The sequence below is a fragment of the Salvelinus fontinalis genome, chromosome 6, assembly GCF_029448725.1.
Source record: "Salvelinus fontinalis isolate EN_2023a chromosome 6, ASM2944872v1, whole genome shotgun sequence".
In the NCBI taxonomy this organism is placed as follows: Eukaryota; Metazoa; Chordata; class Actinopteri; order Salmoniformes; family Salmonidae; genus Salvelinus; species Salvelinus fontinalis.
This window is the reverse complement of record NC_074670.1, coordinates 24725074-24859872: the sequence shown is the minus strand read 5'-3', so window position 1 is coordinate 24859872 and position 134799 is coordinate 24725074. Positions and strand designations below refer to the sequence as shown.

General features: G+C 42.6%; 7 protein-coding genes and 1 pseudogene across 14 annotated transcripts; 5 read left to right on the top strand and 3 right to left on the bottom strand.

Moving 5' to 3' along the window:
* Positions 1-3365: 3365 nt before the first annotated feature.
* On the bottom strand, positions 3366-8045 carry LOC129857426 (serine/threonine-protein kinase Nek8-like). Its single transcript, XM_055925658.1, has 4 exons — positions 6311-8045; positions 6004-6142; positions 5688-5795; positions 3366-5518 (listed from the first exon to the last, which is right to left on the bottom strand). Exons 1-4 carry the CDS (start codon positions 6454-6456, stop codon positions 4472-4474), a joined length of 1440 nt encoding a protein of 479 aa, XP_055781633.1. The 5' UTR covers positions 6457-8045; the 3' UTR covers positions 3366-4471.
* A 9807-nt stretch (positions 8046-17852) lies between these two features.
* LOC129857425 (serine/threonine-protein kinase Nek8-like) lies at positions 17853-35479 on the bottom strand. The gene is made up of 5 exons (XM_055925657.1): positions 35387-35479; positions 28657-28840; positions 21639-21777; positions 21330-21437; positions 17853-21158 (listed from the first exon to the last, which is right to left on the bottom strand). The coding sequence occupies exons 2-5, from the start codon at positions 28800-28802 to the stop codon at positions 20010-20012; spliced, it is 1542 nt and encodes a 513-aa protein (XP_055781632.1). The 5' UTR covers positions 28803-28840; positions 35387-35479; the 3' UTR covers positions 17853-20009.
* Positions 35480-40420: 4941 nt separating this feature from the next.
* LOC129857424 (transcription factor Adf-1-like) lies at positions 40421-42784 on the top strand. Its single transcript, XM_055925656.1, has 3 exons — positions 40421-40659; positions 40976-41683; positions 42065-42784. Exons 1-3 carry the CDS (start codon positions 40530-40532, stop codon positions 42079-42081), a joined length of 855 nt encoding a protein of 284 aa, XP_055781631.1. The 5' UTR covers positions 40421-40529; the 3' UTR covers positions 42082-42784.
* Positions 42680-45233, bottom strand: LOC129857423 (uncharacterized). The gene is made up of 2 exons (XM_055925655.1): positions 44524-45233; positions 42680-44143 (listed from the first exon to the last, which is right to left on the bottom strand). The coding sequence occupies exons 1-2, from the start codon at positions 44817-44819 to the stop codon at positions 43243-43245; spliced, it is 1197 nt and encodes a 398-aa protein (XP_055781630.1). The 5' UTR covers positions 44820-45233; the 3' UTR covers positions 42680-43242.
* Positions 45234-52200: 6967 nt separating this feature from the next.
* LOC129857422 (lipolysis-stimulated lipoprotein receptor-like) lies at positions 52201-61697 on the top strand. 2 transcript variants are annotated; one of them, XM_055925653.1, is made up of 11 exons: positions 52201-52446; positions 53804-54133; positions 54335-54454; positions 54995-55051; positions 56426-56572; positions 57231-57434; positions 57648-57707; positions 58019-58147; positions 58547-58877; positions 58996-59470; positions 60740-61697. In XM_055925653.1, the coding sequence occupies exons 1-11, from the start codon at positions 52407-52409 to the stop codon at positions 60773-60775; spliced, it is 1929 nt and encodes a 642-aa protein (XP_055781628.1). In that variant the 5' UTR covers positions 52201-52406; the 3' UTR covers positions 60776-61697. The 2 variants fall into 2 exon arrangements, with proteins under 2 accessions (XP_055781628.1, XP_055781629.1); XM_055925654.1 differs by lacking the exon at positions 54995-55051.
* A 2385-nt stretch (positions 61698-64082) lies between these two features.
* Positions 64083-96460, top strand: LOC129857417 (myelin-associated glycoprotein-like). 7 transcript variants are annotated; one of them, XM_055925643.1, is made up of 13 exons: positions 64085-64189; positions 78196-78322; positions 79529-79674; positions 79953-80028; positions 82141-82509; positions 82819-83115; positions 83573-83830; positions 90807-91067; positions 91205-91507; positions 91802-91901; positions 92572-92674; positions 93069-93122; positions 93830-96460. In XM_055925643.1, exons 4-13 carry the CDS (start codon positions 79983-79985, stop codon positions 93989-93991), a joined length of 1953 nt encoding a protein of 650 aa, XP_055781618.1. In that variant the 5' UTR covers positions 64085-64189; positions 78196-78322; positions 79529-79674; positions 79953-79982; the 3' UTR covers positions 93992-96460. The 7 variants fall into 7 exon arrangements, with proteins under 7 accessions (XP_055781620.1, XP_055781618.1, XP_055781621.1 ...); XM_055925646.1 differs by lacking the exon at positions 64085-64189 and adding an exon at positions 69425-69520; XM_055925642.1 differs by lacking the exon at positions 64085-64189 and adding an exon at positions 69527-69624.
* A 14307-nt stretch (positions 96461-110767) lies between these two features.
* LOC129857421 (sialic acid-binding Ig-like lectin 5) lies at positions 110768-115047 on the top strand. Its single transcript, XM_055925651.1, has 8 exons — positions 110768-110904; positions 111047-111442; positions 111829-112149; positions 112260-112520; positions 112621-112902; positions 113096-113222; positions 113419-113500; positions 113629-115047. Exons 1-8 carry the CDS (start codon positions 110844-110846, stop codon positions 113992-113994), a joined length of 1896 nt encoding a protein of 631 aa, XP_055781626.1. The 5' UTR covers positions 110768-110843; the 3' UTR covers positions 113995-115047.
* A 6769-nt stretch (positions 115048-121816) lies between these two features.
* Positions 121817-122739, top strand: LOC129858577 (interferon-inducible GTPase 5-like; annotated as a pseudogene).
* The last annotated feature ends 12060 nt before the right edge of the window (positions 122740-134799 follow it).

The following is a 134799-nucleotide window of genomic DNA, read 5'->3' as shown; positions in this document are numbered from 1 at the left end:
TAAGTACATTAGAGTTAACTGCACCTCAGAACTTGCAGCCCAAATAAATGCTTCACAGAGTTCAAGTAACAGACACATCTCAACATCAACTGTTCAGAGGAGACTGTGTGAATCAGGCCATCATGGTCGAATTGCTGCAAAGAAACCACTACTATATGACACCAATAAGAAAAAGAGACTTGCTTTGGCCAAGAAACACGAGCAATGGACATTAGACCGGTGGAAATCTGTCCTTTGGTTTGATGATTTGAGATTTTTGTTTCCAACTGCCGTGTCTTTGTGAGACGCAGAGTAGGTGAACACACATGCAGAGATCATCTGGTTTCCACCGTGAAGCATGGAGGAGATGGTGTGGGGGAGCTTTGCTGGTGACACTGTCTGTGATTTATTTAGAATTCAAGGCACACTTTACCAGCATGGCTACCACAGCATTCTGCAGTGATACACCATCCCATCTGGTTTGAGCATAGTGGGACTATAATTTGTTTTTCAGCAGGACAATGACCCAACACAGCTTCAGGCTGTGTAAGGGCTACTTGACCAAGAAGGAGAGTGATAATGTGCTGCATCAGATTATCTGGCCTCAACAATCACCTGACCTCAACCCAATTGAGATGGTTTGGGATGAGTCGGATCGCAGAGTGAAGGAAAATCAGCCAACAAGTGCTCAGCATATGTGGGAACTCCTTCAAGACTGTTGGAAAAGCATTCCAGGTGAAGTTGGTTGGGAGAATGCCAAGAGTGGGCAAAGCTGTCATCATGTCAAAGGGTGGCTATTTGAAGAATCTCAAATAAATATAAAAATATATTTAGATTTTGTTTAACACTTTTTTTGGTTACTACATGATTGCATATGTGTTATTTCATTGTCCTGGAATGAGTAGGTGTGTCAAAACTTCTGACTGGTACTGTACTTACTCTGACACTTCAACACATATATACACACACACACACACATATGCACACTCACACATAACACGTACACACATTTGCAACACACACTTACACACTCTATCCTGCTGTACATATCTACCTCAATTTCCTCGTACCCCTGCACATCGACTCGGAACTGGTACGCCATGTATATATCCAAGCTATCATTGCTTATTTTGTATTTATTTCTCTTGTTAATGTCTTTTTTCTATTATTATTTTAATTGTTTTATTGTATTCTGAATTGTTGGGAAGGGCTCGTAAGTAAGACTTTCACTGTTAGTCTACACCTGTTGTTTACGAAGCGTATGACGATTAAAAATTGTACTTGGTTAGATTTGTATTAGATGAGTGGAATGTATAGAAAACCACACATAGACCACTATGAATTCACATTTGAGAATGCTGAAGCATGCTACAGTGTTTGTGTTGTGATTAATTAGACATATGCCTTAAACACCAGTGGAGGCTCCTCAGAGGAAGTGGAGGACCATCCTCAGTGAATTTCAGAAAATGTTTAATAGTGGAACATTAAAGTTGTTCTTTTTAGATAAAACTTTACTAAATATATTCATGTCACCAAATAATTGATTAAAACAGAATGAAGGCCTACAGTAGCCTCAACAGCACTCTCTGTGGTAGCACCATGGTATAGCCGGAGGACAGCTAGTTTCCGTTCTCCTCTGTACATTGACTTCAATACAAAACCTAGGAGGCTCATGGTTTTTACCCCCTTCCAAAGATTTACACAGTAATTATGACAACTTCTGGAGGACGTTCTCCAACATATCAGAGCTCTTGCAGCATAAACTGACATGTCCACCCAATCAAAGGATCAGAGAATAAATATAGTACTGAATCTATAAGCTACAGCTAGCTAGCACTGCAGTGCATACAATGTGGTGAGTAGTTGACACAGAGAGAGAATGACAATAGTTGAACAGTTTTTAACAAAATAATTTTGACAAAAATTATCCACTTTCACTTACCTAGCTAGTGAATACAGCTAGCTAGTTTATCCTACTCAAACACCTGTGTCAAACAGAGAGGAATGCTATGTTAGCTAGCTGGCTATGGCTATCCAACACTGGATCGATTTATTGTCACCGGGCCCACCGGTGTAACTACTAAACTGCTTGCTGTACTGCATGATTGTAGTGGGTTTCTAACACGTTAGTTCTAGTAGCTACGTTGACTATGATGTTAGCTAATATGGTGACACAACGATGTAGGCTGTGTATAGTGGTTAGTGATTATGGTATGAAGGTTTAACTTGGAAATATTATTTTGCCTGGTCACAATGAAGTCCACAAGCAAAGGGAAAAGTTGAGAGGAAGAGAGTGCGTAGATGCGAGATAGAATCATACAATGAGCAAAGTGATCATGCCGTTTGTACGTGGCTGATATGAAAGTGAACCGTGTTCGCTGGTGATCAGGGGTGTATTCATTCCACCGATTCTTAAACGGAAGCAAATGGAACAAAATGTGAATAAAAATACCTGAATTTGTCAATTAGAAACTCTTGTTTGAAACTGTATGGACTAATGATTACACCCTAGATCACCTAGATGCACGCAAGAGTGCAAGGTGGTATTGAATGTGTCACTTTCTGTCACCTTGATTAAACAAAATGTTCTCTCGACCTGTGTGCACCTATATTGTAAACTTTTATTCGTAGGCTAAGTTGTAGCAACCTCATGATGGCTATAGGGAATATTTGATTATCATGTAGTAGCCTAAACCTATTGATGTTACATTGAGCTGGGTAAATGGAATATGAATGACAGTCATTCAATATGCTGTAATAGAAATAAAAATAACGTCCTTCCTGATCTAAAACGGCACGACCGCCACTGATATGCAACATTTACCCTTTAACAGTTAGTTCTAGTAGCTACATTGAATTATCAAATCATGATATTGTATTATCATGTCTCTATGTGTGCTCTTTAGTTTGCTTCAGTTGATGTATAACTTGACTTTCACTTCATTGTGATGTGGATATACTGTCCAGGGTGCCTGCACCAGAAGATAGAACTCACCGCAATGCATTGTCAGGGACAATGTGATACTGTATTTCTGATTTAATTGATCCTCTCTCTATGAAGTCTGCACAGTCCAGAGTGGCCTTAATACAATGATTAATACAAAAAAAAGGATTACTCAAACACCTGTGTTAAAGTTCCTTCTGACAGGATGAACTGTGAGTGGGATACCCTGTCTGGAGCTGAACACAGCTCTGGTTGACAATGTCTTAAAAAGAGGCCATTTTGTACACTTTGTTGTTGTTATGGTAGTTAAGTTTCTCTCATTTGATAGTAAAGAAATTAACACACAAGTCAGAGTTATACTTAAACTAAATATTTAATCACTTGTTAATAAGGGAGCAGGTCAATACAACGCACACATGTAAAGGGAATTGATTGAGTGCTCTATGATAATGATGGCTGGTCGACGATTCACGCTCAGATGATTTGTTGAGAGCCCAGAGACTAAAGTACAAAGGTAATTTATAGCCAAGATACACACCTTTCAACCTACATGACGAACAACAGATATATAGAATGGGTCACAAGGTTAAGATTTGTATGAAAGATACCTATAATACATAGCAGACAGTATCTGCTGTGTCAACGGTTCATTGTATAGAGAGTCTGGCCCTCCGACTCCAAACTGGAACCATCTCTCCCTGGTACGGTATAGAACAGAAACATTAACTCATGCTCTTTAGGTTTATCACCCAAAAGACATGGTAAATCTCCTGTCAGTGTTATCTCCCAGAGGCCCATCCTCAGTAGAATACACACACAATAGTTAACAATACTCTATTCTGTTGCATAAAACAACCATTTGATGCAATAAAAGTATTATAATAATCTTGCAATTTTTCCACCATATTGTAAAGAGGATATAACACAGCATATATTTGTGAAAAATGACTTTAATTCTTAATTGTAAGCTAAATGTAAGATCTTGTCTTTAGTAAAAAAACATTTTTGTATCTTCTATGTTTACAGTCAAATGAATGATATCAAGCTAAAGATAAAACTGATTTGCAAGAGGGATGAGATTTAAGAAACATTCACAGATAGTTATTTGACTCCAGTTGCCTCTGCAAACTGGCACCTAACCAGATGTGCAACATTGTAGCAATACTGTAAAGTGATATAGTCCTTCAACATCATTCATGAATCCTTACTCGACCTTAGGTTTCCTTCTTAATAGTGCAATACAACTTTTATTGTTGTTGCTCTGGAGAAGCAGTCAAATCAACTCCCTACTATTTCACGAACTGTCAATAACCTACTTAAGACTTCTTGTTAAACTTCACATCTTCAAACTTGACTATCCTACCTCCTTCAGTCTCTACCTCCTTTTGCTCCCAAGTCTCCACTTTCCCATTCATTTGCGCATAGCGGCGGATTCACACCCCGCCCGTTGTGGGGAGTGGGCATGGGAGAACCCTCGACGCCTCTTTGTAGAGAAGCTGTTTCATGACATTTTAACTGGGTTGAGCTATTCCTGATGGATCCAGAGTATTACCATGGTCTACCTTTTGGAAGGGGAGTTGGTGAGTTCTTGACCTCAGGCTTTGGCAAGGCTGTTCGCTCCCATCTTGATGGGGAAAGTGATCGCTGTGTGGGTTGTGGTTGCAGTGTTGTCTTCACCTCAAACTTCAACTCAGTCTTTGGCAAGGCTGCACGCTCCCATCTCGATGGAGAAGGCGCTCGCACAGGAGCTCGCACTAGCGTCTTGACCTCAGGCTTTGGAGAAGCTGTACGCTCCCATCTCGATGGAGAAGGCGCTCGCACAGGAGCTCGCACTAGCGTCTTGACCTCAGGCTTTGGAGAAGCTGTATGCTCCCATCTCGATGGAGAAGGCGCTCGCACAGGAGCTCGCACTAGCGTCTTGACCTCAGGCTTTGGAGAAGCTGTAAGCTCCCATCTCGATGGAGAAGGCGCTCGCACAGGAGCTCGCACTAGCGTCTTGATCTCAGGCTTTGGAGAAGCTGTACGCTCCCATCTCGATGGAGAAGTTGCTCTCACAGGAGGCCCCACTAGCATCTTGGCCTCAGGCCTTGGTAAAGCATTGCGCTCAAATCTCGATGGAGATGGTGAACGCTGTACAGGAGCTTGAGGACGTGGCAAGGTGTCTTTTACCTGAGTGTGAGGAAAGGGTGTCAGAAGATGTCCTCTTTTTTTCCCTCCGGTGTTGCCTCCACCGCAATCTACCCCTGCCCTTTGTATCTCCGGCATGATTCCGGCCATGGTGGCCCGCACTGTGGGGTCTCTCTGCACCATCCTACAGACAGCGTTACAGTACTGCTGGCCTTGGAGACTGAGGGTCTCCTGGATCTTAGTTGGACAGACGCTGGGGGTGTACAGCCTGACTCTGGCATAAAGTTCGGTAATGATTTTACCCATAGCCCACACGTCCGAGCGCTGATCTCTCTGGCCCCTCCTCTGCAGGACCTCAGGTGGAGAGTAGGCCTCATTGCCCATATCCATGGCAGAATTTAGGCCATTGCAGAAGAATTTGGCCAGTCCCATATCAATGATCACAGCTCTGTGAGTGTCATGCTCTACCTGGAAGAGATCATTTGAGAGGGGTGGAGAAATATAGTTTTATATCAAGTCTATTTATTTACAGTGATAATGTGATAGTGATAAACAACAGATGGACAACTGCTTCGAAAGTCTTGCATCATTAATGACGAACATCAGAACAACAAAAACAACTTATTGCCTTTCTCACCATGATGTTCTCGGGCTTGAGGTCCTGATGGACGATATCTTTGCTGTGTAGGTGAAGCAGACCTTCACACATGCCTGTGATGATGGTGGCCTTTATCGATGGAGTCAACTGTGGGGGAATAAAGGCTTTGATTATCAACCGATGAGCTAACTTGCACATAGAAATGTTTTAATAAAGTTGGGAAGGCCCCTTGAAAATCCTGTAGGCTTAGATTCTTGTTAAATCAGATATTTCAGACAAACATTTTGCTATGTGAACTTTTGTCAACACTGTCACATGTGTGTTTGGTGGCAGCAGTGGGATCCCATAGGCAGACCTGTATTTTAGATTTTTGTGATTTGAAGATGGTTGTCTCCAGTTCCTCTCCAAAGATGAACTCCATGGGGATGATCCACTTAGAGTCCTTGACTGTTGGATTACCCAGAAGCTTCACTATGTTAGGATGAATCGCTTTACTGGAGTCCCAGGTCACAGAGGGAGTGTGAAAGAAAACGGAGAGAAAGGGTTATGCAAAACCAAGCACTTCTGTAATGACCTTTTCATCAGCACCCTCATCAACGCCATCTCTGATATCATCACCACTTAGCAACATACCGTTATAGCACAATGTCTGACATACTCACTTGTATACTTGACACTCTCTCTCCAGGTCTCTCCTATTGATTAAGTGTTGTGGCACCTTCTTGATTGCAGCCCAGGTGTCATTGTACTTCTCCCTGTATACCTTCCCAAAGCTGCCAGCAGCAAGAGTGCTGGTGGAATACGCCATCTAGGGGGTTTGGTGAGGAGTGGGCAGTGGGGTCAAGATCTAAAAACCTTGAGCCTTCTTGGATGGTCACTTCTAATATAACTCTATGGCAGCACCCAAGGGGCTTGAATTTTCGAGCTCTCCCCATAAATTTTGCGGTAACGTCGTGTCCCCATGAGTGACAGAACACTGAGCTAATCACGACGCAACTAGAGAACATTACCAACCCGTACTCGTCTTATTTTCCACTAGCTGCCCCACCGCCACAGAAAGCACTGAGCTAAGCTGAAACACCTGCATTTTGGTGCTTTCTTACTCAAGAAAGCAAAAAAGAGACCATGTTTGTATGCGGCTTTATTAACTCAGTGATTTTCTTTTTTACATTGTTTGCAAACTGATATGTGACATGTATTAATGCCAAAGTAACATGCAAAACAGGTAATTTTGCTAAACAGGTGGAGCTCAAAACAGATGGGACTCTGCGGTAAGTACACCCTACAAAGTCAATTATCTCAAAGTTACAAAGACAAAGAGAGAATTCCAAACAAAAGATGATAATGAAGTGGGTGAGAAGGGTGTGTCTGTTGACTACAAACTAAAGCAAACAGTGTTGCAACTGTAGAACAGGAATTACACATACAGTTTCACATAGTAAGGTGGACATTCTGTTGAAAATCTAACCTGGTATTCTAAACCATTCAAAACCAACCAACTCTAATTGAGGAGTTCCCAGATCCCTGATAGCACAGTACCCTATTTATGCCAGCACAGCCAAATGTTGTCAAACTACAAAGGCACAAAAAAGTCACATGCTGTGTTGTGAGTCAACCATTTGTCATTCATTGGCATAGTATCAATATAGATTAGACACAGAGACACAGAAAGATACAGAGCAATAGTCACAGCAAGAAAAAGCAAGAGTAGGAATTCGAAATGTAAAAGTCAGAGATGATGAATAGGAGCAAAGCTGTCTGAGGGACAGACATTAGCATATCAAGAGAGGTAGATACCTTTCAGTGACCATTTGTGGCCTGCCATCAGATATAATGTGTCCCCTAGTTCTCAATACTACAATTATTAATTCAGAGCTCATACTATTCCAACAAAGAAGAAATTGCTAAACTTTGAGCATGTAAATACAGAATTTGAAAAAGTATTTTTTCCCCCAAGCAATGTGCAGCTCTCTTGACATTGGCTTTACAGAATTGGCCACATTCGGAAAATTACGTTGACACCTCTAGAATAGAGCAATAACATTTGCAATCCTCTTTGGATACTGATACAACACACAAAATCACATTTTGTTCTATTTTACAAAAGAAAAGTTGATTAACGTCATGTGTGTTATAAGTGGGACGTTAATCAAATACAGTTAGTATAGTCTTAAAGGCAGTGTAGCACCTATTTCTCAATGCCAGAAAACAATGCCAAAAACATTCCCAAATTACAAACTCTAAGATCAATTGTTCAAATATTGTAGTGCTGTTCTAAAAGTTGTGTTTGTTATCCAAATCTGCTCTAACTTTGGAAACAATCCTACAAAGCTCTGCGGTCAGCGTCACACAGTCAATGAAAAACTTGTACAAAGTGAGATTCAAAATGAGGCAGGTGAATTGGGCGTCTACTCGTCTATCTGCGGGGCACATTTCATTATTGAAAAGCTACCGCATTTAGCTCACGTCTTCCATCTAAATATGTGAAAACGTTGTTTTCAAGGTGTTTGTGGGGGCCGTGCGTTGCGGTTATTTGGCCGTTCTATATGGCATGCCGAGTGCGGGCTAAACTGAAATACGATGCTTCGTCCATGAATCAGATTGCGGATTGGGTGGCATTTTGGAGAAGCCCCGGGGCCATGCTTTCTTTGGAGGGGTCGATTGTGGATGTTGGTCCATATAAAAGTGTATTTTTGGATCTTAGGATCAATGTAGTCACAGTTGCTTATTGTTGAAGAGGCAGCAGATAACGTTAGCTTGCTATAGCTAGGTATCCACTTTCTCTATTTCTGAATGAATTTGCGGCTATTTCTTTCTAACTGACAAAATAAGTGAGCTAGATTTCGTTTGTGTACTGCCATATGTCGATAACATAGATACGTTTGTCACTGGTATGGGCTAGTAAATATCTTAAACCTAGACAGTGATAGCCGCAAGCTAAAACTTGGGAGAGATGGAGGAGAGAATTCACTTTCTGTTTTATCTGCAGCTGGCTTGCTAATGTTGACTCAAATATGGTTTCCCGCAAGTTATTGATGAAATTAGATTTTTATTAGATCGTAATTGTATTATGTTGTGAATATTTTAGGAAAATCCTCACAGCCGTTTTCCATATGTGCCAATTGGTACGTACCAGGTTACCATGTACAGTAGGCTACAGGCAATATGTTCCTCCAATGTGTGAGTCATAGAAATTACAATCTTGCGTTTGGGGCTTTCCAGCAGTCTGTGGTTTCTATATGCTTGGTGTATAAATTGTACAATTGAAAGCTAACAAAGAATGTTTCTAGTTTAAACCCATGTAGCTATATTATTTAAATGAATATACAGCACCAGATGTCCATTATCTGCTACCTGGACTTTAAGATCAAATTCTATTAAAATATCCTTACCTCAACCTCTGTCAGTTAAGTTAAGGAACGGCTGCTGTCTTGGTGCGTCAGGTTTAAACATAAGAGAATACAGCTGTCTGTGTTTTTTACGTCTCCTCTGCCCCACCCGTAAAGTAGTCATGCCCTTTCTTTGGAAACTACAGAGAATGTGGTCTGTCATACATAGAGAAAGTGTGCCAGGCGCATGTTCGTATAGGATGCATGGGGAGTGAGTACATCTGTTTTGTACCGACAAAACTGTGGTTATATGTAGAAGCCAGACAACAAAGTTCAAATTAAGCCTCTATAATCGATAAATCGAGTGGCGCAGCGGTCTAAGGCACTGCATCTCAGTGCTAGAGATGTCACTAAAGACACCCTGGTTCGAATCCAGGCTGTATAACAACCGGAATCGTCCAGGACCTATCTGCTAGGCTGAGAAACCCCCCCCACAAGCGATACATTCTGTTTCAACAGTCACTGGAGAAAAGGGAATCAAATCTCAACCCCGGCTTCCCGGCAATACTGTAGGTATGGAAGGGAGCGCAAAGGATGGAATTCACAAGCGCAGATGAAGCCCTAATCAAGCTACAAGAAACCTGCCCAGTTGGAGGGGAGCACCCTGCTCTGAGAAGAAGCTGTAGGAAATAACGATGAGCGCATCAGGCTACATACAGTGATGTCTTAGAACAGCTTATTGTAAGTTGAGACAATATCATTTTCTCCTCCCCCAAATACAATCTATACTCTACTTTCCCCTATTAACTGTTCTTTTCTATGAAGTAACGATAGAAGTAGCCAATGTCATGGACTACATGCACACTGAAAAGACAATTCAAAGGGGGAAATATAGCATGTGTCAATAACTGTTCTATGGATGTGTGTGTGTAAGTTTGTGAGTTTGTGTATATGAATGGAAGGATGAGGGAAGAGTGTGCGATGGTGAATATGAATATGTGTAGGAGAATGGGTGTGCGGATGCATTAGGTATAAATTGGGCAGGAATTTATGCAAATACATGGGAAGTTGAGAAAAGCTTGGCTTGAGTGGGAGGGGAGGATGGGTTTGGCTTGGTAGAGGGAGAAGGAAGCATTTAATTATACTACAATGTAATTGTAAACATTCAGACACTTCTCTGAGGCATGTGTGTGAGGCCCCCACTCATCGCACTTCAGTCTCTCGGTGGACCCACTCTCCCCAAGTAGACCCTCACCAGCTACTATATTTTAATTAAACTTACAAGCTAATGCAAACTGACCACAAAACTTAAGTGGCAGTTTTTCTCCAATGTACAGTGCATTCGGAAAGTATTCAGACCCCTTGACTTTTTAAATTACAGCCTTATTCTAAAATTGATAAAATAGTTTTCCCCCCCTCATCAATCTACACACAATACCCCATAATGACAAAGCAAAAACAGGTTTTTAGACTTTTTTGCAAATGTAGTAAAAATGTACAAATTAAATCACATTTAAATAAGTATTCAGACCCTTTACTCAGTACTTTGTTGAAGCACCTCTGGCAGCGATTACAGCCAGTCTTCTTGGGTATGACGCTACAAGCTTGGCACACCTGTATTTGGAAAGTTTTTCCAATTCTTCTTTGCAGATCCTCTCATGCTCAGGTTGGATGGGGAGCGTTGCTGCACAGGTATTTTCGATCTGGTTCAAGTCCCGGCTTTGGCTGGGCCACTCAAGTACATTCAGAGACTTGTCCCGAAGCCACTCCTGCGTTGTCTTGGCTGTGTGCTTAGGGTCATTGTTCCGTTGGAAGGTGAACCTTCGACCCAGTCTGAGGTCCTGAGCGCTTTAGAGCAGGTTTTCATCAAGGATCTCTCTGTATTTTGCTCCGTTCATCTTTGCCTCGATCCTGACTAGTCTCCCAATCCCTGCTGCTGAAAAACATCCCCACAGCAGGATGCTGCCACCACCATGCTTTGACGTAGAGATGGTATCCTCCAGACGTGACGCTTGGCATTCAGGCCAAAAAGTTCAATCTTGGTTTCATCAGCTTGGCATTCAGGCCAAAAAGTTCAATCTTGGTTTCATCAGATCAGATCATCTTGTTTCTCATGGTCGAGAGTCTTTAGGCGCCTTTTGGAAAACTCCAAGCGGGTTGTCATGTGCCTATTACTGAAAAGTGGCTTCAGTCTGGCCACTCTACCATAAAGAGCAGTGGTTCCCAAACTTTTTACAGTCCCGTACCCCTTAAAACATTCAACCTCCAGCTGCATACCCCCTCTAGCACTAGAGTCAGCACACTCTCAAATGTTTTTGCCATCATTGTAAGCCTGCCACACACACAATATACAATACATTTATTAAACATAAGAATGAGTGTCTGTTTTTGTCACAACCTGGCTCGTGGGAAGTGACATTGAGCTCTTATAGGACCAGGGCACAAATAATAATATAATAATAATCAATAATTTTTCTCTTTCTTTAACAATCTAACATATAAAACTTTATTTGTTCATTGAAAATTGTGATTAACTCACCACAGGTTAATGAGAAGGGTGTGCTTGAAAGGATGCACATAACTCTGCAATGTTGGGTTGTATTGGAGAGAGCCTCAGTCTTAAATCATTTTCCACACTCAGTCTGTGCCTGTGTTTAGTTTTCATGCTAGTGAGGGTGGAGCATCCACTCTCACATAGGTACGTGGTTGCAAAGGGCATCAGTGTCTTAACAGCGTGTTTTGCCAAGGAAGGATACTCTGAGCGTATCCCAATCCAGAAAATAAATTTTCAATTTTCACAGAACCGTTGTTGCAATTTCGATGAGGCTCTCTTGTTCAGATATTGGTAAGTGGATTGGAAGCAGGGCATGAAAGGGATAACGAATCCAGTTGTTTGAGTTAACTGTTTCGGGAAAGTACTTGCGTAATTGCACATCCAACTCACTCAGGTGCTTCGCTATATCACATTTGACGTTGCCCGTAAGCTTGAGTTAATTTGCACACATAGAATCATACAATGATGGAAAGACCTGTGTGTTGTCCTTGTTATTGCAGACCGAGAAGAGCTCCAACTTCTTAATCATAGCCTCAATTTTGTCCCGCACATTGAATATAGTTACAGAGAGTCCCTGTAATCCTAGATTCAGATAATTTAGGCGAGAAAAAACATCACCCAGATAGGTCAGTGTTTTGAGAAACTCGTCATCATGCAAGCGGTCAGACAAGTGAAAATTATGGTCAGCAAAGAAAACTTTAAGCTTGTCTCTCAATTAAAAAAAACATGTCAATACTTTGCCACTTGATTAACAGCAAACTTCTATATGTTGTAAAAGCGTTAAATGGTCGCTGCCCATATCATTGCAGAGAGCAGAAAATACACGAGAGTTCAGGGGCCTTGCTTTAACAAAGTTAACCATTTTCACTGTAGTGTCCAAAACGTCTTTCAAGCTGTCAGGCATTCCCTTGGCAGCAAGAGCCTCTCGGTGGATGCTGCAGTGTACCCAAGTGGCGTCGGGATCAACTGCTTGCACACGTGTTACCACTCCACTGTCCCTGTCACGGCTTTTGTGCCATCAGTACAGATACAAACACATCTTGACCACCAAAGTCCATTTGATGTCACAAAGCTGTCCAGTACTTTAAAAATATCCTCTCCTGTTGTCCTGGTTTCCAGTGGTTTGCAGAAAAGGATGCCTTCCTTAATTGACCCCTCATAAACGTAACAGACATATACCAGGAGCTGTGCCAGGCCCGCCACGTCTGTTGACTCATCCAGCTGTAACACATCGAATTCACTGGCTTGTATGCGAAGCAGTAATTGTTTCAAAACATCTCCTGCCATTTCACTGATGCGTCGTGAAACAGTGTTGTTTGATGAAGATATTGTCTGTATAGTGTTTTTGGCCTTTTCCCCCAGCATTATCCCAGCCATATCCGTGGCAGCAGGAACAATTAAGCCCTCCACAATAGTATGGGGCTTACCTGTCCTAGCCACTTGGTAGCTCACCATATAAGACTCTTCTAGCCCTTCTTATTAATGTTATCTGTTGCTTTTATACATGTCTTACTTCTCGAAAGTCGTCTTAATTCTCGCTCCAACATTTTTCAAATTGGCATGTTTTGTTTCTAAATGTCTGGGCAAGAGTGAAGGTTTCATCGAGTTGTGATAGTACTGTAGCTGAGGAAAGGCACTACTCCCAATATAAGTGAACCCCAAATCAATGTAGTTCTCATCATATTTGCGCCTCTTTGATGGTCCAATGTTCCTGTCTGTTGTTCGGTGCTTTCCCGGGTAAGGGGGCAGTAGCTCTTTGGCTGCATCAGAATCACAACTGTCAGTGTCCATGCTAGCTGGGCTAACAACAAATGTAGAATTACTGATGCTAGCCCTTCCTGTGCTCGTGGAAGCAGAACAACTTGTGTTGTCGACAGGTGCAGGTGTAGTACTGCTGGTAGTAGCAGTAGTACCAGTAGAGCTGACATGTGTCTCTATGGACGCTGGTCTTACTTTTTTAAACCATTTTAGCATTTTCGAGCAAACAGCAATGAGCAGCAGCTACGTTTGGCTACATACGGGCTGTTAATGGATGTCCCGCGAGAGAGTAATGGTTAATGTGATTGGTTGTTAATTATTTGACTAGGCTACCTGTATTTGACATTGTGCTGTTATTTCGCTGAACACTAGATGGTTAATTTTATTTTTTGCAGTGAAACGAGGCTGCTCATGCGAGAAAAAAACCTCACCCAAATGTATAGCCACGTTGGAAAATATTGATGTAATTAAAAAAATATATGTTAATCACATTTTTGTTTTGTCACGGCTGTCGTTGGAAGGAGACCAAGGTGCAGCGTTGTGAGCGTACATTTTCTTTTATTAAATGTAAATGTCGCCAACAAAACAAGAAACGAAGACACAACCGTGAAGCTTAACAGGGCTATAGTGCCACTAACAAAGATAACTACCCACAAATGCGAAAGGAAAAAAGGCTGCCTAAGTATGATTCCCAATCAGAGACAACGATAGACAGCTGCCTCTGATTGAGAACCACACCCGGCCAAACACAAAGAAATAGAAAACATAGAAATAAAGAAACTAGAATGCCCACCATAGTCACACCCTGGCCTAACCAAAATAGAGAATAAAAACCTCTCTATGGCCAGGGCGTGACATATTTGGCGTACCCCCGATGGCATTGTGCGTTCCCCTGGGGGTACCTGGTTTATAATAACTAGCATAATATCTATTCTGAACAAAAATATAAACGCAACGATTTCAAAGATTTTACTAAGTTTGATATGAGGAGTTAGTCAATTTTAATTAACCCAGTACCCCAGTTTGGGATACCTGCCGTAGAGGATATGGAACCGCTATCAGCTGTGCTGTTTAGAATGGTGCTTTCCCATGTGCGCTGTTTAGAATGGTGTTTTCCTGCAAATTACATTTTGAGTTATGCACCCAATGGGTCTGGTAAATTTCTCAAATGGCTGGTAAATGTTGTCCGGTGCCACATTTTCCTAACGGAAACCCTGGACCGTATGTACATAACCCAAACAGAAGCAATGGATTACAGGCAACATCCGCACTGAGCTAAAGGCTAGAGCTGCTGCTTTCAAAGACCATAACACTAATCCGGACCCTTATAAGAAATACTGCTACGACGTCCAACGAGCCATCAGGTAAAGTGTTAATACAGGACTAAGATCGCATTCTACTTTGCCAGCTCTGATGCTCGACGGATGTGGCAGGGCTTGCAAACTATCACAGATAGGAAGCCTACCAGAGGAGCAAAATGCCTTCTATGCTTGCTTCGAGGCAAGCAACACTGAACCATGCATGAGAGTACTAGCTGTAAGACCTTTAAACAGGTTAACATTTGGAAGGCTGTGGGGCCAGACGGAATACCAGGACACGTACTCAGAGCATGAGTTGACCAGCTGGCAAGTGTCTTTACTGACATTTTCAACCTATCGCTGACCCAGTCTTTAATACCAACTTGTTTCAAGCAGACCACCATAGTCTCCGTGCCCAAGAATGGCAAGGTAACCTGCCTAAATGACTATCGACCCGTACCGCTCACATCTATAGTTATGAAATGCTTTGAGGCTGGTCATAGCTCACATCAACACCATCATCCCAGACACCCTGGACCAACTCCAATTCTTATACCGCCCCAACAGATCCGCTGATGACGCAATCTCTATTGCACTCCACACTGCCCTCACCCACCTTGACAAAATTAATACCTATGTAAGAATGCTGTTCATTGACTTTAGATCAGCATTCAACACAATAGTCCCCTCCAGGCTCATCATCAAGCTATGGACCCTGGGACTGAACACCTCCCTCTGCTACTGAATGCTGGACTCCCTGACGGGCCGATCCCAGACAGTGAGGGTAGGCAACAACACATCCGCCACGCTGACCATCAACACGGGGGCCCCTCAGAGGTGTGTGCTTAGTCCCCTCCTGTACCCCCTGTTCACCCACGACTGCGTGGGCAAGCACGACTCCAACACCTTCTTCAAGTTTGCTGATAACAGAATAGTGGTAGGACTGATCACCGGTGACAATGAGGCAACCTATAAGGAGGAGCTCAGAGACCTGGCAGTGTGGTGCCGGGACAACAACCTCTCCCTCAATGTCAGCAAGACAAAGGAGCTGATCGTGGACTGCAGGAAATTATGGGGCTGTAGTGGAGCAGGTCGAGAGCTTTGAGTTCCTCGGTTTCCACATCACTAAGGAATAAACTTGGTCCACACACACACAGACACTTGCGAAGAGGGCACGGCAGTGTCATTTTTCTCCCTCAGGAGGTTGAAAAGTTTTGGCATGGGCCCTCAGATCATCAAAAAGTTCTACAACTGCACCATTGAGAGCATCACTGCTTGGTAAGGCAACTGCAAGGCACCCGACCACAATGCCCTACAGAGGGTGGTGAGTACGGCCAGGGTTGCCATGTCCATGGTTTCCTAGCAAATTGGGCTACTTTGAAAACGATGACGCGGTTGAAAATGTATTGGTTGCTGGTTGCAGTTTTTTAGGCTATTTCTAATGTGCACCGTGGCTGCCATGGCATTTCTCTTAAAAATATATATATTTCACCGTGACCTGCTGCTGACTGTCAGGCAGTGAGGCAGGCTGTTAATGAGTGATTGAGTGGTGGGGAGGGCCGGAGTGGTGTGTGTGTTGAGAGAGCACTACAGCAATTGGCTGAGTTAAGTAAGGGAGAGGAGAGACCGTCGTCCTCACATCCTTGGAACAGGAAGGTTACATTTTCGTCAAGGGCTTATATAGTTGAGGGAGAAAAGGGGTGTGTTTCAAAATTTACAACCTATGTCTCTTCACGTGGGCGGGCCACTGAGTCGGGCCTAATTCACTCATGAAAACCCAATTCTCACATTTTAGAAGCTAAAATCACATTTCATCCCATCACGAATAATTTCATATTCAAACATTTAAATTGATCAACAATTCCATGTGAATCCAATAACTCTGATGTGTAGACTTTCCACTGTAGAGTTTATGTCATTCTATTATTGATGAGAATGTGCCAGATGACAAACGAACTGACATAATATACATTAAGTACCACCGCATATGTTCAATTGGTGGGATTACCAGAATATAGTTAATTTCCCCCCACCTTGTTAACAAAGGGGTTTTCAATTTTCACATCAGTAGGGTAGATAGAGGGAAAAAGAGGGGAAGAGGTACTTATGACTGTCATAATCCTACCCCCAGGCCAACATTATGACAAATGGAACCGGTTTCTAGTGATAGCAAGACTAGTTGATAGAATAAATACATGAAAAACCTCTTTCAGCAACTGATAATGCAATAGCATATGGGTCGTTCCACCAATTACAGTGCCTTCAGAAAGTATTCATACCCCTTGACTTATTCCACATTTTTGTGTTACAGCCTGAATTTAAAATTGATTAAATTGAGATTTTTTTGTTACTGGTCTACACACAATGCCCCATAATGTCAAAGTGGAATTATGCTTTTTGAAATGTTTACAGATGAATTAAAAATGAAAAGCTGAAATGTCTTGAGTCAATAAGTATTCAACCCCTTTGTTCTGGCAATCCTAAATAACGCCAAATAATGCGAGAGAGAGACATTGGATGTCTGATAGCTGTGCATGTGGTTGGATGCTGACATGGGGATAGATGGGCTTCCACTGACTGCAGGTATGCTGAGGTTTGTGTGTTTTTGTGTGTGCGCTACTATCTGATCTAGGAATCTCTTGGATGACCTGCTTCACTATATAGGCTATGTCTTTACCTTCTCTACTCCATATGAAGCCTGATTATGCATGACACACAGACCCTGTATTAGATGAGTGGGATGTACAGAGAACCACTCACAGACCACTGACATGACTTCACATTTGAGTCTCCTGAAGCATGCTACAGTGTATGCTTGTGTAGTGATTCGTAAGACGTATGCTACATGCTATATGTACTGTACAGTATGTACCTTTTATCACTTCATGCCATGGTTTATTATCATATCATAATTTCGTATTATCATGTCTGTATGTGTGTTCTTTGGCTTCAGTCGATGTTGAACTTGACTTTCACTCCATTATGACGTGGATAAAATGTCCAGGGTGACTACGCCAGAAGATGGACCTCACTGACAATGTGACATTTATGATTTAATTTCTCTTCTCTCAATGAAGCCTGCACAGTCCAGAGTGACTTTATACAATGATTGATTGACAAAATGATTACTGAAACACCATTGAAGTTCCTTCTGACTGGATGGTGGATGAACTGTGTGGGACACCGTTTCTGAACACAGCTCTGGTTGATAGTCTTGCAAAAGGTTATTTTGAACACTGTTGTTGTAAAGAGGATAACACAGTCATTTTCATAAATAGATGCTTTTATTCTTAAGAGTAAGACAAATGTAACAACTTTTTTGTCTTAGATGATACAAAACAAATGCTTATTACCATAGAATCAGTCAAAAGTTTGGACAAGTTACTCATTCAAGGGTTTTTCTTTATTTTTACTATTTTCTAGATTGTAGAATAATAGTGAAGACATCAAAACTATGAAATAACACATATGGAATTATGTAGGAACCAAAAAAGTGTTAAACAAATCCAAATCTATTTTATATTTGAGATTCTTCAAAGTAGCTGCACTTTGCCTTGATGACAGCTTATCACACTTGGCATTCTCTCAACCAGCTTCATGAGGTAGTCACTTGGAAAGCATTTCAGTTAACAGGTGTGCCTTGTTAAAAGTTAAGAAGGAAAGAAATTCCACAAATTAATGCGTTTGAGCAGTTGTGTTGTAACACGGTAGGTGTGGTATATTTGGTAAAATGACCAAGACCATATTATGGAAGGAACCGTTCAAATAAGCAAAGAGAAACGACAGTCCATCATTACTTTAAGACATAAAGGTCAGTCAATACGGAACATTTCAAGAACTTTGAAAGTTTCTTCAAGTGCAGTCAGTCGCAAAAACTATCAAGCGCAATGATGAAACTGGCTCGCAGGAAAGGAAGACCCAGAGTTCTCTCTGCTGCAGAGGATAAGTTCATTAGAGTTAACTGGACCTCAGATTGCAGCCCAAATAAATGCTTCACAGAGTTCAAGTAACAGACACATCTCAACATCAACTGTTCAGAAGAGACTGCGTAAATCAGGCCTTCATGGTCAAATTCCTGCAAAGAAACCACTACTAAAGGACACCAATAATAAGAAGAGACTTGCTTGGGCCAAGAAACACTTGCTTAGACCAAGGAGATCTGTCCTTGGTCTAATGAGTCCAAATTTGAGATGTTTGGTTCCAACCGTCGTGTCTTTGTGAGACGCAGAGTAGGTGAATGGATGATCTCTGCATGTGTAGTTCCCACGTGAAACATGGAGGAGGAGATGTGATGGTGTGGGGGTGCTTTGTTGGTGACACTGTCTGTGATTTATTTGGAATTCAAGGCACACTTTTAACCAGCATGGCTACCACAGCATTCTGCAGCAATACACCACCCCATCTGGTTAGCAATTAGAGGGACTATCATTTGTTTTTCAACAGGACACCTTCAGGCTGTGTAAGGGCTATTTGACCAAGAAGGAGGAGAGCAATGGAGTGCTACATCAGATGACCTGGCCTCCACAATCACCCGACCTCAACCCACTTGAGATGGTTTGGGATGAATTGGACCGCAGAGTGAAGGTAAAGCAACCAACAAGTGCTCAGCATATGTGGGAACTCCTTCAAGACTGTTGGAAAAGCATTCCAGGTGAAGCTGGTTGAGAGAATGCCAAGAGTGTGCAAAGCTGTGATCAAGGCAAAGGGTGGCTACTTTGAAGAATCTAAAATCTAAAATATTTTTTGATTTTTAAAACTTTTTGGGGGTATTACATGATTCTATATGTGTTACTTCAAAGTTTTTGTCTTCACTATTATTCTACAATGTAGAAAATAGTAAAAAGAAAAGAAAAACCCTTGAATGAGTTGGAGTGCCCAAACTATTGACTGGTACTGTATGTACACAGTCAAATGTATGATATAGAGCTAAAGAGTCAACTGATTTGCAACAAGGATGAGATTCCCAAAACAAAAAGTTTAAAAAAACATTCACAGATAGTTATTTGACTCCAGGTGCCTCTGTACACTGTCACCTAACCAGTTGTGCAACATTGTAGCCATACTGTAACATGATGTAGCATTAGAAGAAGTGATAGTACATTCAAGATCATCCCTAAATCCTTACTCAACCTTAACTCACTCAAATGTTTCCTTCTTACCAGTGCAAGACAACTTTTGTTGTTAATAGTCTTTTTTTTTTTTGTGGGGGGGGGGGGGGGGTCTCACGTAGTGGGATATTGTGTCACTTTGTTTTTAGGCACTTCCATTAGTTTGTCCCACCTCCCAAATATACTCTTCCCATTCTCCATAAAAATGTCAGACTTTTACAATGAAGGATGTCAGGGTAGTGACCAGAGTCAAATCAACTCCCAACTATTTCAGAAGCAGAGTCAAATCAACTCGCAACCTCTCAATAACCTACTTATGACTTGTTGTTAAACATCACCTCCTCAAACTTGACTATCCTCCCTCCTTCAGTCTCCACCTCCTTTTGCTCCCAAGTCTCCACTTCCCCATTCCTTTGCTCATAACGGCGGATTCGCACCTTGCCCGTTGTTGGGAGTGGGCATGGGAGACCCTTCGAGGCCTCGTCGTAGAGAAGCTGTTTCAGGACATCTTGACTGGGTTGAACCATGCCTGATGGAACCAGTGCATTACCCTTGTCTACCTTTGGAAGGGGAGATGGTGAGTTTGTGACTTCAGGATTTGGCAAGGCTGCACGCTCCCACCTTGACGGGGAAGGTGAACGCTGTACGGGTTGTGGTTGCAGTGTTGTCTTGACCTCAGTCTTGACCTCAGTCTTTGGCAAGGCTGCACGCTCCCACCTTGACGGGGAAGGTGAACGCTGTACGGGTTGTGGTTGCAGTGTTGTCTTGACCTCAGTCTTGACCTCAGTCTTTGGCAAGGGTGCACGCTCCCACCTTGACGGGGAAGGTGAACGCTGTACGGGTTGTGGTTGCAGTGTTGTCTTGACCTCAGTCTTGACCTCAGTCTTTGGCAAGGCTGCACGCTCCCATCTCGATGGAGAAGGCGCTCGCACAGGAGCTCGCACTAGCGTCTTGACCTCAGGCCTTGGTGAGGCTGCGCACTCAGCTCTTGATAGAGGGGTTGAATTCTGTACCGGAGCTTGAGGACGTGGCGATGTTACTTTTATCTCAGTGTGAGGAAAGGGTGTCGGAAGATGTTCTCTTTGTTGCTCCCCGGTGTTGCCACCTCCCACTGCCCTTCGTATCTCTGGCATGATCCCGGCCATGGTGGCTCGCACTGTGGGGTCGCTCTGCACCATCCTACAGACAGCGTTACAGTACTGCTGTCCTTGGAGACTGAGGATCTCCTGGATCTTAGCCGGACAGACACTGGGGGTGTGCAGCCTGACTCTGGCACAGAGTTCAGCAATGATTTTACCCATAGCCCACACGTCTGAACGCTGGTCTCGGTGGCCCCTCCTCTGCAGGACCTCAGGTGGAGAGTAGGCCTCATTGCCCATATCCACGGCAGAATTTAGGCCATTGCGGAAGAATTTGGCCAGTCCCATATCAATGATCACAGGTCGGTGAGTGTCATGCTCTACCTGGAAGAGATCATTTGAGAGGGATGGAAAAATATTGTTTTATATCTAATTGAAGCATTTAGCGTGATAATGTCCTTTATTCCCAACAACAGATGAACTACTGCTTCGGAAGTCTTGCATAATTAATGAAGAACATTAAAACAACAACAACTATTTTAATGCCTGTCTCACCATGATGTTCTCAGGCTTGAGGTCCTGATGGACGATATCTTTGCTGTGTAGGTGAAGCAGTCCTTCACACATGCCTGTGATGATGGCGGCCTTTATCGATGGAGTTAACTGTGGGAGATCAAAGGGTTTCATTATCAACTGATGAGTTAACTTGCACTTTTTTGTAATAATGTTTGGAACGCCCCCTGAAAATCCTGTAGGCTTAGATTTTTATTTATCAAATATATTTAGATTAGTTTTTCTATGTTAACTTTTGTCAACACTGTCACATGTGTGTTTGGTGGCAGCAGTGGGATCCCATAGGCAGACCTGTATTTTCGATTTTTGTGATTTGAAGATGGTTGTCTCCAGTTCCTCTCCAAAGATGAACTCCATGGGGATGATCCACTTAGAGTCCTTGAGTGTTGGATTACCCAGAAGCTTCACTATGTTAGGATGAATCGCTTTACTGGAGTCCCAGGTCACAAAGAAAGTGTGAAAGAAAATGGGGAGAAAGAGATGAGGGCATTGGAGTCTACAGACAGCACAACTAATCACTTCTGTAGTGACCTACAGAAGCATCATCTCTCCTATAGCAAAGCAAAATCCAAGAAGAGACCATATTTTCCCCTTTTGTTTCTCCTAGACACAAATTACATCTCTTTAACACCAAAATGAGACTAAGAGCATTTTTTTACATTTCAAAATGTCTACTTAAAACCTCTACAGGATTGGTTGGTCCCCGCGGGACGGTTGAGCTAAGGTAGGCTAATGCGATTAGCATGAGGTTGTAAGTAACAAGAACATTTCCCAGGACATAGACATGTCTGATATTGGCAGAAAGCTTAAATTCTTGTTAATCGAACTGCACAGTCCACTTTACAGCAGCTGTTACAGTGAAGAATACCATGCTATAGTTCGAGGAGAGTGCACAGTTATGAACTTATTAATTAACCATTTAGGCACATTTGGGCAGTCTTGGTACCAAATTTTGAACAGAAATGCAATGGTTCATTGGATCAGTCTAAAACATTGCGCATACATTGCTGCCATGTATTGGCCAAAATCTAAATTGCGCCTGGGCTGGAATAATACATTATGGCCTTTCTCTTGCATTTCAAAGATGGTACAAAAACGCATGCTTTTTTCTTTGTATTATATTTGACCAGATCTAATGTGTTATATTCTCCTATTTTAATTTCAGATTTCCATAAACTTCAAAGTGTTTCCTTTCAAATGGTATCAAGAATATGCATATCCTTGCTTCAGGTCTTGAGCTACAGGGTGTTAGATTTGGGTATGTCATTTTAGGCGAAAATTGAAAAGGGGCGGATCCTTAAGAGGTTTTAAGAGAAACAACCACATACACGATATATACACAAAAGTATATGGACACTCCTTCAAATTAGTGGATTTGGCCATTTCAACTACAACCGTTGCTGACAGGTGTATAAAATTGAGCACACAGCCATGCAATCACCATAGACACTCGTTGGTAGTAGAATGGCCTTACTGAAGAGCTCAGTGACTTTGAACGTGGCACCATCATAGGATGCCACCTTTCCAACAAGTCGGTTGGTCAGATTTCTGCCCTGCTAGAGCTGCCCCGGTCAACTGTAAGTGCTGTTATTGTGAAGTGGAAATAACAACGGCTCAGCCGGGAAGTGGTAGGCCTAACAAACTCACAGAACGGGACTGCTGAAGTGCATAGCGTGTAAAAATCGTCTGTCCTCGGTTGCAACACTCTCTACCGAGTTCCAAACTGCCTCTGGAAGCAACATCAGCACAATAACTTATTTGTCAGGAGTTTCATGAAATGGGTATCCATGGCCGGGGAGCTGCACAAAAGCCTAAGATCACTGTGCGCAATGCCAAGCGTCGGCTGGAGTGGTTGGACTCGCTGCCATTGGACTCTGGACCAGTGTAAACGCGTTCTCTGGAGTGATGAATCACGCTTCACCATCTGGCAGTTCGATGGACGAATCTGGTTTTGGCGGATGCCAAGAGAGCACTACCTGCCCCAATGCATAGTGCCATCTGTAAAATTTGGTGGAAGAGGAATAATGGTCTGGGGCTGTTTTTCATGGTTCAGGCTAGGCCCCTTAGTTCCAGTGAAGGGAAATATTAATGCTACAGCATAGAATGACAGTCTAGACGATTCTGTGCTTCTAACTTTGTGGCAACAGTTTGGGGAAGGCCCTTTCTTGTTTCAGCATGACAATGCCCCCATGCACAAAGCGAGGGCCATACAGAAATGGTTCAACATCTAGTGGAAAGACTTTCCAGAAGAGTGGAGGCTGTTATAGCAGCATAGGGGGGGGACCAACTCCATAATAATGCCCATGATTTTGGAATCAGATTTTCGACGAGCAGTCAAGCTGTCATCAAGGCAAAGGGTGGCTACTTTGAAAAATCTCAAATGTAAAATATATTTAGATTTGTTTAACACTTTTTTGCTTACTACATGATTCCATGTGTTATTTCATGGTTTTGATGTCTTCACTCTTATTCTACAATGTAGAAAATAGTAAAAATAAAGAAAAACCCTTGAATGAGTAGGTGTGTCCAAACTTTTGACTGGTGTTGTATATCTTGTTTTCTATTCATTATGATCACAATATTAAATGTGGCAACTTTTGTTTAATCTAAACCTTCTTTCTGTCGTTGTGTTTCTGTCAGACATTCTAGATACAGCGCTGGGCCGTTGACCGGCTGAGGCTACCCTCCCCAGGATATGTTGCCCTTTCTCCTCCTCAGCGGGGGCATACAAAGCTCCCCTTTATCTGGAGGACCCCCATGCAAGACCCCTATCACAGGAGTCACCTACCTACTGCACCCTTCCGTCCTAACAAGTCCTCGCTCTACCGCGCATAACCTAACGCTGGAGGGGCTGGACAGCACATGGCACAGCACCCTGCAATGCCTTCTCCACCCCTTGCACCCCAGGTCGACAGAGACAGAGAGTAGGACAGCGACTCAGGTGGGATCTTCTCTAGAAGGAGATCTTACCAGGAGGCCAACTCTTCCTCTAAGTATTCCCACCACTCGCACCACTCAGAGCGAGAGAGCGGGGCAAGGGTCTACAGATGAGTCAGCTTGGGCTACAGAGACCACGGCAGACCCCGTAACCACTACTCACACAACCACAGCAGCTACCAGAGGCATATATTTGTGCTATTTGTGAATAGCGTGAAGTAAAATTCAGAGTTATATTGATATGAGATGAGAATATCAGTGACAAACATTTTTGCAGCGGTATCGTGATACCTTCACATGCATTGTTTTGTGGGTAATATTTTGGCATCGGGACATCGCTAATAGTGATGTGGCCAAACATCTACACGGTTACATATCAGGATATTATCTTTGACACTATATTGAATCGTTATGACAATGCCGCAATATTATTTTTTGCGATAGTTGGCTGTACCTGCACCAAAAGGGATTCAATTTGTTTTCAGCATTTATTTCTATGACGGATCAAAACTTGTCTTCTCATGGCTCACTCGTCTCTCTGTAGCAGACATATGGTCAGTGAGCAATATGTTTGGAACATCGAATCACAATAAAATCACAGTATGGAATTTCAATACATATAGAATAGTGAGAATCGCAAAACATATCGAATCGTCACCAAAGTATCACGATAATATTGTATTGTCCCTGGCAATTCCCAGCCCTAAACCCTAATACATTATGTCATTTAATATGGGTTAAGCTGCATTTCAGTTGAACTCCAGGTCCATTTTGACACATGTAATATTTTTTGCAATCATTTTTAGTATTTATAACAGAGTTTCACTAGGTGTGGAAATGGTACAGTTTGTACCAGTTATGAGCTGGTATGTGCTGACTAACAGCTTTTTAGGCAGCTCCCCCAGGCATTTTGCAGGGAGTTTTACACTTTGGCTCTGTCTAAATGGGGTGGTGAAACGTTTGTGGTTTATCCAATAAATTACTGGGAGCCTGTATATAGTGTTTAACTCTCTTTATGTTTTAATAGCATGCAGTTTACTAGCCGTTAGTCAGCACCTGTAACAACTTTTTTGGGGGTGTGCGTGCGCCAGCTCCTGTTCTGTTTAGTAGGGTTAATGACAGCACTTTCAATTTCACACCAATTTTAGAGACGGCCATATTTGGACTATTTTGTTATTTTACAAGCAATACTATTTTGGATTAAAAGCAATCTAACCTCTTCCCAGTCACTTTTTAGTATGTTTTTAGTTCATTAAACATTAAAAGTAGTTAACATTTAAAGAATGTGTTGTTGTGAAACTTGAATGTGTTTAATGCATGCACATTTCTACAATGTATACAGTTGAAGTCGGAAGTTTACATACACTTACACGGAAGCCAAACCGGCTGTGCGCGTGCGCCATCGTGCGCTATCTATCGTGCATACATTTATTTTGTCCCCCTACACCAAACGCGATCACGACACGTAGGTTAAAATATCAAAACAAACTCTGAACCAATGAAATTAATTTGGGTACGGGGTCGAAAAGCATTAAACATGTATGGCAATTTAGCTAGTTAGCTTGCACTTGCTAGCTAATTTGTCCTATTTAGCTAGCTTGCTGTTGCTAGCTAATTTGTCCTGGGATATAAACATTGAGTTGTTATTTTACCTGAAATGCACAAGGTCCTCTACTCCGACAATTAATCCACACTTAAAACGGTCAACCGAATCGTTTCTAGTCATCTCTCCTCCCAGGCTTTTTCATCATTGAACTTATATGGTGATTGGCATCTACACTTTCATAGTATTACCACGACAACCGGCAAAACAGTTTGTCTTTCAATCACCCACGTGGGTATAACCAATGAGGAGATGGCACGTGATCTGCGCCAGAAATAGGAATGACTTCTATTTTAGCCCTTGGCAACGCAGACGCTCGTTGGTGCGCACGAGCAGTGTGGGTGCAATAATTGAATGACATATATTTTTACATTTATTTTGTAACGCTCGCGCACGTGATGTGTCTGGTCTGGTCAGCATGTGAGGTTGGAGTCCTTAAAACTCGTTTTTCAACCACTCCACAAATTTCTTGTTAACAAACTATAGTTTTGGCAAGTCGGTTAGGACATCTAATTTGTGCATGACACAAGTAATTTTTCCAACAATTGTTTACAGACAGATTATTTCACTTATAATTCACTGTATCACAATTACAGTGGGTCAGAAGTTTACATGCACTAAGTTGACTGTGCCTTTAAACAGCTTGGAAAATAACTGGCTTTAGAAGCTTCTAATAGGCTAATTGACATAATTTGAGTCAATTGGAGGTGTACCTGTGGATCTATTTCAAGGCCTACCTTCAAACGCAGTGCCTCTTTGCTTGACATCACGGGAAAATCAAAAGGATTCAGCCAAGACCTCATAAAAATCCTTGGGAGCAATTTCCAAACGCCTGAAGGTACCACGTTCATCTGTACAAACAATAGCACGCAAGTATAAACACCATGGAACCATGCAGCCGTCATACCGCTCAGGAAGGAGACGCGTTCTGTCGCCTAGAGATGAACGTACTTTGGTACGAAAAGTGCAAATCAATCCCAAAACAACAGCAAAGGACCTTGTGAAGATGCTGGAGGAAACAGGTACAAAAGTATCTATATCCACAGTAAAACGAGTCCTATATTGACATAACCTGAGAGGCCGCTCAGCAAGGAAGAAGCCACTGCTCCAAAACCTCCATAAAAAAGCCAGACTACGGTTTGCAACTGCACATGGGAACAAAGAATGTACTTTTTGGAGAACTGTCTTCTGGTCTGATGAAACAAAAATAGAACTGTTTAGCCATAATGACCACTGTTATGTTTGGAGGAAAAAGGGGGAGGCTTGCAAGCCGAAGAACACCATCCCAACCGTGAAGCACGGGGGTGGCAGCATCATGTTGTGGGGGTGCCTTGCTGCAGGAGGGCCTGGTGCACTTCACAAAGTAGATGCCATCATGAGGGAGGAAAATTGTGGATATATTGAAGCAACATCTCAAGATGTCAAAGCAATCCTTCTGCCCCCCCCCCCCCCTTAAAAGATTTAGATGCACTATTGTAAAGTGGCTGTTCCACTGGATGTCATAAGGTGAATGCACCAATTTGTAAGTCGCTCTGGATAAGAGCGTCTGCTAAATGACTTAAATGAAATGTAAATGTAATGTCAGTCAGGAAGTTGAAGCTTGGTCGCAAAGGGGTCTTCCAAATGGAAAATGACCCCAAGCATACTTCCAAAGTTGTGGCAAAATGGCTTAAGGACAACAAAGTCACGGTATTGGAGTGGCCATCACCACAATCCTATAGAAAATCTTTGGGCAGAACTGAAAAAGTGTGTGCGAGCAAGGAGGCCTACAAACCTTAACTCAGTTACACCAGCTCTGTCAGGAGGAATGCCCCAAAATTCACCCAACTTATTGAGGGAAGCTTGTGGAAGGCTACCCAAAACGTTGGACCAAAGTAAAACAATTTAAAGGCAATGCTACCAAATACTAATTGAGTGTATGTAAACTTCTGACCCACTGGGAATGTGATGAAAGAAATAAAAGCTAAAATAAATCATTCTCTCTACTATTATGACATTTCACATTCTTTAAATTAAAGTTGTGATCCTAACTGACCTAAGACAGGGATTGTTTACTAGGATTAAATGTCAGGAATTGTGAAAAAATTTGTGTAAATGTATTTGGCTAAGGTGTATGTAAACTTCCGACTTCAACTGTATATCCAGTGATGGAAAAAGTACCCAATTGTCATACTTGAGTAAAAGTAAAAGATACCTTAATAGAAAATTACTCAAGTAACAGGCACTCAGTAAAATTCTACTTGAGTAATAGTCTAAAAGTATTTGGTTTAAAATATCCTGGGTGTCAAGGAAAATGTATGGAGTAAAAAGTTTCTTAAAATATGTAGTGAATTAAAAGTAGTCAAAAATATAAATAGTAAAGTAAAGTACAGATACCCCAAAAAACTACTTAAGTAGTACTGTGAAGTGTTTTTACTTAAGTACTTTACATCACTGTGTATATATCTCCTTGATGCTCAAAAAGGCTTTTCTGGCGCAAAAAATGAGACATTAATGAGCTCATGTGGAGACAATGATAAGATCTCATCTATTGCTCATGCTTTTCAAATGGAAGTCTCAATTCAAGCTCATTCGTCTCATGAACGTTTCAAGAATGAATTCTCTTAGGAGAAACAGTTCAGCTATAAGGGATCACTAAATTATACAAAATTGAGATCTCCCATTTTTCTTCATAGATGAAAAAAAGACCACTGATCAAAATACTTTCCCTCTGGGCTGATATCACCATTTAGCAACATACCATGATAGCACAATGTCTGTCATACTCACTTGTATACTTGACACTCTCTCTCCAGGTCTCTCCTATTGATTAAGTGTTGTGGCACCTTCTTGATTGCAGCCCAGGTGTCATTGTACTTCTCCCTGTATACCTTCCCAAACGAGCCAGCAGCAAGAGTTTTGGTGGAATACGCCATCTAGGGGTTTGGTGGGGAGTGGGCAGTGAAGTTAAGATCTGAAAGAAATGAGAAAAATGTTGACCAAAAACGACTAAAGCATTCACCTCTGCATAACATTTGTTGTAGTACTATTGTTAGGGTAAGTACACCCTACAGAGTCAATTCTCTCAAAGTTACAAAGACAAAGAGAGAATTCCAAATAAGATGATAATGGAGTTGGTGAGAAGGGTTTGTCTGTTGACTAGAAACTAAAGCAAACAGTGTTGCAACCGCAGTACAGTGTCTGAATACCCATACTTGCGTCCAAAATAGTAGGCCGTTTGAGTATGTGAAATAGTCAAGTTTAATAGTAAGCAACATTTCGAAAATCGATTATACTTTAAATGCCTGGATGTCGTTTGGGCTTTGACAAATCAATTAGATATGGGCATGGTGGAAAAAGTACCCAGTGGTCATATTTGAGTAAAAGTAAAGATACCTTAATAGAAAATGACTCTAGTAAAAGAGAAAGTTCCACAGTAAAATACTACTTGAGCAAAAGTCTAAAAGTATTTGGTTTTAAATTAACTTGTTTCAAAAGTAAATATCATTGCTAAAATATACTGTATGAAGTATGAAAAGTAAAAGTATAAATCATTTAAAAGTATTGATATTAAGCAAACCAACCAGTACAATTTTTTTGTTTTTATTTTATGGATAGCCAGGAGCACACTCCAACACTCAGACATATTTGGCAAACAAAGCATATGTGTTTAGTGAGTCCACCAGATCAGGCGCAGAGGGATGACCAGGATGTTCTGTTCCTGTCCTGCCAAGCATTGAAAATGTAACGAGTACTTTTGGGTGTCAGGGATCATGCATGGAGTAAAAAGTACATTATTTTCTTTAGGAATCTAGTGTAAGTAAAAGTTGTCAAAAATAGAAATAGTAAAGTAAAGTAAAAATACCGCAAATAACTAGTTAAGTAGTACTTTAAAGTATTTTTTACTTTTTACTTACTTAGGCTACTTTACACCACTGGAAATGGGGATGCATTAGCGAAATCGACAAATAGCGGGGAAACAGTGCAATCGCGCATGAGGCATTGTCAGTATTACAATATATAATGTTTAATATGTGAATTTTTGAAAAGCGAGTATGGTTTATATACAATCCACACTTTTCCACGATGCATTGGAAGAGGTGGACTGCAAGTGATTGGCTTCTTGAAGAGAAGTAGGACCGAACAACAAAACTAGGAAACTTAATTGTGAAGATGCCGAATAGCAAAGACTCTGCGGTAGTGTTCAAATGTAGGCTAAGTCGTTTTTGTTCTCCTTAAACTAATCATTGTATTGCATCGTAGGTTACATCTTTGAAAACAGAAGCTTTATTATTATTATTTTTTAAATCCAAAAAGTGGATTTTTGTTTTCTCCCTGAAACGTTTTTAAATGTTCTCTTGGCCTTCCTCAGCTCATTCTGAATGTGTCTGCACCGGGGACTCAGGATGTTGTCATTATTGATGCCATCTTTAAATCAGGCCTTTAGATTTTGAACATATGGATTGTTTTAGTTGTGTAGGCTAGGCTACCTATTTATTAACTTTATGGATCAAGCCTTAGCAGTCATTCTGATCTTGTTCCCAATGATAAGTGCTTTAGTTTATTATGTTGCTGTCCAGTGAATCTGAATTTGCGATGCACCCGATTATCCATGTTTTTATATGCAATAGCCTTTTGATTTGAACATGTGAAGTGTTTTGCTGCGTGTACTAGGTTATTGGGTTTCACTAAAAATATTTTGAAATGTCTTCAGTCCTTTTTAAATAGGATAGATGCTATATGGGCTACGGGGTCAAATGTGATAATCTGCCTATAACTAGCTGAGTAGGCCTATAACTCCATTCCTATTCTATTTGGAGTTTACAGAAATTAATCAAATTGGAAATAAACTATTATATAAAATAGATATTGCATGCATGTCTGTTGAATTTGGAAAAATCTACCCGCACTTGGTCCCACCCCACCTACTCAGCCAATCAGGAGTCGCTACTGCGTTGTGGCGGTGGCATAGGGCATACTTTTTACTAAATGGTATGTACTAAATAGTATGCAACGATGAGTACATAGTATGCAGTTTAAGCACAGTTGAAGTTGGAAGTTTACATACACCTTAGCCAAATACATTTACACTCAGTTTCACAATTCCTGACATTTAATCCAAGTAAAAATGTCCTGTTTAAGGTCAGTTAGGATCACCACTTTATTTTAAGAATGTGAAATGTCAGAATAATAGTAGAGAGAATGATTTATTTCAGCTTTTATTTCTTTCATCACATTCCCAGTGGGTCAGAAGTTTACATACACTCAATTAGTATTTGGTAGCATTGCCTTTAAATTGTTTAACTTGGGTCAAACGTTTTGGGTAGCCTTCCACAAGCTTCCCACAATAAGTTGAGTGAATTTTGGCCCATTCCTCCTGACAGAGCTGGTGTAACTGAGTCAGGTTTGTAGGCCTCCTTGCTCGCACACGCTTTTTCAGTTCTGTCCACAAATGTTCTATAGGATTGAGGTCAGGGCTTTGTGATGGCCACTCCAATACCTTGACTTTGTTGTCCTTAAGCCATTTTGCCACAACTTTGGAAGTATGCTTTGTGTCATTGTCCATTTGAAAGACCCATTTGCGACCAAGCTTCAACTTCCTGACTGATGTCTTGAGATATATCCTTCAATATATCCACATCATTTTCCTCCCTCATGATGCCATCTATTTTGTGATGTGCACCAGTCCCTCCTGCAGCAAAGCACCCCCACAACATGATGCTGCCACCCCTGTGCTTCACCGTTGGGATGGTGTTCTTCGGCTTGCAAGCATCCCCCTTTTTCCTCCAAACGTAACCATGGTCATTATGGCCAAACAGTTCTATTTTTGTTTGATCAGACCAGAGGACATTTCTCCAAAAAGTACAATCTTTGTTCCCATGTGCAGTTGCAAACCGTAGTCTGGCTTTTAAATGGCGGTTTTGGAGTAGTGGCTTCTTCCTTGTTGAGCGGCCTTTCAGGTTGTGTCGATATAGGACTCGTTTTTACTGTGGGTATAGATACTTCTGTACCTGTTTCCTCCAGCATCTTCACAATGTCCTTTGCTGTTGCTCTGGGATATATTTGCAGTTTTCACACCAAAGTACGTTCATCTCTAGGAGACAGAACTAGTCTCCTTCCAGAGCGGTATGACGGCTGTGTGGTCCCATGGTGTTTATACTTGCGTACTACTGTTTGTACAGATGAATGTGGTACCTTCAGGCGTTTGGAAATTGCTCCCAAGGATGAACCAGACTTGTGGAGGTCTACAATTTTTTTCTGAGGTCTTGGCTGATTTCTTTTGATATTCACATGATGTCAAGCAAAGAGGCACTGAGTTTGAAGGTAGGCCTTGAAATACATCCACAGGTACACCAATTGACTCAAATGATGTCAATTAGCCTATCAGAAGCTTCTAAAGCCATGATGATGTTTTCTGTTATTTTCCAAGCTGTTTAAAGGCACAGTCAACTTAGTGTATGTAAACTTCTGACCCACTGGGATTGTGATACAGTGAATGATAAATTAAATAATCTGTCTGTAAACAATTGTTGGAAAAATTACTTGTGTCATGCACAAAGTAGATGTCCTAACCGACTTGCCAAAACTATAGTTTGTTAACAAGAAATTTGTGGAGTGTTTGAAAAATGAGTTTCAATGACTTCAACCTAAGTGTATGTAAACTTCCGACTTCAACTGTATGTAGTATGGTTATTTGGACAATTCCAGTTTCTCTTATAGTAAGGTGTAAATTCTGTTAATTCTAAACTGGTATTCTAATCCATTCAAAACCAACCAACTATAATTGAGGCACTCCCAGATATAGCAGTACCCTATTTATTCCAGCGGGGTAAAATTATGTAAAACAGGTTATTTCATACTCTACACAGGAACAAAATGTCACATCCTGTGTTGTGTGACATCCATTTGTCATTCATTGGCATAGTAACAGTATACACTGAGTGTACAAAACTGCTCTTTTCATGACATAGACTGACCAGGTGAAAGCTATGATCTCTTGAGGTCAACTGTTAAATCCACTTCAAATCAGTGTAGATAAAGGGGAGGAGACAGGTTAAAGAAGGATTTTTTTTTAGCATTGAGACAAATAAGACATGGATTGTGTATGTGTGCCATTCAGAGGGTGAATGGGCAAGATAAAATATGAAAGTGCCTTTGAAAGGGGTATGTTAGTAGGTGCCAGGTGCATCGGTTTGAGTGTGTCAAGAACTGCAACGCTGCTGGGTTTTTCACACTCAACAGTTTCCCGTGTGTATCAAGAATGGTCCACCACCCAAAGGACATCCACAACTGTGGAAAGTATTGGAGTCAACATGGGACAGCATCCCTGTGGAACGCATTTGACACATTGTAGAGTCCATGCCTGACGAATTGAGGCTGTTCTGAGAGCAAAAGGGGGTGAAACGCAGTAGGAAGGTGTTCCTAATGTTTTGTACACTCAGTGTAGATTATGAAGTTTAGGAGCAAAGCTGTCTGAGGGACAGACATCAAGATAGCTAAATACCTTTTAGGTACCATTTGTGGCCTGCCATGAAATATATTGTGGTCCCTACTTCTGTTCCCACTACAATTACTTGAAAAGATCTTATGTTGGGAGTGACAACACATTACAATAATGAATTCATAGCTCATGTTATTCAAGCAAAGAGGGAATTGCTAAACTATGAGCATGTAGAATACCTTTAGAAAGTATTCACACCCCTTGACTTTTTGTTGTGTTACAGCCTCAATTCTCACTCATCCACACACAATATCCCATAATGACAAAGTGAAAACATGTTATTTATTAATTTTGTAAATGTATTGAAAATGAAATACAGAAATACGTATCTCTAAGTATTCACACCCCTGAGTCAATTCTTTGTAGAATAACATTTGACAGTGATTATAGCTGTGAGTCTTTCTGGGTAAGTCCCTAAGAGCTTTCCACACCTGGATTGTGCAACATTTGGCCATTATTCTTTTCAAAATTCTTCAAGCTCTGCCAAATTGTTTGTTGATCATTTCTAGACAACCATTTTAAGGTCTTGCCATGGAATTGCAAGTAGATTTAAGTCAAATCTGTAACTCGGCCACTCAGAAACATTCACTGTCTTCTTGGTAAGCAACTCCAGTGTAGATCTGGCCTTGTGTTTTAGGTTATTGTCCTGCTGAAAGGTGAATGACTCTCCCAGTGTCTGGTGGAAAATAGATTGAACCAGATTTTCCTCTAGAATTTTGCCTGTGCTTAGCTCCATTCCGTTTCTTTTTTATCCTGAAAAACTCCACAGTCCTTAACACTTACAAGCATACACATAACATGATGCAGCCACCACTATGCTTGAAAATATGAAAAGTGGTACTCAGTAATGTGTTGTATTGGATTTTCCCCAAACAAAATGTTAATTGTTTTGCCACATATTTTGCGGTATTACTTTAGTGCCTTGTTGCAAACAGGATGCATGTTTTGGAATATGTTTTATTCTGTACAGGCTTCCTTCTTTTAACTCCATCAATTAGGTTAGTATTGTTAAGTAACTAAAATGTTGTTAATCCATCATCAGTCATTTTCTCCTATCATAGCCATTACACTCTGTACTTGTTTTAAAGTCACCATTGGCCTCATGGTGAAATCCCTGAGCGGTTTCCTTCCTCTCCGGCAACTGAGTTAGGAAGGATGCCTGCATCTTTGTAGTGACTGGGAATATTGATACACCATCCAAAGTGTAATTAATAACTTCACCATGCTCAAAGGGATATTCACTGTCTTTTTTACCCATATACCAATAGGTGCCCTTCTTTGCGACGCATTGGAAAACCTTCATGGTCTTTGTGGTTGAATCTGTGTTTGAAATTGACTGCTTCACTGAGGAAACTTCCAGATAATTGTATGTGTGGGGTACAGAGATGAGGTCATTCAAAAATAATGTTAAACATTATTATGCACACATAGTGAGTCAATGCAACTTATGTGACTTAAGCACATTTTTACTCCTGAACTTAATTGAATAGTTATTGACTCAAGACATTTCAGCTTTTCATTTTTTATCAATTGCAAAAATGTCAAAAAACAGAAATCCACTATGACATTATGGGGTATTGTGTGTAGGACAGTGACATTTTTTTTCTAAATTAATCTATTTTAAATTCAGGCTGTAACACAACAAAATGTTGTAAAAGTCAAGCGGTGTGAATACTTTCTAAAGGCTCTGTAAGTATGCAGAATATGAAAATGATTTCCCCCCCCAGCAATGTGCAGCTCTCCTGACATTGCCTTTACACGAATGGCCACATTGGGCAAATTACGCTGACACCTCTAGAAACCGGATATACATGTGTTTTTAATGCCTCATGATAGGCAGTACCATTTGCACTCCTCTCTAGTAGATACTTACATTTAATTGGACATTGATACAACACACAAAATCACAATTTCCTTTGTTCTACTTTACAAAAGCAAAGTTGATTAACTTACTGCTGGTTATAAATGGGAAGTTAATCAAATACAGTTTATATCACCTTAAAATAACATGATCCTTACCTATAACTCCGTCAGATTAGCTCAGGAATGGCTGCTGTCTTGCTGTGTCAGGTTCAAACATGAGAGAACACTGTTGCCTGTGTTTTTTACTTCTCCTCTGCCCCACCCCTAAAGTAGTCACGCCCCTTTATCTGGTGTCATACTGTGATGAAACTGTAGGACAGCTTTCAAGGAAAGACATGTCCAAATACTGAACGAATGGCTCATACCTGCTCCTGCTTGCTAAACTCTGCCCGGGACTCTGAGAAACTGATATAAGGCAGCCGAGAGCGCAGGAAGATCTTGGCGGGGGAGCTGGTGCTTTGATGTATATTGGGCTCTTTAACCCTTGCAAGTATCTGCAGTTCAAGTTTCAAGCTTTTTATGCCACGTGCACAAGTACAGTGAAATGCCTTTCTTGCAAGCTCCAAACCCAACAATGTAGTAATCAATATCAATGTAGCACAAAAACATTTAATATGGTAGAACAACACACAATAAATAAAAATAAGAAATAAAAACAACTGGAGAAAGTAAGAAGCTATATACAGTTGAAGTCGGAAGTTTACATACACTTAGGTTGGAGTCATTAAAACTTGTTTTTCAACCACTCCACACATTTCTTGTTAACAAGCTATAGTTTTGGCAAGTCAGTTAGGACATGTACTGTGTTCATGACACAAGTAATTTTTCCAACAATCGTTTACAGACAGATTATTTTACTTATCATTCACTGTATCACAATTCCAGTGGGTCAGAAGTTTACATACTCTAAGTTGACTGTGCCTTTAAACAGCTTGGAAAATTCCAGAAAAGGATGTCATGGCTTTAGAAGCTTCTGACATCATTTGAGTCAATTGGAGGTGGGAGCATAGGTTGCTGCATTTGTCTTCCCCATCTTGGTTTCCTGGATTCACAGTGATTAACCTGAAACCGAGTATAGCCTAGCTGTTGCTTCTGTCCAGGTTTTTTGTAGCTTATTAGTGCACCGTAGATGTGCATCTACTGCAGGGCCCAAAGATGTTGCACACACCCAGACCCCAAGAGGGGGTCCGTCACTTAAATGTTCATTGTTATATCCATGTCCCAGTTTGTCCATAGCCATTTAAATGACAGTGTGGGTTACGAGGGGCAGGCAAAACAGTACTGCAGACTGTGTGGCTTAAAGTGGACTGGGTTCTATATGGATTCATGATCATGTGTGGGCCTTTTTGGACCGTGTGTATTCAGCTCTCGTTTGCAGAGTTCTATTTGACGCTATCACTATCTCGTGGGTCTTTTGACCGTGTGTTGAGCTAAACGCCCTGTTTGCATTGAAGTTGCATGCTTCCAGAGTGTTTGATACTCAGTTTCCCCGTGTAACTGCATGTTTCACCTTTGTGCGCGTGTCACATTCTACAGCGTGTTTCTCTTTCACATATTATTACGGCGCTCATCTTGAGTCCACGCTGTCCTATGAATTGGTAGGTTCTAATAAAGATCATTGTTTGTTATAACTGTGTTGTGTGTCCAAGCCTCGGACACCTGACTGTACTGATTAAAAGAAAATGTGGTTGAAGCACTAAGCTACTCTGCTCAATCCAGTACTTGTCCCACCGGACCCGCCCACCCTCGGGTGGTCCGCAAGATTTATTATAATACATAGAGAAAGTGTGCCAGGAGTTGAACCATGGTATGGAAAGGCCATGGATTCAAATGCGACATGATCAGCTGAATTTCTTTAGGGGACAAAAATGTTACATGATTCAGTTAGTGACCATCTAATGCTGCTGCTCTATAATACATACACTGCATACACTTTTCCCACATTTTGTTGTGTTACAGGCTGAATTGTAAAATTAGTCAATTTAGATGTTTGTCACTGGCCTATACACAATGACCCATCATGTCAAAGTGGAATTATCTTTTCGATTTTTCTTTCTTCAATTTGATAAAAAAAAAGAAAAGCTGAATTGTCTTGGGTAAATAAGTCATCAACCCCTGTTATGGCAAGACAAAATAAGTTCAGGAGTAAAAATGTGCTTAACAAGTCACATAATAAGTTGCATGGACTCACTCTGTGCGTAATAACAGTGTTTTACGTTATTTTTGAATGACTACCTCATCTCTGTACCCCACACAAACAATTAACTTTATGGTCCTTCATTCGAGCAGTGAATTTCAAACACAGATTCAACCACAAAGACCAGGGAGGGTTCCCAAAGCTTCGCAAAGAAGGGCACCTATGGGTCAAAAAGAAAAAGCAGACATTGAATATCCCTTTAAGCATTAAGTTATTAATTACATTTTGAATGGTGTATCAATACACCCAGTTACTATAAAAGATACAGGAGTCATTCCTAACTTGCTGGAGAGGAAGGAAACCGCTCAGGGATTTCACAATGAGGAAAATGGTGACTTCAAAACAGTTACAGAGTTTACTTGCTGTGATAGGAGAAAACTGAGGATGGATCAACAATATTGTATTAACTCCACATTGATAACCTAATTGACAGAGCGAAAGCAGATAGCCTGTACAATACAAATATTCCAAAACATGCATCCTGTTTGCAACAAGGCACTAAAGTAATACTGCAAAAACAAATTGCAAAGCATTTATCTTTTTGCCCTGAATACATGTTATGTTTGGGGCAAATCGAAACTCTCAATATGTTAAAGCATATTGGTGGCTGTGTCATGTTATGGGTATCTTGTAATCGTTAAGGACTGGGGATGTTTTCAGGATAAAAAAGAAACATAATAGAGCTAAGCACAGGTACAATCCTAGAGGAAAACCTGGTTCAGTCTGCTTTCCACCAGACAGACACTGGAAGATTAATTCACCTTTCAGCAGGCCAGGCACGACTCCAACGCCATCATTAAGTTTGCCGATGACACAACAACAACAACAATGACACAGCCTATAGGGAGGAGGTCAGAGACCTGGCTCTTCCTCTCTAGGTTTCTTCCTAGGTTCTGTCCTTTCTAGGAAGTTTTTCCTAGCCACCGTGCTTCCATACCTGAATTGCTTGCTGTTTGGGGTTTTAGGCTGGGTTTCTGTACAGCACTTTGAGATATCAGCTGATGTAAGAAGGGCTTTATAAATAAATTTGATTTTAATTCGGTACCAGGATAACAACCTCAATGTGATTAAGACAAAGGAGATGATTGTGGACTACAGGAAGAGGAGGACCGAGCATGCCGCCATTCTCATCGACAGGGCTGTAGTGGAGCAAGTTGAGAGCTTCAAGTTCCTTGGTTTCCACATCACCAACAAACTATCATGGTCCAAACACACCAAGACAGCTGTGAAGAGGGCACAACAAAGCCTATTCCCCCTCAGGAGACTGAAAAGATTTGGCATGGGTCCTCAGCTCCTAAAAAAGTTCTACAGCTGCACCATCGAGAGCATTCTGACTGGTTGCATCACTGCCTGGTATGGTATGGCAACTGCTCGGCCTCCATCAGCAAGGCACTACAGAGGGTAGTGCGTACGGCCCAGTACATCACTGGGACCAAGCTTCTTGCCATCCAGGACCTCTATACGAGGTGGTGTCAGAGGAAGGCCCAAAAAACTGTCGAAGACTCCAACCACCCTAGTCATAGACTGTTCTCTCTGCTATCGCATGGAAAGCGGTACCGGAGTGTCAAGTCTAGGCCCATAAGACTCCTGAACAGCTAATCAAATGGCTTCCCAGACTATTTGCATTGCTCCCCCTCTTTTACGCTGCTGCTACTCTCTGTTTATTATCTGTGCATAGTCACTTTAACTCCATCTATATGTACATATTACCTCAATTACCTCGACTAACCTGTGACCCCGCAGATTGACTGGAGTTACAGTTTTGACTTAAATCTGCTTGAAAAACAATGGCAAGACCTGAAAATGGTTGTCTAGCAATGATCAACAACCAATTCGACAGAGCTCGAAGAATGTTGAAAAGAATAATGAGAAAATTTTGCACAATCTAGGTGTGGAAAGCTCTTGGAGACTTACCCAGAAAGAATCACAGCTGTAATTGCTGCCAAAGGTCATTCGAATATGTATTGTCTCAGGGGGTTGAATGCTTAACTTATCAAGATATTTTTGTGTTTTATTTTTAGATTATTTTTTGCAAATGTTAGAATTTTTCTTCCATGTTGACATTAGATTATTTTCGGTAGATCATTGACGAAAAAAATGATGTAATTAAATCCATTTGAATCCCTCTTTGTAACACATCAAAATGTGGAAAAAGGCAATTTGTGTCAATTCTTTCTGAAGGCGCTGTATAAACACAGACCTAATAGCTAATCAGTAAATTTGGATATTGTAGTTGCATTGCTATTTAACATTATTCACTTTATGCAAAGTATTCATAAATAAACATATTTGCAGGATCCAAAGGGTTGGTTCTTGACTTCATTTTTTGATCTCATGAACATAGGCAATAGCTTTTCTATAGGTTATATAAACTTGAATTTGCCTGTGCTCGTAGAAAAAAAACGGTGCTACCTAGAACAATAAACCAAGGGTCGTTCAGCTTGTCCATGTAGAAGAACCCTTTATGGTTCCAACCTTTCACCAAACAAAGTTTAGCAGCCTTTATTCCTTGCCCCTGTAGAAGAGCCCTTTAGAACTGCTTTTCTATATGAAATACAGCTTAATTTTTGGGCTAATATGAATAGGCCTATTATGCCCATGTACATTTGAAACACCAGGAGGAAATGTTTCTCAAATGTCAATCAAGTTCAATAACTCTTCATATAAGGATCAAACAATATCCCCCATCCCAGAAACCCCCTTCAAATTTCCTTAATTTGGTGGCTAGAGTCAAATACTTTCTACAGAACAAACTTCACGTCAGGATAGGCAACCGAAATGAATAATGAATATATGTATGTTCTGGTATGTTATATTAAACATATAGGAGGGAGTAAAATGTTGGCAAGCAATAAACATTTCAGAACACTATAGCTGAATTATTATCCATACACTTTCAAAAATACTAGTCGAATAAGACATGGGAGAGATGACGAATTTTGGCAAAGAGATTTATTTTTAGACTAATACAAAATCAGTAGCGGATTAACGCTTCGAACACACCGGCTGCGTCATTGCATCACTGCTGCATAACATTTTGCGCAACTAGGCAACTATACTGATGCAGGTACCTTTTGCAAATGGTCGCATGCGGTTGGACACATGGAGGAGAGAATCATTTTCGCAGTATCCTCAAAACCGTGTCTTTTTGACACAACTGCTGACAGCTACAGGGACATAAACACAAAAAATGCTGCTTGGAGACAAGTGTCCACGATAGTAGGATTGCCAGGTCAGTTTAGTAGTGAGCTTGTGCTAGATGTGGCTAGCTAGCTAACCTAGCTTGCTAACCTAGCCAATGAGGTGTGTGTGAAAGAAATAGTCAAATAAATTATGCTAGTTACTACCCCTGATAACTTTACCAAATGTTCATGTTTGAAAGAGTGTGAATGCTAGATAAATAGTCATGGAAATAGTAGATACTACTGTACCCCTGTTAATTGGGTCAAATAACCGTGTGTGTCTATGTGTACAGTAGGTGACATGTCCATGATAGCTATCTGATAACTATGGTAATGGTTTGGCTTATCATGTTCATGTCTATGTAGAAGAAGACTGTAGGAGGAAGTGGAGAGGACTCAGGGACAGGTATCAGAGAGAGAGAAGGGCAGAGAAAGAGAAGAAGAGGTCTGGGTCAGCAGCTTCAGGCCAGCAGCCTTGGCGCTTCTGCCACATTCTGTCTTTTCTGGATCCATTTATTGTGCCTAGGGCAACGAGTGGCAATTTTAAAGCCAGACCCCTTACGTCATCCACAAGTGTTGTCGCCACTGGTGCATCAAGACCCTCAACGTCACCTACAAGTGCGACCATCACCTCCACCGGTGTAGTGAGACCCTCTACAACATCATCCACGAGTATGACCACCACCGGTGCAGCCATGGAAGATGATGAAATGGAGGAAGCACCTCTGGATCTAGGACCGCCTGAGATTATTATGAACCTCACGGAAGTGACCACTGAGGACCTTGTTGAACAGGATGTGGCCGTGGAGACAAACGGAGAGAGAAACGAAGAGGAACAACGTCACACCAGGCGTCATCGGAGGTACCAGCCCCCAGATCCACTCAATTCATTTCAGCAGAGGCTCCTCCAAGCCGTGGAGAGGGATGCAGCCCAACCTGATGCTCACAGGAAGGAGGATGAAGAGACCCTCTTTGCCATGAGCCTGGTGCCAACCCTGAAGAGGCTGCCTCAGCAAAGAAAAGCAGCAGTCAAGGTTCAAATGTATCAGCTGCTTTTCCAAGCCGAGTTCAATGGTACGTTTTTTTTTCTCCACATCACAGGTAGTGTCATAAGTGTGCGACAGTGAAGTAAAGTAGGTCATTTTTAGAGTATACTCATGTAGGTTAATTGGTATTTCAGATCAAAGTATTAATATGAGGCAAATGTATAGCTGTTGTTTCTGGGTTAGAAACTATCCCCAAACAGGTTGCTGTCTAAATGTTTCCCTGTCATAATTATCTTTTGATCTGAAATACAAATTCCATGAGTAAACAGCAAGTATTAAAAACTTTACCACACTGTTCCTATATTTATGCCACTAACTACACAAGCAGTATTTAGTTAACATAAATCTCACCTTTTATGGTGTCATATTATGTTAAGCTTGTATGTGTTGTTTTTCTCTTCCCTTTCAGAAATGGAGTCAATTTAGCCGGCCAGCTCACAGGAAGGACAGGAAGAGGAGAGGAGTTGTCTGGTTGTTGTTTTGACCTCCCTCATTGTACCTTTCTTTTCACACACGTCAGTTCTGTTTAAATTCAGTCAATTCATAAAGTCATTTGTTTATAAATTCTTAGGATAGCATTCATTATTAGTGTTACATAGATTTCTGAATTGAAACTCATACGGAGTTTTCACAGATGCTCTTGGTGTCTTACGAGACTAAAGGTCAATATATTTATTTCCTTTAAAGCCACTTGAAAACCAGGGTGTTGAAACTTTTTGTGAAGTTATGTTCCATCGACTGGTCCATGAGGTCCAGGGGCCATTTGTTTAGCCGTGTTATGGCTACATATTATTTCCTTTTTTGCAGAAACACACACACACACACACCTCTTCATACGTCAGATCTCCAGTGCCCTGCCCTCTCTCTCTTTATGGCCATGTCTGAAGTTCCCCTACTACGTCTAGGCTTTATGAGTAGTCCCTTTAATGGTCTGCATTTGTGCCAAAAATACATGCTCTTGTTGTTCCCTTACAGATTACAGGCTACACATTCATTTTATTTATTTTTTACACGCACATACACACCTCTTTCAATAGTTTAATTTTTTAAAACATTTTTACAACACACATACCTGTCATGTTCTTTCCTGTACTTGAATACTTATTAAATTATAATGTTTTCATAGTCAGTTGTTTCATATCTAATTTAGACTTAATCTGCTTATTTCTTCCCTACACCTGCAGATCTAAGACAAGATGAAAGTAAAAACACATTCTCTTCCTATTTAGCTTTTTTTTCACCTGTATTTTGTCAGGCCAGTGAACATGGTGGTAAACTGTACTATTTGTATGGACCCTAGGTTACCCTTTCCCTTTGTTATCATACTAACTGTATGTCGTATAACCTTAATTAGTGCTCCCGCTCACCTGATGTACCATGCCAGGTGTGTATAATACTGACGTTAATGGGAGAGGGAAGGGGTTATTAAGGTGTGGTCTTTACTCCCAAATGTCACTTAAATATAGCTTCCAAATGAAGAGAGACAATGAGACATAAAATAATCTGGGGGAAAAATGCAATTTTATGGACAACGGTGGATGGTTCTTAAAATAACCTTTATGTTAGGGGGCTTTTAAAAGAGCAGTTTCACTCCACGGCATACTGCCATGGGACTTCACCTGCTGGCGATGAGAAGTAGGTGGTCAGCTTCTCCCTCACCTGGAGTGCCTGTCTGGGGGCGTTGTTGGCACCTGCCCTGGTGACATCAGGAAGGTGACCATTTGGCGTGCCCATCTCCATCCGGAGCGGCTCCTGGAATGACCTCCGCAGGTAGTTGTGGAGAACACATGTGGCCTTCACGCAGGCATCGACATTTGAGGGGCTGAGACCAAGCACTCTCCGATACATTCTCCATCGGGCTGCCAGAATCCCAAAGGCGCATTCAACAACTAACCTTGCCCTGGACAGTCGTTTGTTAAAGATCCTTACAGGCTTTGGCAATGGCAGCTGGCGTCCAGCGTAGGGCCTCATGAGGTTGGGTCTTAAAGGGAAGGCCTCATCGCCGACGAAGATGTGGGGAACAGGTCCCAGGTCTTCAGCCCCAGGGAGTGATGCAGGTGGTGGAATATCCAGGGTGCCATCCTGAAGTGCCTGGCCAAAGGCAGAGTCCCGGAGGGTCCCGCCATCACTTCCCTTGCCGTAAGCACCAACATCGACAACACGGAAACAGTAGATGGCATCTACTACAGCCAAGAGTACAACTGAATATGTACCCTTGTAGTTGTAGAATTGCGAGCATGAGCAGGGTGGAGCCTGGATTACTACATGTTTCCCGTCAATGGAGCCAAGACAGTTGGGGAAATTCCACCTCTCCAGGAACTCGGCAGCGATGGCCCTCCAGTCTTCCTCCTTGGGGACAGGCATGTATTCACCAACCAGACAGTCCCAAATGGCTTGTGCCACAGAGGGGACAATGCCTGCCACCGTGGACCGTCCAACTCGGAAGCTGAATCCTATGGTCCTGTAGGAGTCCCCTGTCGCCAAGAATCTAAAATATAATGATAAATATTGTGTGTAACTTGAATTCCACCCACATATTATATCTACTCATATAGCTACCTCATTACTGTTTATTATGCTATACTAATTATAATGTAATACTCATCAACCACCATTAACAATGCCTTCATCAGGGCAGAAGGCACCTTTCTTTTCATTTGGTAACATTGCATAATTAAAAAAGGATTATAAACCAACTTTGGGAAAAGTTATAGTCCCAATGAACATTCTGTAAAAGTACATCTGATGTCAAATAGGGACTATTAACTAGAGCTCTTTAGCTAGCTAGGTTGCACATAAAAACACTGTATCAAATATCAATCAATTATGGTACCAAAGGCTTTAAAAATTTACTAGAATGTAGCTTACCGGAGACAAATCGCCAGGCGTTCAACTGGGCTGATGGACTCCCGGTAGTTGGTATCCATCCGGGCGATCCTGGCTCCAACCATCTGGAGTAGGTGATCGAACTGGCTTCGGTCCAGACGAAAGTAACTTCGGAATTCCTCTCCAAACAGTCGAAGCTCTTGAATTAGACGGTGGAACTCCCCTGCCTGCTTTCGGGACTTTAACCATCTCTGAACCCACACAGACCTGCGCTTTCGGCGGGGCTGGTCCCGGCCCAACAGCGCGATCAAGACCACCTTCCTCAACGTTGGTCTCATTGTTGAAAGAGCCTACTCTGCCTATCTTGACTATTTATTATTGCATTTCGCTCCAAAACTGCATTTTGGAGGGAAATTATATTATAGGCTCTCACAATTAATTTGAGGATGTCATCGAATAAATAATATACTTGGCAAATAAATAAATAAAAAATGTAAAGAAATGATGCAATCAAACTGTTTTTATGTAATCCCAAATTTGTACTGAATGTGTGCAAAAATAAAAATCTACTTTTGCTACTTTCTGTCAAGTCCACTCATACAATTTGATGCATACGTTCGATTTATCGAACGTATGCACCACACAGAACGCACTGCAACTGCCTCTGCAACGCAATGCTGCAAGGCAAATGCAGCGTTCCATTGGAAATGAATGTACTTCTGGTGTATCGAAACGCAAAAACGCAGTCGGTGTGTTCGAAGCGTTAGGTACGGGCGACGGGGTAGCCACTCAGAGGCACGGGGCGCCCCCTGGACTTTGTAGATATGTTGCACGCAGAAGCCCGAGACTTTTTCTCCGATAATACTGTCACAGAGGAAAGGTGAAAACTAACCCCATACAAAGTTACCATAGTCTTTGATAATGCCATCTAGAGTAGCCTATTCTAGCCTACTAAATTTTATCGAAGTTTAGACATTTTCACAGCCGATGTCTCGGTCTCCATCGAATAGCCTAAACAGGTTTATTTTTTTGGGCTTCGCATGATAAACCGAGGTCATAAAATAATACGTCTAGGGTGTCTTTCATTTAAAAAATTGTCTATGAACTTGGGTGCCAGTCAGAATTGCAATGAATAATCTTATGCTAAATTAGGGTGTATCAATAATGGTATAGCCTGGGGCTCCCAGAAAGCCTGAAAAAACCCACCAGCCTGCTAGATTAATCAATTACGGAATCCAATATTGGGGAGATATCATTCCATGCCGAAACCATTTGGTAGCTAATCGAAATCTTGAATAAATGATGAATAGTTTGACAACGCATTGCCTAAACGGAACATAAAAAATAAAACATTTTAGCCCGTGCAGAATAGCCTGTATTTCGTGGGGTATGCCTATATTAATTTTAGCCTGCCTTAAACTCGTAATTTTAATACGACTGACATTTTGCCCGGTGAATCATCGACATAATTTATGATTCTATCAAATTTTATGAGATTAATGATTAATTCAGCTTAATCGTTATCCTATTAGTGTGTGTAATTGGTTAAATATAAGCTATTATAGTAGGACTTTTGTATTTATATTATCCTGTGCTATTTCTCTTGACCTGTTCTTTAAAAATAAAACAAATCAGATAAGGCGCGTAAATCCAATAACGCGTGACATAGCCTTTTACAATCCCAATAGTTAGTAGCCTATATAAAAAAGCCTTGTTCTCAGACATCACAAGGTCCATAACGCAACTCATACCCTATAAAAACGTAGCGTTTTATTTTGCTTGCCGTTATTTGGCAGTAGATTATTAACGTGGTAGCATTTAACGGCTAAGGAATTTAACTAGGCCTACATCATATTCTCCAGGCCCCTATTTACGTTTTCCCAATGTCAAGATAATGATTCAGAATTACTGTTTTTATTTACTCCACAGGTGGATCCATTGCAGCATGCTCAGGAGAGTGGGTAAGTCTACAACTAACTAATCTTGTGTGTGTGTGTGTGTGTGTGTGTGTGTGTGTGCACGTTTGCTTAGATCATGGATTGGCATTGACCATGGCAGGTTAACCCGGAAGATACATTTATTAAATGTCTTTGTATAGGTGTGCTGGCTTCTTAGCAGATATGAAGCACAGCATCTGGACTGATCATTACCCTGAGAAAACATCACTTAACAAGTTGAGAGCGACAGCTTTGTAAGGCCTATCCCTGGCAAAACAGAGAATAAAAGAACTCAGCTACAGGACACCAGGAGTGCCTGTTACTTGTGCTAATCTACTCGTGCAAGTGTCTGAAAGTCCAGAGGATCATCAAGTTATCTGGTCATAATAATAAGAATGGTCAAGTGGATGATTTCTCCACTCATGGGACTGACCAGAGAGCCACCCACCCAGTTGGTGTCTCTACAGTGGTGAAGAATGAGTCTCAGGGGATCACCAGTCCGAAATGGGGGTGCCCCCCTTGATACCTCTGATGGCACCTCACATTAGCAAACCCATGTCCGCCTTTGAACCAGAAACCAACCCTGGAAAAGATGCTGAGGTAGTCCATCCCGACCATCATACAATGAGGCTCTGGATCTAGCTCTGGTACCAAAGAAAACCCCAGCAATAATGGATGGTGCAACAGGGTACAAGAGAGATGCAAAATGGACCATTGTTACCTACAGAAGAGATGAAGAGTCTCCAAATCTTAAATCTAACATGGCTCAAGGTCAGGAGGAACCCAAAGGCCTCACACTTCCTGTCACCCAGGGACTTCCTGTTACCCAGGGTGTGAGTGAACAAGCTCCTCGTCAACGAAATAAAACAACATTTTACAGAAGAGGGGCTGGGATGGAGCATGTGAAATATACTGGTATTTATTTTTATTTTAACTTGCATTGTTATGCGTTTGCTGTAGCAGTGTGCAGTGGTGTAAAGTACTTATGTAAAAATATGTTAAAGTACTACTAAAAGTAATTTTTTATGGTTTCTGTTCTTTACTATTTATATTTCTGACAACTTTTACTTTACTACATTTCTAAAGAAAATAATCTACATTTTACTACATACATTTTCCCGGACACCCAAAAGTACTCGTCACATTTTGAATTCTTAGCAGGACAGCAGACCTGCTGCTTTCAACTCTTAATGATCGGCTATGAAAAGCCAACAGACTTTTATTCCTGATTATTATCTGACCATGCTTGTCATTTATGAACATTTTGAAAATCTTGGCTCTCTCTAATTTTCTCCTTCTCTCTTTCTTTCTCTCGGAGGACCTGAGCCCTAGGACCATACGTCAGAACTACCGGGCATGATGACTCCTTGCTGTCCCCAGTCCGCCTGGCCTTGCTGCTATTCCAGTTTCAACTGTTCTGCCTGCGGTTACGGAACCCCTACCTGTCCCAGACCTGCTGTTTTCAACTCTTAATGATCGGCTATGAAAAGCCAACTGAAAATTATTCATGATTATTATTTGACCATGCTTGTCACTTATGAACATTTTGAACATCTTGGCATATTTCTGTTATAATCTCCACCCGGCACAGCCAGAAGAGGACTGGCCACCCCTCATAGCCTGTTTCCTCTCTATATTTCTTCCTAGGTTTTGGCCTTTCTAGGGAGTTTTTCCTAGCCACCGTGCTTCTACACCTGCATTGCTTGCTGTTTGGGGTTTTAGGCTGGGTTTCTGTACAGCACTTCGAGATATTAGCTGATGTACGAAGGGCTATATAAAATAAACTTGATTGATTGATTGACAGGAAAATAGTGCAATTCACGCACTTATCAACCAAACATCTCTGGTCATCCCTATTGCCTCTGATCTGACAGACTCACTAAACACAAATGCTTCAAATGTAAATTACGTCTGAGTGTTGGAGTGTGTCCCTGGCTATCTGTAAATAAATGAAAAGCAAGAAAATTGTGCTGTCTGGTTTGCTAAATATAAGGAATTTGAAATAATTTGTACTTTTACTTTGGATACTTAAGTATATTTTAGCAATTACATTTACTTTTGATACTTAAGTATGTTTAAAACCAAATACTTTTACTCAAGTAGTATTTTACTGGTTGACTTTCACTTGAGTCATTTTCTATTACGGTATCTTTACTTTTACTCAAGTATGACAATTGGGTACTTTTTCCACCATTGGCGGTGCGTGGGTAAAATCACTGGGGAAGCCAAGCCATGTATTGTGATAATTGTGTTGTTTGCTCTATAACCTGTTAGTTCATATGCCTTGCGACAGTGATATATAGGCCTAAGGCCGAGACAATAAGAAGACAGTGGCAGAATAAATTCAACCACACCTTTGTTTCGTCACAAAACCAGAGAGCAACCTCTGTCCGGTGAAGTCCACATAGCAAGCATATTGCATGTAACAAACAGTTACATGACCTACAGCATGGTCAAGCAAGTTAACGTTTCCGAAATTTTCTGACCACTAAACCACTAAACCACTTTCTGACCGCTGCCTCCACTCTTCCAGCACTATTTCAACTTCAACCTCATCAAATCACCTATGCTTAGTCTAATACAGTGACAACTAAAAGATAGCAAAAACAATTTAGTCCAATCAATGTAAACTAAATATCATGTGGCTGTCCATGGTTCTGATTTCTGTGTGTGTGTCCGAAGGTGCGCGTTCGTGCAAGTAGAAAAATACATGTTGACTCACCCTACTTGTAGAGAAACACCAATGCCATCCTCCTCTCTTTCATGTTGAAACAGTATCACTCTGTCATACAGTGCACTGTGTTTGCAGTACTTCTGGAATCAATAACTTTGAACAAAATAGGTGCTTTTGGTGCTTGTTAAAACGAAAAATAACCACAATTTCCTGTGTTTCCAGTGTTTCTCCAGTTCTTAATCATCAGTGCACTAATTCAAGACTCTGCTGGTGAGCTCTGCCTTTTTGTCTATGTTTGCTCTTTAAACGTTTTGAGAATCTTTTTGCAATGAAAAGCTCGATATGCGTGTTTAAATTGATAGAGCAGTCAGTCATGTCAAGAGCTCTACTTGACTGACACACATGCAGGAAGTGGAACACTCTTAGGAACACTCCTGTAAGTGAGGCTGTGTGATCAGTTTAAACCAGTAGAGGGATTTTCTCTCTCCCTATGTCTCTTTCCTTCTCTCTCTCTCCCACTCTGTGTGAGATGTGTATTGCTTTAAACAACTAATCAACCACAGATGTTTTAGTTGTGTGGCATTTAACTATTATTTTTGGATCCACCAATAAAAATGTCATGGAGATTAAAAAGCGTTAAATCCATCTAAACTCAGCAAAAAAATAAATGTCCTCTCACTGTCAACTGCGTATATCTTCAGCAAACGTAACATGTGTAAATATTTGTATGAACATAACAAGATTCAACAACAGACATAAACTGAACAAGTTCCACAGACATGTGACTAATAGAAATGGAATGTGTCCCTGAACAAAGGGGGGGTCAAAATCAAAAGTAACAGGCAGTATCTGGTGTGGCCACCAGCTGCATTAAGTTCTGCAGTGCATCTCCTCCTCATGGACTGCACCAGATTTGCCAGTTCTTGCTGTGAGATGTTACCCCACTCTTCCACCAAGGCACCTGCAAGTTCCCTGACATTTCTAGCCCTCACCCTCCGATCCAACAGGTCCCAGACGTGCTCAATGGGATTGAGATCCGAGCTCTTCGCTGGCCATGGCAGAACACTGACATTCCTGTCTTGCAGGAAATAAAGCGGAGAATGAGCAGTATGGCTGGTGGCATTGTCATGCTGGAGGGTCATGTCAGGATGAGTCTTGAGGAAGGGTACCACACGAGGGAGGAGGATGTCTTCCCTGTAACGCACAGCATTGAGATCGCCTGCAATGACAACAAGCTCAGTCCGATGATGCTGTGACACACCGCCCTAGACCATGACGGACCCTCCACCTCCAAATCGTTCCCACTCCAGTGTACAGGCCTCGGTGTAACGCTCATTCCTTCGACGATGAACGCGAATCCGACCATCACCCCTGGTGAGACAAAACCGCGACTCGTCAGTTAAGAGCACATTTTGCCAGTCCTGTCTGGTCAAGCGACGGTGGGTTTGTGCTCATAGGCGACGTTGTTGCCGGTGATGTCTGGTGAGGACCTGCCTTACAACAGGCCTACAAGCCCTCAGTCCACCTCTCTCAGCTTATTGCGAACAGTCTGAGCACTGATGGAGGGATTGTGCGTCTTGGTGTAACTCGGGCAGTTGTTGTTGCCATCCTGTACCTGTCCCGCAGGTGTGATGTTCGGATGTACCGATCCTCTGCAGGTTTTGTTACACGTGGTCTGCCACTGTGAGGACGATCAGCTGTCCGTCCTGTCTCCCTGTAATGCTGTCTTAGGCGTCTCACAGTACAGACATTGCAATTTATTGCCCTGGCCACATCTGCAGTCCTCATGCCTCCTTGCAGCATGCCTAAGGCACGTTCACGCAGATGAGCAGGGACCCTGGACATCTTTCTTTTTGTGTTTTTCAGAGTCAGGAGAAAGGCCTCTTTTGCTCAGACAGCAGGGAAGAAGCTGGGCCACTCAACTGGGAGGTTGATGGCGTCCGATTGAAAAACATCTCTATGGTTGGTAAGTATAACATATGGATAAAATAGGACTTAATAGTGAATTAAAGCAATCCCTCGTGTCCCTCGTGCAACAGGTAAACATCTGTTAAAACACTGATGTAAGCATCTGTAGGAAGTGGATTTAGGAATCCCAATCAAAACAATGTGAAACGTGTAGGATACCATCGCTAAGGATATTCAGAGTGAAAACTATGTAAAGCAAACTTTCTTCAAGGAAAATGCAATACTTGGAAGTCCACATATCAAACTCAAATATAAACCAACTCAAATAGAAATAAACTGGGTGGTTCGAGCCCTGAATGCTGATTGGCTGACAGCCATGGTATATCAGACCACATACCATGGGTACGACAAAATATGTATTTTGACAGCTCTACAGTTTATAATAGCAATAAGTTGGTATATGGCTAATATACCACAGCTAAGGGCTGTGTCCAGGCACTCCGCGTTGCATCGTGAATAAGAACAGCCCTTAGACGCGGTATATTGGCCACCCTCCTCGGGCATTATGGCTTAATAATTGAAACCCACAATTGAAAGTCCGCTTTTACTGGCATTTCACGCATAGGGTCAATTGCTTATCAACAAACCATCCTCATATCGAATCCCCAAGCTGACAAGGTAAACATCTGTCGTTCTGCCCCTGAGCAAGGCAGTTAACCCACTGTTCCCGGGCGCTGAAGACGTGGATGTCGATTATGGCAGCCCCCGCACCTCTCTGGTTCAGAGAGGTTGGGTTAAATGCGGAAGACACATTTCAGTTGAACGCATTCAGTTGTACACTGACTAGGTATCCCCCTTTCCCTTAAAACAGTGTTTTACTAGGCCAGAAGCTTGAGATCGCCACATTTCTAATGCTTATTATTGAGGGGGAATAAGAACTAGTTTCGAGCTGGGCAATACCAACTATCACTCCCGGTAGTTTGAAGTGGAACGGGTGTATCCCAGGTCACGTTCAAAGGTACATTATCAATGCAGAGGGCTATAAACTGTAATTGAAAAAAAAGTATTAATGTTTTTTTCCCCAACACGATTCACATCCAAATCTTAGGGGTGTCCAATGAAAACTAGTTTACAATGGCCACCCCTAGGATTCACATCGAACGTCCCCCTATTGTGCCAGAGGCTTGGCAGTCTCACCTGTCAGGTCCGCCTCCAACTCGCATACCTACACCATGAGACAAAATGTCGGAAGTAGGCCTAGCTAGTTAAGAAAAAAACGAATACATGGTTGTGGTTTTACAAGGTGTCTAATGGCTTTTATGCAGGTCTTGAATTCATTACTATACATCGTTTTTAAATTGAGGCTTTTAAATTGAGACTAAAATATAGTCACTTCGGATCGAAAAATGTTCCTGACTTTCGTCGTGACGGTCCTTATGGCAACAGGTAGGGAGAGGAAATTGAATATTTTTCAAGGCAGGGTCAGGGCCCAATTTAATCAATAAGTTAGTTACTGATGTGCGTATTTATTAATACTCCTTATTTTAAACAGTTTGTATTATCTAATGTTGACTTATTTTGATGTCGAATTCGTTGGGAAAAGTAGCCTTGTGCTCGATTGTTTTTGTTATCGTAAGAGGTAACCTGGATCTCTGGAGTTCGTTGTTTTATCAGGTGTTGGCCACCAAATGGTTACATCTGTATTCATTTGGACGTCTATAAATGCTATTCATCTGTTGGCTTCATGACGTGCCCGAAATACTATGTTAATGTATTTTTTTACAGTTTTGTGTAGGCTTTGTAGAATCACCACCTATAAGAAATGTTGAGTGTTTTTCCTAAAGAAAGAAAATAGCCCTATGTATTATTCAGATAATAATGAGTGATTTTGTGATTTATTAGTTAAATCACAGATTTCCAGTTCTTCAGTATATTTACATGTCAGAATATAATACATTAAGGATTACTACAGACTTTCATTTTTAAGCCGGAATCATAGTCAAAGCCTTTAAAAAAAAGGCTTTACTTTCAGATCAAGTATTCATCATATCGTTGCTATTTTTTGTCTCCTGACATTTTTTGTACGCACACATGGCCTGGAATAAGATGAAGGGGTGTAATTTTGATAATATCACATGAATGATAGTAGTCAGACTACCTCCCTACTCCCAAAATGATATGAAACTGTAGCTCAACAGATTAGTCTATCTAGTAGGAATTCCAAAGGTATGGTACCTTTTTGACAATTGAAGAACGGTGAAGCAATCTTAGCAAGATGAAGTTTCTGATGGAGCCAAGTAACAGCATCTAATATGTTCATGCCAAATGCCTATGTCTGCCTTATACATTTGATACAATTTTACCCCCTATGAAATGTATAATTAAAGCTGAATAATGACATCATCTCACTGAGTCTTGACCATGGAGTCAGCATCTAGGGCTAGGCTATTACTCAAATGTGGAGTTTTGTTGATGAAACATGCCCAGCTGAAGGTCTTGGTGACTCATTGCATCTACTCTCTATACCAGTCTTTAGTTATGAAAGACCTTTGTGACTGTCACTTACAGACAGGTCAACTTCCTGCCACACCCAGAGTACCTTAAATCTCACTCAAACAGAGCTGCTGAATTACAAACTAAATTAGAAACTGTAACAATTAATGTACTCACAAGAAAAGTTAGCTGCCTTCAGTTAACAACAAACACTTTCTTGCGCACTGTTATGGGTGGTGAAGATATCTATCTCTACCTGCATGTATTGAGACAAACTATCCTCTTTAAAGACCCCCTATTCTCTCTCCAGGCTCCACTATGGCCATCTCTGTCCAGTGTCCTGTCAAGAGGTACATGGTCATCCTGTTCCAGCCGGTCACGCTCACCTGCAACTTCCAGACGTCTTCCACGCAGCCGCCCGTCATCACCTGGAGGTACAAGTCCTACTGCAGGGACCCCATCCAGGCAGCCCTGAACCCCAGCAGTGCTGACAACATCCTGTCCCAGAACAACCCTAACTACAACGCCAACATTGAGTGTGCCGACAGCCTGCGGACGGTGCGCATCGTGGCCTCCAAGCAGGGCAGTGCTGTTACTCTGGGCCAGGAGTACCAGGGGCGCAAAGTCAGCATCTTGAACAGTGAGTTCGGCTTTTAGTGATTTAAAAATGTGATGTGATGTGATGTGTGGGGGGGGGGGGGGGCAAGCGCACCGGTGTGTGTGTATGTGTGCCTGTCTCTCTCTGTCTGCGTGTTACTTCCATTACAAGACTCCTATACCACAAGGAGTCTTGTCTGTTGCCAGTGTCCCCACCTCAAACCCACCCTACTTGTCTCTTTAGACGCAGACCTGAACCTTGCCCAGACGGCGTGGGGAGACAGCGGCGTGTACGTGTGCTCTGTGGTGTCTTCTCAGGATCTGACAGGGAACAGCGAGGACTACACTGAGCTCATAGTGCTGGGTGAGTGGCTCCTATCCTAAGAGACCCTTTTTAGAGCTCCCCTGACCTGCTGTCATCTATCCACCCTTCCACCACCACCCCTCCATCTCTCTACCAAGTCCTATACCACTGCTCCTCACAGAACTGTGTGTCCTTTTGAGGAACAATCACTCATTTTCTCTGTGCTAGTTTCCCCTTAGTTCGCTTGGGTTTATTTGTTGAGTTAGCTGAACACCGTGTGGAGCAACACAACATCTGATAGCAGTAGCAATCAAATTTAAAAGATCTTGAAAAGCCAAATCCAATTTTCAGGTAGTTCCACAATTTCCAAATTTGCTATTTGATTCCTGGTTGTGCTTAATGAGACTGCTCAGTGACGTTTCTTCGGAAGGATCTATGACTTATTTTTTGAAGTGATTCGTGAATCATGAACCACTTTAGCAGGGACTTCCAAGAAGGACAAGTTGTTGTGAGGGAGACTCAAGAGGGCAAAGGTGTAGTCATTTATTAGAAAGATAGTTGGGGCTTTTTAAAATAATTGTGGCTTTCTTTCTTTCACAGAGAGAAAGTCAAATACCACTGACCTCCTGCCTGAGATTGACTTACTGGTTATGGAAGGTACTTTCCAATTTGCCCCTTATAATCAGTAGAGACTAACCCTAGCCTAAGAGCCCTGTTTTTTAAGATAATATGTAAACTATGCCACTTGGTTATGTTCAGTTTCCGGTGAATAACATTTGGCCTGAACCCACAGCTTTGAATGGGACAACATATGGTCAGTGTGGTTAGAAAATGTAGTCTGAGAAGCAGCCTCCCTTGAGAATGGCTGACAAAAACTAAAGTCTTGCTGGTTTGATTTATCAAGCATGGTTTACTTTAACAAGCTTGTTAATGTTTTTATGAAGGTAGTTCGTGCAACGATTTTGGCAGGACTGAATCAAGCCTCTGTTTTGTACATTTTTAAACATTACAACACCTTCAAGGTCTACGTTTTAGTATGAGGAGCCACATTGCTTAACATCTCAAAGTAATGCTCAACAGACAGCTAAAAAAAAAAAACACACCTCTTTACAATTATCTTGTTTTGACTTGTCCTTGCATGGGAAGTCTCCCCACAACAACTTAAAAAACTGATTGTTAACCCTTGAAATAGAAAATTAGTTGGTTGCATTGATTAAAAAGTTATATTCAACTCGAACTTGCTTTTTCTCTCTTTCATGGTCGAGACCGCAAAACTCTCAGCAGAACATAACTATAGCCCTAAAGGCTGTGACATTGTTGCAATATGGGGCCACTCAGCACATAGCTCTGGTCTGTTTTGTGTCGGCTCTAACAGCAAATGAACTTTTTCAGTCAGACTGCAGCCTATGACATTTATAGGTGATGTGTGGTTGAAGTGAGTATGTCCTCTTTCACTATATTGGCATATATTTTTCTTTCCCGTGCAGCTAGCTCCCTCATCTGACAGAATGACTCACCGTGTTATCTGGTTTCTCTGATGTCTGAAATGATCCTCTCGTGTAGATGCTCCAATGTTTACTGCTTGTCATTGTGACTTTTCACACAATACATACTGTGGCCTTTGCATACTAGACTGACCATTGGAATAGCCAAGCTACAGGTTATAATACAAATGTTTATTTTTCTATACTAAGGCTCTGTTCTCCAGTGTTCTTGATAGACTTGGAAATTGTCATTTTCTGGTCCACATTTTTCAAGAAATGAGCTTTGTCAAGTTGGTATTTGAACAGTAGACGTCCTCCACTTCTCTGGTTTAAACAGAGCCAAGGGAAACCTAGAACTGCATGAACAAGTGCTATGTAAATACAGAAATGTTAATATTCAACCACGCTGATAGTCACCCAGAGAACGCAGAGATGTTTCATTTTGACTGAATGGCACACACATTAGCTTGCCCATAGATACATACATACATACATAATTATAATATCTCGCTCTCTGTCTCTCTCTCTACTCTTTCTCTGTCTACAGACTGGTTGTTGGTGGTACTGGTAGTGTTTGGCTTCCTGCTGCTGTTGCTCCTCATAGCGATCTGCTGGTGCCAGTGCTGCCCCCACACCTGCTGCTGCTACATCAGATGCCCCTGCTGCCCTGAGAAATGCTGCTGCCCCCGGGCACGTAAGTCTCCACCGCTCTGTAGAAAAACCCCGCCATCACCAGCCCTACATGTTCCTCTTCCACTGGGCACAGAGCATCCTGCTTCCATGCCACCTTCACATTAGTATGCCCATTCCATTCAACCAAACTCCTTTTTCTCATTCACTTTCACTTTGCCAGTTTGGGACCCTGGCACTGTTTACCTTTCATTTGCCATTCTCATGTACATATTATTTATACAGTATGTGCTGCTACTCTTATCTTCTTGGGGCTCCCAAGTGGCGCAGCGGTCTAAGGCACTGCATCTCAGTGCTAGAGGCGTCACTACGGACCCTGGTTTGATTCCAGGCTGTATCACAACCGGCTGTGATTGGGAGTCCTGTAGGGCGGCGCACAATTAGTGTTAGGGGTTGGCCATGGTAGGCTGTCATTGTAAATAAGAATTTGTTCAGAACTGACTTGCATAGTTAAATAAAAATAAATAAAATACAGTTCATTTTGCTCACAACACACTAGTTGTATTGAATTTCATCATGACTTACAATTAAACACATTTTAAGAGACCAATAAAGTAAACCCGGCAAATGAAGTGAGGCCTCCAGAATATGCATTTACAGTATGCGACCTAACTACAACATTAATGTGCCATAACACTGTGAACTGACTCCTCTCAATTCAGTGTACGAAGCAGGCAAGGCGGTGAAGTCGGGCATCCCCAGCCACTACGCCCCCACGCTCTACGCTCCCGTTATGTACGCCCAGCCACCCTACGGAGGGGGCATGCAACAGCCCGGCATACCCATGCTGCCCCTGCCCCAGGGGATGGGCGGCCCCCCACTGCACCCCAACGGCTACGGACGGGAGTACGACGGAGCCAGCTCAGGTGACTTACAGCCCTTCTCCAGTTTTAACGTGACAACTAGCTAGATAAAAGCAAGGACTTGATGTGTGACTTTCGTTTGTCAGTTTTGTTTGGACTGATGCTCGTCTTGCTCTCAGATCTCACTAATGCACGTTTTCGCTGCAATGTGGTTTTCAACGCTGGTGTGAGGAACCTTTTTGTTGATAAATCTCTGTTTTTGTTTTCTGTTTGTAGTTGGACAAGGCTCCCAGGTACCTTTGCTGCATGACCAGGACAGTGGCGCAGGAGACCAAAGTGAGTAGTTAAAATGGTTACTACAAAATCCTGAGTCTTTTTGAATATTTGTGATAATATATGAGTCTAACCAGAGCTATAGTTCAGCCCCCGAGTCATCTCGGGGGGCTGAGAAATGTCAGAATATTTAATCTTGTCACTAGGGTTGGGCTCAGTACCATTTCCATTCAGTCAATTCACAAAGTAAACTGAAGTTCCCATTCAAATTGTCCTCATTGCTTTTCAAATTTTAGTTTACTTCCTGAATTGAAATGGAATTGAGACCAACCCTGCTTGTCACAATGTTTCATGATTTACTCCCTCCTCCTCAGCTCGGAGTGGCTACCGTATCCAGGTGGACCCAGATGGGAACGCAACGCGGGCCATCTACTACATGGAGAGACAGCTAGCCAACCTGGACCCCACACGGCCTGGTGATGCCGCTGGGAAGTACAACCGCTGTGAGTCTTACATCTACACATAAACACACCCATGTCAACTGTACTATACTGCAGAGTTCGGGGCCTGTAATCACAAAGAGTCTCAGAGTAGGAGTGCTGTTCTAGGATCAGTTGAAACTTTTAGATCATAGGAGACGCTTTTTGATTATGGTCCCTAGGCTCGTCTCTTAATCAATGTTGTGTTTTGTGGTTGTTCAATTGAAAGGGTCACGTTTTCGTTCATTTCACATGGAGCCTTCAACTGGCTTCATCAACTTTAATGTGTTGTAATGTCCTTTGATAGGGCTTTTTAACTGACTCGTGCTTGATCTCTGTCTGTCTTTCTTGGGCTTTTCCCCATCCTCTTCCTTTTTCCTTCTCCTCTCCCCCTATCTTTCTCTCTCTCTCGCTCTTTCTCAGTGGATGGGGGGATGAGCGAGATGAGCTCCCTACACGATGGCCCCCGGGGCCGTGGTGGCGGCCGCTCCCAGGCCCCGCCCCTCGCCACCGTGTACGACCAGGACGAAGCCATGAGCACCATCAGCAGCGTGTCCACGCACGGCCAGCGAGGGCGTGACGACTACCCGCGGAGAGGTGGGCCCTCCCCCCACATGGGGTCCCAGGGACGCGCCCGCTCCATGGACAATCTGGATGACATCGCCCGCCGAGACCGCTACCCCAGAGACCCCCGGGATTCCCGTGACGACTACCCTCCCCACCGCCGTGACGGAGGAGCCAGAGACCGGAGAGGGTGAGCCTCTTATTTGGCGCCTCTCTCACTCTTTCTCCTTCTAGTGCATGAGCCTCACCTCTCAGAGGTCAAATCTGGGGAAGATAATGGTTCGACCCACTCTTTTTTCTCTTCTCAGCTCGGATGATGACTTTAGCAGCCGCGGAGGCTACGACCGCGGCCGTGACTTTGACGACCGCAGACGGCGCGAGCCCTCCCCTGATGACCGTCGCCGCGGAGGCAGCCCGGCCAGCGGTCTCCAGGGGAGACGCAGCCGTAGCCGTGACGACCTGATGGCCGTCGAACGTGATCGGGAGCGCGGTGGCGGCCGTGGCGGTGGGCGGGACGCCTACGATGATAGCTTTCTGCGGGAAGCCATGGAGAAGAAGCGTCTAGGAGAGCAGCAGAGGGCGAGGAGCCGCGAGCGCCTGGACAGCGACAGCGAGCGCTCGGACCGAGGCAGGGCCCCCCGCGGACCCCCTCCACTCCCCATGTCTCCGCCCTCCGCCTACCCCGACCGTCGCTACGATGACAACTACCCAGCCCCTCCCCCGCCTCCCTACATTAGCGATGACGAGAGCTTGACGTCCTGCAAGAAGAGCAACCTGCGCAAGGTCAGTCATCACAGAGTTTTTGCATATGGGCATTGAGCATTCAGGGTGCCACTCAAGGCCACAGCGTTATTTACTGCATTGCCAAAATGCCTCATTGATTGTTTCATTCATAGAACTACTTTCATCAACATAGTTAAAGGGATACCTCGGGATTTTGCCAATGAAGCTCTTTATCTACTTCCCCAGATTCAGATGAACTAGTGCTTCCCTTTTCTATGTCTCTGCGTGCAGCTTGAAGGGAAAGCTAGCATGCTGTTCCCACAGCATGTCAGTCATTGCGCTAAAGCTAGTTAGCATTTGCTCGCGAAAATACCACAAACTTCGTTCATACAGGATGTCGAGACATAAAACTGTTATCCACGAGTTTTACCTAAACATCAGACTGTTACGGTGGTTATTCCATGCATAATCAGTCAAAGAAGTCACTGTAAAATGACGCAATAGTCTCTACAAGCCAGAATGCTGACTAAAGTGGTTGTCCGTGCTATTGGTCCTTTTGCCGGAAGGTAGTGGAGATCAAATGTACACAGTAAAGTATTGTTTCCCCAACTTTTTGCGGCGCCGGTAGGTTTATGTCGCATGTATTTTCCATTTCCTGATGCAGTTCACGTGATGCACAATATGTAAAGAATAGCCGAATTTAACCGAACGTTGTCGACTGAAGTACATTCCCTCACAATCATTTGGAAGTGCTTGTGAAATCTGCTAGCTGATTGCGTGCGACAACGTTTGGTCTGTGCTTCGGTTAAGCTCGGCCATTGTTGACATATTGTGCAAGTAGCGTGCGAATTGCATCATTATTGAAGCTACAAACCGATATGCAGACCAGCATACTGAAAGTCGGGTTAAAAACAATACTCTGGGTATTCTGTGTCAGATTAAGGTAAAGTACGTTCAAATGAAGTTTATTCAGCATTCTGACTTGGGATGGGACTGTTCACAAAAGGGAGCCTGATATGTTAGAGACGAGAGAAGAGTCTTCCACTCTCGGATTCGTAGAGGCTTCAACGAGTTCCTCTGACTCTGGGGAGGTAGATAAAGGTAGATTGCCAAAATCCCCAAGTATCCCTTTAATGCTAGTTAAAAAAATTGTATAATCATATTTAGCAGAAAAAGAAAAAAATTCAGATCCTAGTTTTGCCAGAATTGTGGTGGTATGTTTTAGCATGTTTTTAGCTTGTTGTGTCTAGACTGATAGTAATGCTTTATAGTACAGTACCAGGCCAACTCATCATTCTGTTTGTTTCAACTCTCTTTCTTTTCTGACAGAATGGAGCCGTGAGTCGGGAGAGTCTGGTGGTGTGAGACGTTCAATATCCCCCAGCGTAACTAATCTGTCCCGTAACACAATTACCAGTTGTCTATGTAAATAGTACTAATGTTGCAAACTTGCTACAGTGATTTTATATTCAATGCCTAAACACAGATATCAAAATTTGACGCTGGATATTTATGTACAAATGCGTGCTTCATATTTACTGAAAACATTGTCAGCCTTATGTCCTCTCAATTCTTTTTAATGTACAGAGTAGCTTTAACTGAAGCGGTAAGTGTAGTGTGTGGTTGAACATACCGAGGCTTAATTAAAGTAGCCTACGCTGGATTGGCAGTAGCCAAAGTAAACCAAAAAGGCTTTTCATTCACTCTTTTTAACCATTCATTTTCACCTTACTGTCATCTTACAGTCAATGTGAGTATGAATGTGAGTAACCCGGAGCTTTAAGATTCTAAAGCAAGTATTCATTTGAACTTTTAATTATTTACTGTGAGAAATATTTTTTTTATAGAAAATTAGATCATGCTGTACATTTGAAATGGAATAGATTTTATTAGGGGCGGGAGGTAGCCTAGCGGGTAAGAGCGTTCTTCACTTAGTCGCCGACTAAGTGAAAAATCTGCCAATGTACCCTTGAGCAAGGCACTTTACCTTAATTGCTCTGTATAAGAGCGTCTACTAAATGACTAACATCAAATAATAGCCATGTTATTTTTACATTGCGTTTATCATCGTATTTAGAGTTTTGGATTAGTTTTAACTGTCTGTCCAGCATGTATTTGTCATGAATAATGTCAGCCATAGGCAGATTATATATATATTTTTTACATTGCTATGAAAAATGAACTTACTGCATTGTTGTACAGTCTACTTGTCATACCCACTGTCCGTGTGCTGTGTTTACTGTGATTTACAACAGGTGTCATTTTACAATAAATCTTTCTCAAAATGCTCAGTGCTTTTTCCTCTATAAAATACAGTCTATGGGGCAAACTTCTACTTAAGTCAAATATTCACTTAGTTTCCAATTGACATCAATGCATGACTAAGTGAAAATTCAATAATAGGCTATCTGACATGCTGTTCTAGGAGATACCACCGGATGTCACTGTCTTATTTCTGAGGCATGAAGAAGAGCTGTTCGCTGAGGGAGTATCATGCAGAGAATACTGTATGACATACAGAAGGCACGCTAGTATTTCAGTGTTTGTTTTTGTCTTTATGGGTATCTACTATTTGACCTCATGAACATCATTACCATACGTTGTCTTTCCTTTTTTCATAGATTGAAATCTTAAGGCCTTTCCCATTGCTTGTCCAATTTCCACGTTCAACATCTGCCAATATGTATACATGATGGATGTGGTGTAACACTGTGTCTGACTGAACGGTGCCCTCTGTTTATACCTGTTATTGAAATATGTTCAGGATTTGAATTGTTGCCACATTTTGTTATGGCAAGTCATGAGGATTGGTACTGTACAAGGTAAGACCCCTGCTACCACCTGCTTGGTACATCAGCTCCACCAGCACACCAGATTGTGCTGTGTCACCCTGCTTTTGGATAGATCTAATGATATGAAATCAAATATGCAAGTGTCGTGTCTTTGACTATGCCAGATTAATTGCTATGACATGCTATTCTATAAAATAATTTCTCTAATTAATATTACCTGATTGAACTAATCATGTAAATATTAATTAACTAGAGAGGGACACCACGAAAGAATATTTATAGAGCTGTTATCTTCCGAATAAAATCTTAAAGATTTTGTAATATTTTACATCCATAGCAGTCACCTTAATCGTCATTTTATTCAGTCTCATCTGAAAGTGGTAAATCCTTGTTAGCCAGGATTCTTGCAGATAACAAATTGAATCAGCAATACAAAATTGGGTTTAATTATTTATTTACTAAATACCTAACTAATCACACAGAATCACACATACACAATGAAATCATAACTTGATCACAAATTACGTCCTACAGAAAAACGTCCCTAGCGGGCGGAATAGATATGACAGCTTGTTACACAAAGAAAAGGGGCGGGATTTTAGTGAAAGAGCGGGAGACTGGGACAGGGCCGAAGCTGTGTTATCGTAAATACAGTATCTTATGCATTCTAAATTACCGCCCATTTGAAGAGGAAAATGCAATAAATATTTACTCTGAGCTGCGCTTCAGTAGGTTGGTGGTAGATGGAAGACCGTATCGCCAACCCGAGTCCTCTGTCCTTTGAAGAATGTCTCTGGTGATCACTGGATACGTTGGAGTAACGTCGTGTGTAGTAGACGGGATACTCTGACTGTCCTTCCTAACCTACGTTTATAGCAGCTGTTGCTAACTCAACGGCTAAGAGGTATCCCTTCTGTAGTGAATACGAGTTCAAAGTTCATACCATTTACAACCAAAGTCCATGCTGCTGTTGGCTTAGTTCTGTAGTTATTATCTGAACCATTCTGACACCGGATCGTCATCCTAGTGTCCCCGGAACAGGAAGTTATATTTTTGTCAATGGCTTTTATAGTGGAGGGAGAGGGGTGTGTCTGAAAGGTTTATCACCCATGTCTCTTCACAGGGGCGGGCCCCTAGTTGAGCAGAAGCCCAAATTTATGAAAACCCAAATCTCTCATTTGGAAGCTAAAATTACATTTAATCTCTTCACAAATAATTTCATATTCAAACATTTGAATTAAACAACAATTCCATGTGAATCCGATACCTCTGACGTTTAGACTTTCCACAGTAGAGTTTATGTCATTCTATCATTGATGAGAATGTGTCAGAGGGCAACCGAACTGACATAATATACCTTAAGTACCACCGCATATGTTCAGTTGGTCGGATTACCAGAATATAGTTCATTCCCCCCCACTTTCTGATGTCCCCAGAATCTCTATGTTAACCAAGAGGTTTTCTTATGTCACATCAGTAGGGAAGAGAAAAAGGGGGAAAGAGGTATTTATGACTGTCATAAACCTACCCCCACTGCCAACGTCATGACACAAGCTTTAAGAGTTTTATATAGATAATTATAAACCGAGTGGTTCGAGCCCTTTATGCTGATTGACTGAAAGCCGTGGTGTATATATTGAAACGTGTTTCACAAAGAAAGCCAAACGGTCTTTTATTCAATGTTATTCACTCACTACAACCTGCCTGACACTACAATGTCATGTTTTGCCTATAGAAAGAAAGTGGTTTATGACAGATTTACCCTATGGGTATGAATACATATTACAAGTAATACAACTGATACAGAATTGTGTTTTCCCTTAGTTTTCTTTGATTGATTCACCAATGGAGAGAGAGAGAGAGAGGGAGAAAATGAGAGAGGAGGGAGGGAGTAGCAGAGAAGGCAGATGCCATAGGAGAGGAGTACTTGCTGGTTCCTATCTGCTGGGCATTAGAGTGCTTCACTGGGTGCATATCAACTGATAAGGTAAGAGACATACTAAATGTACGGGACTTGTGTTCTTATGTTTGCTTTTAGCTTTAGGTTACTAATCTCGATTTTATTGCAATTAAGTTAATGGACTTTTATTGATTTTGATTACTATTGTTAATTGCATCAGTCTTTTCAGGGCTGTAATACCTATTGAGAGCAATAAGGGTATTCTTGCGTAATCCTACTTTATTTGATAGTCGGCTGAAACGCTTCCATTGTATTCCATTGTGTTTGCCTTTAATACCTCACACTGTATTGCATGCTCTGTATCAGGGTACCATTACAATTCATTGGTTATCACAAATGAGTTCACAAGGTATGGTTTGCGAGTTCAGCCTCGTGTCTCAAGTGTTTTAGCACATGGTTGTTGGCAGTCACATTCAGGCTTTGGTGACAGGATGAGTGTGGCATTGTGAGAGTGAGTTGGTGACCTTTTATAACATAAGAGTTGTTTTCATGTGAAAGCTGTAGAGGTTTGGTACCAGTAAGGCTTTAGAAGCTTTGATATAGCAACAGAGCTTCTCTCCTCATCCGTGGTCTTTTTTTTAAGGCTGAAAACAACATGACTCACACCAATTCATTAATGCTAAGGGGTGTACAGTATGTTGTCTTGGGTCTATATGCAGCAGTGTAACAGAACACCTAGGATAGTTAGATGGGTATGAGTGCTGTTTCTTATCCCAACAAAGTTTTGTTCTCTTATTCTGTTCTTATTCGAGAGGGTGATCCCATTTGAGCTTTTAGATAATATGATGAGGTGCCTCAGGAGAAGGGTCCATTGGGACAATCAGTTTAAACAAATACAATTCAGTTGATCTTGGCATTATATCTCAGTATAGTTTACTTAATTCCCAAGATAAAGCCAGAATTGGGTATGAGGCAAAGTAGGGCACAGATTGGGGAACAAATATGCCTTGGGGAGTAAATCCTCCATTCCACAGGGACACACGCCAGTAGTCACAGTGGGTGTACAACAGACACGTCCAATAATCTAGTGACCTGATTCCTTTGGACCCAACAATGGCTGGAACAGATGGACATAATGACAACATGTTCATTTCTATGTCATCATAATGTCATGAGACTTCAATGATGGCAGAATGTAGCGGAAGGTTCCAGACCTGGGTTCAAATACTATTTGAAATCTTTCAAATACTTTGAGTGTTTGCTCAAGCCTGCATAAAGTGCCAGATGGGGTTTGTATTGCTTTGATTATTCTATTGATCCATTAAGCCAGGCAACTTCAATAAAGCACCAGATAAAGTATTTGATTTCAAACAGTTGTTGAACCCAGGTCTGGAATGTATCAAGATAGCAAGCTATAGTAGTGTCAGAAGATGATGAGAAATGTTAATCAAAGAGAGAGAAAATAATGAGTTTACAGTTCTTAAAAACAGAAAGGAATGTATCAGTGAGAGTAGTAACCTCAGAGCATAAGTATCTGACCGTTGTTCTCTTATAATCTCCACCCGACACAGCCAGAAGAGGGCTGGCCACCCCTCAGAGCCTGGTTCCTCTCTAGGTTTCTTCCTGGGTTCCTGCCTTTCTAGGGAGTTTTTCCTAGCCACCGTGCTTCTACATCTGCCTTTTGGGGTTTTAGGCTGGGTTTCTGTACAGCACTTTGTGACATCGGCTGATGTTAAAAGGGCTTTATAAATACATTTGATTGATTGATGTCTCTCTACAGACACCCTGTGTCTATGTGTACCAATAACATTTAAAAAATGTAACCTTTATTTAAGTAGGCAATTCTTATTTACAATGACAGCTTAATTGTAAAGCCCCCCCGGCCAAACCCTCCCCTAACCCAGACGACGCTGGGCCAATTGTGCGCCGCCCTATGGGACTTCCGATCACGGCCGGTTGTGATACTGCCCGGGATCCAACCCACATCTTTAGTGACGCCTCCAGCACTGTTAGACTGCTGCTCCACTTGGGAGGTCACAAATGACAACCATGCATCTCTCCTGTCCACCAAAGATGGATGGGTAGGTATGGATCCTTTCTCAGTGTGTGCTCTGCCCTGTCACCTTCTCTCCATCTCTGTCCAGCAAGAGCCCAACCACCCCAAACACGCATACATCATACACTACAAACAGGGGGATAGTGTGTGTGTGTGTGAGAGAGAGAGAGTAAGTGTGTGTGTGTGAGAGAGAGTAAGTGTGTGTGTGTGAGAGAGAGTAAGTGTGTGTGTGTGTGTGTGTGTGTGTGTGTGTGTGTGTGTGTGTGTGTGTGTGTGTGTGTGTGTGTGTGTGTGTGTGTGTGTGTGTGTGTGTGTGTGTGTGTGTGTGAGAGAGAGAGAGAGAGAGAAAGAAATAGAGAGTGTGTGTGTGTGTGAGAGAGAGAGATAGAGAGTGTGTGTGAGAGTAAGTAAGTGTGTGTGTGTGAGAGAGAGTAAGTGGGTAAATGTGTGTTTGGCGATGGTAGTGGGTGATGGTGGTGGGTGATGATGGTGAACTAGAAGAAGCAGAAGAAGAAACATGATTCACTTGAATGCTGCCATGACCAAACAATGGAAGACTAATGTGAGAAATCGTAGAACAAGAAGGGCGATGGGTCGAATTAGCTAATGCCACCAGAAGAGAGAAAAATCCAACAAGAGAGAGAGAGAGGAGCGAGAGCAGAGAGAAAAGACGATTGTTGTGATTAAAAGACAATTATCTGTGCACATCGACTTCCCAGTGTTGTGTGGTGTCAGGCTCGAGCTGTGCTGTTCTTTTCTCTCAGCAGGACCTGGGAGACAATGGCTACTGTGTCAGGACAGGAGGGGGTGGTAGCAGGGTGGGTTGAAGGGGTGGGGGGGTGGAGGAGTCTTGGATGGAGAGAGGTTCAGTCAAGGGGCGCAGGGAGCAGCTCCCCTCACCATTGTGTTTTCATGCTCTATTTTCTAAGGTCTGAGCAATATAGTGTATACTGAGTCTGAAAAACATTAGGAACACCTGCTCTTTCTATGACATAGACTGACCAGGTAAATCCAGGAGAAAGCTATGATCCCTTATTGATGTCACTTGTTAAATCCACTTCCATCTGTGTAGATGAAGGGGAGGAGACAGGTTAAAGAAGGATTTTTAAGCCTTGTCACATTGAGACACGTTTGTGTATGTGTGCCATTCAAAGGGTGAATGGGCAAAACAAAAAAATGTAAGTGTCTTTGAACGGGGTACCAGGCGCTGTGGTTTGTGTCAAGAACTGCAACGCTGCTGGGTTTTTCAACCTCAACAGTTTGTGTATATCAAGAATGGTCCACCACCCAAAGGACATCAGCCAACTTGACTGTGGGAAGCATTGGAGTCAACATGGGCCAGCATCCCTGTGGAATGCTTTCGACACCTCGTAGAGTCCATTCCCCGACGAATTGAGGCTGTTCTGAAGGCAAAACTGTGTGCAACTCAATATTAGGAAGGTGTGCCTAATATTGTATACACTCAGTGTATATCGCAATATCATAATTAATATTGCAGTATTATTATCAGGATGTGGATATATGCCATGTGCATATGATTGGTTTTCAGCGTTTAACCATATTTAGACCTTTCCTCTGGCCCTCAAAACACTTGTGAATGTTCTCATACTGCAGTTACAGTCACTGTAGTCAATGGGTCATGTTCAGAGGGCTCCAAATGTATCAAACATTTTCAGATGTGCCACCTGAACTTGCCCCAACAGATTTGTCCAATTTCTTCATTTAAGTGGTCATATCATCCGTCACATCGTTATTGTTGTAATTGTTTTTATCGTGAAATAAATAATAAAACAATTTCAACAATTTTACTGAGTTACAGTTCATATAAGGAAATCAGTCAATTTAAATAAATACATTCGGCCCTAATCTATGAATTTCACATGACTAGGCAGGGGCGCAGCCATGGGTGGGCCTGGGAGGGCATAGCCCCCCCCCCCCCCCCTACTGGGGAGACAGGACCTATGTTTTCCCCCCAAAGGGCTTTATTACAGACATAAATAGTCCTGAGTTTCATCAGTTGTCCGGGTGGCTGGTCAGTTGTCCAGATGGCTGGTCTCAGGCAATCCTGCGAGGTTACACGTTGTCTGTGGTTGTGAGACCGGTTGGACATACTACCAAATTCTCTAAAACGATGTTGGAGGTGGCTTATGGTAGAGAAATTAACATAAAATTATCTGGCATCAGCTCTATAGGATATTCCTGCAGTCAGCATGCCAATTGCATGCTCTCTCAAAACTTGAGAAATCTCTGTCATTGTGTTGTCTGACAAAACTGCACATTTAGAGTGACCTTTTATTGTCGCCAGCACAAGGTTCAACTGTGTAATGATCATGCTGTTTAATCAGCTTCTTAATATGCTACAGGTGGATGGAATGTCTTGGCAAATCTTTTATTTTAGCTCATGAAACATGGGACCAACTTTACATGTTGCATTTATATTTTTGTTCAGTAAATATATTGCCTGACCTTCCTTTATAGTACATTTGAGTTGTCAACCTTCAATCTTGGACAAGGTCATAGAAAATAGAGCTGTAGGGAAGGATAGGGCCTCTTGAGAACTGTAAGGGAATTTTTGACAATGCATTCATGGTTTATGATCTGGTCACAAAGGAAGTGATGCAGTTTGAGGTCACATGCTCCTCACTGTGCCCTCAAAACCAGTTCAGTATGGTTCAGCTAACAGGAGAAGTTTAGTAACTTTCATTATTCTCAATATCCACCCGTTTAGAAGATTGTGGTGGCAAATGTATTGGTCAAGCCCTCTATTGGTCAGGGTAGGTGGCAGCTACAAGTACTGTAGCTATAGTTCACAAAGCTCTATAGATTACATATGGACATGAGTGGCATATACTATATTAGCCTCTGAGAGGTCTTCTACCACAAAACAACAACCATTTCCATACAATGACATTGCTATTTTAATTCCCATCTCTATCTTAACCCTGTTTGTCCCCCTTCTCTGGCGTCCCTTCTTCCACCCTCTTTGGCGTAGTAGTGACCTCAAACAAGGACATTGCACTCCATCAATCCAAAACAAACGAATATGCTCGGACCCATCCAATGTTAAACTAATGGCTGTGTTGGATGGAAAGGGTCTTGGAGCTCAAAGTCTCACCCACATGTGTTGGGATGAGTGGGAACAGTGGAGGTCATTGTGGCCAGGGCGGTGCAGGGTGTACATTTATGAATGGCTGGGCCTCGAGGCGAAGGCACAGAACAATGCTGGTACACTGAAGAGACTGATTTCCATATGGGAGAGAAGGAGGGAGGGCAGTTTATTCCTCCCCTCTTGATGGGGCATGGTACAGAGAGGGGCGAGAGGTCTCTTGATGGCAGCGTGAGCGGTGGCGTGATGGTTAGAGGTTAGTAGTACATGTGCTTGTTGTTGGGGACGGGCTTGTTGGCACTGAGGCTAGAAGCCCAAGAGAGGGAGAGAAACGCCTGTGACACTCACCTGACTGCACAGGTGAGTAAAAGCTCTGGACAATATCATTTTCATGGAGTTAGTTGGAGTTAATTGGTCCATGGAGATAGTTGGAGTCAGTTGGTCCATGGAGTTAGTTGGTTTCATGGCCAAGATTATTTACTCAGATTAATGGAAGCTATTGACTTGGTTGCTCAGTGCTTCTTGGCCTCTCTGTGTGTCATACCTTTTGTTAGAGATGTCTAGGTCAGTGGTTTTCAACCGGTGTGCAGAATTTATTTTAAGGTGACCTGACCTGTGGAATGCACATGGAATTTTGACTTGGGAGCACCAGTGCGCTCAGCTAATACAACTTAAGACCTATTTTACCTGAGCACATTAAACAAAAATTCTGCCGTGGATTCTTGGACGCTCTTAAAGGGGTAGCTTACACTCAAGTGATTCATAATGAGTAAGGAACTATGCAAACTATTAAAATAGTTCTAATAAACCCTATTTAATCTATTTAAAAAAAAATGTCACTGAAAATAGAAGATTTGTAGTATAGATCAGATTAGATGGAGGTCATTACCACTAAATAAATTAATAGGGAAATGTTAGGTGTTCTGTAGAAATGTTTATCACATGAAGGTGTGTTCATAAAAGTTTGGGAACCACTGGTCTAGGTGCTGACTGGATGAGTCGTTACACCTGAACGACTCTTGCTTCTCGACAGTGATATTGAAGGTATGAGGAGCAGTGTCTGTGTGATGGTTCAATGTGTCCTCATGAATACAGTCATACAGCAAATGTATTGGATTTCAGTTGTTTTTCATTTAATACTCAGCGGCATGACTTGAAATTGGTAAGACATTGAGAGTGAAACGAGAATGCTTCTCTTCTTGATTTTCATATGCAGTAAACAAAAATAGAAAATACGTCTTTCAACATGTATTCTAAGGTGAGTGTGTAAGTGAAGTGGCAAATGAGCAAGTGAGTGATCAAGTGATTGAGTATTGTGTGAGTTTGTGTGTATCTGCATTTGTGTGTGTGTGTGTGTGTGTTAGCATTTGCGTGAGTGGGGGCTAGTGAAAGCCATGCAATAGTCACAGGACAGATTTTCCTCCAAGTACCACACAGAAATGAACAGTTCCTACATTTACCAGAGCTTTTGCCAGTGTCTCACCACAATTACTTAGAATTCTGAAAGCAGATACAACAGCAGATGAAGATTCCAAATCTAAATTCGGACGGACTGTTTTGAGCTTATTGTGCCATAAGGTCCAAGTGTCCTTTCTTTGGCTCTTCTCCTGCGTGACCGCTGATGCGAAAAAATACTTTATAGGAGTGAGGAACATGGTATAAACTGACACACTCCTTCAGTCTATATGTTGTACAAAAGGAATATAATACCAGTGTGGGAAGGTTATCCGAAGGCTAGGGATTCGGACAATGGGAAGGTTTGGGGGAGAATTGAAAATGGCGAATCATATCTTTCCGCAGTAGGTCTTGGCCTCCTGCCTGTGGGGCTATGCAGGTGACTGCTCTGTTTGTCGCCCCCTACTGGGCAGGGCGGAAGAGAGAGCACTCTAATGAGCGAGGAGGCCTGTGGCTCACCATCTGCCCACTGTGCTGGGACTGCATTTGGCAGCACTTTACTGGATACTGGTCCAGAGACACACGGCTGCCAGGTAGAGGATACACACATTAGTAAACACACACAGAAATGCACTCTTGAATGCACGCAGGTGCACACACACACACACACACACACACACACACACACACACACACACACACACACACACACACACACACACACACACACACACACACACACACACACACACACACACACACACACACACACGCACACACACAAATGCACTCAGAAAATACAACTCCCACATGCAAATCAAATCAAATGTTATTTGTCACATGCGCCGAATACAACCTTACAGTGAAATGCTTACTTTCAAGCCCTTAACCAACAATGCAGTTTTACGAAAAATACCTAAAAAATAAGAAATAATAGTAACAAATAATTATGAGCAGCAGTAAAATAACAATAGCTAGACTATATACAGGGGATACCGGTACAGAGTCAATGTGTGGGGGCACCGGTTAGTCGAGGTAATTTAGGTAATATATACATGTAGGTAGAGTTATTAATGTGACCATGCTTAGATAATAACAGAGAGTAGCAGCAACGTAAAAAGAGTCGGTGGGTGGGGAGGGGGGGCAGTGCAAATAGTCTGGGTAGCCATTCAATTAGATGTTCAGTAGTCTTATGGAGGTAGAAGCTGTTTAGATGCCTCTTGGACCTGTACTTGGCGCTCCGGTACCAGTTGCTGTGCGGTAGCAGAGAGAACAGTCTACGAGTAGGATGGTTGGAGTCTTTGACAATTTTTAGGGCCTTCCTCTGACACCGCCTGGTATAGAGGTCCTGGGAAACTTGGCCCCAGTGATGTACTGGGCCGTATGCACACATATAGTACCAGTCAAAAGTTTGGACACCTACTCATTCAAGGGTTTTTCTCTATTTTTACTATTTTCTACATTGTAGAATATAAGTGAAGACATCAAAACTATGAAATAACATATGGAATCATGTAGTAACCAAAAAAGTGTCAAACAAATCGAAATCTATTTTATATTTGAGATTCTTAAAATTACCACCCTTTGTCTTGATGACAGCTTTGCACAATCTTGGCATTCTCTCAACCAGCTTCATGAGGAATGTTTTTTCAACAGTCTTGTGCTGAGCACTTGTTGGCTGCTTTTCCTTCACTCCGCAGTCCAACTCATCCCAAACCATCTCAAGTGGGTTGAGGTCGGATGATTGTGGAGGCCAGGTCATCTGATGCAGCACTCCATCACTCTCCTTGGTCAAATAGCCCTTACACAGCCTGGAGGTGTGTTTTGTGTCATTGTCCTGTTGAAAAACAAATGATAGTCCCACTAAGCGCAAACCAGATGGGATGGAGTATTGCTGCAGAATGATGTCGTAGCCATGCTGGTTAAGTGGGGGCGGCAGGGAAGCCTAGTGGTTAGAGCGTTGGACTAGTAACCGAAATGTTGCAAGTTCGAATCCCTGAGCTGACAACGTACAAATCTGTCGTTCTGCCCCTGAACAAGGCAGTAAAATGATCCTAGGCAATCATTGAAAATAAGAATTTGTTCTTAACTGACTTGCCTAGTTAAATAAAGGTAAAATGAAAAGTGTGCCTTGAATTCTAAATAAATCACATACTGTGTCACCAGCAAAGCACCATCACACCTCCTCCTCCATGCTTCATGGGTGAAACCACACATGCGGCGATCAGCCATTCACCTACTCTGCGTCTCACAAAGACACGGTGGTTGAAACCAAACCTTTAGTAGTGGTTTCTTTGCAGCAATTCGACCATGAAGGCCTGATTCACACAGTCTCTGAACAGTTGAAGTTGAGATTTGTCTGTTACTTGAACTCTGTCAAGCATTTATTTGGGCTGCAATTTCTGAGGCTGGTAACTCTAATGAACGTATCCTCTGCAGCAGATGTAACTCTGGGTCTTCCTTTCCTGTGGCGGTCCTCATGATAGCCAGTTTCATCATATCGTTTGATGGTTTTTGCGACAGCGCTTGAAGAAACGTTCAAAGTTCTTGAAATGTTCCGGATTGACTGACCTTTATGTCTTAAAGTAATGATGGACTGTCGTTTCTATTTGCTTGTTTGAGCTGTTCTTGCCATAATATGGACTTGGTCTTTTACCAAGTAGAGCTATCTTCTGTATACCACCCCTACCTTATCATAACACAACTGATTGGCTCAAACGCGTTAAGAAGGAAAGAAATTCCACAAATTAACTTTTAACAAGGCACACCTGTTAATTGAAATGCATTCCAGGAGACTATTTAATGAAGCTGGTTGAGAGAATGCCAGCTAAAGCTGTCATCAAGGCAAAGGGTTGCTACTTTGAAGATTCTCAAATATAAAATAGATTTTGATTTGTTTAACACTTTTTTGGTTACTACATGATTCCATATGTGTTATTTCATAGTTTTGATGTCGTCACTATTATTTTACAATGTAGAAAATAGTAAAAATAGTAAAAACCTAGAATTAGTCGGTGTGTCCAAACTTTTGACTGTTACTGTGCATGCACACATAGATACTGTACAGGCACTGTACATGTCACACCTACATTTTGTCATCATTTTACAGTTTGTAGTTGTGGCCTTATAAGCAGTACTCTACCTCACACAGACTGTGTCATGTGGAGTGACGGTGGAGGGGTGGGCTTCTCACAGGCAGCTACGAGTGCTGTGTGTATGGGAGGGGGAGCCGGGTGTGCTTTAAGACCATCTGCTCCTTGGTGTATTTTAGTGGGGACCAGAGCTTGTGGACCAGTGCGCGTCACAGGCGAACAGCAACGCAAGCTGTGAGCTGGCCTGTTCCCGGAAAATTCCTCCAGTTTCTGCCTCACAATGGGCAGTGTTCCGCGTACAGTGTTTCCTTTATTCATATGAGCCACCAGCGAGCTTCACATACATACAGTATATGATATTAAGAATACAAATGATCTTGGCTGAGCTGGCTCCTTCTCTTGAGGACAGTGGGGCCATTTGTTATTGGTTGATCATTTGGAGTATGGAATATGAGTCATGGTAATATGTCAAGGTGTCATGGCCTGTTTAGGCCTTACTGATTCTGTGTCGATCGTCTCATTGTTGCACTAGACGTCATGAACATAGCCTACACTAGGCCATGTGCAGTGTGCACTATGATTTTCCCTTTGAAGAATAATTGTTAGAATGAAATTATAGGAATAAAGATGCCTGTGATTATTCTGCCTATTAACTACTGTGTTGGCGCTGGGATAATACAGCCCCCACAGGCTGTGTGAAACACTATGAAGAACAGGAAGAGTGGTGGAGTGTACGTCTAGGGAGATTCTCAATTGATAAAAAGTACGCCCTCTCCTCGACTCCTCCGTCCTCCTCTCCTCCGTGACCTGGAAACCGATAAGTGGTGGAGGAGAGCGTCAATTCGTTAGTTGGCGAATGAAGAAGTGTCCTCCTCTCCTCGATTATCTACTTCAGCAGAGGACGCACAAGAGCGTCCCAACGGCGGCTAGCACGGAAGGGTTTTAACGTCCGCCACACCTCCTTTGAATCAGCTGTTGTTTTCTCAAAGGAGAAAAGCATGCACACATTTAAAAACGATACACCCCTTATCCTTTTACCTTTAAAATGTCTTGCACAACTAGCTACATTTGTTTTTTATCACTTTACACATTTATTTTGGGATTCCACCCCTAGAAACGTAATTTGCCTGATGACACGCAAGTGGAGAAGGGGAGTGTCATTTCATACAAACGCATTTGTTTCCAGATTCCCTGGACAGAGGAGAGGATGCAGGAGGCGAGCAAAACCAATTGAAATTCTCCCATAGACTCCTAAAGGGGAATTTGTGTTGCAGTCATTTTTACAATGTGAATGTTTCAAGAGTGAAGGTCCACACTAAGGTCATTTAGTGTGGATGACCTTAGTGTGTACATTTCACCTACAGTATTTATCACAATACAGAACTGTGACCTGTAGCAGTGTAATGTTGTTATTACTGTATAACACATAGAAACCAACAATCATGAGTAAGAAACAACTTTATAAAAATATTTCATCAACGTGTTATTTTTGTCTCAATACCATTAACTGAAGTATAGCAGTTTGGAAATGTTGCTGTGCCAACATTGCTAACAATGACAATGCGATAGTGGTCAGATTAGCAGATGAGCATGCATACAGTCGTGGCCAAAGTTTTGAGTATGACAAAAATATTAATTTTCACAAAGTCTGCTACCTTATTTTGTATGATGGCAATTTGCATATACTCCAGAATATTATGAAGAGTATTCAGATGAATTGCAATTAATTGCAAAGTTCCTCTTTGCCATGCAAATAAACTGAATCCCCAAAAAACATTTCCACTGCATTTCAGCCCTGCCACCAAAGGACCAGCTGACATCATGTCAGTGATTCTCTCGTTAACACAGGTGTGAGTGTTGACGAGGACAAGGCTGGAGATCACTCTGTCATGCTGATTGAGTTTGAATAACAGACTGGAAGCTTCAATAAGGAGGGTGGTGCTTAGAATCATTGTTATTCCTCTGTCAACCATGGTTACCTGAAAGGAAACACGTGCCGTCATCATTACTTTGCACAATAAGGGCTTCACAGGCAAGGATATTGCTGCCAGTAAGATTGCACCTAAATCAACCATTTATCAGATCATCAAGAACTTCAAGGAGAGTGGTACAATTGTTGTGAAGAAGGCTTCAGGGCGCCCAAGAAAGTCCAGCAAGCGCCAGGACCATCTCCTAAAGTTGATTCAGCTGCCGGATTCGGGCACCAACAGTATAGCGCTTGCTCAGGAATGGCAGCAGGCAGGTGTGAGTGCATCTGCACGCACAGGGAGGCAAATACTTTTGGAGGATGGCCTGGAGTCAAGAACGGCAGCAAAGAAGCCACTTCTCTCCAGGAAAAACATCAGGGACAGACTGATATTCTGCAAAAGGTACAGGGATTGGACTGCTGAGGACTGGGGTAAAGTCATTTCCTCTGATGAATCCCCTTTCCGATTGTTTAGGGCATCCGGAAAAAAGCTTGTCCGGAGAAGACAAGGTGAGCGCTACCATCAGTCCTGTGTCATGCCAACAGTAAAGCACCCTGACACCATTCATGTGTGGGATTACTTCCCAGCCAAGGGAGTGGGCTCACTCACAATTTTGCCTAAGAACACAGCCATGAATAAAGAATGGTACCAACAAATCCTCCGAGAGCAACTTCTCCCAACCATCCAGGAACAGGTTGGTGACGAACAATGCCTTTTCCAGCATGATGGAGCACCTTGCCATAAGGCAAAAGTGATAACTAAGTGTCTCGGATAACAAAACATCGATATTTTGGGTCCATGGCCAGGAAACTCCCCAGATCTTAATCCCATTGAGAACTTGTGGTCAATCCTCAAGAGGCGGGTGGACAAACAAACCCCCACAAATTCTGACAAACTCCAAGCAATGATTATGCAAGAATGGGCTGCCATCAGTCAGGATGCGGCCCAGAAGTTAATTGACAGCATGCCAGGGCGGATTGCAGAGGTCTTGAAAAAGAAGGGTCAACACTGCAAATATTGACTCTTTGCATCAACTTCATGTAATTGTCAATAAAAACCTTTGACACTTATGAAATGCTTGTAATTATACTTCAGTATTCCATAGTAACATCTGACAAAAATATCTAAAGACACTGAAGCAGCAAACTTTGTGGAAATTAATATTTGTGTCATTCTCAAAACTTTTGGCCACGACTGTATACTCTCAGCTCTGTAAATGTTTGACATGACTTAGGAGGAAATCTCCCCCAAGTGGACACGTACATACACACACACAGGCACACACACACACACAATGACCATGGCGCAGGGAAACACTGCTTTGTCCCAACGGAACGACAGTGCGTGGAGGAGGATGAGGGGATGGGGGAAGGAGAGAGGCGGGGAGGAAGGTCACAGCTGTTCTGTCGCTGTAAGGACCACAGTGAGAAGTGTGTTGGCACGCCGTGTGCTTCGTGTGTAGGGGGCTGTGGCATGCTGCACATTCGTTTGTACAGCCTCCAGTCTGTGAATGAGGTATTCACTCTGACTCTTCCAACCTTCCCCCACCCAGGCCTACTCAGCCCATCCTCAAGTGTGTTTGTGTAGGGATTCCCTTGAAAACATCCATGGCTTGGTGGATGTCATCATTTGGTCTATAATGGCTCATGGAGACAGTGACTCACGCCACTTAAACTGTCATAACTGTTCCACCTTGAAATAGAAGTATTCTTTGTTGCGTTGATATGTAAAGTAGGGGGTCCTTCTAGTTGCTTGCTGGACCACATTGTCATCCCACATCCACAACCATACCTTATGTAGGAAGATATTTGGTGTGTGGTGAGTCCAAGGGAATGCTCCAAAAATTTTACAACACCAAAATTCTTATTTTTTTCTAATAAAATAAGAACCATTGTTATTCATTTCTAGATCAGAATCCCAGGTTTGCATCTTTTGGCTTAGTTTTTAAAATATTTACTCATTTTGGTTGCAAACGGTAGTCAACGTGGGCACCGTACAATAACTAAAGCCTTTAACTGTGGGGATGTATGATTCCAATGGAACTGTTTGGAAATTGAGAATATTCTCATCTGTATGGGTCTAAACCCAGCCATACTTATCTAGTCATACTCACTAGTCATAGTGATATTATGACTCAACTTACATTCACCCTGAGGTCACTGGCTCTTTGTGGATACCTTAGGTCCTAGCAGGGAAGTTATCTAATGCTAGCAGGGTTAATTTGACCTGGTTGTGAGAGTCAAAAGCCTGGTCCATGGTCTGAGACAGAGAGACAGGCAATAGCAGAGAGGGCGATAGAGGAGAGGAATGCGTGGAGTGGGCCTAGGAAAAGGCAGAGAAATGTTTGAATTCATATTCAAAACTACCCACCACACACATTCACCACAGCCTGCAGCTCACACAGTCTCTCTTCCCCTCTTTCTATCTCTCTCTCTCTCTGCCCCTGTCCCTCTTTCTCTCCTCGTCCCCTGTCCTAGAATCCATAGAACCCGACAGACAGGATTTTTCAATCTTGTGGAGACCCACAAGGGAACCACACGCTCGGGGAGAACGTAGAACCGAGGGAAGGAACCGAGAGGGAGCCGGAGCCTGGTGCTGAAGCTGGTATGAGGCAAGTGGTCTGTGGCTGGTCTCTGTGCTGGCCGTTTGTCTGCCAATCAATGGCTCTCGTTGTTGTTGCTGGTGGTGTCAGTGCCCTGCTCTCCGGGCTATTCTGTTCCTCCTGACATGGCTGATGTGTTGACTCTCAACTCAGACACAGTCCCTCTCTTGGGGTTTTGTCTAATGCAGATGGTACAGCTTGACGCAATGTTTTAGAAATGTTTTAATGGCATTGGCTATGATTGCCATAACCTAGAGCCTCATGGTTTGGTTTAAAGGGGTCCAAGTCAACTTTATAAGTGATCTGTATGTGGACTGTACATTTTACTTTGGATTTGAAATGTGTGTGTGTGTGTGTGTGTGTGTGTGTGTGTGTGTGTGTGGTGTGTGTGTGTGTGTGTGTGTGTGTGTGTGTGTGTGTGTGTGTGTGTGTGTGTGTGTGTGTGTGTGTGTGTGTGTGTGTGTGTGTGTGTGTGTGTGTGTGTGTGTAAGTGTTATGACACAGTTTGGAAATACGCACGAGCATGCTGTTTGTGTGCGTACAATCGCTTGTTTGAAAACGGGATGTTTGTGTCCCTCAGCCCAGAATACCCTCTCCCTGTTGTTGCCAAACTGCATAAAAGCAACAGAATTTGCCCTTATTTTCCGTAGGAACACAGCTTGTCAGCCTATAGACTGTCTGGGGACGTAGTGATGTGTTAATCATGGAGCTCTCCAACACAATCCACTCTTAGGGCCACCATCTGCAGCCACCGGCTGCTCGGAGGGAGGCTAAAGACAAGTCGTTGCCTCCATAGCATCATGGATGACATACAGGGGGAGACACAGACTGGTAGATACAGACTAAATGGTCCAAACAACCAACGGACCAAATGATGATGGTTGATGCCATGACGTGATGTAGTGGATAGGGGCCTAGGGACTAGGGTAGTGAGTCATGGTTCTGATCAGGGCCCAACAGTGACTGTCTGTCAAAGACCTGGGACTTACATATGAATAGCCTTAATGAGTGACTCTACTAGCACTCACACTACGGCGCCCGAACAGGTGCCTTCTGAGTGAGAACGCGAGAGAGAAAGAGAGAGTGTGCGTCACCATGTCTATGTGCCAGTGCCTGTGAAGAACCTGAAGAGTCCATCTCAAGCAGCAGGGCTGATGTCATCGCCTGATGCTCATGTCAATTGTTGTGTGTTTTTTTTATTTTTACAGAGAAGATAAGGGAGAGGGCTGTTAAGGTGTCTGGGTGTGATTGGGCGCCCTCTAGTGAACATTACTACGACTACGACTGCGACCACCAAGCTGAGGAATCAGACATTTTCTGTCTTGGCTACTTTTCGCCCATTGAGCAATTCAAGGTAATAGTCAATAATGTCTACTGTCTTTTTACACACAATCATATTGACTTTTGTCATTGTTACCTGAGATAAAAGCAACATAGGCTAATTAGAATATGTAAAAAAAAAAAAAAAAATTTAACCATTGCATTTATATGTCACCACTATTGACATCAGTTATATGTCACTATATTGGCATATTCAATATATATCACATAGCATTGGGCTCCATTGGTCCAGAACAGAATGGTAAAGGGTGAAGTTGTGGCTGTGTAATTGAGGTCTGATGTCTGTTGCAGAGGTCTCCGGTTCAGGGTTAAATAGACACCATGTGGTGTTTGGAGCTGCTTCTGCCAGTGTTGCTAATCATCAAAGGTAAAACTCTTATGTTTCTCATTCCCTATTCAGTGTGAATAACTACTCGATTACACCACAATAACTCAGACTGGGGAAATTCATTTCAAGACTACAAATGTAATACTAGAAACAAAGTAATCTAGATACAGTTGAAGTCGGAAGTTTACATACACCTTAGCCAAATGCATTTAAACTCAGTCTTTCACAATTCCTGACATTTAATCCTAGTAAACATTCCCTGTCTTAGGTCAGTTAGGATCACCACTTTATTTTAAGAATGTGAAATGTCAGAATAAAAGCAGAGAGAATGATTTATTTCAGCTTTTATTTCTTTCATCACATTCCCAGTGGGTCAGAAGTTTACATACACTCAATTAGTATTTGGTGCATTGCCTTTAAATTGTTTAACTTTGGTCAAACATTTAGGGTAGCCTTCCACAAGCTTCCCACACTAAGTTGGGTGAATTTTGGATTGAGGTCAGGGCTTTGTGATGGCCACTCCAATACCTTGACTTTGTTGTCCTTAAGCCATTTTGCCACAACTTTGGAAGTATGCTTGGGGTCATTGTCCATTTGGAAGCCCCCTTTGCGACCAAGCTTTAACTTCCTGACTGATGTCTTGAGATGTTGCTTCAATATATCCACATCATTTTCCATGATGCCATCTATTTTGTGAAGTGCACCAGTCCCTCCTGCAGGAAAGCACCCCCACAACATGATGATGCCACCCCCGTGCTCCACAGTTGGGATGGTGTTCTTTGGCTTGCAAGCCTCCCCCTTTTTCCTCCAAACATAATGATGGTCATTATGGCCAAACAGTTTTATTTTGTGTTTCATCAGACCAGAGGACATTTCTCCAAAAAGTACGATCTTTGTCCCCATGTGCAGTTGCAAACCGTCTTTTTTATGGTGGTTTTGGAGCAGTGGCTTCTTCCTTGCTGAGCGACCTTTCAGGTTATGTTGATATAGGACTCGTTTTACTGTGGATATAGATACTTTTGTACCTGTTTCCTTCAGCATCTTCACAAGGTCCGTTGCTGTTGTCCTGGGATTGATTTGCACTTTTCGCACCGAAGTACGTTCATCTCTAGGAGACAGAACGCGTCTCCTTCCTGAGCAGTATGACGACTGCCTGGTCCCATTGGTGTTTATACTTGTGTACTATTGTTTGTACAGATGAACGTGGTTCCTTCAGGCATTTGGAAATTGCTCCCAACGATGAACCAGACTTGTGGTGGTCTAAAAAACAATCTGAGTTCTTGGCTGATTTCTTTTGATTTTCCCGTGATGTAAAGCAAAGAGGCACTGAGTTTGGAGGTAGGCCTTGAAATACATCCACAGGTACACCTCCAATTGACTCAAATGATGTCAGTTAGCCTATCAGAAGCTTCTAAAGCCATGACATCATTTTCTGGAATTTTCCAAGCTGTTTGAAGGCACAGTCAGTGTATGTAAACTTCTGACCCACTGGAATTGTGATACAGTGAATGATAAGTGAAATAAGCTGTCTGTAAACAATTGTTGGGAAAAATGACTTGTGTCATGAACACAGTACGTGTCCTAACCGACTTGCCAAAACTATAGTTTGTTAACAAGATATTGATGGAGTGGTTGAAAAACGAGCTTTCATGACTTCAACATAAGTGTATGTAAACTTCCGACTTCAACTGTATGCAATTGCACTGTAAAACCGATTTGGTGGTTTAACTGTATTGACCCAGTTGACTTTTAGAGTGTGTCAAACTTACAGCAAACAATAGTAAAACATAAGGGTACAGAGTAGACACAGGGTCCTGCCACACATGGCAGCAGGGAATCAGCCTACTGTTCCAGTGCTCTCTGATGACTGGCTGGCGCCCAACTTGACTCAAACTTGTCCCTCTCACTTAAACAGTGGTGCCAGTGGTGCCGTATGCTTCCTCCACATAGGGTCACTGCTCTTACCATTTCAACCAGGGAGAACATCATGATATCATCCTCTGTTCTCTCTCTCTGTTCATCTTTTCTCAGGGATTCCATTTGAAACTGTGGATGTATTGTAGATTGATTGGTCATTGATTCAGTATACAGTTTCGCTCTCAATATTCCCATTTTCAATCTTCGTCCCATATCCCCCCTTCCCTCCCTCAGATGTCAGTGGCCAGTGGAACGTATGGATACCCAGGGACATCTCGGCCATGACCAACTCCTGCGTGGTCATCCCCTGCACATTCATGTACCCGTCTGGTGTCAGGCCGTACCGCGGCACCCACGGCATCTGGTACTTTGGTCAGCCCTACCCCCAGCTCTTCCCACCTGTGGTGATCAAGACGCGCACAGAAATCGTACATGAAAGTTACAAAGGGCGTACCAAGCTCATTGGGGACCTGCAACAGAGAAACTGCACCCTGCTTATCAGTAATATAGGTACAGAGCACTCAGGGAGGTACTACTTCCGTGCCGACCTGGGCGGTGCCAACATCTACACCTACCCAGACTTCTCTGAGCTCAAGGTGCTGGGTAAGCCTGCTGAGAGACCCTGAGAGGTTATGTTTACAATTGTTTACAATTGAATGTGTCACATTTATGGGCTGGATTGCCCTTGCCTGGTACCATATCTGTTTGTGCTGTCTTGCCAACGACTGTGGACACTGTTTGGCATGACAAGGCATGACAATGACAGTAGGAGTCGGCAAGCCCAAATATATCTGGGACCAGGCTAGGATTGCCCTAGCTGGGATTATAATTATTATAGTTTTAATGAGAATGGGTAAATATTGTGAATTGGTGAATCTTCACTCGTTCGCTTATGTCGTCTCTGTCCCCCAGACCAGCCCAACATTGACATCCCTGAGGAGATAGTCGCTGACGAGAATCTGGAGTTGACGTGCTATGCTCCAGACAACTGTCCAGAGAATAGCCCAGAGATCCAATGGATGTACACAGATTACCTGCCTGAACCCGAGTATACCATAGACTACGTGGAAGAGAGCAACACAGCCGTGCTCTCCAGCACGCTCACCTTCACCCCCAGGCCCATACACAACGGTCAGCTGCTGGGCTGCAGAGTCTACTACCCCAACACCACCCTGGTCTACGAGAGACTCATCTCTCTGGATGTCAAGTGTAAGTGACCAACTGACTGTTGTCACCGAACCTGTAGCTTTGAATCCTCAAATTCTGTGAGAAGCGTGTCATTGGGACACAACAGGGCACACATTATGTAATGTGGGGGATTATATTAATATCGGAAAACTAATCTTGCCGACTACGCCAAATGCAAATGAGCAGTGTTACACATGTTTCTGATATACACATTGTAGAACCATTGTCAATATCTACAGTCGTTCATTATTCTTCATCTAAAGTAGAAGGATAGTAACATGATGTAGAAATATATTGCATGATTGTGACATGCTACGCATTGGGTATGTTAGCATGCCATCCAAACATGTTTTTCTACATTTCACCTTTTGTTTATGTTTGAAACAATGATGAGTGCAGTGTTGGGTCGGGTTTAACCAGGTTATACACTTGTCACTTTTACAAGTCTAACCCCACCTTCCCCTTCCTCTCACCCCAGATGCCCCTCGCGCGGTGTGGGTGAACGTGTCTGCGGAGGTGATGGAGGGCAGCTCGGTAACGCTGCACTGCGAGGTGGACAGTAACCCTCCTCCCAGGATCTCCTGGCTGTTTGGGGACCAGGAGCTGCGGTGGGACACGGCTTCCAACGCCTCGCTCTCCCTGGAGGACTTAACCCCCTCTGAGGAGGGCATCTACACCTGCGTGGGGGAAAATGTCTACGGCGTCATGAACGCATCCATGTACCTGGCCGTCTTGTGTAAGTGTCATTGTGCAACATGGTGTTTCTGGAATAATCAAAAATAGTTACATTTAACCATTGTAGTTATACAGTATGTCAACCAAGCTGACATTTTAGTTTATGTCATTTGCAGTGACATATGTGACCGACCGAAAAGTAAAGACTCAGAGCTAGAAAATAGTATATCACACACTGCAGATGAGGAACAATGGGGAAGTAATTCTGCTTTAAAAGTTGATAAACTTGTAACCCCACTTTTAAGAAAATTACACTTGAATGTTTTGGTAGACCTACTGGAGAGCTCTTCTTTGTCTACACTCATTAACCTGTCTAGGCTGAGGGTGCCGCTAGCGGCACTCCCCCCCACCCCCACTGAAAAGGCAGAGCCGCGAAATTATTATTATTATTTTTTTTTAAATATTTAACTTTCACACATTAAAGTCCAATACAGCTAATGAAAGACACAGATCTTGTGAATCCAGCCAACATGTCCGATTTTTAAAATGTTTTACAGGGAAGACACAATATGTAAAGATGTACATCTATTACCTAAAAACACATTGGCATAATCCACCATCTTTTATTTGTCCACCAACACCAGTAGCTATCACCAATTCGGCTAAACTAAGATATTTATAGCCCCTAACCAAGAAAAAAACTCATCAGATGACAGTCTGATAACATATTTATGGTATGGGATAGGTTTTGTTAGAAAAATGTGCATATTTCAGGTAGATGGCATAGGTTACAATTGCACCCACCGTCACAAATGGACTAGAATGACTACATAGAGCAACGTGTTTACCTACTTACTAATCATCAAACATTTCGTAAAAATACACAGCATACACTAATCGAAAGACACAGATCCTGTGAATACAGACAATATTTCAGATTTTCTAAGTGTCTTACAGCGAAAACACAATAAATCGTTATATTAGCATAGCACATAGCACATAGCAGCCCAGCATTGATTCTAGCCAAAGTGAGCGATAACGTCAACATCGCCAAAATATATTATTTTTTTCACTAACCTTCTCAGAATTCTTCAGATGACACCCCTGTAACATCACATTACAACATACATATACAGTTTGTTCGAAAATGTGCATATTTAGCCACCAAAATCATGGTTAGACAATGTGAAATGTAGCCCAGCTGGTGAGAAAATGTCCGTGCGCCATATTAGACAGTGATCTACTCTTATACATAAATACTCATAAACGTGACTAAAAAATATAGGGTGGACATCGATTGATAGACAATTTAATTCTTAATACAATCGCGGAATTACATTTTTTAAATTATCCTTACTTTTCAATACAGTTTGCGCCAAGCGAAGCTACGTCAAAAAACATGGCGTCCTAAGCCACTAACATTTTTCGACAGAAACACGATTTATCATAATAAAAATGTCCTACTTTGAGCTGTTCTTCCATCAGTATCTTGGGCAAAGGATCCTTTCTTGGGTCTAATCGTCTTTTGGTGGAAAGCTGTCCTCTTGCCATGTGGAAATGCCAACTGCGTTCAGCATGAACTGGAAGCGTGCCCAGCGATTCACAGCGTTTCAGAAATAAATGTCCCAAAAGCGCACTAAACGGATATAAATTGCTATAAAACGCTTTAAATTAACTACCTTATGATGTTTTTAACTCCTATAACGAGTCTTAACATGACCGGAGAAAGATACTCCCAACACTAATGCTTGGAACAGGTGCGGGTCGGTGTCCTCCACGCGCATAACGCAGCTCCAAAAGACTTACTAGCTACAGGGTTTTTTAATTTATAGTGCCTGTGAACGCGCAATCGACCCCATTCAAATCGTTATCACGTAAAGGCATCCAGGGGAAGACGTAAGCAGTGTCCATATACTCATAGCAATAACTGTGGCCTTTTAACTGACTCCAGATCAGGGGCCAACATTTCTGAAATCTGACTCCATGTCAGGGAAATTGCTGTAGAATGGGTTCTGTTCCACTTAGAGACAAAATTTCAACTCCTATAGAAACTATAGACTGTTTTCTATCCAATAATAATAATAATATGCATATTGTACGATCAAGAATTTTGTGGGAAGCCGTTTCAAAAATTACACGATTAGCATAAATAGTGACAACAGCGCCCCCAGCCTCAACAGGTTAAGCATTGTTCACACCCTCTTAAGACATAGCCCCACCCATCTCTTTAAGGATTCACATGTGAGGCAATGTGCTAAACAGTGAGTATGGTCATGCACTAAACACGATTTCAAGACTAAAGGCTGGTCTATCAACATGTCTGTAAACAGTTACCAATTAATTATTCCAGGAAAATAAACTCACAACAAGATCATTATTTACAAGTTAACGGGTTCGCTAATTACAGAAAATAGCTTGTGGTTGTGAGTGTAAAAGCAGGGCATTCTATCAGAGAATTTTAGAACTTGGAAACTGTCTCGTTGGTCTAACGTTATATCTGACTTTGGTTGCAGTTCATGCTGTTCTTCACCTTACAGTCTCTGGTAAACACACACTTTATCAAATAAAATAAAAGTAAATCAAAGGATACAGAAGGTGTAAACTGTACAGTGAAATGGTTACTTGCATAGTGGAGTCTTTTGTTTAGACATGTAGATAACTAGCTTGCTAGCTAAACAATGAAACATTATCCCAACTCATAGCATTAGTACCCTGCATGAATCTACAGGTAGCTAAACTAGCAAATGGCTCTGAGATACGAATATTATTACTACACAGCTAACAGTACGCTTTACCTTGCAATGAAAACGACTTTCTGACAAAATTAGAAATGTATAATATCTGAAAATGTAGCTAGCTATACTCTCTTACCTGTATACAGTACATGGATGAACGCTTTTCCCTCTCTGTCACGGATGACATGGTTGCCCTTAGTTTTGAAGATGTAATCCAGAGACAGGTGTTTTACACAACAGACTTCTGTGTTTTCTTTTCGACTCCCTCCGCATTTGCTATCAAATGCCTGAATGTTCTCCATCTCCTTAGCTATCATACTCTGCTTCCACCGGGAATTCCACTGATTTCAAAACTCAGTCCTCCAGAAAGTGGAAAACTATCTTTCCCCAAAAAATCTGCGTAAGAAAGGATTCCCTAGACATACTGAGCAGCTCATTATAGACAGAAGCATGCTACATGGCAGACCAATCCGAACTCATCTCTCGGCATGTCCAGCCCATCCATTATCTCAGCCAATCATGGCTAGTGGGAAGGTCCCTGACTTTATCCGTGGCTACACCAACTAGGCTCGTAATTTAACAATTGTATTCATATTTACAGATGGCATACATGTTTGTTATTAAGGCACATGAAAGTTCACATGATCCAGAAGGTATTTCTACCCCAAAACTTATTTTGATGAAAAAAATGTAATGTTTGCAGTCAAATGCCTCTCCTGTGAAATAGTGACACGCAATATACAGTGGGGCAAAAAAAGTATTTAGTCAGCCACCAATTGTGCAGGTTCGCCCACTTAAAAAGATGAGAGAGGCCTGTAATTTTCATCAAAGGTACACTTCAACTATGACAGACAAAATCAGAAAAAAAAATCCAGAAAATCACATTGTAGGATTTTTTATGAATTTATTTGCAAATTATGGTGGAAAATAAGTATTTGGTCAATTACAAAAGTTTATCTCAATACTTTTTTATATACCCTTTGTTGGCAATGACAGAGGTCAAACGTTTTCTGTAAGTCTTCACAAGGTTTTCACACACTGTTGCTGGTATGTTGGCCCATTCCTCCATGCAGATCTCCTCTAGAGCAGTGATGTTTTGGGGCTGTTGCTGGGCAACACGGACTTTCAACTCCCTCCAAAGATTTTCTATGGGGTTGAGATCTGGAGACTGGCTAGGCCACTCCAGGACCTTGAAATGCTTCTTACGAAGCCACTCCTTTGTTGCCCGGGCGGTGTGTTTGGGATCATTGTCATGCTGAAAGACCCAGCCACGTTTCATCTTCAATGCCCTTGCTGATGGAAGGAGGTTTTCACTCAAAATCTCACGATACATGGCCCCATTCATTCTGTCCTTTACACGGATCAGTCGTCCTGGTCCCTTTGCAGAAAAACAGCCCCAAAGCATGATGTTTCCACCCCCATGCTTCACAGTAGGTATGGTGTTCTTTGGATGCAACTCAGCATTCTTTGTCCTCCAAACACGACGAGTTGAGTTTTTACCAAAAAGTTCTATTTTGGTTTCATCTGACCATATGACATTCTCCCAATCTTCTTTTGGATCATCCAAATGCTCTCTAGCAAACTTCAGACGGGCCTGGACATGTACTGGCTTAAGCAGGGGGACACGTCTGGCACTGTAGGATTTGAGTCCCTGGCGGCGTAGTGTGTTACTGATGGTAGGCTTTGTTACTTTGGTCCCAGCTCTCTGCAGGTCATTCACTAGGTCCCCCCGTGTGGTTCTGGGATTTTTGCTCACCGTTCTTGTGATCATTTTGACCCCACGGGGTGAGATCTGCGTGGAGCCCCAGATTGAGGGAGATTATCAGTGGTCTTGTATGTCTTCCATTTCCTAATAATTGCTCCCACAGTTGATTTCTTCAAACCAAGCTGCTTACCTATTGCAGATTCAGTCTTCCCAGCCTGGTGCAGGTCTACAATTATGTTTCTGGTGTCCTTTGACAGCTCTTTGGTCTTGGCCATAGTGGAGTTTGGCGTGTAACTGTTTGAGGTTGTGGACAGGTGTCTTTTATACTGATAACAAGTTCAAACAGGTGCCATTAACCTCTAACGCCTACCAAACCCGGATCCGGGATCCCCCCCAACACAAAAGCTGACTAGCATAGCCTAGCCTAAAGTTACAGGGATATCATAAAAAAAATGTTCATGAAATCACAAGTCCAAGACACCAAATGAAAGATACAGATCTTGTGATTCAAGCCATCATCTCTGATTTGTAAAATGTTTTACAGGGAAGACACAATATGTAAATCTATTAGCCAACCACTGTTCGCAAAAGACAACACTTTTCTTACTCCACCATTTTCTTACTGCATCAGTAGCTATCACCAATTCGGCCAAATAAAGATATTGATAGCCACTAACCAAGAAAAAACCTCATCAGATGACAGTCTGATAACATATTTATTGTATAGGATAGGTTTTGTTAGAAAAATGTGCATATTTCAGGTATAAATCATAGTTTACAATTGCACCCACCATCACAACTCGACTAGAAAAAATACAGAGAGCAACGTGTATTACCTAATTACTAATCATAAAACATTTCTTAAAAATACACAGCGTACACTAATTGAAAGACACAGATCCTGTGAATCCAGACAATATTTCAGATTTTTTAAGTGTCTTACAGCGAAAACACAATAAATCGTTATATTACCATAGCACATGTGCAAACATTACCCCAGCATTGATTCACGGCAAAAAGAGCGATAGCATTATCACCACCAAAATGTATTAATTTTTTCACTAACCTTCTCAGAATTCTTCAGATGACACTCCTGTAACATCATATTACAACATACATATAGAGTTTGTTCGAAAATGTGCATATTTAGCCACCAAAATCATGGTTAGACAATGAGAAAAGTAGCCCAGCTGGTCAGAAAATGTCGTGCTCCATATTAGACAGTGATCTAGTCTTATACATAAATACTCATAAACTTGACTAAAAAATACAGGGTGGACAGCGATTGATAGACAATTTAATTCTTAATGCAATCACTGAATTACATTTTTTAAATTATCCTTACTTTTCAATACAGGTTGCGCCAAGCGAAGCTATACCAAACAAAATGGCGGCATAAGCGTTTAACATTTTTCGACAGAAACACGATTTATCATCATAAATAGTTCTTACTATGAGCTGTTCTTCCATCAGAATCTTGGGCAATGAATCCTTTCTCCGGTCTAATCGTCTTTTGGTCGAAAGATCTCCTCTTGTCCCGTCGAAATGTCCACTAACGTTCACCATGCACTCGAAAAGTGCCCAGCGCTTCAAAGTGCATTACACAGAAATGCCATAAAATCGCCCTAAACGGATATAAATTGCTATAAAACGGTTCAAATTAACGACCTTATGATGTTTTTAACACCTATAACGAGTAAAAACATGACCGGAGAAATATTACTGGCTAAACAACAGCTTGGAAAGAGAGCCAGTCCGACGTCCATCGTGCGTCAGGCGCAGGAAGAAAAGGAAGCTACTTCCACCTTGTGCTCTTTTATAGAGGCCCTGATTGCGCAATCGACTCCATTCAAAGCGTCACCACGTACTGACATCCAGAGGAAGACGTAGGCAGTGTGTGTTTCTCCATAGCATTTACAGGGACTTTACAACCGACCTGGGAACAGGGGCCAAGATGTCTGAAATCTCACTCCCTGTCATGAAAAGTGCTGTAGAAGGAGTTCTGTTTCACTCAGAGACAAAATTCCAACGGCTATAGAAACTAGAGAGTGTTTTCTATCCAATAATAATAATAATATGCATATTGTACGAGCAAGAATTGAGTAGGAAGCCGTTTAATCTGGAGCCCGATTTATGCTAAGTCGAAACAGCACCCCCTATATTCGCAAGAAGTTAATACAGGTAACGAGTGGAGGACAGAGGAGCCTCTTAAAGAAGAAGTTACAGGTCTGTGAGAGCCAGAAATCTTGCTTGTTTGTCGGTGACCAAATACTTATTTTCCACCATAATTTGCAAATAAATTCATAAAAAATCCTACAATGTGATTTTCTGGATTTCTTTTTCTCATTTTGTCTGTCATAGTTGAAGTGTACCTATGATGAAAATTACAGGCCTCTCTCATCTTTTTAAGTGGGAGAACTTGCACAATTGGTGGCTGACTAAATACTCCCCCCCCCACTGTATATAACGATGTATTAGTCATGTGATAAACCTGGCCCATAGCTTCTTGCTCTTGTTTATACACAGTAAAACATTTTAACTCCTTTCTTTCTCCTCATATAACTCTACCTTTCATCCCCTCTCTATCCTCCCTGCAGATCCTCCCAGTGAGCCAGTGGTAAATGGCTCCCTGACCATTTTGGAAGGTTCCTCCATCTCCCTGCAATGTAGCACCAAAGGCAATCCCGCACCCACCCTCACCTGGGTGAAGGACGGGGAGCTGGTGGGCACCATCACGGCCGAGGAGGTGTCTGTGCTGGAGCTTCTGGAGCTCACCCCTCAGGGAGACGGACAGTACCGCTGCCTGGCAGAGAACGAACACGGACGAGCCAGCAGCTCCCTTAACATCACTGTGGAATGTGAGTGGGTCATCATGTCACGTGGAATCATAACACATGGTATCACATCGTATTGTACCACCTACATTACACCGCGCTACACCATGTCATCCCACTCTACATGTCAGTCATACCCCTTACCTCCACCCTCTCTTTAGATGCCCCTGTCCTTCTGGAAGAGTCCAAGTGCACGGTGGTGAGGGAGGGAGTCCAGTGTGTTTGCATGGCTACGGGTAACCCTGAGCCCATCATCGAGTTCTACCTCCCCGACAAGAACATCACCATCAACGACACGGACGGCCGCTACAACTACTACACGCACACGGACGGCCACACGTCCACGGGCATGATAAAACTACGGGAGAAGGGTGAGCGCTTGGGCAACGGTGCTGTCAATGTGCACTGCAGCATTAGCAACATATACGGGTCGGAGAGCTTTCATCTGGAGTTACAGCAGGAGAGTGAGTACACAAGTTCAAGTTTATGGTTAAACACAGAAACAAATCCATACAATTAAAATGCTATACGTTGTATAGCCAAGCATACATGAGCGATTGAACTGAAATGAGAAGTGTAGGAACTTTATATGATATCTAGATTGACTGTATAAGTAAGAGCATTACCTGGCTACCCCATTGGCTTGGTATGGCAATGGCATTATCATGAATGTAAATAAGTTATAGTACCAGGACCTAGCTAAACAGTATTTTATGTTTCTACACTGTCTTCAATATGATGTTCTTGTCCGATGTTAGAGAAGTACATGATGGCAGTGATCGTTGGCACCATCGGTGGAGTGGCTGTCATCGCCTTCATCATCGCAGCAGTGAGATATGTGGGCCATAACAACAAGAAGTGAGTATCCACCCTTCACTAACTGTGACAGGGGTCGATGCGAGTTACAGGTACAGGTCATTTCCTGTTTGAATTGACGATAAGGAAACACTTCAGCCTAGCCATCCATTCTAAAACACCTCTGTGTATTCATGAGTGAATGATTGATCGATGAACGGACTTGAGAATCAGAGTCATAAGTTATGCTAACGCCAGAGCGAGTTCAATGAATTTGCCATCCCTAGTCCCATTTCTGAAATCCTCTGAGATGGAGATTCAAAATGGCTGCCTGGTGGAGTGGGGTTAGCAAGCCAGACTAACCGTAGCCTATAGTTTGCAGGCTCAATTCCCTGCTTTGATACTGCTTTGCACCCTTGACCTGCTATGCTAAAAATACAGCCACGGTAGCCTACTTAACTAAGGTGCTTCAGCATTATACCAATACATCACATTCCGACAAAAGCTTTTACTGAAAGTCGCTCCAAGAGAGGGTGCCGGCTCAACCGCAACTAAACCCATGAAACAATAACCACAACCATGAACGTCGACCACAACCATGAACCATAGGCCTGTAGATTATTAACTGCGTTGGGAAACAGGCCCTTGTTTTAAAATGGATGCCCAGGCTTGGAGTGTCGCCCTGAGTTATTGGCCATGAGACCGAGTCTGATCTTGTAACTCCACCCCCCAGAGAGAATGGCAACCCTGGGCAGGACCTGGTCTCTAAACTGGAGAACCCAGCGCTGTACTACAGCACAGTCAAGAAGGACAAACAATGTCTGAGGAAGAAAGTGGTGAGACATGTTGATGATGATGATGACTATAATGATGATAATGACCATTCTCAGATCTGTCTTAAACGGGAGAATGATAGCTTACCCGTTGCTGATACTGAAACTATACTCTACCCGTTCAATTCATGTCCTATTTTTGATGTAAAGTCAGGTTCATTCCGTGGAGATACTCATAAATAATCAAAAACCTATATGACCTCTTATGTTAAAGAGAAAATGTAAACTTCCCCAGCCAACTACTGGCCTAGCCTGAGAATCCCAGTACCACTATAGCTATCTATCACAGTACCACAGGTGTAGCTGCGACCATAGCCTCTCCAAAACCACTGTTTTCTGCTTCATCGCTTCTCTGCGTTCTTCTGTCTCTGTTTTCTCTTCCCTTACTCTTGCACAGCTTAAGACAGAGCTTCTGGGCTCAAAGTTTAACTCCATTCTAGAGGAGAGCACGGTAAGGTTCCTAAACAACCCAGCCCCAATCCCAACTCCAAGTCCCAGTGGTAGACAGCATCCCTCACACATCACAGACAGCAAAATTATACAATGGCCCAAATTTGGCTCTAATCTACAATATTACGACTTACCATTTTACCCAGTTAACCACTTGGTGTGGTTGGTGTTACGGTCCTGAAGTGGATCTGTAGCATGAAATGTCCAGACCAAATGTCCAGACCACATTCAGACCAAAAGTAACTATGGGAAGTTGTTAGGGCCACATAACTCAAGCCAGAGATGGCCCATAAGCAAAGTGCCAACCCTCCCCCAGTTCGCATCTCCTACATTCGGACCAGATCTGGGCCATATGACTCATTGTGGTGCCAGAACTGAGCCACATTGTATGTGTCACAAAACAACCAGATCTGGCCCACAGTCGTCTGCTGTCTGAGATCAGCTTCCATGTGCTGTATTGCCTTTGATTTCCACGACTACTGTTGCACGGCTGCCTCGATACTAACAGGATATGCTATACCGCCTCAATCTCCTTGTTTTACGCCTCTGCTCACCAATAACTACAAACCCTCCTTTCTCCTCTCTCAATGTCTGTCATGTTATCCCTTTATACTCTGAATGTTCTGAGGTGTCAATGGCATTGGTGGCACTGTGCTGATATAACCTGTGATTCTGAATGGGCCTTCTCTCTTTCCGTACCTTCAACAGGGAGAAGACGGGGATTATCAACCTGTGGGCTCTATGGCAGACCTGGAGAGGCAAGAGCTGAACTACGCCGCCCTGCAGTTTCTGGGGGGGCGCTCCAGGGATGGGGGGGCCTCAGGGAGGGGGGATGACGGCAGCGACTACACCGAGATCAAGGCCAAATGAATCGCGATCCTTCCCTGACCCATCGTCACCGCGGGACACAGTGGCAGCCATGTTGTTGCCCCCCTCCTCACGTCATTCGCCCCCTCTTCAAACTTCTTCCCCCCTCCCCCGTAGACACCATCACCAACCTTCATCATCACACCAAGAACCCCCATCATCTCCGCCCGTCCCTGAATCATCTCAAATGACGTTCCCGTTAGTCGACCCCCAAGCCTCCAAGGGGAACCCCAGTTACATCTCGCCACCCAGGACTGCTGGTAGCTACTTGCAGGGTCAGAACACGGCCCAGTGGACAATGTAAAAGGATCTTTGTATTATCAGCAGCTGACGGTCTCCCAGCTCTTACTCTATTGTTCATAGTCAAACAATTCCCTCACAACAGGTGCAATGTGTTAGTTACTGTACTGTACTGTATCATCTAGATTCAATGTTGCTATTTCCATCTCTACACCGTTAATTGTTGGCATTGCTTTTCTGGGGCTCCCCTTCTGTATGCCACCCTATATCATACTCATAGCTAGCCTGGTTAAACCAGATTGAACGCTGCGCTCACCAGTTGTCCTGTTAAACGCAGCGCAATCAGTTTGGATACCAGACTAACTGTCTAGATCCGTCCATTATAGTTCTTCTCCACTGTGTCCGCTGCCAGTCGAAGTGTCAGGGAAAGGGGTGTGTTTTGTGCTTTTTCTTTTCTTATCTCTATTTCTGACCCTGGATCTGGAGGAAATGAGGGATCTCTTCTCTCTTCCTGATCCAGTGGTTGTCAACACTGACCAGTGTTCAACAAACGTCAGGCCTGGTACACATCCAATTGAAGCCAGTCATCTTCTTCTCACATATTCTGTTCCCACATATAGTTCAATAGTGATGTGTGCTGTGACTCCGTGGCTTTTGATGATGATGAGAAATGAATATTTCTTTGATTTTATATAAAGAGAGAAGATGGATACTCTTAGAGGTTTGTCGAGCATCGAACACAAGGTTCTGCTCGTGCAAGAAGTGGCCAAATTTTTTTGTTTTTATGCATTATAAGCACTGATTGCATTGTGTTCTGCTCTTGAGGAAATATGCCGGGGTAACACAGAATGTTCTATATATGCCGTTGCCCATGATTCAATTACTAGTATTTTTGGACGATTTCTCTGTTTTGCTAAGGGGAAGTGTTAACTTATCCTTAAATGGGAACCAATGGGTTAGAATACATTTTTGGATCAATCTGGCATACATGACTCCACTGTAACACTCGCACAGCAGGCCAAAAATGTATCTCGTTGAGACAATGTGTGTGTGTATGTAAACAGTGCTGAAAGATCAGCGAACACTGATCACTGTGGCTGTTTCAAAAGATCACTTTACCTGAGACCGCTTCCCACAAAATGTCTTCTTCAATGGTTGTGAAGTGTGAAATCGATGAATAATCCTATAGGGTTGGATCAGATGAGGCATTTGAGTGGCACATCATTGAAGCTGTTATACCAGTTGGTTGTGCTATTCAAATATAATTGATCAACTCATGTAATGTAATCTCCAAGCTCACTAATGGCAACACTAAATAACAATGACTGTTAATACAATATTAATACGCTGCATATGGATGGGTAAAAGGATACCAGTATACTTATTGTAAATAAATACCCTGCATGACTATTATGCTGTCAGCCATATGTGTAAATACACTACGGTATGTACATGCTCACTTTTACAACAATGGTTTACACAGGCAAGTCGGTTACAGGTTCAGTAACACTTTAATTCTCTGTCATAAGGGTGACATAACGCTGTCATAACATAACACATGTCATTTTCGGTCATGAAAATTGATGTCATAATACTGACAGCCCTTTACACTGTCATGACACAAATTAATATTTATGTAAAAGAGTTGGCTAGCGGTATGCTACGCCAATAAACTGACTGAAGCAAAGATTTGTGCCATGACAGTGTCAAGCTTATGTCAGTTGTCATGACTGTTAATAACATATTTTATGTAATTGCTCTGACATGTTTAAGTCACTAGACCTAATGGCAGAGCGTTCAAGATGTGTTACCCAACATTGAGACACGCCAATATGGACATCCGGTTAGGAACACTTACTTTCGTCAGTTCTCTTGAACGCCTCATGGAGGGTTTATTTCTTTCTAAACCTGGAAACAAAATGGAGAAGCGTTGTTCATGTCTTATCTAATTTGTTTGTCACATAGTGTGTTGTAAAGCAGATTTGTACTTTCTTTACTTTGTGGGGTTCATTATTATTATTGTGATGATTTTTTTTTTTATATCTTTGACACAATAATTCCGATCAGAATTCTGCAATCCTTCTGCAAATTAGCACTGTTATTACTTAATGACAATAAGAGCTCTGTGATGATGTTTGATTATTCTCTTTATTTTACAAGTCTGTCCCGCCTCAAGCAAAGCCATCTTTCTTTGGTTCCAAACAACAAATAAATAATGTAAACAACAGAGAATGTGACTAGTTCAGTTTGTTGTCTATATAGTTTATCTGTTCTCTCATACCCAAAACAGTATGGAAAATACACCCTGAATACATTCTATATCTCCATGTATCAGTATTACTTTATTGATACAGTATGTAACAGCTATTCCCCCCACACCACCCCTCATTGTTTGCAGTAGCTGCATCACACAAAGCTTTATTTTAAACCATTTTCATTTCACTTGATAATATTTGCAACAAAGTTGAACATGAGGAAGATAAAAACGGGTAGCTTCCTTATGTGCTTTTACATAAAATACTACACAATTCGTTTATAATAGATTTTTTTTTGTGCAAAAATCCTGTGACATTATTCTAAAAAAGTGGTTTAATTAATTCACATAAAAATGCTTTCAGGGGTAAAAAACAAAAAAACAAAAAAAACAACGTATTGCAATAGAAAATAATTGGAATTGAAATAAAAAAGCTAAATCAAGCCTCTGAACCAAATGCTAAAATAAAATAGAAGTTTATCACAAGCAGAGGATCATTGGGGATTTGGGGTGATGAGGTCATATTCGGGAGACATGTTTGCTTTGTCCAATGAGATGTAGGTACTATCTTCTGTTCACCTTTTTGCTATTTAAGTCACAGAAACACTGTTAACTGACATGATTTTAGAGCCAATTTTTTCAGTACTGAAAGTAGTAGCATAAAGGGAACAGCTACTGTACAGTATATTGCAACCTCTTTATTAAGATTAATATCACTTTATTGGTCAGTTGCACACAAGGTCTAACCGAAATTTGACTTCCTCTTTTAACCCAAACCCTCCGAAAGACACACATACATACACATACAGAAATATTTTGGAGAGATGTTGGGGGCTGCCACACTTTGCGGCAGGTTGACATTTACAGAATGGAGTGAATTTCGCTAGATGGGTCAGCGGCAAAGATTTGTAGTCTTAATTTAAGGTTAGGTTAAGCATTAGGGTTAGGTGTGTGGTTAACGTTAGGGTTAAGTCGGTTTAAAATCACATTTTATTACTTTTGGCCATTTCAGCTGGTGACCACTCTGCAGAGCTGCCTCGAGAATGAGATTCAGGCCAAAAACACTAACCTGCCACTGGGTGCTGTTGTGGGGGGTTGCTCAAGGGCACGCAATGGCATCAAATATTTGATACCAGCAACCCTCCAGTTGCCAGCTCACTTCACACCAGAATTTTTCCTCATCGAATCTGGAATTCGAACCGTAAACGCTCCGGTTGCTGGTTCGCCTCTCTAACCGCTAGGCTACATTCTCTGGTTGCAAATTTCAGTTAGCCAAACGGAGCTTAAAGTTTTCCTTGATTATAATTTACCTCGCTCAGACAGTCCTACCTTGCATAACTTATTGATAAAAAAATCTAAATATAACAGTGATAAGCATTTCATTGGCACCTGACCTTATGCCATATGTCCCCATGTATGAAACTGTGGGATTGTAATGTTGTCTTACCATTTACAAGCACTGGTCAGATAGACAAGGAGGGCCACATTAATGAGGCTGAGGAACAGACCAACAACTATCAAGGGATAGACTGCAACGTCACTCTTCTCTGACCCAGGGGTATCTATGGGAAGTGTAAAGAAATTAATTGGTAGGAAAACACTTTGTTTAATTGGTCCAACACTATTCTACTTTAGCTCTACTCTTTCCCCCACTAGACAGGTTTCCATCCAATTGGCGACAGATTTTCATGCGGAATAAAATGTACACGTTTCCACCAAACTGACTTGCTGCAGATATAATCAGTGCGTGATTTTCCACTGCTATTTCTCGCATAATACATTTTTACCGACACAAAAATATCCCACCATGTTGAACGAACAAATGATCTGTCTGCATTTATAAAATTGTATCATCAAAACTTCCTGGTTCCATCACAGTTGGCATTATTATTTTTTTAAACGGTATGACTTTACCAGCATAAACGTTGTCGATGGAAATGTGGTAACTGACAATACATTACATGACCAAAAGTAAGTGGACACCTGCTCATCAAACGTCTCATTCCAAAATCATGGGAATCAGTATGGAGTTGGTCCCCCTTTTGCTGCTGTAACAGCCTCCACAACAGCCTCCACTTCTGGGAAGGCTTTTTACAAGATTTTGGAACATTGCTGCGGGGATTGCTTCCATTCAGCCACGGGCACTGATGTTGGGCGATTCGGCCTGTTTCACAGTCGGCGTTCCAATTCATCCCAAAGGTGTTCGATGGGGTTGAGGGTCAGGGCTCTGTGCAGGCCAGTAAAGTTCTTCCACACCGATCTCGACAAATCATTTCTATTTGGACCTCGCACTGTGCACGGGGGCATTGTTATGCTGAAACAGGAAATGGCCTTCCCCAAACTGTTGCCATAAAGATGGAAGCACAGAATCGTCTAGAATGCCATTGTATGCCGTAGCCTCAAGATCTCCCTTCACTGGAACTAAGGGGCCTTGCCCGAACCATGAAACAATGTGTTTTATAAAGAGGTGATTTTATAAAACTATAGTTTATTGAATTCTGCAATAACTGAGTATAAACAACATATACAGTGCATTCGGAAAGTTTTCAGACCCCTTGACTTTTTGCACATTTTGTACATTACAGCCTTATTCTAAAATATATAAAATTGTTTTTTACATCAGTCTACACACTATACCCCATACTGACAAAACAAAAACAGGTTTGTAGAAATTTTGGAAAAAGTATAAATAACAGAAAACAAATATTAAATGTACATTCAGACCCTTTACTCAGTACTTTGTTCAAATCAAATGTTAGTTGTCACATGGGACCTTACACTGAAATGATTACAAGCCCTTAACCAAAAGCACAGTTTTTAGAAAAATACCTACAAAAATAAGAAATAAATGTAACAAACAATTAAAGAGCAGCCGTAAAATAACAATAGCAATAGGCTATATACAGGGGGTACCGGTACAGAGTCAATGTGCGGGGGCACCGGTTAGTCGAGGTAATATGTACATGTAGGTAGAGTTATTAAAGTGACTATGCATAGATAATAAACAGAGAGAAGTAGCTGTTTAAAAGCCTCTTGGACCTAGATTGGCACCCCGGTACCGCTTGCAGTGCGGTAGCAGAGAGAACAGTCTATGACTAGGGTGGCTAGAGTCAATGACAATTTTTAGGGCCTTTCTCTGATACTGCCTGGTATAGAGGTACTGGATGGCAGGATGCTTTGCCCCAGTGATGTACTGGGCCGTACGCACTACCCTCTGTAGTGCCTTGCGGTCGGAGGCCAAGCAGTTGCCATACCAGGCAGTGATGCAACCAGTTAAGATGCTCTTGATGGTGCTTTTTGAGGATCTGAGGACCCATGCCAAATCTTTTCAGTCTTCTGAGGGGAAATAGGTTTTGTCGTGCCCTCTTCACGACTGACTTGGTGTGCTTGGATCATGTTAGTTTGTTGGTTATGAGGACACCAAGGAACTTGAAGATTTAAACCTGCTCCACTACAGCCCAGTCGATGATAATGGGTGTGTGCTCGGTCCTCCTTTTCCTGTAGTCCATAATCATCTGCTTTGTCTTGATCACGTTGAGGGAGAGGTTGTTGTCCTGGCACCACATGGCCAGGTCTCTGACCTCCTCCCTCTAATCTGTCACATCGTTGTCGGTGATGAGGCCTGCCACTGTTGTGTCATCAGCAAACTTAATGATGGTGTTGGAGTTGTGCCTGGCCATGCAGATATGAGTGGACGGGGAGTACAGGAGGGGACTGAGCATGCACCCCTGAGGGGCCCCCGTGTTGAGGATCAGCATGGCGGATGTGTTGTTACCTACCCTTACCACCTGGAGGCAGCCCGTCAGGAAGTTCAGGATCCAGTTGCAGAGGGAGGTGTTTAGTCCCAGGGTCCTTAGCTTAGTGATGAGCTTTGAGGGCACTATGGTGTGAAACGCTGAGCTGTAGTCAATGAATAGCATTCTCACATAGGTGTTCCTTTTGTCAATGTGTGAAAGGGCAGTGTGGAGTGCAATAGAGATTGCATCATCTGTGAGTCTGTTGGGGCCGTATGCAAATTAGAGTGGGTCTAGGGTTTCTGGGATAATGGTGTTGATGTGAGCCATGACCAGCCTTTCACAGCACTTCATGGCTACAGACGTGAGTGCTACGGGTCGGTAGTCGTTTAGGCAGGTTACCTTAGTGTTCTTGGGCACAGGGACTATGGTGGTCTGCTTGAAACATGTTGGTATTACAGACTCAGACAGGGAGAGGTTGAAAATGTCAGTGAAGACACTTGCCAGTTGGTCAGCGCATGCTCGGACAACACGTCCTGGTAATCCGTCTGGCCCTGCGGCCTTGTGAATGTTGACCTGTTTAAAGGTCCTACTCACATCGGCTTGGGAGAGTGTGATCACACAGTCATCTGGAACAGCTGATGCTCTCATGCATGTTTCAGTGTTACTTGCCTTGAAGCGAATATAGAAGTAATTTAGCTCATCTGGTAGGCATGTGTTACTGGGCAGCTCGCAGCTGTGCTTCCCTTTGTAGTCTGTAATAGTTTGCAAGCCCTGCCAGATCTGACGAGCGTTGGAGCCGGTGTAGTACGATTCGATCTTAGTCCTGTGGGGACGATGTCATCTATGCACTTATTGATGAAGCCAGTGACTGATGTGGTGTACACCTCAATGCCATCGGATGAATCCAGTGTGCTATCAAAACAGTCCTGTAGCTTAGCATCTGCTTTATCTGACCACTTTTTTATTGACCGAGTCACAGGTGCTTCCTGCTTTAGTTTTTGCTTGTAAGCAGGAATCAGGAAGATAAAATTATTGTCAGATTTGCCAAATGGAGTGCGAGGGAGAGCTTTGTTCGTGTCTCTGTGTGTGGAGTAAAGGTGGTCTACAGCCTAAAGGTGGTCTCAGGCGGGCAAAGCCTTGAAACTTCCTTAGATATCGTGCACCAGCTGTTGTTTACAAACATACATAGACCGCCACCCCTTGTCTTACCAGAGGCTGCTGTTCTTTCCTGCCGATAGAGTGTATAACCCGCCAGCTGTATGTTATTCATGTCGTCGTTCAGCCACAAATCGGTGGAACATCCGTTATTACACTTTTTAATGTCCCGTTGGTAGGATATGCGTGCTTATAGTTTGTCCACTTTATTATCCAACAATTGTAAGTTGGCCAATAGTACATTTACATTTACATTTAAGTCATTTAGCAGACGCTCTTATCCAGAGCGACTTACAAATTGGTGCATTCACCTAATGACATCCAGTGGAACAGCCACTTTACAATAGTGCATCTAGATCCTTTAAGGGGGGGGGGGGGGGGGGGGCAGAAGGATTGCTTTATCCTATCCTAGGTATTCCTTGAAGAGGTGGGGTTTCAGGTGTCTCCGGAAGGTGGTGATTGACTCCGCTGTCCTGGCGTCGTGAGGGAGTTTGTTCCACCATTGGGGTGCCAGAGCAGCGAACAGTTTTGACTGGGCTGAGCGGGAACTGTACTTCCTCAGTGGTAGGGAGGCGAGCAGGCCAGAGGTGGATGAACGCAGTGCCCTTGTTTGGGTGTAGGGCCTGATCAGAGCCTGAAGGTACTGAGGTGCCGTTCCCCTCACAGCTCCGTAGGCAAGCACCATGGTCTTGTAGCGGATGCGAGCTTCAACTGGAAGCCAGTGGAGAGAGCGGAGGAGCGGGGTGACGTGAGAGAACTTGGGAAGGTTGAACACCAGACGGGCTGCGGCGTTCTGGATGAGTTGTAGGGGTTTAATGGCACAGGCAGGGAGCCCAGCCAACAGCGAGTTGCAGTAATCCAGACGGGAGATGACAAGTGCCTGGATTAGGACCTGCGCCGCTTCCTGTGTGAGGCAGGGTCGTACTCTGCGGATGTTGTAGAGCATGAACCTACAGGAACGGGCCACCGCCTTGATGTTAGTGGAGAACGACAGGGTGTTGTCCAGGATCACGCCAAGGTTCTTAGCGCTCTGGGAGGAGGACACAATGGAGTTGTCAACCGTGATGGCGAGATCATGGAACGGACAGTCCTTCCCCGGGAGGAAGAGCAGCTCCGTCTTGCCGAGGTTCAGCTTGAGGTGGTGATCCGTCATCCACACTGATATGTCTGCCAGACATGCAGAGATGCGATTCGCCACCTGGTCATCAGAAGGGGGAAAGGAGAAGATTAATTGTGTGTCGTCTGCATAGCAATGATAGGAGAGACCATGTGAGGTTATGACAGAGCCAAGTGACTTGGTGTATAGCGAGAATAGGAGAGGGCCTAGAACAGAGCCCTGGGGGACACCAGTGGTGAGAGCGCGTGGTGAGGAGACAGATTCTCGCCACGCCACCTGGTAGGAGCGACCTGTCAGGTAGGACGCAATCCAAGCGTGGGCCGCGCCGGAGATGCCCAACTCGGAGAGGGTGGAGAGGAGGATCTGATGGTTCACAGTATCGAAGGCAGCCGATAGGTCTAGAAGGATGAGAGCAGAGGAGAGAGAGTTAGCTTTAGCAGTGCGGAGCGCCTCCGTGATACAGAGAAGAGCAGTCTCAGTTGAGTGACTAGTCTTGAAACCTGACTGATTTGGATCAAGAAGGTCATTCTGAGAGAGATAGCAGGAGAGCTGGCCAAGGACGGCACGTTCAAGAGTTTTGGAGAGAAAAGAAAGAAGGGATACTGGTCTGTAGTTGTTGACATCGGAGGGATCGAGTGTAGGTTTTTTCAGAAGGGGTGCAACTCTCGCTCTCTTGAAGACGGAAGGGACGTAGCCAGCGGTCAAGGATGAGTTGATGAGCGAGGTGAGGTAAGGTAGAAGGTCTCCGGAAATGGTCTGGAGAAGAGAGGAGGGGATAGGGTCAAGCGGGCAGGTTGTTGGGCGGCCGGCCATCACAAGACGCGAGATTTCATCTGGAGAGAGAGGGGAGAAAGAGGTCAAAGCACAGGGTTGGGCAGTGTGAGCAGAACCAGCGGTGTCGTTTGACTTAGCAAACGAGGATCGGATGTCGTCGACCTTCTTTTCAAAATGGTTGACGAAGTCGTCTGCAGAGAGGGAGGAGGGGGGGGGAGGGGGAGGAGGATTCAGGAGGGAGGAGAAGGTGGCAAAGAGCTTCCTAGGGTTAGAGGCAGATGCTTGGAATTTAGAGTGGTAGAAAGTGGCTTTAGCAGCAGAGACAGAAGAGGAAAATGTAGAGAGGAGGGAGTGAAAGGATGCCAGGTCCGCAGGGAGGCGAGTTTTCCTCCATTTCCGCTCGGCTGCCCGGAGCCCTGTTCTGTGAGCTCGCAATGAGTCGTCGAGCCACGGAGCGGGAGGGGAGGACCGAGCCGGCCTGGAGGATAGGGGACATAGAGAGTCAAAGGATGCAGAAAGGGAGGAGAGGAGGGTTGAGGAGGCAGAATCAGGAGATAGGTTGGAGAAGGTTTGGGCAGAGGGAAGAGATGATAGGATGGAAGAGGAGAGAGTAGCGGGGGAGAGAGAGCGGAGGTTGGGACGGCGCGATACCATCCGAGTAGGGGCAGTGTGGGAAGTGTTGGATGAGAGGGAAAAGGATACAAGGTAGTGGTCGGAGACTTGGAGGGGAGTTGCAATGAGGTTAGTGGAAGAACAGCATCTAGTAAAGATGAGGTCAAGCGTATTGCCTGCCTTGTGAGTAGGGGGGGAAGGTGAGAGGGTGAGGTCAAAAGAGGAGAGGAGTGGAAAGAAGGAGGCAGAGAGGAATGAGTCAAAGGTAGACATGGGGAGGTTAAAGTCACCCAGAACTGTGAGAGGTGAGCCGTCCTCAGGAAAGGAGCTTATCAAGGCATCAAGCTCATTGATGAACTCTCCAAGGGAACCTGGAGGGCGATAAATGATAAGGATGTTAAGCTTGAAAGGGCTGGTAACTGTGACAGCATGGAATTCAAAGGAGGCGATAGACAGATGGGTAAGGGGAGAAAGAGAGAATGACCACTTGGGAGAGATGAGGATCCCGGTGCCACCACCCCGCTGACCAGAAGGTCTCGGGGTGTGCGAGAACACGTGGGCAGACGAAGAGAGAGCAGTAGGAGTAGCAGTGTTATCTGTGGTGAGCCATGTTTCCGTCAGTGCCAAGAAGTCGAGGGACTGGAGGGACGCATAGGCTGAGATGAGCTCTGCCTTGTTGGCCGCAGATCGGCAGTTCCAGAGGCTACCGGAGACCTGGAACTCCACGTGGGTCGTGCGGGCTGGGACCACCAGGTTAGAGTGGGCGCGGCCACGCGGTGTGAAGCGTTTGTATGGTCTGTGCAGAGAGGAGAGAACAGGGATAGACAGACACATAGTTGACAGGCTACAGAAGAGGCTACGCTAATGCAAAGGAGATTAGAATGACAAGTGAGCTACACGTCTCGAATGTTCAGAAAGTTAAGCTTACGTTGCAAAAAAATAAAAATAAAATACAAGATCTTATTGACTAAAATGATATAGTACTGCTGGCTGGTGAAGTAGCCTGGCTAGCAGTGGCTACGTTGTTGAAAGTGAAGCTGGCTAGGTAACCTCGACAATTTCACTACATTTCTCTAAACTACACAATTATCGTGGATACAAGGACAGCAGAGACAACTAGCTAACACTACGCTAATCAAGTCGTTCCGTTGTAATGTAAGTTTCTACAGTGCTGCTATTCGGTAGAAGTTGGCTAGCTAGCAGTGTTGGCTAGGTAGGAGGACGGCAGCGCGGCAGGCGAAAAATAGCTGGCTAGCTAACCGATAATTACTCAAAGCTACACAATTATCTTAGATACAAAGATAGCAAAGAAAACTATGTAGCTAGCTAACACTACACAAGTCAAGTCGTTCCGTTGTAATGTAATCGTTTCTACAGTGCTGCTAATCGGTGGCTAGCTGGCTAGCTAGCAGTGTTTACTACGTTACGTTACGTTAGGGCGAGAATACCTGGCTAGCGAACCTCAGCGAACCTTGATAACTACACAATTATCACCGATACAAAGACGGCTATGTAGCCAGCTAAGTAGCTAGCTAAGATCGAACAAATACAAATCAAAGATAGCAAAGACAACTGTGTAGTCAGCCAACACTACACTGATCAAGTCGTTCCGTTGTAATGCACTCGTTTCTACAATGCTGCTATTCGGTGGCAAGCTGGCTAGCTAGCAGTGTTGGCTACGTTGCGTTACGTTAGGGCGAAAATAGCTGGCTGGTGAACCTCAATAACTACACAATTATGTTTGATGCAAAGACGGCTATGTAGCTAGCTAAGATCAAACAAATCAAACCGTTGTACTGTAATGAAAATGAAAATCAGACCGTTGTACTATAATGAAATGTAATGAAAAGTTATACTACTATTCGGTAGACGGTGGACGTTTGCTAGCTGCTGGGCAGATAGCAGTGTGGACTACGATAGGCGACGAAATACGATAATTACGCAATTATCTTTTATACACAGACGGCTAAGTAGCTAGCTAAGAAGAAATTGCTAAGGTTAGACAAATTAAACCGTTGTACTATAATGAAATGTAATGAAAAGTTATACTACCTGCAGAGCGAATGCAAATGCGACCGCTCGCTCCAAACCGGATGTCACTCTTAATGCAACCGCCGATGGTAAAGGCAGATTAGCCACTCATCGCCGGAACTTTACAAGGCAACCCGACCTCCTTCTGCGATATCTCCATCTCTTTCTCCTGCGAATGATGGGATGAGGGCCTTGTCGGGTGTCTGGAGTAAATCCATCTCGTCCGACTCATTAAAGAAAAATGATTTGTCCAGTTCAAGGTGAGTAATCGCTGTTCTGATGTCCAGAATCTCTTTTCGGTCATAAGAGATGGTAGCAGCAACATTATGTACAAAATAAATGACAAACAATGCGAAAAAACAAACAAAATATCATGGTTGGTTAAAACCTCTCTAGGGTATGTGGGATGGTAGCGTCTCACCTCATCCACCAAACATACATGTATTTTACACCCTTTTAAAGATACACTTGTTGTAAATCCAGCATAAGTGTCTGATTTCAAAAAGGCTTTACGACGAAAGCAAACCAAAAGTATATGTTAGGTCAGAGCCAAGTCACAGAAAAACACAGCCATTTTTCCAGCCAAAGAGAGGAGTCACAAAAAGCAGAAATATAGATAAAATTAATCACTAACCTTTGATGACACTCATAGGACTTCATGTTACACATTACATGTATGTTTTGTTCGGTAAAGTTCATTTTTATATCCAAAAATCTGAGTTCACATTGGCGCTTTATGTTCAGTAGTTCCAAAACATCCAGTGATTTTGCAGAGAGCCACATCAATTTACAGAAATACTTATAATAAACATTGATAAAAGATATAACTGTTATGCAGTTTGTTTAGATCCACTGTTTAGATCCACTTCTCCTTAATGCAACCGCTGTGTCAGATTTTTTTAAAAACTTTACGGAAAAAGCAAACCATGCAATAATCTGAGTACGGAGCTCAGACGACAAATCAAGCCAAAAAGATATCCGACATATTGTGCAGTCAACAGAAGTCAGAAATAACATTATAAATATTCACTTACATTTGATGATCATCATCAGAATGCACTCCCAGGAATCCCAGTTCCACAATAAATGTTTGTTTTGTTCGATAATGTCCATCATTTATGTCCAAAAACCTCCTTGTCGTTCGCACGTTTTGTCCAGTAATCCGAATGCAGAAGACGCGTGCACTAATTCCAGGACGAAAAGTTAAAAAAGTACAATAAAAGTTAGTAGAAACATGTCAAACGATGTTTAAAATCAATCCTCAGGTTGTTTTTGTCATAAATAATCAATAATATTTCACCCGGACAAAAGCTTCGTCAATAGGAAAGGAGAAACGAGGAAGGCGCGTTCACGATCAGTGCGCATGGCTGATGAATGGAAATTTCCACTGGTCACTGATTGAAAGTGGTGTATCTCCCTAATTTTTCAGAGTAAAAGCCTGAAACAATGCCTAAAGACTGGTCACATGTAGAGGAAGGCACAGAGCTCGTGAACTGGGTCCTTTTTATATGGTGGATAGGCTTTCAATGGAAAAACAACCTTTCAAAATAATAGTACTTCCTGGTTGGATTTTCCTCTGGTTTTCGCCTGCCATATCAGTTCTGTTATACTCACAGACATTATTCTAACAGTTTTGGAAACTATAGAGTGTTTTCTATCCAAATATACTAATTATATGCATATCCTATATTCTGGGACTGAGTAGCAGACAGTTTGATTTGGGCACGCTTTTCATCCAAAATTCCGAATGCTGCCCCCTACCCTATTGAAGTTAAGAGTCCATAAAACGGCAGCCATCCCCTCCGGCGGCATCTGATTAGCACCTTTTACAGCGATTACAGCCTAGAGTCTTCTTGGGTATGAAGCTACAAGGTTGACACATCTGTAAATGGGGAGTTTCTCCCGTTCTTCTCTGCAGAGCCTCACAAGCTCTCTCAGGTTGGATGGGGAGCGTCGCTGCACAGCTATTTTAGGGTCTCTCCAGAGATGTTAGATCAGGTTCCAGTCAGGACTCTGGCTGGGTCACTCAGGGACATTCAGAGACCTGTCCCAAAGCCACTCCTGCATTGTCTTGGCTGTGTGCCCAGTGTCATTGTACTGTTGGAAGGTGCACCTTCCCCCCAGTCTGACGTCCTGAGCGCTCTGAAGTAGGTTTTCATCAAAGATCTCTCTGTAGTTTGATCCGTTCATCTTTCCCTCAATCCTGACTATTCTCACAGTCCCTGCAGCTATAAAACATCACCACAGCATGATGCTTTTACCACCATGCTTTCCTCCAGACGTTAAATCTTGATTTCATCAGACTAGAGAATCTTGCCCTTTTCCCCAGATTGCTCAGTTTGGCCGGGTGGCCAGCTCTAGGTAGTCATGGTGTTTCCAAACTTCTTCCAATTAAGACTGACGTAGGCCACTGTGTTCTTTAGGACCTTCAATGCTGCATACATCTTTTGGTACCCTTCCACAGATCTGTGCCTTGAAACAATCCTGTCTCGGAGCTCTACAACCAATTCCTTCGACCTCATGGCTTAGTTTTTGCTCTGACATGCGCCATCAACTGTGGGACCTTACATAGACAGGTGTGTGCATTTCCAAATCATGTCCAATCAATTACATTTATTTACAGGTGGACTCCAATCAAGTTGGAAAAACATCTCAAGGATGAGCAATGGAAATAGGATGCACCTGAGCTCAATTTCGAGTTTCATAGCAAAGGGTCTGAATACTTATTGAAATAAGGTATTTCTGTTTCCTGTTTTCTGTTTTTAATACATTTGCAAATATTGATAAAAACATTTGTTTTGCCTTTGTCATTGTGGCGTATTGTGTGTAGATGTATGAGATGTTTAATATATTTTAACCTTTTTAGACTCAGGCTGTAACGTAACAAAATGTGGAAAAAGCTAAGGGGTCTGAATACATTCCGAAGGCACTGCATATTTCAAGGAACATGGTGTAGAGTTTAAATGTAAGTATTTCGGGGAAGTAACACCCAACCTAACAAAAGTAGCAAATATCACAGTCACAAAGAGTAAAGAGGAACTAAACTATTTATGACTACATGCATTTCCATTACAACTAAACATTGACACTGAAATTCATCTGACAGTTTACGCATTACTGATACTTTATCAGGCATTGTTGCAACACATTTCTTCCATTTCAGGCTGTGATCAGCTGCATTATTACCATGCCTTCTTGTTCTTAAGTCAACATAATGTAACGGTGAAAGAGGAATCATCACTCTTCAAAAGTGGGTCTGAGATGTCTGTATACGTGAAAGATTGTGGTATAAAACCATCACAAAAATATATTGAATACAACCCAGTAGCCTCTAACGTTGATAATAAAGGGATTACCTAGTCAGTTGCACAGCTGAACGCATTCAACCGAAATGTGTCTTCTACATTTAACCCTACCCTGCATATTGTTTAACCCTACCCTGCATATTGTTTAACCCTACCCTGCATATTGTTTAACCCTACCCTGCATATTGTTTAACCCTACCCTGCAGATTGTTTAACCCTACCCTGCATATTGTTTAACCCTACCCTGCATATTGTTTAACCCTACCCTGCATATTGTTTAACCCTACCCTGCAGATTGTTTAACCCTACCCTGCATATTGTTTAACCCTACCCTGCATATTGTTTAACCCTACCCTGCATATTGTTTAACCCTACCCTACATATTGTTTAACCCTACCCTGCATATTCTTACCCTTTGCCGGCCCCTTAGATTCAAACCAGCAAACGTTCGGTTACTGGCCCAACACTCTTAACTGCTAGGCTACCTGCCGCCCATAATAAGTGCATTTAGCACACTATACTTACTATAGTTACCATGTCAGTTGAAATAGAATATGTCAGTTACTACAGAATATGGCAGTACCCTTTAAGCAGCAGATCTTTCGTATTGGGTACAGGGCTTCATTTCTCAGACCACAGAGGGCATCAAAAACAGTGAGACTATTGCTAGCTCGTCTCTATCCAATGCAAGGTATTCTCCATATAATTCACATGCACACGTTACAAACAGCCAATCTTGAAATATGTACACATTTTCTAATAGAAATCTTATAGAAACTTTCTTATAGTGAAATAAAGCTGCATCTGAATATACAAGGCAAGGGGATTGCAGTGTTGATCAAGATTGGTTGATTGGTGTGGATTGGTGGGGTTTGATTGGTTAGGTGATGTGTTTGGGTTGATTATGGTCTAGATATAGTACAGTATGGCTGGGTGGTATGCAGTACAGAGGGACTTCCTGGATTGCAGCACCAGGTTAGAGGGAGGAGTAACAGACTGGGGACATGAAGTGACAGTTCACTCCCATCAGAGACTCACACAGGGTTCACAGTCAATAGGAAGAGAGAGCACACAGAGAGAGGTAATGTGCTGATTCAGTCTTATTCTCTGCATGGATCAAAAGACAAGCTAATGAACCACTATATATTTTTGTCTCGTTACATTGAATGACTGTTAAAACTTGATTATGGCTATGTAATGTAATGGTAATATTATTAATTTATGGAATTAAAACACATTGCTTCATAAGGCTTTAAATAGCATTGGAATAAATATTTATGAATGCAGTTCAATATATTTATGAGCAATTGTGAAGAAAGCATTCATATGAACTGTGACCATAAATGTTTCTTTGACATCCTCTCTAGGCATTACAGCAAAATACATCTTAGTTGAATAAAAGTGCTAAGAAGGTTGTTATGAATGCCAATGTAGCACTCATAAAGGTGTAATGAAATATTCATATCCGATGTGTATTGCTATATGTTGTTATTATCACAACACCATTTCATATTCTATTTCACACTCGTCTCCTGCTCCAGACCAGTAGACAGAGACAGAGATAGTGACCATTAGAGAAAGAGGAGAGACCCCGGTGTTGTGGTTGATTCATAGAGGCAGTAGAGGCAGGATGTGGGTCCTCATCTGGGCAGCTCTACTTCTCTTTCTGACAGAGAGAACCACATGCCAAAGTAAGGTCCCTTTTATCACTACTATTGTTAATATACATATGGAATACATCCCAACAGATATATCATATTTTTTTAACGAACAAGTGAAGTAGTATCAGTGATTCTTGTATTACTCATGACTGTATTCATTTCCCTCCGTCAGATAAGGCCCCTCCAGCACCAATCAACATCACCTTCAGTCCAGCAGAGATAACACCACAGGCTGGACTATGTGCTGTTATTCCATGTTCGTTCACTCACCCTGATAACTTCACTGCTCACACAGCAATATGGTTTAAATGCCCTGATGCAAAATGTTCTATTAAAGTCGACACAGACTCTATTTTCCACTCAAAAAAATCCTCTAAAGCTCAGGAGGGTTATAGAAGGCGAGTGTCACTACTGGAGACAGACGTGACAAAGAAGAACTGCAGTATAATCATCAATGACATCACTAAGACTGATGATGGAGACTATCAATTAAGACTGTCCGGATCATTTAACAGTGGAAATAGTAGTAAATTTACATCCCGAGGGAAAATGAAAATTGCAGTGAAAGGTACAGCATGACTATTACTGTTAGTTACAGTGACATGAATATTACTTTAGTGTAATTAATCATGTACACTGACTGCAACATACGTAGATCCCACTTACAAAGCCCAAGATTCCCCATGTCTCCCATTTCAAAGTGTTTATTTTTCTAAACCGGCACTATGATTTCATACTTTATATGAGTATATGTTTCTGCTGTTTACTACATGGTTACAAAATCCATGTTATAGCGTGACTTAAATGTAAAGGTCAATTCCTATTGAGCCGACATGTGCATTTACCATGAATACGGGAGCATTGCCTCTAAATGTAAATCACGCTATTGTGCAGATCTTCCACGATCCTGATTGAATCTAGGCCTCAGTCTGTGTTTCTATTTCCTGTCTCCAGCTCTGACCCAGAAGCCCTCAGTGTTGACTCCTCCTCTGACAGAAGGAGAACCAGCTTCTCTGACCTGCACTGCCCCGGGGACCTGCTCTGGAACTCCTCCTCACATCACATGGACATGGAGAGGGACAGGAGACTACATCACTGAGCTCAGAGACAACACCACTATACAAAAGAGAGAGGATCTGACCAACGTCACAACAACCCACTTCTCAACTTTGAACTTTACACCTTCAGCAGAGCACCACACCACCAAGGTCACGTGCCAAGTGACATTCAACGGGAACATCACCACTGAGGAGACAGTGACTTTGAATGTGACTCGTAAGTAGCCTACATCATCTGACCTTACTTTGAACAACCCAACCTTTAGTTGTGCTTCAACAGTTATTTTTCATGACCATGATTAACTGATTATATACTTTCTTTTCTAGATGTGAAGGAACCCAAGATCTCTGGTAGTAACACAGTGAGAGAGGGTGATACCCTGAATCTGTCTTGCTTTGTTGACAGCTACCCACCACCACCATCTATCACCTGGAGTAAGAATGGGACAACAGCTTTGGAACAGAATAACTCTGGACTGGCCACTCTCACCATCTCTAACATGACAAGAGAACATGCAGGGGAGTATGTGTGTAAAGCTCAACACCTCAACAGGACTCTGACAGCTTCCATTGTTGTCACTGTGATGTGTGAGTACAAACAACACTGTACAAACCTGATTAAAAATAGCTTGAAACATGTTTACTTGAAATTATCCATAATATATCTTCCCCCTCTGTCTCTCTTTAGACCATCCAGTGATTCTCAATGCTTCTGGGTGTGTCATCCAGGCCAAGGTCATGACCTGTGTGTGTGTCAGTCAGGGGGTCCCCTTACCTCTCATAGGCTGGCTTAACACTGAGGAGTACTCCCTCACTAAATCAGTGTTGAGGTCCTCAGTGAACACCACCATCAGGATGCATGTCGGAAACCACACCAACACTACTGTGGAGTGTGTCAGCACAAATGAAGTGGGCAGAGTGAGAGAGAAGCTGCAAGTCACCCAAAAAGAGAGCCAAGGAAAGCAAGGAGGTAAAGGTATAAGTTGTTACTTTGTTAGAGAGCAACAGCTTTCCCAATCCCACCCATTGTGTATGTAGCATAGAGGATTTATATGCTTAGAGTGAGAAAATATAATGTTATTATTTCATTTAAAAAGAAAATCAGAGGATACAAAGTATTGTGAGCCACTCCTAAAAACATGCATGCTTTGTTCTCTTCATAGAGGAAGTGTCTAAAGACATCTTGGCTATGCTGTTGAACCCACCACTGATTGCTGCATTTGCGATTGGTGCAGCCTTCTCAGCCACCATCTGTTGTATCTTTCTGTGTTTGACAGGGAAATGTGAAAGGTACATGCATTCTGTTACTGAAGTACAGTTAGTGTTACATGAGTGTTGGTGATTGTCTTTAGAAATTCATATTTCCTATCAAGAGTATCAGAAATGTCAAAAGTTACAATGCATTGCACCATGTTGTACTGGAGGTGCTTGCTAAATCCTCCAACATATAGTTATTGAGACATTTTATTTATAATATTTTCCCTAGATACAAAGAGAGGATCCCAAAGGACTCAGACTCCAAAAGCCCTTTAACGAACCTGGCGATGGTGGCATGTGAAGACCAACAGGTGCAGTACCAGTTTCCTTCTTCATTCAGCTTTACCAACATTCTGTTAGCATTGACAGCATAAACAGATCTTGGACCACCAAGCGAACAAGATTCCGAACACAGTGCTTTCTGTAATCGACTCCCTAGACGGATGCAGGACAGGCTGTGCGGGGCGAACAGACCCCTCTGCAGGTGGTGCTGATGGAGGGAGCTGAAAACACAGAACCCCAGACCAGTGGAGCTGCAGGAAACTCTGCCAAAGGGGATGTGCACTACGCCAGTATCAACTACTCCCTACTGAAGAAGAAGACTCCTGAGGAGGCAGAGAAGGAGACCACCACCACAGAGTCAGAGTACGCCAAAATCAAACGAGAGAAGAAGAAAGAAGGGGATGAAGATGGAGGAGAGGGTAGTGGAGTGATGGACGAGGAGGAGAACGAGCCACCGGCAGAGACAGATGAGGATACAACGCTTTACTCCAACGTCAAGGCTATTATGGGTGGTGGTGAGTGACACAGCAATTTCGCTAGAAACGTGGGAGATAGCATGCAGTATTATATAGCCATGTGTTCTTATATCATTTCCTGAATCCAGATTGAAAGTTTTATGTTGATAATGGGACTTTTGTTCAACTGAAACTACTGTAGTTTTGGTGTTGTTTCCTCATGTGCTGAATCCAGTTTGAATGTTTTACGATAGTACAGAGATGTTGTTTAATAACTGAAACTTCTGTAGTTAATAATTTTGGTAAATGCTTTATTTTACAGCCCTGTGTCAGATGGTACTGTATGTATCTGGTGGTTGTCCATTTTCAATAAGAATATTTTCTAGTTGTACAAAAAAGGAAATTTTGGTAATGTTTTTGTAAAGTTTTTCAACGAAGTGTCATTTTACTTTTGTAACGATTGTGTCTTGTCACCATGAGGAAGGATTGACAAAGATGTGGTTTGGAAAAGTAAAGAGGTCAAACCATTTCATTTTTTTCTCTTCTTTCCTTTCATTTTTGCATTTTGATTTGACAAGTGGGTGGGGATATTAGGTAGTATGTGTGGATGTTGCCAGCAGCATACCACCCTGCATACCACTACTTGCTTGCTTCTGAAGCTAAGCAGGGTTGGTCCTGGTCAGTCCCTGGATGGGAGACCAGATGCTGCTGGAAGTGGTGTTGGAGGGCCAGTAGGAGGCACTCTTTCCTCTGGTCTAAAAAATATCCCAATGCCCCAGGGCAGTGATTGTGGACACTGCCCTGTGTAGGGTGCCGTCTTTCGGATGGGACGTTAAACGGGTGTCCTTACTCTCTGAGGTCATTAAAGATCCCATGGCACTTATCGTAAGCGTAGGGGTGTTAACCCTGGTGTCCTGGCTAAATTCCCAATCTGACCCTCAAACCATCATGGTCACCTAATAATCCCCAGTTTACAATTGGCTCATTTCTCCCCTGTAACTATTCCCCAGGTCGTTGCTGCAAATGAGAACGTGTTCTCAGTCAACTTACCTGGTAAAATAACAGAAAAATAAAAAATAAAAATGTAATCAATATATTTCTGTAAATATAATACTGATACAATGGCGAAAATGTTATTTAAGAATTCTCATTTTGGGCTAGCCAGAGAGCTCAAATGAAATGAATCAAGAAAAAAAGTACATTGTACTTTTAAAAGTTGTGTGTTATAGACGGGTTGGTTGTTTAGCAACAAAACAGATGCGCGCACAACTATAAGGTTAAACAGACGAGTTGGCTTAGATTCTTGACAACATGTAAACTATATTTAGTCTCCAATGTTTAAAAATATAAATACATTTGTACAATGAGCACATGTTTCTTCTCAAATACATTGTTAGTTGTCTGGTTAGCTAGGTAGCATTTTATTTTGTGCCAAATTAGCAAATAACACACAAAAAAAAGACATTTCACGAACAACATAAAACTTGCTGAAACGAGCCACCTACAATTCCCCACATGGCAGCTTCGTGTCGTAGTTGCTAGATATCTGGCCATCCAGAATCACCACAACACACGGCCTTCTGCCCCATTGAAGCGTGTATATCGTTTTAATGACATTGTCAGCTAACCCGTTTATGAGAATATTTTTCCATTCATAAGTGTGCATTATTGCAGTATTGTTTTACATTGAGGCACTAGCTCACTTAATCTTTTTTTGTATTTTCATGGGTTTGTTTTCTGAAACCTGTTAAAAGAATATAAATAGTATTTTTTCCAACTTACCATATTTCATTCAACAGTAATTATAGGTTACCAATTGTATAAATCAGGAATGGGCAACTTTGATGGGGGTGGAGGCCACAAGAAAAAAATCATCACAGGGGGCTGCAGTGGCTCAGAGGTCTGCATACCCACACATGAAGTCAGAGCCGGCCCTATCCTTTTGGAGGCCCCAAGTTAAATGTTGTTTCCACCCCCTTGCGAGCACAACATTTTACGTCTCCCCTCTTGAGGGTGGAGAGAAAGAAATTAGGTTTTAGAGTTAATTTCCTGCAATTCTACACATTTTGCCATGGGGTGTAAAGAAAAGGTTGCAGTTTTAAAGCAAGTTTGCTTCAAATCCACACATTTTCCCATGGGGCGGAGAGAGAAATTAGCAGTTTAAGAGCTAGCCTCCTGCAATTATACACATTTTGCCATAGGGTGAAGAGAAATGTTTGCAGCTTTTAATATGATATCTGAGTGAGAATGACTAACAAAATCAATGGGGCCCCCTCGGTCGATAACTCAACCATGATAACTACAGGTTTAGATAGCTGGCCGCTAGACTAACTTACCAATCTTTTTTTTTGCTGACATGGGCTAATTGAGTAACTACCAGTGACTGACATAACATGAGAGAAACTGCTGATGCACAACCAAATTTCGAAATTACACCTTGTTTATTCTACTATTCTAACTCTCAACAGTAAGCTGAGACCTTGACTGAGTTCCCCTCCCTCCCCAAAAATATTATTATATATATTTTTTTCTTTGGAGATTGATCCGTGGGCCTACAAAAGGGGGGCCTCCACCAATTGGCATCCCTGGTATAAATGTTAATCTGAATATTTTTTTATTCTACAAAAGTAATATTTTTTTTATAGAACTATATCAGTTCATTCACCATTTATTCTATGTTGACTATGGAACACGTATCCGTTCGACATAAATTCAGTTAGATATTGTATCTGAGGCCATCTCCATTTTGAAGTAGTGAATTTTCTTCTTCCAACTTCTGAGTGGGCAAACAAACTGAAATGATGCATACTGCCACCTAGAGTGTGTTATTTGAACAGGTATAAAGCCTGAAGCAAGGATATGCATTTTCTTGGTACCATTTGAAAGGAAACACTTTGAGGTTTGTGGAAATATGAAAGGTATGTAGGAGAATATAACACATTAGATCTGGTAAAAGATAATACAAAAAAAAACCCGTTTTTTTGTTAGTTTTTGTACCATCATCTTTGAAATGCAAGAGAACGTTTTTTGCTGTTGCCTGTATTGGATGTTATTTTGATATTAATAAGTGTCACATATCAGTCATTCAAAAGTTTTATTTGAACCCTAAATGGTTTCTCAAGTAGATTAATAAGAAAAGCTCATCCATTGTTTAAAAATTTCCTTTTTGCCTTTGTGCAGATTGACATGTCTCATTTTTGATTAATTGAAAATGATACTTTTTTCAAAGTATCTGTCTTTTTCAAACAAGCATTGCAGAGCTGGCTACAATTTCAATTTCATCCCCCTGAAAAGATAGAACAAATATTACAACAAATATTATGGCTGAACTCAAATGTGCTGGTTGATAAAATACCTGTATTTATGGGAAAGATGTTGAAAAGGGTGTTTTGTTCTTAAATGATATTGTAAATTGTAATGGTAGATTTATGTCCTTCATGGAGTTATTAGAATTGTACGTGAAGGTCTGCTCAATCCTAGAGTACAACCAATTGATTACAGCATTGCCCCAAAAATGGAGGAGGCGGGTGGCAGCGGGAGGAGGTAGGGAACTGGTCTGTCTGCCCAATATAAAGGATCAAAACTGGCAGAGGAATAAAAATAGCATAAATAGGAAAGTATACCAGTTTCATTTGAGGACCAGTATGTTGACAACTGTGCCATACAGATTGCAAAATGGTTGGGAAGAGATTTTTGATGTACTGATTCCATGGTACAGGGTGTATGAGTTGATATATAAAACAACGCAAGATTCAAGACTTCGTGCTTTTCAGCTAAAGTTATTATATAGAATTATTGCCACCAACAACATTTTGAATATTTGGGGCATAAAATCATCGAAGCTCTGCAGATTTTGTTGTGAGGATATAGAATCAATAGACCATTTATTTTGGTATTGCCCTCAGATAGCCTGTTTCTGGCCTCAGGTTCAGGAATGGCTGAAAATGTAGCATTGATCTAAAATTGACCCTAGAAATAGTACTGTTAGGCGATCTGGAGAGACCGGGTCAGTCAATTACTAATATACTAACACTCCTAGTAAAAGTATTTATCTTCAACACCCAATCTGTAGATTCTATTCGATTAGATAGATTGAAATTGTACATTAAACATCATAGCATAGTTGAAAGATGCCGTGCAGGTGTTTGTACACATGCATATACACACACTCTCATTCAAATAAACACATACAAGAACACACACATACATGTAATAGTGCCAGACATGCACACAAACATATAAAGTAGGCATTGCTGTTATGATTTCAGTTGTCCTTGATGTCCTTTGTTTTAAATGTATTATATATATTATTTTTTTTGCATTGTTGTTTGCCGTTTTCTTCTGTCTTTTCCTTTATTCACTTTAGTTCATTCTCTTGGTTGTTGGTGCATTGGGTGGTTCTTGGGGGTGGGGAATGGAATGAATTGTATTTAAAAATATATATATCTCCCAGGGGAGGTGGGGGGGGCGTCTCAAATGGTTGAGGGACATCTATTGGGGAACTGTGGGGGGGATCTTGGAGGGAAAAAGGAAACTATGACATATATTTTGTATCACTATCATGCACATGCACCCTCACACATAAGGATGGCTCTGTTGCGGAAAGACTGATACATCTTTGATAGTGTCTTGATGCTTTATTGTTTGTCCTTCATGTTCTAATACTTTAATGTTACCCCTTCCTTGTGTTTTTTGTAATAAATAATAAAAAATAAAAATGTGGTTGCTACAACCTAGCCTATGAATGAAAGTTTACAATGTAGGTGCACACAAGTCGAGATAATAATTTCACGTGACAGACAGCGACATATGGACAGACAGTTACACATTCAATACAGCCTTGCACACTCTTTGCCTGCATCTAGCTGATATAGGGTGTAATCATTAGTCCAACAGTTGCAAATTCAGGTTTGTTTATCTCTGTTTTGTTCCGTTTGCTTCCGTTTAAGAATAGTTTTTCAACAGAATCGGTGGTCGATCCCTCGTAAACACAGTTCACTTTCATAGCAGCAACGTTGTATTCCTTCTCGCATCTATGCGCTCTCTTCCTCTCACCTTTTCCCTTCGCTTGTGGACTTCAATGCACAACACATCAGCTGCATGTGACCAGGCAAAGAAACCTTTCCAAGCCAAACCATATCACTACCGCTACAGATTCTACATCGTTGTCACCATATTAGCTAAAGTAACGGCATAGTCAACATAGCTAATAGCAATAACCCGTTAGTAAACCCGCTACAATCATGCAGTAATGTTACACTGTACAGTCAGTAAGCAGTTTAGCTCTTACACCGGCATTGTTAGTAAAGCGTTTACTGTTGACAAGAGAGCAAGAGGAGACAATAGGACGAGGTGGATAATTTTATAATAAGGCCGTTTAATCACATGTAAGGATATCTTAGTAAAATCTTGCAGCAAGGCTCTTTCTGTCTGATTCTTATTGAACCGTCCGGAAAAGAGAGTAGTTTCAACAATTGTACAGTATTATATAGACAACAAGCAAAGTAGGTAGATCTGCGAGTCTGGCCTTCCGATTGGTCGATCTGGGTCTTGGGTAGTCCTGAACAGGCCTGGTGTCCACGTTCCATTGGTTCCTGAGATAGTTCTTTGTCTTGAGCTCCAACCATGTGTTGGGTGTGTTCTGTGGTTATTATGGGGGAGGGGAATTATGTGTGTCTGTAGTTGGTGTCTTAATAAGTCCAGCATATGTCCAAGAGAAATGAGGAGTATGTGTATTTTGTATAAAATATGGCTTATGTTGAAATGTAGTTATTACTAGTTTCCAGTCTCTATTACAATTTCTTACAGCATCCCTGTTTGAGCAGGGTGTTTGAGTACGCTAAACTATATACTGTAGCTGCATTTGCTAGGCATGTAAGTGAAATTCAATGTGAAAAAAATTACTAAATCTCTATCTATCTCTTCCTTCTCCTTCATTTTGGAAGAAACTAATTTGTTTAAAACTGTTCCAACTATTGTCTTTCTCTCTCTTTGAGTCAACTACTCACCACATTTTATGCACTGTGGTGCAAGCTAGCTTATGCTTTCAGTACTAGATTCATTCTCTGATCCTTTGATTGGGTGGTCATGGAAGCTAGCGTCCTCCGCCTACACCATGATGCTACCCTACAGAGTGCTGTTGAGGCTACTGTAGACCTTCATTGCAGAATAGTGTGTTTCAATCAATTATTGGGTGATGTGATTATATTTCATATAGTTTAATATAAAAAGGATCACTTTTTACATCTTTACAAATATTTTCATGAAATTCACTGAGGAGGATGGTCCTTCCCTTCCTCCTCTGAGGAGCCTCCACTGATAGCCAGACGATAGGCATAAGGAAATATCAAACAGTGATGACAGGCATTGACGGGATGGTCACAGCCACACGTTCACTGGTTAGATAGGACACAAGATATCTTTAAAATAAGAGCAACAGTAATGATACATGCCCTCAATGTGAAGCGACATCCCATCCATAAATACAGAGCACAAGTACATCCCTTGTTATATAACATTTTTAATGTAGTAAGAAAATAAACATGAACTTAATATATCATTAAAGAAGCCTTGAATTACCAACAAATCCGCTGCTAGCAATTGCTACTGTGAAATTACAGTGCACTGACTGGTGCTAGTTAGCTCGTCATTAACGTGGCTAGCTAAGCCAGCAAACACTTGATTAAGTTAACGAAATAGGCTTTAAATACATTAACGGCAAAATAAATATGTACATATATATATGAACCAGTTTTCAAAAGACACTATTGTGTTATACAGTTTTAAATAGTTTTTGTGTACAGAGTAAGGAGACATTAACCTGCCCTCAGAATATCTCTCTCGGACTGAAGAGGAGGCAGACCAACTTTCCAAATAAGGGAGAAGCACTCAAAACCCACTAGTTGTTCATTCAAGGAAAATAATATAACAAAGTTAAGTCTGAAGACCTCTCGTATTGCCAACCTTACGACAATGGCAGTAATTATTTTTATGAATTCGACAACACATAATGAAAGGTAACTTTATTAACATCACATCCTTTTCTGAAGTGAATGGTTTCACCCACCACTCTGACCACGAACGGCGATGTTCTTTGATATTACGTTGCACGCAGCGCGAGTGAGGTTGATGGAAACTCTACATTTTCACTTTGTCACAGTTGCTAACGAGTCTGTTTTGTTTCTAAACAACCAACCCATCTATTGAACCTCCTACAGTTTTGATAGCAGGCTTAGATGTCACTACTTATCTCCAAATTAAGCAGTTAGGGATAGTGTTGCCCAGACCTCAAGAGACAGATAAATATGTGTGTATTCTGGTGTTTGGACATGAATTGAATTGTCAATCAAGGATTAATTGAATTAAATCAATAAAGTGTTTAAGGGAAAAATTATGTATTTACCTGCCTTGTTTACTATATCTGCATGCATATTGATAAGTTAACAACGATATGCTTAACAATAGTAAGACATTTCTATTCTACCAGTGCTGTGCTTCTTTAGCTCCCCGCAGCTGGTCTAGGGGTATAGTCAAGTACATGGGGCGACTCGGGATCGAGATAAACTTGAGGAACAGAAATCATCTTTGCTTCTGAGTTACTTGGTCACGCGGCATAAGACAAAGAGCCTCTGAGAGTGACCACAGTACTTCAGTCCATCCTGTTCTTTTTGTGTCTTCCAAGGGACAGCTGTGTGGAGATATGAAGAGAACAGAGGCTAGCTTGAACAGAACGGAGTAACGGAACTGGCGGCGTTATCACTTGTTTGTGCGCTAATACCTCACATAGCCGATACACATAACCACAAGAATAAAACAAGGTAGCTTATGATGCCCCGATCTGCCGGAAGGGTGGAACCAGCCATGACTAAGCAGGTTTGTGGTGTTTGCTGTATGCCCTATGCTAATGACCATCCTCCAGTCTCCTGCAGCCATGACGGCAGATGTTGTACTGTATCTGACAGCTTGAACCTCCTGGAGACTTTCAAAGAGTCCATCGAGAACAACAAGCTCTACGTCAAAGATGTTGAGGAGGACCTCCTGATAAGCCGGATCAACCAGGCCGTGGCGGGTGACCAGGAGGCCAGAGAAGGCTGCCTTCATCAACACCCTCCGTAAACTGGGGTTTGATGATGAAGGGACCGCTCTCCACCTCTACACCACCACTCCAGAAGAGCTGGCCATCTACCCAACTCCAAACACCCAGACTTCTGCCTGTGGGACCTGCCACCCATGCCCGCAGCCTCGCCCTTTGACCCGGAGGCGTAAATGGAGCGGGTCAAGTTCCTGCTGTACAACATGGTGGTCATGGCGTTCACTCAGAGTCTCCAGGCCAACACTGTGATGGAGTTCCTGGAGTTCCTCTCGGTGCAGAGGGACATGGTGTACCTCAGAGAAGGACACAGAGAAGAGCCTGAAAGAGAGACGGGAGGCCAGCCTGAAGGTGCTGAAGGCCCAGGGGGTGGCCCTGCCTAAGGTGTTCATGATGAGCCCTCCTGTCTGGAGAAACTTGACTTCCCAAACCTCCTGGATGAGAGGGGGAGAGACCTCCCAGAGATCAGAGCCCACGCTTTCCTCCTGGCCCTGACCACTCTCTCCCAAGCCCTGTGTCACCCAGAAGAAGGACGCCTTCAAGCCCCGGTGTGGGCGGTCACCGCGCTCTGTGGTGGGGTGTCAGACATCCATGTGCCCCTGGCGGCCTGCATGGCGGATGCCAGCATGTGAGGATGCTCACCAAGGCCAGGGCCTCGCTCTGTTTGGATGATGAGCCCGTAGAGCGTTTGGCAGGGCAAAGTGGCGTGGACCCTATTTCATGAACATGATTAACTGACTGTGTGAGCACTTTGTTTTCTAAGCCTTGAAATAATTCAAATCAAATCAAATCAAATTTTATTTGTCACATACACATGGTTAGCAGATGTTAATGCGAGTGTAGCGAAATGCATTCTAGTTCCGACAATGAAGTAATAACCAACAAGTAATCTAACCTAACAATTCCACAACTACTACCTTATACACACAAGTGTAAAGGGATAAAGAATATGTCCATAAAGATATATGAATGAGTGATGGTACAGAATGGCATAGGCAAGATGCAGTAGATGGTATAGAGTACAGTATATACATATGAGATGAGTAATGTAGGGTATATAAACATAAAGTGGCATAGTTTAAAGTGGCTAGTGATACATGTATTACATAAAGATGGCAAGATGCAGTAGATGATATAGAGTACAGTATATACATATACATATGAGATGAGTAATGTAGGGTATGTAAACATTATATTAAGTGGCATTGTTTAAAGTGGCTAGTGATACATATTTACATAATTTCCATCAATTCCCATTATTAAAGTGGCTGGAATTGAGTCAGTATGTTGGCAGCGGCCACTAAATGATAGTGGTGGCTGTTTAACGGTCTGATGGCCTTGAGATAGAAGCTGTTTTTCAGTCTCTCGGTCCCTGCTTTGATGCACCTGTACTGATCTCGCCTTCTGGATGATAGCGGGGTGAACAGGTAGTGGCTCGGGTGGTTGTTGTCCTTGATGACCTTTACTGCCTTCCTGTTCCTGTAATTGAGACATGGATTGTGTATGTGTGCCATTCAGAGGGTGAATGGGCAAGAGAAAATGTTTAAGTACCTTTGAACGGGGTATGGTAGTAGGTGCCAGGCTCAAAATTAGGAATATGTTCTTAATGTTTTGTACACTCAGTGTATTTCAGTGGTGGTCGGTGCCATTTAAGATGAGGGAGGACGCTAATTATTTTCATGAGCATGGCCTTATTCTATTGCAGCATATTTTATGACTGTCATTCATATTCTATTCACCCAGTTCAATGTAACAGCAATAGGTTTAGGCTACCTGATATAAAAATGTACCCTATACCCATCGTGAGGTTGCTATGATGTAGGTGAGATAATTTTTGGGGGGTGGCAGACAGTGACAAATGGACAGACAGTAACACATTCAATACTGCCTTGCACACGCTTGCCTGCATCTAGCTGATCTAGGTTGTAATCATTAGTATAACAGTTGCAAACGAGAAAATCTACTGGACATATTCAAGTATTTTTATCCCCATTTTGTTCTGTTTGCTTCCGTTTAAGAAACATTTTCAACAGAATCGGCGTAATAAATACACCCCTGATCATGCGTAAACAGTTCACTTTTATGGCAGCCACGTTGTATTCCTTCTCGTATCTATGTGCTCTCCTCCTCTCTTGTGGGCTTCATTGCACAACATATCAGCTGTATGTGACCAGGTGAAAAAACCTTTCCAAGTCAAACCATATCATAGCCACTACACACAGCCTACATCGTTGTCCCCATATTAACTAGTAAGTAATGTCATAGTCAACATAGTTCATAGAACTAATGCGTTAGTAAACCCCCTACAATCATGCAGTAATGTTACAGTGTACAGTTAGTAAGCAGTTTAGACTTACAACATACATTTGTCAAACCAAAAGCTTACCTTGACTTAAAGGAATTCCGGTGTTCTGTTGGAAAGTCATAGCCAGCTAGCTAACATAGCACCCCTCTTTTTGAGCCGGGTTTTCAAATGGGCTAATTTGGCTAGCTACATTTGCTAGCTAAGTAAGTGAAAGTGAAAAATAATTACGAAATATCTTTCTCTCTCTTTCTTCTCCTTCGTTTTTTTAAGAAATTAATTGGTTCAAAACTGTTCAACTAATGTCTTTCTCTCCCTTTGAGTGAACTACTCACTACATTTTATGCACTACATTGCTAGCTAGCTGTAGCCTATGCTTTTGCTACTAGATTAATTATCTGATTCTTTGATTCAGTGGACATGTCCGTTCATGCTGCAAGAGCTCTGATAGGTTGGAGGATATCCTCCGGAAGTCATAATTACTGTGTAACTCAATGGAAGGGGGGAAAACGATGAGCCTGCTAGGTTTTGATTTGAAGTCAATGTACCCAAAGGAGGACGGCAGTTAGCTGTCCTCCAGCTACACCATGGTGCTACCCTACAGAGTGTTGTTGAGGCTACTCATTGCAAAACAGTGTGTTTTTATTTTATTTTATTTTTAAAATTTTACCCCCTTTTCCCCCCAATTTTCGTGGTATCCAATCGCTAGTAATTATTATCTTGTCTCATCGCTACAACTCCCGTACGGGCTCGGGAGAAACAAAGGTCAAAAGCCATGCATCCTCCGAAGCACAACCCAACGACTGCTTCTTAACACAGCGCGCCTCCAACCCGGAAGCCAGCCGCACCAATGTGTCAGAGGAAACACCGTGTACCTGGCCCCCTTGGTTAGCGCGCACTGTGCATGGCCCACCACAGGAGTCGCTGGAGCACGATGAGACAAGGATATCCCTACCGGCCAAACCCTCCCTAACCCGGATGAGCGAACCCAGAGACTCTGGTGGCACAGCTAGCGCTGCGATGCAGTGCCCTAGGCCACTGTGCCACCCGGGAGGCTCAAAACAGTGTCTTTTAATGAACTATTTGGTGACATGAAAATATATTTAGTATAGTTTATCTAAAAAGTATAACTTCTTACATGTTTTACCATTTTCATTTTTATGAAATTCACTGAGGAGGATGGTCCTCCCCTTCCTCCTCTGAGGATCCTCCACTGGTGTGCATGCAAATTAGCCATTGCAATGTCTGACTGATTATGATAGAGCGTGTCACATATTTCATGAACATGATTAACTGCATATTCACTTTGTTTTCAAGATGTGAAGGAACTCAAAATCTTTGGCATTATCACAGTGAGAGAGGGTGATACCCTGAATCTGACCTGCAGTGTTGACAGATACCCACCATCATCTAACTTCAACTGGAGTAAGAATGGGACAACAGCTTTGGAACAGAAAAAATCTGGACTGGCCGCTCTCACAATCTCTAACAAGAGAACATGCAGGGGAGTTTGTGTGCTCAACACCTCAACAGGACTTCCAGCTTCCACTGTTGTAACTCCAATGTGTAAGTACAAACAGCATTGTACAAACTTGATTGAAACATACACGTTGATATGACATGGAATAACTTATCTGTCATGTTGACATCAATCTATCACTGATACCTCTCTCTTCAATGTCTTTTTTCAGATCGTCCTGTGATGCTCAATGGCTCTGGGTGTGTGGTCCAGGCAGAGGTCATTATCTGTGTGTGTGTGTGTGTCACTCAGGGTGTTCCCTTACCCCTCATAGAGTAGCCACTGCTGGAGCTCAACACCATCAGCCTGCCTGTTGGAAACCACACCAAAAACATCCCTGTGGTGTGTGTCAGCAGAAATACGGTGGTAGAAGTGAGCGAGAAGTTGCAGGTCACCCAAAAAGGAGGGAAACAGAGGTGCTATAATTTAAAGAAAAAACATGCAGATATTTTTTCTAGTAGACAATATTAACTTGTGCACAGCTTGCAATTGTGTTGTGTGACAGTTGGAGTGTGGTTATTGCAAGACTTCAAAGACTGCTCTATTGACACTGTTTCTCTCTTCATTGTAGATCTTTCTGAAGGATGTGGGAATGCAGTTCTCCCCTGGACCATAGCTGGTGTGTCTCTCAGCTAATATATTTCACATCTAGTTCATAGATGCAGAAAATAGAAGTATTTTTACATGAAAAGGAAACTTTATTTATGTGTATCTGTTATAATGTTATAATGTATCTGTTGTTAGCCCAGATACTGTCAAATAAGGTGCTTACTGTAGGCCTAGATTTACTTTCTCTGAGTGCTAGTAGTAACTAGTGGTTCTCAAAGGGTGCAAGGTAAGAATGGGAAGCCATCTCATTGGTTACTCTCAGAAAGAGCATGAGGTCATTGCCATGCATCCAAGATTATTGAGCACCTGTTCTTCCCTCACACTCCTAAACTTAAGCTGAGAGTTTTCAGTGCACTGAGATCATTTTTATGTGAAACAATTCACACTTTTCTTCTTAGTAAAGTTTCAGATTTGTATGCATAAAATGGAAAAGTTAAGAGGAAACAATATATTTTTTTCAATATAAAGTTTTATTAAGTGTTCTTGTTTTCAACCAGCAAAACACATTCCACACTCACAGATGTGGCAGACATAAAAAATATAATCAAATAAAATGTATAACAAAACAAACCAACTTGCAGCAGCACTATCAGTGTTCCTATTAGCTATTTCCAGCCTTAGCTGAGACAACGAGCAAAGAATTCATTTTTACAGCACCTTACACAACATGTATCTGCTAATTTCTCTAATCACCCCATTCACTATGTCCAATATGAAATATAGTTGAGTAGTGGAGACCAGAGTCTATCAAACTTGGGCTGTCTCTTGCGGAGGTCATAAGTGAGCTTTTCAAGAGGGAGAAAGTCAACAATCTGGTCAATCCACATTTTAAATGTAGGAGAGGTATTAGAAGCCCACAATAGGAAAACTAAATTCTTAGCAAAGTATGTGATAGTCATAAACACATTTTCTCTGTCAGGATCAAGAACAAAGTCCTGCTGGGCATTAAGAAGATAGATACACGGGGTCATATCAAACTGTACATCTAGTATTTTCTGTGCAGCAGTATGTATAGATTGCCAAAATTTGGTCATCTCTCTACAACTCCAAAATACATGCATATAAGTTCCACTTTCAGAGGTACATCTTTTACAATCAGGATAAATGTCTGTATTCATTCTATGGAGTTTCACTGGGGTGTAATATAATTTGTACAAACATTTGATTATTTCATTTTTTACATTAGTAGAGGAGCAGTATACCCTATTGCAAACATCCGCCCATAACTCATTGCTAATAGTCAGACAATAGTCCCAGATTATTTTCAGAGGAGTAAAGGAGGAGCCTCCTTTCTCAGACAGGAGTCTATAGATGTAGGAGATTTTGCCTTTGATGGATTGTGCTGTAGCAAGAAGGGTCTCAACTTCATTCAGCTGAGCTCTAAACTTCCCCTTGGAAGTAAATGAGGAAATTATGTGTCTACTTTGAATATATATATTTTTTTAATGGATCTTGGCACATTGAATTCACTGCAGATGTCACGCCCTGGCCATAGAGAGGCTTTTATTCTCTATTTTGGTTAGGCTAGGGTGTGACTAGGGTGGGCATTCTAGTTTCTTTATTTCTATGTTTGTGTGGTTCCCAATCAGAGGCAGCTGTCTGTCGTTGTCTCTGATTGGGGATCATATATAAGTTGTCCTTTTCTGTTGGGTTTTGGTGGGTAGTTAGTTTCTGTTTAGTGTCTGCACCTGACAGAACTGTTTCGGTTTTTCACTTTGTTATTTTGTTCGAGTGTATTTGAGAAATAAAATATCATGAACACTTACCACGCTGCGCTTTCGTCCATGCCTTCCGACGAGAGACGTTACAGAACTCCCCACCACCAAAGGACCAAGCAGCGTGGTAAAAAGGACGAGTGGACATGGGAGGAGATCCTGGACAGAAAAGGACCCTGGACGCAGGTCGGGGAGTATCGGCGTCCGAAGGAGGAGATAGAAGCAGCGAGAGCAGAACGGCGACGCTACGAGGCGTTAAACCCTCGAAGCAAGCACGAGAGGCAGCCCCAAAAAATATTTTGGGGGGGCACACGGGGGGATTGGCAGAGTCAGGGTTTAGACCTGAGCCAACGCCCCGTGCTTACCGTGGGGAGCGTGTGACTGGTCAGGTACCGTGTTATGCAGTGATGCGCACGGTGTCTCCAGTATGCATTCATAGCCCGGTGCCCTCTGTTCCAGCTCCCCGCAGTTGCCGTGCTAGAGTGGGCATTCAGCCAGGAGGGATTGTGCCGGCTCAGCGTTTCTGGCCTCCGGTGCGTCTCTTCGGCCCAGGTTATCCGGCGCCAGCTCTACGCACGGTATCCCCAGTTCGACAGCACAGCCCAGTGCGGCCTGTTCCAGCTCCCCGCACTTGCCGGGCTACAGGGGGTATCCAGCCAGGACGAGTTGTGCCAGCTCTGCACTCCAGACCTCCGGTGCGCCTCCACGGTCCAGTGTGTCCTGCGCTGGCTCTACGCACTATGCCTCCAGTGCGCCGTCATAGCCCAGTGCGTCCTGTGCCAGCTCTCCACACTCACCGAGCTAAAGTGGGTATCCAGCCAGGACGCGTTGTGGCAGCTCCCCGTACCAGGCTTCTAGTACGTCTCCTCAGTCCGGTGAGACCTGTTCCGGCTCCACGTACAAAGCCTCCAGTGACGATCCATGGCACAAAGCCTCCAGTGACGATCCATGGCACGAAGCCTCCAGAGACGATCCATGGCTTGGAGCCTCCAGCGACGGTCCCCGGTCCGGAACCTTCCAGCGATGTTCCCCGGTCCGGAGCCTGCAGCGACGGTCTCCGGTCCGGAGCCTCCAGCGACGGTATCCGGTCCGGAGCCTGCATCGACGGTCTCCGGTCCGGAGCCTGCATCGACGGTCTCCGGTCCGGAGCCTGCATCGACGGTCTCCGGTCCGGAGCCTGCATCGACGGTCTCCGGTCCGGAGCCTCCAGCGACGGTCCCCGGTCCGGAGCCTACAGGGACGGTCCCCGGTCCGGAGCATCCGGCGATGATCGGTGGTCTGGTTCCTCCGGCGACGATCCCCAGTCCGGAGCCTCCAGCGAAGGTCCACAGCCCAGGGTTTCCAGCGAAGGTCCCAAGCCCGGGGTCTCCAGCGATGGTACCCAGCCCGGGGTCTCCAGCGACGGTCCCTAGTCCGGGGTCTCCAGCGACGGTCCCCAGTCCAGAACATCCGGCGATGATCCACGCAGTGAGGGTCCCCAGCCCGGGGCCTACGGCGAGGATCTGCAGTCCAGAGCCTCTGGTGGTGATTCACGGGTCAGTGCTACAAGAGCGGACTCAGTGTAAAGAAGGGGGGCGGCGTCCAGAACCAAAGCCGCCACTGAGGTTAGATGCCCACCCAGACTCTCCCATATAGGTTTAGGTTTGCGGCCGGGAGTCCGCACCTTTGGGGAGGTACTGTCACGCCCTGACCTTAGTTATCTTTGTTTTCTTTATTATTTGGTTAGGTCAGGGTGTGACAAGGGGTGGTTTGTTTAGTTTTGTATTGTCTAGGGGTTTTTCTAGTCTAGGTGTTTATATGTCTATGGTTGCTTAGATTGGTTCTCAATCAGGGGCAGCTGTTTATCGTGTCTCTGATTGGGGACCATATTTAGATAGCCATATTCCTTGGTTATTTTGTGGGTTGTTATTCTATGTTTAGTTGCCTGTTCTGCACTAGCCATATTGCTTCACGGTTCGTTTTGTTGTTTTGTTTAGTTCTGTTCAGTGTTCTCTCTTTTATTAAAGAGGTATGTTCACTAATTACGCTGCGCATTGGTCTCCTCATTATGACGACCGTGACAATATGTTGATTTATGACACTGAAATGCATTTGACAAAATTACTACACACTGCCGATTCTTTATCAGGAATTGTTGCCACCAATTTCTTCCTCTTCCGGCTGTGATCAGTTGCGTGATTATCATGACTCTTTATCAAGTCAGTAATGTAACAGTGAAAGAGTAATCATCACTCTTCAAAAGTGGGTCTGATATGTATGTTTTTATTTTTATTTAAGTAGGCAAGTCAATTAAGAACAAGTTCTTATTTACAATGACGGCCTACCCCGGCCGAACCCTAAACCGGACGATGCTGGGACAATTGTGCGCTGCTTGATTGGACTCCCAATCACAGCCGGTTGTGGTATAGCCTGGAATCAAACCAGGGTCTGTAGTCACGCCTCTAGCACTGAGATGCAGTGCTTTAAACCGCTGCGTGACTAGGGAGTGAAATATGTTACTTGTTTTGAATAAGGTACAAATTAATCATTAAACACATTGAATACAGTCCAGTAAGCTCTGACATTGATAATAGGTGCATTCTGTAAAAACTCAGTAGACGACCCAGATGCAGACAGTTTCGAAGTAACAAAAGTTTACTATAAAAACAGGGGGGGCAGGCAAACGACATGTCAAGGGCAGGCAGAGGTCAGTAGTCCAGTGCAGAGTCCGAAAGGTACAGAACGGCAGGCATTCTCAGGGCAGGCAGAGGTCAGTATTCCAGGGTGGTATGATAAGGTACAGAACGACAGGCAGGCTCGGGGTCAGGGCAGGTAGAATGGTCAAAAACTGGGAATGCTAGAAAACAGGAACTAGAGCCAGACAGGAGCACGGGAAAAACGCTTGTAGGCTTGACGAACCAAAACGAACTGGCAACAGACAACCAGAGAACACAGGTATAAGTACACTGGGGGTAATGGGGAAGATGGGCAACACCTGGAGGGGGGTGGAGACAAGCACAAAGACAGGTGAAATAGATTCAGGGTGTGACACATTCAGGGCCATAACTACATATGAGGAGACCTAGGTCCAGACATTTTGACTGCAACATAGGGACCAGAGAAATTCATGTTCATCACGCACCACTTTAGATCATTAGATGCTCCCAATAAAAATAAGTATCTGCAAAAACAAATCAATCGTTTTTTCCTCATTGGACCTGCGTTTACAATGTATCCAATTTCAGTTTGTGTGGTTGTTGGTTTAGCTTTCTGTAACTTGGTAGCAAGTACGGTCTGCATGTGTAGGCGCATATTGCGTCATGATTGCAAAGTGTCCCGATATCTTTTCCAACTGTCCCGTTATATGGTTTTAATGTCCATTCTAGAACGCCCTTCTACCAAATAAGAAATTCATTTTCAACAATGCTGTGGTATAATATTCTATATCTGACTGGGTTCTAATTGCGCCTGCCTCTTTGCGAATGAGTGGAATCAGCAACAGTGGTTTGTTCTTTATGTTTGCTTACGTTCCCCGGATAAGCCTCCCAGGTTTGCATTTTTAGCAGCACATTCACCACTCTCTCAAACGGCTAAATCCGCCCTCTTGCAGCATAGACTGAGGGCCTGAGATGTAAAACGAACAACCCCAGCTCAGAGTCTTCTCAAGTAGGCAACTGGAGAAGCTGCTGACAGTGTGTTTGGGAGATGATGGGAAAAAGGCCATTTTAAAACCATCCTGTGACTCCTGCCTTGTCTACAGACATCCTCCTGTCATGGAAATTCAACACCATGTCATAGAAATTACCACCAGGGACACCTGAAGTCAATATTAAACAAATCATCCTTTATTATCAGCGCGATGGAGAGGTTCCAATCAACTCAATGCACCATGTACACATGTCGATCAGGAGCTACTCCTGGGCAGTGTCATGTTTTGTCTTTGATCATCATGTCTTGTCCCTGTGCTTCCCTCTGCTGGTCTTATTAGGTTCTTTCCCTCTTTCTATTCCTCTCTCTCCTCCTCCCTTTTTCCCTCTCCCGCTTTCTCTCTCTATCGTTCCGTTCTTGCTCCCAGCTGTTTCTCATTCTCCTAACGACCTTATTTACTCTTTCACACCTGTCCCCTATTTTGCCCTCTGATTTGAGTCCCTATTTCTCCCTCTGTTTTCCGCTTCTGTCTTTGTCGGATTCTTGTTTGAGGTTAGCTGCTCTGTGTCCTTGTTCTGCCCTGTTGTGTTTTTGCATTTGTCAGATGCTGCGTGTGAGCAGGTGTCTATGTCAGCTACGGTCTGTGCCTTCCTGAAGCGACCTGCAGTCTGTGGTCGCGTCTCCAGTCGTTCCTCTCTACTGACAAGAGGTTTTCAGTTTCCTGTTTTGGATTACCTTTGATAATATCCAGGAACATCATTGTTTGTTTACAACTGGAATAAAGACTCTGTTTCTATTACGTCGCTTTTGGGTCCTCCTTCATCAGCATAACAGGCAGTCCTGTTTGTTCTCTTATATACTACAGACAAGTCATAACTGCATGATTTAGCTTATTCATCATTCATAATTAATTCATCATTAACAAAGTTAACCATTTTCACTGTAGTGTCCAAAACGTCTTTCAAGCTGTCAGGCATTCCTTAGGCAGCAAGAGCCTCTCGGTGGATGCTGCAGTGTACCCAAGTGGCGTCAGGAGCAACTGCTTGTACGCGTGTTACCACTCCACTATATCTCCCTGTCATGGATTTTGCGCCATCAGTGCAGATACCAACACATCTCGACCACCAAAGTCCATTTGATGTCACAAGGCTGTCCAGTACTTTAAAAATATAATCTCCTGTTTTCCTATTTTCCAGAAGAGCTTGAGGCACGCCTAGCCCAAAGAGGTTAATTGATCCCCCATAAACGTAACGGACATATAACAGGAGCTGTGCCAGGCCCGACACGTCTGTTGACTCGTCCAGCTGTAAAGCATAGAATTCACTGGCTTGTATGCAAAGCAGTAATTGTTTCAAAACATCTCCTGCCATGTCACTGATGCGTTGTGAAACAGTGTTGTTTCATGAAGACATTGTCTGTATAGTTTTTTGGGCCTTTTCCCCAGCCTTGTCCCAGCCATATCTGCAGCAGCAGGAAGAATTAAGTCCTCCACAATAGTATGGGGCTTGCCTGTCCTAGCCACTCGGTAGCTCACTATATAAGACTCTTCTAGCCCTTCTTATTAATGGTATCTGTTGCTTTTATACATGTCTTACTACTCGAAAGTCGTCTTAATTCTCGCTTAAAAAAACTCCTGTCGCTTTTTTTTCAAATTAGTATGTTTTGTTTCTAAATGTCTGCGCAAGAGTGAAGCTTTCATCGAGTTGTGAGATAGTACTTTTGCACATATAACACACTGTGGCTGAGGAAAGGCACTACTCCCAATATAAGTGAACCTCAAATTAATGTAGTTCTCATCATATTTGCGCCTCTTCGATGGTCCAACATCCCTGTCTGTTGTTCGGTGCTTTCACGGGTAAGGGGGTAGTAGCTCTTCGGCTGCATCAGATTCACAACTGTCAGTGATTACTGATGATAGTGCTCGTGGATGTGCTCGTGGAAGCAGAACAACTTGTGTCGTCAACAGGTGCAGGTGTAGTATTGCTGGTAGTAGCAGTACTACCAGTAGAGCTGGTATGTGTCGCTATGGACGCAGGCCTTACTTTTTTTAAACTATTTATCCATTTTCGAGCAAACGGAATGAGCAGCAGCTACGTTTGGCTACATATGGACCGTTAATGGAGTTCCCAAGAGAGAGTAACGGTTAATGTTATTGGATGTTAATTATTTGACTAGGCTACCTGTATTTGACATTGCGTTGTTATTTCACTGAACACTAGATGGTTTAATTGACTTTTGGCAGTGAAATGAGGCTACTAAGGCAAGAAAAAAGCCTCACCCAAATGTATAGCCCTGTTGGAAAATATAAATGGACTGTTTGATAATGTGAAGAAATTAATATTATTATTATTATGTATATTTTTTAAATGTAAATCACATTTTTATTTGGCGTACCCCCGATGACATTGCGCGTACCCCTAGGGTACGAGGCTTCTTCTCTCCAAGATTAGACTTTGAAACAGAAATCGTTCTCAAAACAAATCCCTTGGAGTACTGCAAAATTGCAGATAATATCAGGGAGGATTTCTCCCAGGCTTTCAATCAGTCATTTGCATGAACACAGAAATTGGTTATTAGAAAAGCACAAACGTAAAAAGGTCCATCACACCCCAAACAAACAAAAACCAACTCTCTGAGAGGTGGTAAATAGTCACTTATAGGCCTACAATCATTCAGGTGGCTAGCTGCCGGCAGGGACTTCTATTGCAGTAATGTTGAAGGGCTCTCTGTCTAGAATTGCTAGGCCAGCTAGAAGGATGAAGTAAGAAGCTAACAGTAATAACTTTGCTTTACAGAGAGTAGGCTACTGAGACAGACAGTGATGTGGCACTCAGTGGTGAGGTTGTGGCAGGCTGCAATGCATGCAGGAGGAAGCAGAGGAGACCGAGAGAGAGAGACGCATGTTAGTAGCAACCAGAGACACATATTAGTAAAATGCCTTGTGGTGTTCCCTGAGAAAATCTGTACTAATCTCATCATACAAGTTAGGAACTTCAAAAAATAAAATATATT

What these genes read in the sequence shown, in the direction of transcription:
- LOC129857421 (XM_055925651.1), top strand. Translation starts at nt 110,844, where the DNA reads ATGTGGGTCCTCATCTGGGCAGCTCTACTTCTCTTTCTGACAGAGAGA. An exon ending in AGTGACTTTGAATGTGACTC is followed by an intron (nt 112,150 to 112,259) that starts GTAAGTAGCCTA and finishes TTTCTTTTCTAG; the next exon opens with ATGTGAAGGAACCCAAGATC. An exon ending in TGGCATGTGAAGACCAACAG is followed by an intron (nt 113,501 to 113,628) that starts GTGCAGTACCAG and finishes TCGACTCCCTAG; the next exon opens with ACGGATGCAGGACAGGCTGT.
- LOC129857423 (XM_055925655.1), bottom strand. Translation starts at nt 44,819, where the DNA reads ATGAGACCAACGTTGAGGAAGGTGGTCTTGATCGCGCTGTTGGGCCGG. An exon ending in CGCCTGGCGATTTGTCTCCG is followed by an intron (nt 44,144 to 44,523) that starts GTAAGCTACATT and finishes ATTATATTTTAG; the next exon opens with ATTCTTGGCGACAGGGGACT.
- LOC129857426 (XM_055925658.1), bottom strand. Translation starts at nt 6,456, where the DNA reads ATGGCGTATTCCACCAGCACTCTTGCTGCTGGCAGCTTTGGGAAGGTA. An exon ending in AGAGAGTGTCAAGTATACAA is followed by an intron (nt 6,143 to 6,310) that starts GTGAGTATGTCA and finishes CTGGGACTCCAG; the next exon opens with TAAAGCGATTCATCCTAACA. An exon ending in TCAAGCCCGAGAACATCATG is followed by an intron (nt 5,519 to 5,687) that starts GTGAGAAAGGCA and finishes GATCTCTTCCAG; the next exon opens with GTAGAGCATGACACTCACAG.
- LOC129857422 (XM_055925653.1), top strand. Translation starts at nt 52,407, where the DNA reads ATGTTCCTGACTTTCGTCGTGACGGTCCTTATGGCAACAG. An exon ending in ATGCTGCTGCCCCCGGGCAC is followed by an intron (nt 56,573 to 57,230) that starts GTAAGTCTCCAC and finishes CTCTCAATTCAG; the next exon opens with TGTACGAAGCAGGCAAGGCG. An exon ending in GGAGCCAGAGACCGGAGAGG is followed by an intron (nt 58,878 to 58,995) that starts GTGAGCCTCTTA and finishes TTCTCTTCTCAG; the next exon opens with CTCGGATGATGACTTTAGCA.
- LOC129857424 (XM_055925656.1), top strand. Translation starts at nt 40,530, where the DNA reads ATGGAGGAGAGAATCATTTTCGCAGTATCCTCAAAACCGTGTCTTTTT. An exon ending in CACGATAGTAGGATTGCCAG is followed by an intron (nt 40,660 to 40,975) that starts GTCAGTTTAGTA and finishes ATGTCTATGTAG; the next exon opens with AAGAAGACTGTAGGAGGAAG.
- LOC129857417 (XM_055925645.1), top strand. Translation starts at nt 79,983, where the DNA reads ATGTGGTGTTTGGAGCTGCTTCTGCCAGTGTTGCTAATCATCAAAG. An exon ending in CATCTCTCTGGATGTCAAGT is followed by an intron (nt 83,116 to 83,572) that starts GTAAGTGACCAA and finishes CTCTCACCCCAG; the next exon opens with ATGCCCCTCGCGCGGTGTGG. An exon ending in GTGGGCCATAACAACAAGAA is followed by an intron (nt 91,902 to 92,571) that starts GTGAGTATCCAC and finishes TCCACCCCCCAG; the next exon opens with AGAGAATGGCAACCCTGGGC.
- LOC129857425 (XM_055925657.1), bottom strand. Translation starts at nt 28,802, where the DNA reads ATGGCGTATTCCACCAAAACTCTTGCTGCTGGCTCGTTTGGGAAGGTA. An exon ending in AGAGAGTGTCAAGTATACAA is followed by an intron (nt 21,778 to 28,656) that starts GTGAGTATGACA and finishes CTGGGACTCCAG; the next exon opens with TAAAGCGATTCATCCTAACA. An exon ending in TCAAGCCTGAGAACATCATG is followed by an intron (nt 21,159 to 21,329) that starts GTGAGACAGGCA and finishes GATCTCTTCCAG; the next exon opens with GTAGAGCATGACACTCACCG.